The sequence below is a fragment of the Dendropsophus ebraccatus genome, chromosome 5 (assembly GCF_027789765.1).
Source record: "Dendropsophus ebraccatus isolate aDenEbr1 chromosome 5, aDenEbr1.pat, whole genome shotgun sequence".
NCBI lineage: Eukaryota > Metazoa > Chordata > Amphibia > Anura > Hylidae > Dendropsophus > Dendropsophus ebraccatus.
Window position 1 is genome coordinate 59,431,585 of NC_091458.1, and position 121,896 is coordinate 59,553,480.

The 121,896-nt window shown below is 40.9% G+C and overlaps 1 protein-coding gene across 1 annotated transcript; it reads left to right on the forward strand.

The window, feature by feature from the left end:
- Window positions 1-59,066: 59,066 nt before the first annotated feature.
- LOC138792639 (fidgetin-like) lies at window positions 59,067-121,331 on the forward strand. The gene is made up of 4 exons (XM_069970296.1): window positions 59,067-59,289; window positions 102,570-102,694; window positions 115,760-115,861; window positions 116,747-121,331. The coding sequence occupies exons 3-4, from the start codon at window positions 115,858-115,860 to the stop codon at window positions 118,930-118,932; spliced, it is 2,190 nt and encodes a 729-aa protein (XP_069826397.1). The 5' UTR covers window positions 59,067-59,289; window positions 102,570-102,694; window positions 115,760-115,857; the 3' UTR covers window positions 118,933-121,331.
- Window positions 121,332-121,896: the final 565 nt, after the last annotated feature.

The following is a 121,896-nucleotide window of genomic DNA, read 5'->3' on the forward strand; positions in this document are numbered from 1 at the left end:
AGAGAGGTTCCATGTTGACAAAAAGGCTTCACGGCAGCCAAGTAAGACCAGCAAGCACCAGGACCGTCTCCTAAAGTGTTTCAGCTGCGGGATCGGGCTACCAGCAGTGCAGAGCTTGCTCAGGAATGGCAGCAGGCAGGTGTGAGTGCATCTGCATGCACTGTGAGGCGGAGACTCTTGGAGCCTGGTCTCAAGGAGGGCAGCAAAGAAGCCACTTCTCTCCAGAAAAAACATCAGGGACAGACTGATATTCTGCAAAAGGTACAGGGAGTGGACTGCTGAGGACTGGGGTAAAGTCATTTTCTCTGATGAATCCCCTTTCCGATTATTTGGGACATCTAAAAAACAGCTTATTCGGAGAAGACGAGGTGAGCGCTACCACTAGTCTTGTCTCATCCTGTAAAGCATCCTGAAACCATTCATGTGTGGGGTTGCTTCTCAGCCAAGGGAATCGGCTCTCTCACAGTCTTTCCTAAAAGCACATTCATGAATAAAGAATGGTACCAGAATGTCCTCCAAGAGCAACTTCTTGCAACCGTCCAAGAGCAGTTTGGCGATCAATAATGCCTTTTCCAGCATGATGGAGCACCTTGCCATAAAGCAAAGGCGATAACTGAATGGCTCAGGGAACAAAACATAGAGATTTTGGGTCCATGGCCTGGAAACTCCCCAGATCTTAATCCCATTGAGAACTTGTGGTCAATCATCAAGAGACGGGTGGACAAACAAAAACCAACAAATTCTGACAAAATGCAAGCATTGATTGTGCAAGAATGGACGGCTGTCAGTCAGGATTTGGTCCAGAAGTTAATTGAGAGCATGCCAGGGAGAATTGCAGAGGTCCTGAAGAAGAAGGGTCAACACTGCAAATATTGACTTGCTACATTAACTCATTCTAACTGTCAATATAAGCTTTTGTTACTCATAATATGATTGCAATTATATTTCTGTATGTGATAAAAATATTTGGCAAACACACATAAAACCAGAGGGCAGAAGATCATGTGAAAATATAATATTTGTGTCATTCTCAAAACTTTTGGCCAGGACTGTAGATACACATTGGTAACGCTGTGTATAGTTACTTGTCTGAAATTACAGATAGGATTACTGATGTGTGAATAGGGGCTAAATCTGATGGTGGATATAATTTTTAAGGCCCTCATCCAGATTATAGAAAAGTTGTCCAAACCTGCTAATTTCGGTGGGCCTAGCCAGCTATCTAATGTGTTGTGGATCCGTGGACCCAGCTGTATATAAGAGAATTAGGAGGCGATCTCAGCTCTCAGCTGTTAAAGGTGCTTGGGCACCCTGACACTGCAAGTGTGTCGAACATTCATGTGTATGGGGAGGATGGGAGAGATAACTGTTGGCTGCATTTTGGTATTATATTACTGTGTGTGAACATAGCCGTACTCTCAATGTGGATGATTGTGAGATAAATATGGAACCAGTCCAGCACAAACATTCTAAAACCCCATCCAATAATCCTTCAGATGTGAGAACTCCAGGCAACTAAACGAGAAACTGAACAGAGGTAGTCAAAACAGGAATGTCTGTATATGACCATATATTTCATCAATATATCTGGTGACATGGTCATGGGCATTGGTACACAAACTTAAAGGGTTTATACAGTGAAAATATTTTTCTTTCAAATCAACTGGTTTCCGAAAGTCTGCCATCTCTGTTCAAGACAGGTATTGTCTAGAGCAGCAGCAAATTCCCATAGAAAACCTCTCCTGCTCTGGACAGTTCCTGTCTGGGACAGAATTGACAGCAGAGAGCACTGTTTCAGAATTAAAAGAAAAAAAATTCCTGCAGGACATGCATTAGCTGAGAAGTATTGGAAGACTTGAGATTTTTTAATAGAAGTAAATGACAACTTTCTGAATCCAGTTGATTTGAAAGAAAAAGATTTTCACTGGACAACAAAGTTGACATTAGGTAGTTTTGGTCCATTTTGGAGTATGGATCCAGCTTTGACATGTATCTCTTTAAAAGGGCAAGTTACATGTTGCACCAAAATCCATTTAGGGGTGTTATAGTCAAAAACATCCCAGGTGGCTTAGTAGTCTGGTGAGTAGTTTGAAAAAGGCAATTATAATACTGAACTCTATCTATCTATCTATCTATCTATCTATCTATCTATCTATCTATCTATCTATCTATCTATCCATCCATGGAGAGAAAGAAGCTGTTGCACATCACACCTATGGCACTAATGCCACTCGGCTACATTTAAAAACAAAGGCCAGGATGTTGGTATATAATTTGATCAAACCATATTGCCTCATATACCACGTGCCGGTCTTCTGGCTTTGTGGGGTTAGCAGCCGCTGACCGACACAGTGTGGAGTTAGCGTAGGGACCCATGTGAACCAGGAGACAGGCACGTGGTACATGAGGCAATATGGTTTGATCAAATTATATACCAACATCCTGGCGTTGGTTTTTAAATGTAGCCAAGTGGCATTAGTGTCAGCCATAGGTGTGATGTGCAACAGCTCCTTTCTCTCCATGTCGTATTCTATCTATCCATCCATCCATCCATCTATCTATCTAGTAAAGTTTTGCATCCTGATAACCACAAGGTCTATTCATTGTAGGTGGTTTGTGTTGCTTTTAAAAGTCAAAGTCAATGGGTAGCTGCCCCAAATCTTATGGAATGTAAATGATCTTGAGCCCCCACCCCACCTAGTTTCCTGCTGGACGTGGGGGGATGGTCGAGCTGCAAGTGAAAGTAATAGCAGATTTGCAAACAATAGGACAGAACTATAATCAAGTATAATCACAGATAATGTAATGTGATAACTGCATGCCTGCTGCCAGTAAGGGAAATTTACTTTGCGTGCTTAAAATAAGGAATGCACATTGAAGGCATAGTGCTGCATAACATATAAGTGCTATATGAGCTGCAAGAAATAAATGGTGGGTAGAGTGATGATTGGTGTGTGTAAAGTGACAATGCAAATGTTTTGGCTCAATAGAAATTGGTTGTAAGTAGAGATGAGCGAACCGTGCCAAGATTCAGGTTTGTACACATTTGAATCTTCCCGTTCTGTGGGGAAGTTGGAGACAGCCCAAGTCCCGACTGGAAAATAGGAATACAGTCTAGGTCATAGGCATCCCTGTTTTCCCGGCGGGACAAGGGCTGTCTCCACCTCCCCCACGAAATGGAAAGACAGCAGGAGTCAAATGCAGATGGTTTGGGTTCGGCCCATTTTGCTCATCTCTAGTTGTAACCATTGAAGAGGATAAGATAGCTTAAAGGGGTTGTCCAACTTATTTAGATATGTGACCAGTGCTTAGGATTGAGTTAAAATAAAGACGCTACATGACGCATTTAATCTGCTGGTTTTGCTTACTTTCCTGCAGCAGTGACATGTATGTATACCAACATCACCACTGCTGCCAATGACAGGCCTCAGTTCTCTCATGCCGTATACCGTTTAAGTTAATGACTGCATTGATGATATGGGTACAAGGGCACATCATTGCTGCAGGTAAGTAAGCAAAGCCAATGAGAAGAGTCAGACACTTTTAAAGGGAAACTACCAGCAGGTTAGAAGAACGCCGACAATAAAGGTAGTTTTGTTACCTTCATGCTTGGTGCTCCTGTTGCTAAATTTTCTGTTTAAATAATCTGCCCTGTTGGCCTGCTGTCTCCTCATGAATATTGGGGCTGCGCTCTGTGGTGATGCCTCTCGGGCACGCCGAATTGGTGCACTAAGGGCATTAGTTGGGCCCCCATTGCACTAAACTGACTTGTAGAAATGTAAGAACTTGGAGAAATGTTAGAAGACAGTCATCACTCTCAGTATCCTGTGTAGTATAGGAATATAACAGCAGATTAAAATCCTCGAATTTACTGCTTGTTTCCCTTTAAATTAAAGTTCTCTTCTGAATGCCCCTTCAGGCTATGTTCACACTGCGTATATGTCCGGCCACATATTTTCGCGGCCGGACATATACGCGGTAAACTCCGGCCGGAGATTTACGCTAGTTGTGGCCGGCTACGTATGGAGCGCGAACTTACGCCCGCAGTCTACTTACGCTTCCTGAGCGCCCTACGTAGCGATCTGACAGCGGTCTTTTACTTGGAAAGCTTCGCCTAGCCCCGGACACCCCACAGAACCTTTTGGATCGGCACAAAAAGCTGCAAAAATGAAGAAATCACCACTACGTACGGGACCGCATGTAACGCTACGGGCGTAAGTTACGGCATTTTCGTCCTCAAACAATGGTCTGGTTCATTTTTTACGGCGCCGCGTACGATCCGGGCATAAGTTCGTACGTAGTGTGAACTGTGCAGCTGTACATCGTATACTTTCCATTGTAAGCAAACTACATAAGTCTCCGGCAGCTTATTCACGGAACGCGCTACGGCCGGAAACTTACATAGTGTGAACATAGCCTCAAGATGTGTTGATTTTACCTGCTTTGAAGCCAAACTAAGAAGTGACTTGTGTACAAAAGAACTATATGGCGAGGCTTTAAGGTCATGGTGCAGACATTGCTCCAGAACTTTGCTGTGTGGCCACATTAGGTTTCTGACAATTCTTGTATGCTGTTATGCAGAATCATTGTATGTTTTGGGTCATTTTATGCTACTGGGTTCACACTATGTATATTTGAGGCTGTAATTGGTCCTCATGTCAGGTCCTCATAGCAACCAAAACCAGGAGTGGATTGAAAACACAGAAAGGATCTGTTCACACAATGTTGAAATTGAGTGGATGTCCGCCATATAACAGTAAATAACTGCCATTATTTCAATATAACAGCCGTTGTTTTAAAATAACAGCACATATTTGCCATTAAATGACGGCCATTCACTCAATTACAACATTATGTGAACAGAGCCTTTCTGTGTTTTCAATCCACTCCTGGTTTTGGTTGCTATACAGCCTCAAACATACAGCCTCAAATATACGTAGTGGGAACATAGTAGTTAAAGTTTATCAGATCGCTGATTGATAACCCAAGACATTCAACCATACTTGTAGGTTACACTAGGGGGCAGCTCATCCCATCTGTGGAGACAGTTTTAGCACAATACAGTGGTAAACTGAATGTGTACAGAGAATAATAATTTATAGTGGAGCAGTAAATCAGAACCATTACTATGTAATACTTCTTAGAAATGTCCTTCTTTATGTGTATATGATTAAGACCAGACTTTTAGGTTTGCTCTGTTCCTTGTATTGTCCCAACATATTCATCAGCGCTGTTTTAAAACTCCCATCACTTATATCAGTCACACACTAGATGAACATAATATGGTCTGTAGTGGAACCATAAATCCAAGCCTTACGCCTACTGTGTCATAGGAACCAAGGGGGACATTTATGGAGACTGAGCCACTGGTGGATGCCAGGGAGAAGGTGCAGATTTTCCCTTTCTCCTTAATATACTCCAGCCATATCCCCAACCTGCCCATTGGGGCAAGGCGAGGAGGAGGCATGGCCTAAATCATGGCAGAAATCTACACCTGCTCAGGTGGGGTAATGAATCCTTGTCAATCTGGTGGAGCAATTCTCAGCAGATTATGGAAATCATATTATGGATCCACTAATCAATAAACTGGCCATATGGACAATTCAGGGAATCTGTCATCACTTTCATGCTGCCTGAACCATGAGTAATCAGGGTGACGCCCAATGTCTTATTTTTACCGCCCATCCAGTCTTGATTAATAGAGCTTTCTGTTTTTTGCTACATAGAGAGATCCATAACTCAAGGCCAACAACAAGGATATTAGCTGCCAGGAACTGCCCCAATGATTTGTGGCTCAGGCAGCATGACAGGTTCCCTTTAAGGTTTGTGCACATGGCCAGATTATTGATCAGTGTTCTATAAAATGGCATTGATTGTATGGTTCCATTCAAAGTCAGTCATAAAAAGTAATATATTGTAGCCTACACTCCAACTACCATGTTCATGAGAATCCAGAAACTAACTGATTTAAAACAGGATCAAATCTACCAATATGAAGATTACTATTTTTGTTATAAATATTTATTCATAGTAACATTAATAGTAGTATATTATTGTAGCTTTTATGGTGTGGAAACTCTTCTGGGGTAGAAAGAATTTGGCAAAGAATAACAGCAAACATAAAATTCCATAGGAACCCATCAGTATATTTTTGGAATGTGGGGAGAAACCGGACTACCCAGAGGAATCCTAGGGAAAATCGGAGTTCCAGGTTGAGTTTGAACCTAGTAAGCCAGTGTTTAAAAAATTGCAGCAAGCTGTGAAATCTCTAACAAATTGTCAATTTTTTTTTAGTTCTACATTTATGGGAGGCATCGTTTTGATAAAAAAAAACTATGATTAGGAGCCACAAATAGCCCAACCCTAATGTCTGTGAGCCATGCATTTACAGGCTAGCTTTACTTACAATCGTATCTATGAGTAACTTTATCTGAAGAACATCAGTGGTTTTGTCTTTCACTGTAACACTTTTGATGTGGTTACAACCTATTGTATTAAGCAGTTTTGTTTGTTGCTTTTCATGTATGGTTCTCACTTCCAAATCTATTTTACCCAGTGTTCAGGATGTGTGAACAAGTCATGATGTTATATAGTATTGGGGAAGGGTGAAATCTGGATTTACTATCTATCTATCTATCTATCTATCTATCTATCTATCTATCTATCTATCTATCTATCTATCTATCTATCTATCTCCTATCTCCTATCTATCTCTTATCTGTCTGTCTATCTATCTATCTATCTATCTATTTATTTATCTTTCTATCTATCTCCTATCTGTCTGTCTATTTATCTAACCCATAGTTATATATGTATACCATATGTACTATATATTTTACTTAGGTTTTGGGTTCATTAAGTAGTTGCAGTAATACATTTGTTGCTGAGCCAGACTGGATACAGATGTGCTGAACTGTTGTTCAGATTGCATATAGAGACTTTGTATTAATGATTCAATTTAAGTAAGAAAATGAAATGTCGGAAAATCCAACAACCAATGAGCATCCCAGTTTAAATCCATCCAACACAAACACTAAACTCTGTACAAGTAAGGAAATGTAATGGCATAAGTCTAGAATAGGTCTATCCACCCTCTGGGACTCCCATCAAGCCCCCAAATAATGGGATTTTTCCTGCACAGTTGCACCCCTTTTTTAGGGTAAATGCAGTACAGACCTATGCAAATGAATGGGCCTGTGATGCCATTCCATTAATAGAGAATACTTCTTATTCTAAGCACTTGGTGTGGCAATATATGTAATAGATCATCTTCCCGTCCACAAATCCATTCTAGTTTTTGTTTTCTCACACTAATCTATGTGAACCCCCACAATAAAAGAGGAGGATGACATCACAAGGGATCATGTATCCTAAGCCGCCAGTGATATACCATCCAGTACAGAACTGCTCTTAAAACAGCTCTGACGTCTCTCTTTTTGTTTAAGCTCCTGAGAGCCAAGTGTGAGATTATGTAATGGTGACAATTGATTGTGTGTCACATACCCCATCACTCATCAGATGAATCTGCTGTGGAACCTAAATGAACTTAGAAACGTGCACACTGCCCCAAGGGACACAGAAGAAAGACACTGGCCATACTGAGTATGTTTTGTTAAGGAAAAGGAAGATGAGCCATCAGATGTTACGCTTGTGATGCGGGGTCCTGGGTTTTCATTGAGAATTATTTAAAAACATACACTCATCTGTATTGAGTATTTTTTTCATATGCATTATTTGCCTCATTTAGAGGGCTGAATCAGGGTGATGAAAGCTGAAATAAAATGTCATCTTGCCCTCAAAATGACCTAGAGGTAGGAGAACAGATATGGGTCATAAAATTTGTCAGGCTTTACATGCAAGACCTATTGGCTAAATCATAAAAAGGATTAGAATAGAAACCAAATGTAAAGCGCTAGATTCTAAGGTCCAGCTACAGAAGAGAAGACACAACAGGAACATTTATGGTAAGTGACTGGACAGATGAGGGCTGTTACCTTTAAGAATTGCCCCAGGCGGGGGTATTTCTCCTTTAGATATACTGATATTCCACTTCGGCTGTTGTTCTCTAACACATTAGTACATCTGTGCTTTTGTGTTATATATTTTTATGTAAACATTGTTTAAGTGGGTTAATAGTATAAGCAAACTCTGGGGATAGGAGGTAAGTGACATAGGTTTTTCGGTATCTTGAAGCTCATCTTTTATGCTTTGTAAGCTAGGAATCCAATATTCTGCTGTTTGTCCAATAGCTATTATACAGTATATTTTTTTAATTAAATCTAATAGTTCGAAACTAGAGGTGAGAAAACCTACAGTAAGTCCAGGTTCCCAAAACCCCAAGCACTTGGCAGTTGATTCCTGGCCTATGGCTGTATCCATGTTTTCCAGACCGCCCTAGGGCTGCATCTATCTTCTTCAGCCACTGGTAATCAAATGCTGAACTTTCGGGGTTCACGAACCTGAAGCTACTGTAGTCTCGCTCAGCTATAGTCGAAACTTATCAGTTTCATAGTATATTTTCATAGGGTTATAGGAACAGGCCATCGCTGTAAAGGTGACTTTGCATACAACATTTTTGGGAAAAACACCTTTGGTGCTCATTATCTGCCATCAATAGACCTATGTAGGGTCAGAAGCAAAATAAAAATGCAGTTGTAAACAGAGCACCAGGGTCAACAAACTGATATATATATATATATATATATATATATAAAAAACTAACATTTTTCAAACTGGTGACAGATTTCCTGTAAGAGTAGGTTTCTGTGAGGGCAGGTGATGCAGTTATTGTCATAAAAATGTACTTTTAAAATTGCAGCCCCGTGCCCTATGGGCGTATCTGTGCCCTAACTTTGCACCACCCCTCCGTCCCTCCTCCCCGCCCTCCTCATCATTAGGAATGCTCCAGGCAGATTGCCTATTGTTCCCCACCTGTGTTACCACAGCACATGGGCTGGATCATTAAGACACCTGTGCAATGTTCAAACAGAAGTAAATGTTCCAGTGGCATTCCTAATGGTGAAGAGGGTGGGGAGGAGGGACGGAGGGACGGAGGGGTGGTGCAAAGTTAGGGAACAGATACTCCCATAGGGCACAGGGCTGCAATTTTAAAAGTCAATTTTTATGACAATAACTGCATCACCTGCTAAACGGACCCCAGGACAGATCTTGGCTTAAAAGCAGCTATCCGAAGGTACAAGTGGTTTGGGGGGGGTCAGATTGTGGGTAAAAAGTCGCTTTAACTGTCCACACTCCCCCAGTGCCCTCTGAAATCCACTGGAAATATGGGTTATTCTGGTGGCAAAAAATCTTTTTCTAATGGACTCTTGGTGCTGTAAAAAAGAAAAAAAAAAGCATACTCACCTGCTCTGATCCCCTACAGTTCCAAGTCACAATTTTAACCGGCTGTTTTCTATTTCCTGTGACATACTGTTGTCGAAGAGACTCTCTGCTCAGCAAATTTCTGCTCTCAAGAGTGGCCAATCTCATTTATTGGCTGTATGGGCATTTCCTGCTGTGTCAATATGCCACAGGACCAGCAAGTTGGTAAGAAAAGCAGAAAATGGGAGCTACAAGTTATCAGGAAGTAAGTCTGGTATTTAAAGTGTAACTGTCCTTGTCGCCGCACCTGCACCCTCACTGGCACCTCACAATTGTTCTGCCCAAGCTCAGGTGCCTGTGTGTCCTGAGGTGGGTATTACTACTCTTGGCCACTGTGACAAGTCGCCCCCAAAACACCAGAGCCCACCAGCTGCACACAACACCTGCACCAGCACCCCAAGCCACGACACTATTACAGAGTTTCTTAAAATCCATTGTACTATTGATACTTATTGATTTCTGAAAAGTGACATTTGAATACTGGTGTTTTATGTATGCAGCTCCTGTGCTGACCACCATGCAGAAAGTTGATGCATTGTTATAGCCAAATCTTGTATGCAGTGTGATTCCACAGTCATGAATCACTCCTCTGATTCTTTCAGACCATCTCCTTGGCAGCACAGAGGCATCTGTAGTCAGGTCATTTTATTCACACATATGATGTTGTATATACCTGAGACGAATTTTGAACTGCATTTTCTCATAGAAATCACATGTTGAATCGCAATGTCAGTGTAACAGTGGGACAGAGAGGACACACAGAAACACAGGCTAGAGCACTGGGAGAGGGAATGGGATAGAGAGGGTATGCTTCACATTAACCAGGAAGGTCATCCCAAGACACGCAGTGAAGCAGGATCTGCATGTGTGTGTAATATATGGGAGCCATCAGAGGGGTTAGGCTCTACCTGGCTGCTCAGGGAGAATTGAAAATTAGAAATGAAGCAGAATAAGGGACAGCAATAGCAATACTCCACATTTATATAGAACCTTAAATTTTGTTGAAAAAACAGCCATGCTTTAAGCTGAATATTATAAAAAATTCCAAATATACAGAATTAAATATAGGGATTGTACCACAAAGATTGGTCTAAATTAATGCATTATGCAAAATTAAGCATATTTCAAATGTACAAGCATTTCTGATATTGTTCTGAGAAATAGATTTAGTAATCCCCTATGCAGGGCAGTATTTACAGTAGAGATGTCAGGGGCTTGGGCTCAACTAGAATCCAGGGGGTCCTTCCAACCGGGTCTCCCTGCATAGGGCTCCTGTCACACAGGAAGGTGTAGAGAAGCAGGGCCTCATCCCCATAAAATATGTAATGTGCATAAGTGTATATAGCTGTGTAGAGTGTGACTGTATGTGAGGTACACAGTATGTGTGTTGTGTGTACATGATGTATGTAATGTATACAGTATTTGTGTTGCATGTATATGATGGATGTAATGTATATGGTATGTGTTGTGTGTATATGATATATGTAATTTATACTGAAGAAAAAGAAGAAGTCCAGCAACTCTTCTAATGTGAAGCGTCTATATTATACAAACACACTCCACAGTCCACAAGATTATAAGGAATCAATCAGCACAATTGTGCTGATATGGTTCCCAAAATCATAGTATAGAGCTACTGTTGCAGCTGCGGCACGTACCAGCCTTAGCGGTACCAGTAGCTTTTTTAGGGTGCCTTAATCTGTAACGGATCCGCAGCGGATTTCATGGTGTGAATTCGCAGTGAAATCCGCTGCGGATCCAGTGCGTTTCATCCCTATGAGAACACATACTCGTAGCGGGATTGAAGCCAGAAAAAAGACTATAAACAGAGATCAGGTTGTCATGGCCGTGGCGGCGTCCTGTGTCTCAGGCTGCCACCGCTACCATTCCCCATCCCTCCCTGGCTCCTCCAGCGGCCGCCAGAGCCCATGTGTGGACTTCGGCGTCACTATATCTTCGGCCCGGCAGGGCATCTTACCGCCCGGCACTCCTGGTATACGCTGTCCCAGACGGTGCGCACGTCCCCGTCTCCTAGGGCGCGTACTCCAGCTGTCACAGATTTAAAGGGGCACCCCAATTGGTTTTTGCACTAAATCACCTCTAGAGTTGATCGAACATCGGGAAATACTAGGTTCGATCGAACTCGAACATTCCCGAACCTGCTTTATTTGATTGCTGAAGCCTTCCCGGTCCGTGGGAACCTAGCGGGAAGGAAGCGGGAAGGAATCAGCAATCAAATGCGGCAGGTTTGTGAATGTTCGAGTTCGATCGAACCTAGGATTTCCCGAGGTTCAATCAACTCTAATCAACTCCACACTATAAATACTTGCACCTGTCCTGCCCTTGCTTTGTTGGAGCCTCTGCATGCTTGCCATAGTGTGTGGTCCCAGCTCTCCGTGATTCCTGCCTGTGATTCCTGCCCCTGACTCCCTGCCCTCAGCAGTTCCTGCCCTCAATGGTTCCTGCCCATGACTGCTATCCTGGTCCTTACCTAGAGTCCTGCTGTGTCCTACCTGCCTGATTCCTGCTACACCTTGTCCGCCGCCACTAGCAAGCCAAACCAAACCAAACCAGGGGTAGCGACCTGCAGGGGCGGATTAACTTTACCATAGGTCCCGGGCTGTTCACCAATCCTGGGCCCCCCTACTCTACTGTACATATGGTAGCACTGGTATGGTGTTTGTAGTACAGGATAGATAATGTTTTGCTGCCCTGATTTCTGCAAAATTGTGGTAAAAAAGCATACATTTTTTGCTAATCGTGGCAAAACTGTAGCCAGGGACAATACTCCACTGAAAGTATAAGTCTGTTTGGGTGGCCATGGGCCCCCTGGAACTCAAAAGGATCTATTATAATCCGCTACTGGCAAACTGGGGGTTGCCTGCCGCAGCAAGTCCTTACCGCCTTGAGGCGGGCTCTGGTGAAGACCAACATCTCCTTAGACTCCGCTGCCTGGTGCGGCTACGTCATCGGTATCGTTGTTCCAGTGGATCCACAACTCTAGTCGGTACACGGGTCATAAAGGGAAACCTCTTTTCCAATCTATTCCTGGCTTTGGTTTCATATCTTTGGCAGATAATCTGTCAGATAATCTTTCTGTGTAAATGGACCCTAAAGAGTAGATTCTAATTATAAGTAAATGCAAATAAGAGCAATTAACAGACAGAATGGCCAATATGTAATTAATATAAATTAGAGGTTCTTCCGGGCACAAATCAGCAAAATAAACAGACAGAATGACAGATGCTTGATTAATATAAATTGCTGGTTGTTCTATGTGTAATGCTGCGTTTACACGGAACGATTATTGCTCGAATTTTCGCAATAACGATCGCATTTGAGCGATAATCGTTCCGTGTAAACGCAGCCTAAAGCAGCACGATTGACAGAAATATGACTGATGTGTAATTAATATAAATTGGGGGTTTTCTAAACAAGCATTAGACAGAAGGAGTTTTCTTCGGATATTTAAGTATTATGTGAATGGATCTTAAAATTGTTAATGTTTGCAGGGTGCTGAATGGTAAAAAAACAACAAGGAACACCACCGGCTCTAGCTGTTTCCTTTGTGGCAGGATTGAATTGTAGAATGGGTGGTTCTGAAAGACTGCAGACTCCCCTCCATTAAGCTCTGATAATGCTGGGGAAGAGAAATTACTGGGCTGGGATTTATGGCATACAGTAGGCTATGGGTCCTATTAGACTAAGCGATTTTTACTCCATGTGATCCCAGAAAAACAATGAACAGTGTGCAATTACGCTGAACGATTAGTGAAAAAATGCAGAACTTGAGCGAATTAATGTGGAATTACAGCGAACAATTATGAAAAATTTAAAATTTTTAAACTAAATGTTGGTCTAGCCTTGTGGGGTAATTTCCCTTGAGAACGAAAACACCCCACATGTGGACATAATGTGCCATATGGGCACAGGGCAAGCCACCAAAGGACAGTAGAAACCTGCCACAAGTGACCCCATTCTGGAGAGTACACCCCTCAAGGAATCTAACAAGGGGTGCAGTGAGCATGTGAACCCCACTGGTGGCGGGCACATATGTACAACATGTGGTGTGAAAATAAAAAATACTATTTTTTTTTCATTTTCACGGCACAAATGTGCCTATCACCAGGGGGCGAAATCCCGGCTGCACCCCTTGCTAGATTCCTTATTGGGTGGGTTTCTAATGTCCTGGCCGCACAGAGGCTTTGTAATTGCATCATGGCAAGTCTCTAATGGGAATGGCAGCCATGCCTATTTAGTTGGGGAAAAGGGACAATTTTTAATTTATTTTCAGGTATTAGGCCAATTATTAGTTTATAAGGTTCATAATGACAGGAGTCCATCAAATTCAACCTGTGTTGATCCAGAGGAAGGCAAAAAACCCTTGTGAGGCAGACGACAGTAGCCTCATCACAGGGAAAAAATTCCTTCCCGACTCCATAATGGCAATCAGAATAATTCCTGGATCACCGTGACCCCTGAGATAGGAATAAGGGAAGGAATTTAGAAAATTTAGAACTCCAATGACGTGTGGTACGCCTTGAAGCGATACAGTATGCAGAGGCCGGGGCGATCAGGAAAGGTGGCACACTGGAAAATGGTGTACTTTCTGATTCCTCTATTATGGCACCCTCTGCACTTCTTCTGGGATTGTGCGGGACGTCACCCGGAAAATGTTGCCCTGGTGAGAAACGGGGTCCTTCATATCTAGAAGTGCTGGGTCCGCTCCATGGCTGCTAAATATTAGGGCTTTATTACGGCTTCTGATATTTTCGGATCGTGCCGCAAGCTACAGTAGCGCGGGCAGCGAGGGACCGGCAGAGGGGGTGCTGGTATAAAAGTTATCCCTGTACAGGTGGTAACCCTTATCCAGCTGTGGGAAGATCAGTTTCCAAACGATCTTCCCACTAACTCCGAGGATGGGGGGGGGCATCTGGGGGCTGGATTCGGGTGTCCCTTCCTTCATACACTCTAAGGGTACGTGCACACTGCGGAATGGCAACGAATAACCCATCACGCATTCCGCAGCTGGCACCTGCCGACGGACTGATGCGGGCTCCAACGTCTCCGCACATGTCATAGACTCCATTCTATGCACGGGCGGATTCCGCCCTCCGTCCAAAGAATGAACATGTTCATTCTTTGGACGGACAACGGAATCTGTCTGTGCATAGAATGGAGTCTATGACACGGGCAGAGAGGCGCGCGCCCGCATCAGTCCACTGGTGGGTGCCAGCTGCGAAATGCAAAAAGGGTTATCCTTCACCATTCCGCAGTGTGCACGCACCCTAAGGCTGGGTTCACACTACATATATTTCAGTCAGTATATTTCAGTCAGTATTGCAACCAAAACCAGGAGTGGATTAAAAACACAGACAGGATCTGTTCACACAATGGTGAAATTGAGTGGATGGCCGCCATATAACAGTAAATAACTGCCATTATTTCAATATAACAGCCGTTGTTCTAAAATAACAGCAAATATTTGCCATTAAATGTCGGCCATCCACTCAATTTCAACATTGTGTGAACAGATCCTTTCTGTGTTTTTAATCCACTCCTGGTTTTGGTTGCAATACTGACTGAAATACACATATACTGACTGAAATATACATAGTGTAAACCCAGCCTTAAATCTGTAAGTGTACCCTGAGGTACTCTCACAAAGTTTGCAGAATTTCACGCCATACCGTGATCTCTTATTGAGAAGGTACTGGCGAAAAAGAAGTGTCTGGAGGGCAGCATACGCTACCCTACCCCCAGACACGTCACTGGATGATGAGGATGAATGGAGGAAAAAAGGATCCCCCCATTCATTCTCACTGGCTGTTACGGTATCTGAGGCAATAATAGCGTATGCCTCCTCTGCCGAAAACAGCCGGTGGGCCATCTTTATACGGGGACTAATATATGGGATATGTAAATGTTTAATGTAGTGTAGTGTAAAACTTTATTTCATGTAGTGTAGCGTAATGTAGTGTTTTTTACATTTTTTTTAACAGTAAGAAAAAAAAACCTACGCCAAGAAAGGAGTTGCTGATAAATGCTGCACTTATGTGCGGTACTTACCAGCAGACAATGGTGGTAGGATATAGAAAAAAAAGGGGGGGAAACCCATACACCAAAAAACGGGAGTTGCTGATCAGCACTCAGCGGCATTAGGGCGCATTAAAAAACAAAAAACAAAAAAAACACTCTTTTTACCTCAAAGCAACTGACCAGTGCATAATATACACTGATCAGCTGCTAGTGGGCAGTAAAGCGAAGCTGCAGAAGATTGCTGAAGATAGACGACGGGGGAGCCCAAAGAGCCAAAGATAGCTGAAGTTAGACGACGGACCTTCGCTCGGGATGCCCGGATCAGGTGAGTATAGTGCACCTACACTATAGTGCAGAACCAGAAAAACTTTTTTTAACACTTTAATCGCGGTGATGGGCCGGCTGATACTGGCAGGCCAATCACCGCGATTGTGGGGGTGGCACCGTGGCCACCCTCATCCAGGACACTAATGATGGTTGGTGCTGTCTCGGATAGCACCAATCGCCATTGCTTTCCGGGCCACCGATGACCCGGAAAGCTGTTTTCAGCTGCTATCAGCTGATCTAACTTAATCAGCCAATAGCTGCGATCGTCAGCACGGGGGAGGGGTTAACCTCCCCCCTCACTCCGACAAGCTATGATGGCCTGCTATACATTACCGTAGACGTAAATGTACGCAGGTTTGCGTTAAGGTATGGGCTGCGGGGGCCTTAAGGGGTTAAAGGGAGGTATCTTGTACACTTATTTCTCTGGCTTACATGCTGCCCCCTGTGTCCCTTTGGTCCCCGTTGTGCAGTCACTTCTGGGTTGTGGGATGTGACATAGCCTATACACTATACCGCAGTTCAAATTTGTGAGAATCCTTCACAGCAGAGTCTAGTTTAAAGGAGTATTCTGTGAAAAATTGATCCCCAGGGCATTAAACAGGCTTGACATCATTAATAGTGATGAGCGAATAGTGAGATATTCGAATATTCGATATTCGTACGAATATCCCGCGAATATTCGAATATTCGATCGAATTTTCGATCCCATTAAAGTCTATGGGAACAAGTATTCGATTAGTGAAAAACATCTATTTGACCATTTGGAGGGTGAAACTGGAAGCTGGGGGATATGAACGCTTATCGAATATTTATCGAATATTCGAGGGATATTCGTACGAATATCGAATATTCCAATAACTCACTATTCGATCGAATATCTATTCGATCGAACTGTATTCGCTCATCACTAATCATTAACACTTTAAGAGTTTACTCACTCATCCAAGATCGGTGTACTTCCGCATCTCTGGACCTGTCACAAGACCCGGCTGGTCGCAGTTCTTTTGCTCCCTCTGATGTCCCACTTCTCTCACCGTTTCGGTTGCTGGCTAGTATGGTGACTTCGGGTCTTCCTCCCCACACATGTGCAGTGTCATCCTATAATGATTGCACTATGTATGCGCTAGACTTTCTGAATACTTAGGGGGAGATTTACCAAACTGGTGTAAAGTAGAATTGTCTTAGTTGCCCCTAGCAACCAATCAGATTCTACCTTTCATTCTTCACAGAGTCTTTAAAAAATGAAAGGTGTAATCTGATTGGTTGCTAGGGGGCAATTAAGACAATTCTACTTTACACCAGTTTGATAAATCTCCCCCATAGTTTTCTCCTGCACTGTCCCTGCTCCTGATTTAATGCCTATTGGCTGGCTAGCACTGCTGGAACTGTCCACTCAAGTACAGTACTTCACAGAATCAATACAGGATAAGCAGTGCAATGTTTTTACAAGTACATTATATCTATATATAAGCTGTAAAAAGATAAACTTAGGGCCCTATGGCACCAAACGATTATCCGCCATACTTGGCCAATTACCGACCGTTCTGGCCAGTAATCGTTTGGTGCAATAGGTAATGTTAAACAATGTTGGCTGATCGCGGTCTTTTAACATGTTGAAAAATCATGATGGCGATGGCCTGCTATAGTGGAATAGGAGAGGCGGCAGCAGTCTGCTGCTGACTTTAATGAGCTGCCCTAAATGGTCCAATTGTCCGGACGGCCCCTCCCGCGCAGCAGGCCATGCCCTCCCCCCACATTATTCCCACTCACTGTCTGTGCATGTAATAGCACAGACAGCAAGCAGGGAATGAGGAGGAAGCGAGCGCTGAACTGACAGGTCGGTGCTCACTCCCTCCTCTGTTGTGCCGTGAAGCCTTAACCCTGTTAAAATACTCACTGCTAAAGTAAACTCTAGTTAGAAAGTAGCTGCTAGGTTATATAATATACATGTCTAAAGGTCATACTATTTAAAAGGCATCAAGGCTATCTCAAGGTATAGCATTAATAATATAAATAACAGAATATCTTTTTCTTTGAGCGTTATTTGTGCTCCTAAAGCATTTGCGTTACTCCTTCAGAAGATCTTCTCCCCAGCTAGTTGGTGATGCTGCAGTGTTTTTACGTTTTTATCTTGTTTTACTGAGATGGTGGTGATTAATCTTCCTGATAAAACTCTGCTGCAGGATCCCACAACACCCCATATGCTGTGATAACACATATATCACTTCAGCTCCTGTCATGTTTCATTTGTCATAAGAGAAATTGGGTTCCTCTGTCTTCCCTCCCCCTCTGCTCTTGGAAGAAAAAAAAGTCTCCAAATTAAAGCTCCCACATGATTCTCCTGAAAACTTACCACCATCTTTTGGTTGTATTATTATTATTATTTTTTTTTAAATAAAAATACATCAGAGTATACAATTCCTCTCGGGATTTCCACACTTTCTGCTTATGGCTGTTACTTGGTGGGAGGTTGATCCTTTCCTAAATCCAATAATACCTATACAATGATAACTCAGCCTTTATATATTAGCTTTTTACCAAGCATCAATAATTCACTATAAAATTGTAAAGTGTTTAATGTAAGAGTGGGGGTGCCTTCAGAAAGAGAAATTCACTGTGGATTTACCAGGTGAATTCCTCATCATAAATCTGCAGCAGATTACAGTATAATACATGTGGATGGGGTCATCTACATGTGCAGTGGAGGAAAATCTCATAGATAGATGAGCATGATGTAAATGAATAAATCTTCAGCATGCTCACTCTGTTGACTAACTCACCCTCACAATAGATTCACGTTTGGTGAACTGCTGTGCACTTTTTATCCAGATTTTAATAAAAAAAAAAAAAAAAAGTGTAATATAGTACAATTTTTTGGGTGAATTTTCCCTATTGATTTCAGCGGAAAAAAAATCCAAATCCATAACAAAACTCACTTTATGAAAAGTTTAAAACAAAGAATTGCGCCACACTAACTGGTGTTCCCAGTTCTAGCACTATCAGTTGTTTGCACCAAATTCCCTGCAGAGCATTAACAGGGATATTCCAGATTAGAAAAAACACAAACATTGCCACCCCTGTTCTCAGGTTGTGTGTGGTATTTAACTCTGTTCACTTCAGTGAAGCTTAATGGCAAAACCACACCCAAATGGAGAGCCCCAAATAGAGGACCTCTGTTTAATACACCCACGGGAGGTAGCCACACACCCCACATATTTGCTTTTGCATTAGCTTTTTGTGGGGGTGTGGCTACTTCCTTTTGGCTTGCACTCCATCTCCTGTGAGTCTTTTAAACAGAGTTTAGTTTGTTCCTTTATATATATATATATATATATATATATATATATATATATATATATCTGTATATTAGCCACAGGAGTATGCAACCTTGATATTGCAACAGTGATATTAGAGTCCTGGCCATTTTCTGCTTTTTGTGTTCTACTCATGAGACAAGATTGACAGTCTGCTCAGCCAATCACTGACTGTGGAACTGTCAGTCATTGGCTGGGCAAGCTGGAGGTGGCTGAAGACTCCAGAGACCCAGAGGAAGACACTTGGGGAGGGCAGACAGGCATGAGCATACTGTTTTTTTGTTTTTAAGATGTGAGGCCACCATCTTAGCTAATTTATTCTGAACTTGCAAAGTGTATTGTGTAAAAGCAGAATGCCCTAGCCTGTTTTGGAGCTGTGATCTAGAGGTAAATCACCTGGTTAAAATCCCCTGATGGAAATGAAATATACTTTTTATTTTTAATACCAATAATAAGAAAAATTAAAAATAAAAATTTATTTTTTTATTTATCACATCTTTGTATTTAAAAAAAACAATTAAAACTAACTTGGACCTGATTGGGAATTCTTGGAAGTTTTAAAACTGATATAATGATGAGAAAATATAAAAAAATAAAGACCTATATTTCATTTCCATAAGGGAATTTGAACCAAAGAAAGACCTGCTGGTGTTCTCTAGACAAACGATTCACCCCTAGACCACAGCTCCAACATATATAGGCTCAAATATTAAACATATCTGAGTTTTTCTTTCAGACATAACCTGATGTCTACATAGGACTGATCTGCAATCAGAGACACTGACTGACAGCTAAACCAGCAGGAGGCCGGGCAGCATTGATTATTCATGAAGAAGAGGGAGGAGGAAGGAGTTGTGTTTCAGACGCATTTGGCATTGCTCCCTTGTCTGCCCAAGTTCTAAAACCAACAAAAATCTATTTGTTTTGGGGTATGTATCCCTCTTCCTATCATATCCTCTCACTACTTTCTAGCTTTCTAGAAATTGTTCAGTACTACAATCCCCAGAATGCATTGCTTTCCCTCAGCTCGTTATCACAGCCCTCTCGCAGTGACCAGCCCCCACAGCACTCCTGATGCAAACCATTGCATAACACAGCAGAACATTCCACCTGCAGCTTTTATTCCCTTACTGACCCTCTGCCTATGACATTGCTCAGTACAAGACAACATATTCATAAATTTGTGGCAAAAAAATGTGGCAAAAAAGTACAAACAAATTCACCTGGTACTAACCAAACATAAGCCCGCACCAGTATGTATGACTCCTGCTAGATCTGCCAGTTCCAGGGGCTCCATTTTATTCAGGCAGATTCCGACATCCGCCTAAATGAGAATTGACATGGGAGCGCGTATGGAATCCGATGGAAATTATCTGCGTGATTTCCGTAGTGTGCAAGGGCCCTATATGTGTATATCACAGGAAATTGGTGATTTAGGCCATTAAGCCTATAGAGAGGTGGTGACATCACACAGAAGAGGGCTTCAGCTCAGAGACAAGATCCAGACAAGCCTCCTCCAGACAGTAATTGATTGTGTGTTCTCTCGGAGAGGAGGAAAGAACTGGGGATCTGCTAAGCCAAAACCTTGCTAAAATGAAAGGACTACACAATTCCTATTAAAGGGGTACTCCAGCGGGGGCCATTTTTTTCCTGACACCGGGGGGGAGGTGGCTGAGGGAAACGATGTCCACTCACCTCCTCGAATCCAGCGGCGGGTCCCGCATCGCGGCGCTCCGGTCTCCGGTTCCCGGCTGCTTCCTGGTGTTTGACGCGGGCCTGAGACCTGACGTCTCAGTTCCGCTCAGCCAGTCAGTGACGGAGGCGGGATCCGTTTCAAGTCAGATCCCGCCTCTGTCACTGACTGGCTGAGCGGACCTGAGACGCATCGCCTCGGGCCCGCGTCAGACACCAGGAAGTGGCCGGGGACCGGAGGGCCGCGATGCGGGACCTGCCGCTGGAACCCAGGAAAAAAATGCCCCACCGCTGGAGTACCCCTTTAAGGGTAATTCAAGTCAAATCATTCTAAAGCTTGTACTATTTGTGATAACACTATTAGTAGACATAGCTGGTGCTTGTAATTTTGTAACAAATCTGCCAGGATGGCACCAAAGAATAGCACTAGGTTTTATCACCTTGGTTTACAGAAAACTATAGCTATCAATGTGTTTCTACACTAAATATTACTTAGTGATACTTATAGAAAGGTCATCTGTCTATCTGTATTAACAAACTTGCCTGTTAAAACATTATAATAGTATCACATTTTATTACAAGGATTTGCATATAAGCTAGATCTCTACAGTGTTCTTCATCCTGAGCTTGTCCTTATGCTGTTCATGCCTATCAGCACTTTGTGAAGGATATATTGCTATTCATCCACTATGCAGTTTTATGAGTGTGCCAAGCTCACAGCGATATAAATAGGAATAACCTTTTCCAAATATAGTGCCTGTATTGTGTGACCTCAAGTGAACACTAGTTTTTCTTCATTTCTGAGAGGCTTACTCCAACAAGGTTTGCATGTATACTACTACAAAAAGTGAATGAAGCCTTCATAGGGGCCCTTGAAAGGGATTATCCTGGCTGAGAAAACAGGGCTGCTTTCCTTCAGAAACAGCACCACTCTTATCCCTGGTTTGGGTCTGGTTTTGCAACTTCGTTCCATTGAAGTGAATAGAGCTTAATTGCAAAATACCACTCAAACTGGAGAGTCGTGCTATTTCTGGAAAAAAACGGCCATGTTTTTCATATCCTGGATAACTCCTTTAGGCTATGTTCACACTACGTATATGTCCGGCCGCATATTTTTCGCGGCCGGACATATACGTGTAAAACTCCGGCTGGGATTTACGCAAGTTGCAGCCGGCTACGTACGGTCTGCGAACTTACGCCCGTAATGTACGTACGCTTCCCGAGCGGCGTACGTAGCGATCTGACAGCGGTATTTTACTAGGATATCTTCGGCTAGCCCCGGACACCCCACAGAACCTTTTGGATCGGCAAATCGAAGTGTAAAAATTAAGAAATCACCACTCCGTACGGGACCGCATGTTACGCTACGGGCGTAAGTTACAGCAATTCCGTCCCGAAACAATGGTCCGGTTCAATTTTTTACGGCGCCGCATACTATCCGGGCGTAAGTTCTTACGTAGTGTGAACTGTGCAGCCGTAGATCCTATACTTTCCATTGTACGCAAACTACGTAAATCTCTGGCCGCTTATTCACGAAGCGTGCTACGGCCGGAAACTTACGTAGTGTGAACATAGCCTTAACCAGTACAAATGCCAAGGGGATCAAAATTTTTGCTGCCGCTGCTCCTGTTACTCCAAGTGACAAACTGCAGACCAGGGCCGGACTGGGACTGAAAATCAGCCCTGGCATTTCAAAGCACACAGGCCCACTCGCCGTGCGGTGATAAGTTATGAGATGATGTTGTGATTGCAGCATGGCTACATGTGGTATCATCACGGCCATGACTGGAATTACAGATAATAACACAGTAATTGGGGTCAGAAGCTCACAGGGTACAGAAACAGACTGCTTCCCGCCCCGGTCACCGTGCTGAGTTTGACACCACCACCGCATACTGACTAATATCACTGCATACTGACTAATACCACCGCATACTGACTAATACAACTACATACTGACTAATACCACCACATACTGACTAATACCACCGCATACTGACTAATATCACTGCATACTGACTAGTCAGTATCTGGTGGTATTAGTCAGTATGTGGTGACATTAGTCAGTATGTGGTGGTATTAGTCAGTATGTGGTGGTATTAGTCAGTGTGTGGTGTTGTTAGTCAGTGTGTGTGGTGGTGTTAGTCAGTGTGTGGTGACATTAGTCAGTATGTGGTGGTATTAATGTCACCACATACTGACTAATACCACCACATACTGACTAATGTCACCACATACTGACTAATGTCACCACATACTAACACCACCACATACTGACTAATAACACCGAATACTGACACAGGTTCTGTACTCCATATACATTACAGTGCAGTTACATCAGGAGACTCACAGGGGACGTCTTCTCTGATCAGAGTTATTCCCTTTTCAGTTTCTTCTCTATCTGCCCTGGGCCATTAGAACTTCTCTGATCCACGAATCCACAGAATCTGCCAGACAGACATTAGGCTCCTCACTCCGGCACCATCCTCATCTCTCTACACAATGCACATCTGTATTGTCCCCTTTACATCTTCATTTAGTGGGTAGGCTGACTCTATGTGATCCCCTTATAGTATATGGCCCTCCTCTCTGTAGCCCCTCCTTATAGATGGCCCCCTTATGTTGCCCCCCTTATAGATGGCCCCCTTATGACCCCCCTTATAAAAGGCCCCTCCATGCTGTCCCCCCTTATAGATGGCCCCTCCTATTTTGTCTTCTTATAGATGTCCCTCTCTCCCCCAATGTTGTTCCCTTATAGTCCCCCTCTCCCCCTATGTTGTCCCCTTATAGATGCCCCCCCATGTTGCCTCCACTTATAGATGGTCCTCTCTCCCCCCCTTATAGATGGCCCCCCTTATAGATGGCCCCCTCCCCCTTATAGATGGCCCCTTCTCCCCCTTATAGATGGTCCCCTCTCCCCCCTCCCTTATAGATGTCCCCTTCTCCCTCCCTTATAGATGGCCCCTTCTCCTCTCCTCCCCCCTTACAAATGGCCCCTTCTCCTCTTCCCCCTTTATAGATGGCCGCACAACAGCCACAAGTAGGACACAACAGCCGCACATCAGACGAGGGGTTAAAAGGAGTGTTGTGGGCCGGTCCCATGCTCCTCCTGGCCCAGTGACTACTTTTCCATATGGTTGGGGAAAGGAGTCGCCGGGCCAGGAGGAGCATGGGACCAGCCCCCTGAGGCCACCGACCCTTCTGGCATTTGCAGCTATGTTTTCTTTTTATTCTTGATAACCCTTTCAGATAAAATTTACCTCTTGTGTTCTCTTGAGCTTAAATATAATTTAACTCATCATTCAATCAATATCAATTTATCTCAATCCTCGGAATTACATACATTTTGTAAAAAAAAAAAAAAAAAAAATGAAGTATTTGTTGTGGTCTACGGGTGACAAATGTCAAAATCTCTGGTGTCCTAGGGGTTATTTCCTTGTACTTGGGGTTCAGAGACTACTCACCTCTCCAGTCACCAGCATTAACCAGACTAAAACAGGAAGCTGGTTCCTGCTCTCTCCATGCACAAGTACATTATTTCCCTAGAAACTGTGTATATAGGGTAGAATTACTCCATATTTCAGCATGTGATGGAGTAATTTTTGTAATGTTGGATTAATATAGTATCTAAGACAGAGGTCTAAAGCTACAGTGAGGCCCCATAAACCTCTATTGAGGTCCTATTATATCATCATGCAGTACAACATGCAGCTATATGGCTATGTGCATGAAATATTTAGTTCCAAAGTAGGACTATAGTTTAACAGAGTGCCAGCATAAGAATTCGAAATAAGGTAGGAAACTTCTGATAAAAGGAAATGGCTGACATCTCCATTGACGCAATTCTATTTTTTGCAACTAGCCAAGAGCCAAATTTAAGTTATCCACCCAATAAGTAATTTATGACGGCAGACATATACCAGACAATAGTAGCTGCACAGGGTACAGGAAGGTCATGCTGGTGCAGTTAGGATGACAGGATATTATTTCCTAATCCAGTCAAATACATATACTTGTATTGTGTAAAAAAAAAAAAAAGTTAAGTTTACTGCTTTGGCTGCATAAATCATTGCTATGTAAATATGTAGTGAGATGGGTGTAATGTATGTTTCAAATATTCTGTGGAATAAAGATCATAGTGGTGTACAACAGAGCATGAAGAGTATGTCCAGCTGATGCTTTGCCAAGTGGTTATAAATCACCTACTAGAGCCTGGCCTCTGTGTGCAGCAGAATGGGGGGTATAGAGATACGCTTTGCACCACAGGCTTGTCTTAGGTCTATGAGAGTCGATACTGTGTCAAGTAATAAAGGTGTTTCTTGTGACTTTTCAATAAACTACTATTGCATTGAAATTTGTGGGTACAAAATGACCTGGTATTGTAAAGATCTACAGTGATCAGGATCTTTACAATGTATTATGGTGAGTGTCTACTTCAGCTCTCTGCTTGTGAGTACTACATATCACATACTACATACTGTATATTTACTGCTTAGGTAAACCTGACAGACAGAAATACATTTAATATAGACCCCACCCTCTGAACATGGTAGGGGTTGTCGTCCTACAACAGCTACTCTGAAAAATTAGGGTAGGTGTACTGGGAGGGACAGGGCATGCCAGGTAGGTGTACTGGGAGGGACAGGGCATGCCAGGTAGGTGTACAGGGAGGGACAGGGCATGCCAGGTAGGTGTACAGGGAGGGACAGGGCATGCCAGGTAGGTGTACAGGGAGGGACAGGGCATGCCAGGTAGGTGTACAGGGAGGGACAGGGCATGCTGGGTAGGTGTACTGGGAGGGACAGGGCATGCCGCATAGGTGTACTGGGAGAGACAGGGCATGCTAGGTAGGTGTACTGAGAAAGACAGTGCAATCTGGGTAGGTGTACTGGGAGGGACAAAGCATTCTAGCTATTTGTACTGGGAGGGACATGACACATGATCATTATTTGCAGCCATCAGTATTAAGAGATGACTGCCTTTCCCTGCTAGGATCCCGTAGTGGGAACATAGCCTAAAAGTGAACATCAGGTGTAATGCCTCTGATTTTTTTTTTGTTACAAATTCCATAGCAGTGTTCTGATGGAAAAATCTGCTTTGTGAACATAGCATAAAATTCTGTCATGTTACTAAGGGTAAATACTGGCAAAAATATGATTTCTCTTGTAATTTTACATATGTAATAAATTATGTGCAACCTGACTGAACACACTGGCTTATAATTCATGAGTCATGTTAACACTATGTAGTCTGGGTGTCATATAATTAACATGCAGTAAAAGCCAAGATTTATTACTCTTACCTCCATGGGCTAACATGCTCTTGTTAACACAAAGGAAGCCACGAAACAGTCTATTTTAAGAAGGATGCAGACTTCTTAATCACTAGAAGACATGTGCCTTGTAAGACGCAGCCAGAAAAGTCCATGGATCCCAGCCAAATGTGTTTTTAACAGTGGTAACGGTTATCTTGGACACAAGTAGGTGCCTGACCCCATTAGTGTTAAGGGCGGTCTCACTTCCTACTGTAACATAACTGACGGGATCCTTTCTGTGTCTCCTAAGATAAGTTATTACAATTCCTTACTGGTAAAGGAAACCTTAAATATGCTGATCTCTACCTAGAGGATTTCAAATGTGATAACTGTTAGATTGTCCATTGTTACATTTGTCTCAAGATGAATGCAAAGCTAAGTAGTATAGTGTAGAACTATACACTAAATATTAAAACTACCTGCCTGGTAGTGTGTGGGTCTACTTGTGCAGCCAGAACATCTCTGACCTATCAGGACATAGACAGCAGCTTCCATGGTGCAGTTTTCATGAATTGGAGTTGTTTTTCCAGCACATCCCACATATTCTCAATTGAATGGAGGTCTGGAGACTTTGGAGGCCAAGTCGACAACTTAAACTCTTTTTTTTTCATGTTCGGGTGTCAGTAAAAAAGGTATGGGGCTCTCCCAACCAACCACCGTCATGGGGATAGGGGTTGGGTAAGACGGCATACACAAGACTCCAAGACTGGGCAAAGCTTTATAATTAATTTTATTTAAACTTCCTTTATGAAAATACTGCATACACCCCCTGGTGCTCAACACTATGGCCCAGATTTGTTAAGACCTTGTCAGCGAAGACTCTGCAAAAAGTCATAAACAATGCACAAAAATTTATGTTAGGTCTGTGCCACAGTTTCCAAGGCTGCATAATGAGCAGGATGCAGCATAGTACGAAGGGGTCACATGGGCGTCTTACATGCACCTCCATTTGTGTTTTCTGTACAGTGCTGTGGAAAATTTTAGAGCTCTATAGTTAATAAAATTGTTATTATTAGAGGCTGTATATAAATCCAGGACGCCCATGTGCTGGCCAAGTATTACATGAGACCAACATGTGAGACCCTCCTCTTACAACCTCCCTTCCCCTCCCTGTCCCAATGATCCAACCTTGATTTATGTTACAATTTTCCTATAGGGAAAGAATTTGAAAGACTTACCCCCATGCAATATTTTTTCCTTCTAGAAGTTTGGACAACCGCCTTTTTTTTTCTGGCTCCTCCAGAGTTAATATGATACCGTTTGTTGCTGTAAACAGATATTTCTGGTGAAATTATTAATTTCCTTAGTCTGCACCTGAAGAATTTTAGGGCTCTAACTAAAATCAATTGGTATAAGTTGTTACATGTGAAGATTCATTAATAATAGGGGCTCCCTAGAAGTCCCTGCTAATCTATAAACTTAGCATAACCGATAGGCAGTAGAGAAAGGAAATATCTGATCCTTAAATTATAGAACTGTTTGTATCTGATTTTGTGTATATTATATACAACATACAGAAAATAAATCCCAGTATCTGCCTAGAGTTCACTTATACTTACCTTGCCCCATTGCACCCCTCCAGAGGACTCTCCCTTCAACTCTTTCTATTAAACTGATTTAGATTAATTGCTGATCCATCCATATTTGTCCATGCCCCTTCTCCTTTTGATTACACTATGACAGAGATTAATTGAAGTTGCTGTAGTCAGAGGGGTGGGGGCCACGTTACATTGGGAAAGGTGGGAGTGAAGAAATAAATACACAAATTAGCTTTCTTTCTCATCCTTTTAAACCCTCTTCATTTTCTTTTAGCTACTGGCCTGGGAATTGAAGCATGTTACAGCCCTTTTTGCTGTTTCTTCTTAGAATGGAGGCTGTTTGTGCTCTGTCCTTTTGTCCTCTATTCAATCACCCAAATTAGCAGAGCCGCCTGGATCTGGAGCACAAAGGGTAGATAATTTAGTAAATGTCTGAAATAAGCGACATAGCTGATGTTTAGCTATAAAACAATGTAATGCATGGATAGATGGATAGATAGATAGATAGATAGATAGATAGATAGATAGATAGATAGATAGATGCACAGAGTGACAGAAGAATAGTGGAATAAACAGACAGAAAGATAGTTAGAATTAGATATAATGATAGATAGAAAGATAAATAGAAAGAGAGAGATAGGAAGAGAGAGAGAAAGAGATAGGGGTTGGACAAAATAACTAGAGCACCAACTACAGCTCACACACATTTTCAGGAATATTCCTTGATGGAAGCAGGCGGTGAAGTTCCTCCTAACTTCCTTCTCAAGAATGCTGACATAAGCTCAATAGTAACAAGCCTGGTGACTGGGCTGGCCAGAGTACATGCTCAACTTTTTATACTTCTTAAACCAAAATAAAGGGCGCTGAGCAGTGTGGATAGGAACATTATCATCCAGGAAGACTGAATCACAGTCTAGAATCAAAGTTTAGAACATTCAGATATATTTGGGCTGTAACTTTACCAAAGAGCGCAATGATAACACACCTTAAACCATACAGCAACCTCCACCAAGACGCACTGGGGTGAAATCAAACCAAAGGAAACATCTACAAAGTGTTTGTATTCTCTCCTGTGTTTCCATGAAAATTTCCATGGGAAAAAGGTAGAGACCCTGTAATATCCTCACCACTCTGTCAGCCTGATCGTGGTACAATAATGACATGGCTGCTTTGACCAGTTTTGTCCATAGCAAATTGCCTTCTTGTCCGATGTTGTCACATGGTACAATGTTATTGTACAACAATCAATAAAACACTGCTAAGGCCAGCAGAAGTTGGGGGGGGGGGGGGGGGGGTATGGAGCAGAATTATAAAAGGTAAGCACCTTACAAAGTTTATAACACTACCATTAACTAAAACCCAAGAATATATATACTGTATATAATATATATATATATATATATATATATATATATATATATATGTGTGTGTGTACATATGCAGAAGTAATGGTAAAGGGCTGTCCAGTGGCAACATCAGATTGGACATAGGCTCAATAGTACTTATACTTAATGGCATAAATGTTTCCCCTTCATTTGGAAACACTCGGTGATACTGTGTATACTGATGCAAGTAAGAAAATCTTCTCTTTTTCCCATATGTGACATGAAAAGGTTAAACTTTTATACAGCATGTTGAAAATGCACACCCATGTGCTAAAATGAATAAAAAATTTACAAATGAAATGCCAAGGCGTTGTGATCATACCAATCTATATAACCATATAGCACATATAAGCAGACAACAGGTTTAAAGAGACCATATCAGAAAATTACCTATTGTTTAAATTGTTTTATACGGTTCAGGGAAGAAAAAGAGTGCTGCACCTCACACCTATGGCTGACATTAGTGCCTCTCGGCTGCATAAAGAACATCAGAATTTTGTGTATAAATTTATCAAGCCACACTGCCCCATGTACCGCGTGCAGGTATCTGATACACATGGGTCCCTACACTAAGTCCACACTGTGCCGGTCAGTGACCACCACCCCTGCAGGCGTGCATGGGCAGGGAAGGGGTGCCATGGAATGGCCCTGCAACCCCCATGCCACAGGACCAGACCCAAAATGCCCCCCCCCAAAACTCCCAGCCAGCACCGCCGGCGGAGGAAGCTGCCCCCAAACAGCACAAGTCTGGATAAGGTATTGCGCTCACCATAGCTACTGCAGATAGAATGGGACAAACAGGAGGGATAAAAGCTCATGCACTCAGGTGTCTCCTGCTAATTGCGGTCATGTTGGTCTTCCAGGAGGAGTGCAAAAACACAGAAAAGAGAGAAACAAAATACGGTTCAGTGAAGAAAAAGAGCGCTGCACCTCACACCTATGGCTGACATTAGTGCCTCTCGGCTGCATAAAAAACTTCAGAATTTTGTGTATGAATTGATCAAGCCACACTGCCCCATGTCTTCAGCAGTGTGGTGAGTGTAATATCATATCCATACTTGTGTCATTTGGGGGCAGTGTTCTCCGCCGGCGGTGCCGGCAGGGCCTGTGTGGGGCATTTTGGGTTTGGTCCTGTGACAATGGGGTTGCAGGGCCTTTCCATGGCCTCACTTCCCAGCACTTGCGGGGGAGGCAGTCACTGACTGACACGGTACAGAGTTAGCGTAGGGACCCGTTTGAACCAGGATACCTGCACGTGGTACACGGGGCGTATTGGTTTGATCAAATTGTATACCAAATTCCTGGTGTTTGTTTTTAAAGTAGCTTAGTGGCTTTAGTATCAGCCATAGGTGTGAGGTGCAGCTGCACTCTTCTCTCCATTTCACATTAAATTGTTTTATGTTTACGATCTATATTTTTAATCCCTAGACGACCCAGGATGTAGAGTTACGTCATGGAAGTCTGTCACCAGACGACCCTGGACGTAACTCTATGTCCTGGGTGTTTCTCCGGCTATAAAGCGCCCTCCGGAGCGGAGCACACTTCATAGCAGGTGGGGGCCGGCTGCAAACAGCAGCCGGGACCTCACCGGTAATGACACGCTGCAGCGATCGCGCTGCCGCGTGTCATTAACCCCTTAAACACCGCGATCGCCGCGCGGCCGCGGCGTTTACGTGTAAGTGACAGGGGGAGTCCCCTGTCACTTACTGATCGTTAAAACGGACCGCCGGAGGTCTCTCACCTTCCTCCGTGTGGTCTGATCGGCGATCTGCTGCACTAAGCCTGCACAGGCAGGCTCAATGAGCAGGTCGCCGATAACACTGATCAATGCTATGCCTATGGCATAGCAATCATCAGTGTAGAAATCCAAGTAGTGAATGTAAAAGTCCCCCAAAGGGACTTCAAATGTGTAAAAAAAAAAAGTTAAAATCTCTTATACACTACCCCAAAACCCCTCCCCCAATAAAAGTTGAAATCACCCCCCTTTCCCATTATATAAATAAAACATATAAAAATAAATAAATAAATAAACATATAATATACCGTAGCGTGCGTAATTGTCCGATCTATTAAAGTATAACAAGTGTCATTGCGAACGGAGAATGGCATAGACGAAAAGAGGGAAAAAAGCGCGCAGATTACCCATTTTATGTTACATTATATATATAAACAAATTCATAAAAAGTGATCAAAACGTCCAATCTTCACAAATATGGTATTAATAAAAACTAGAGATCATGGCAGAAAAAATGACACCTCATACAGCCTCATAGGTGAAAAAATAAAACTGTTATAAGCGTCACAATAGGGCCATTATATTATTAACTAATTGCCAAAAAAAAGGATTTCATAAAAAAAAATATATATAACATTAGAGAATCTGTGTAACCTGCATATGGTTGTGTTCGGACTGACCTATAAAATAATAGTATCATGTCGCTTTTACCATATAGTACATTACGTAGACACAGGAACCCCCCAAACGTTACCATATTGCATTCTTTTTTACGATTTCACCTATTTATATCTTCATAAACAATATATTTGGAATTCCATCATACATGTTATGGTAAAATGAATGACGCCATTACACAGTACAACTATTCCTGTAAAAAACAAGCACTTAACAAAACTGAAAGTGCTGGAGCTCTTAGAAGGGGAGGAGGGAAAAACGAAAGCACTAAGATCAAAATTTGCGCGGTCCACTGGGTCATTTTGGGCCTGGTCCTCAAAGGGTTAAATAATCCCAAATCTTGCTTTTTACTTTCTGACCACTAGGCCTGAAATTAGGCTGAGACTCCCTGTGAGGTACAGATCATTTCCCAGTAGTGTCCTCAACACAGACAGGTGACACCAGTATATAGATAACAGGGGTACACACTATAGCTGCTGCTCTCAATTTAGCTCAGTTCTCTCAATTTTCTCATTCATCTGAATGGGAGATGCCCTGTCTATTGCTGCCTTTGGTCTATGGAGCTTGCTGTAAAGCACATCTCTAAATGGCAGCCCCTATAATAGCGCACAAAATTAAACTTAATTGAACAAAAACTACAAACTGAAAATTTTAGGAATAAATAAATAACAAATTGCAGTACAATTGATCAACAAAAAAAGTGATACCTTTAAATAGGCTGGATGATGTTGTTCTGGTCACATGACCAAAACAAAAACCAATCCAAACAATAGATAAAGCACAGAAAGGAGCACAAACAAATAAGTATATAATAAATCATCTACACATCCATATAAAGGAAACAACTAAGCAGTAATAAAATATGTTGGCATTTTATTTGTGTATATATTTTGTTACTTCAGTACATTGTGTGCATTTTTGAACACATTGCCATGAAGTTTTGTTACGCCTGGAGTAGTGGATCCACTGGACCGACACCAGCGATGGCACTAACCTCACCAGGGGGCGGAGTCTAAGGGGCCGCTGGTTTTCACCAGAGCCCGCCGCAAGGCGGGATGGACTTGCTGCGGCAGGCGACCCCCAGGTCGCTACCCCTGGCTTGGTTGCTGGTGTCGGCAGGCGAGGCGTGGCAGGAGATGGCACAGGCAATGGTCTGCAGGTGAGAGCGCACGTGACAGGCTGAACACGGGAACAGATGGAGTGACAGGGGAACAGGAACCAGGAACAGGGACTAGGGACCAGGTAACGGATAGGACTCAGGAACAGGGACTTGGGACCAGGTAACGGAATAGGGCACAGGAACAACAGGGGGCTGGGCCAACGCTATGGGAAGCATGTAGAGGCTCCAACACTAAGGACAGGGCATGCTGGGATTTATAGGGGAGTGATTGGTGCCACTAACCAATTAGGAGCGCACTGCCCCTTTAAATCTGAGACAGCCGGCGCACGCGCGCCCTAGGAGGCGGGGACGCGCGCGCCGGCCGGTACAGACCGCGACATGCACGGAGGAGAGGTGAGGCGCCCCAGGGGCCGAAGCAGCAGCAGCGCCGGGTCCCTACACAAGGACCCCGGCGGCTGCACGGGACAGGAGGCGGTCGCGGCGGCAACCCGGGACGCGGGAAGCCGCCGCGGCCGTGACAAGTTTGATGTTTGCATGTCACTTGCAGGAGCTGGAGAAGATTTTCTTACTTTGTTCAGTTATAATACGAGGCACAACCCATTGACAGATGTGGTTCAGTTTATGGAAGAAGGCCTCTAATCCTGGGCAATCCCTATAATATATCTCTGGAAGTCCTAACATCATCCAAGAACTGATCATGGTTACAAATAGCAGAAAGCAATTTCAATTTCCATTGTCAACTATTAATATTAGCTTCCTTCCTGGATTGCCGCTATTAAACTTGTAATATATAGTTGAAAGAAAGTATAAGCTATTTCCTATTCAATTTGCTACCTCCCATCTAATAACTGAATACAACCTTCTAGTAGATACTTCTTCCTCCTAATCTACATAAGTAGCATAAGCCTATTTCCCTGGATGAATGTACAGAATACATCTTTGTGGTTATTTTAATATCTATCTATATTTTTAATTGGGTAAATCAGCTCGGAGAAGCTCATTGAACTCTCTATGACCTCCTAAATTGCAGGTCAAGGATTTAGCAGTGCAGCCTTTTCTCTTCCTTATCTAGTAAAATGGTCCATCTGAATAACCCTCTTGGAGAAGATTTGGCTCCCCTGAACTGTGCAGATGTCTGAATGATTTTCTATTACTTGGAGCTGGTAAAATATGATGGTTATTCCAGGGCCTGCACAGAAACAGAGACAATTTATGGGGTTTGTTGTCCGGACTGTATGTTCACAGGCTCTTTCTTTCATCGAGGCTCCGCTCTGCGTTTATTACATATTCTCTTCTATCAGTCTCCGGAGACAATTACATTAATGCTCCTTCTGCTAACCCCCAGGACTAGAGGTTTAAGGTTTTTTTTCAAGATGCAATAAAGAAAACATAAAAAAAGAACATAAATGCACACAAAAGGTTGGGTCTGAGGGAAACGTACAATTTCTGCCTTCTTGTATATTTATGGGGTGTTTATTGCATAGAGGATATATACATTTTGCGCATTTATCACCAACCAACGAATTTATATAAAACAAGTATTAATTAAGTAACCTCCCTTGATTTTTTTTCTTTTAACACAACGTAACACTGTAGAATACTACATAAAAAGCTGCATTGTTTTATGGAATCTCATTCCATTTCCAATTTTAACTAATTTCAACTTAGACCTAGGTGTGGAGATTTAATATTTATGTATTTATGTGCAGTCAACTTATGGGTCAGAACTAGAGATGAGCGCATCTCGAGCATGCTAGAGTGTGATCTTTCGGCATTTGAAAGCCAGTGGCTGACGAAGTTGGATGCAGTCCTAGGAAGTCTGAGAGAGCATGGATACAGCCTATGCAGGAACCAGGGGCGTAACTAGAAATGGTTGGACTTCATAGCAAACTTTTGACATTACACATAATACCAGTATATGGGCAGCACGGTGGCTCAGTGGTTAGCACTATAGCCTTGCAGTGCTGGGGTCCTGGGTTCAAATCCCACCAAGGGCAACATCTGCAAAGAGTTTTTATGTTCTCTCCGTGTTTGCGTGGGTTTCCTTCGGGTACTCCGGTTTCCTCCCACACCCAAAACATACAGATAGGTGAATTTAGATTGTGAGCCCTAATGGGGACAGGGAGCAATAATTGGCCAAACTATGTAAAGTGCTGCGGAATCTGTGTGCGTATTATTATTATGAGGGGGAACTATTACCGCCACACAATGACCACTAATAATACCACTATACTGTTAAAGAACAAATGCAATATAATAAGACGAATAATACTAACAGTACCAGTTTACAAGGGGCAAATATCACTGCTACTGAATAAAATCCAATACACAAAGACAGGTATCACCTTATACAGTTATCATATGGCAGTAGGTCACCACACAGGCTTTGCACATAACAAGTGATCACAGTGCAGTTACAGCCATTGGCTCACAAGGGGCTTCTTCTTTGAGTGAATAATAGGGGGCATGTTCTCTTGCTTGCTTTTCCTTTTCATCTCCATCCAACCTGGCCCCTCATAAGGATTTTTCTCAGCCATAAGTCATACCCATAGATTCTGCCAAAAAAACAGGCTCCTCACTTATAAAATAGTAATAATATTTATTTGTATCTCTCCAACAGATTCTGCCTTTATTTAATACAATACAGGGGTTATATTTACATTCACACGATACAGAATAAAATAATAAAAATAAATAGAAATACAAAGGGAGTGAGGGACCGGGTGGGGGCTGGTTATTATGATTATGGAAGGGGTTAGTGTAAGATCATTAGCAGAACGTAGAGCAAGGTTAGGATGGTAAGTGGAAATGAGGGAGGAGATATATGGTGGGTCAGAATTGTGGAGAGCTCTATGGGTGAGGGGGAGGCTGGAGAGGAAGATTAGTCTGGCCGCTACATTCAGGATAGACTGGAGAGGGAGGAATTTAAAGAGAAGAAGACCGATTTGTAGGAGTTAAAGTAGACAAGACAGCTGTATCACTGGGAAGAATTGGAGTTGTTTTTCAGGTGTAGTTGCTTACTAGCGGCTTAGCTGTGCTATACGGCCTAGTAAGACTAGATTCACACCACATTTGGCATATTCTGTAAGCCTTGGCAACAACTGTATTTAAAAATGAGTCTACCTTAGTTTTCTATACAGTATTCAAAAAACAAACCATGCAATATGCATTTTCAGTTTTAGTCAATGGCATACATACACAACTGTACATGAATACCATAGCACACATCTTGGACATACTGTATAGTATGCTTAACAGAGTACAGCAAATTGGCTCATCACCAAGGATGAACAAAAAAGCAAGATTCAGTTTAAAGACATAGGTGATATAGGTTGAAGACAGACTTACCAAAAAGAGTGCACGAAAAGTTAATGTGAAGGTAACTTTAACTTATATAAAGTCATGTAGAATGTGTGACCATTCTATTTTTAGGGAGTCTCACTAATGTCTCAAAGCATTACTATTATTTGTAAAATAGACATATGAAAAGAAGTTAGATTAACAGCATCTGTAATGCAATCCTTATCATGCAGTAAAAGCTTGGTTTGGATGCTGTGGATCTTATTTCTTTTAAGTCGACATGCCTGCGTCTGGCCTTGTGGGCTGATCAGCTTGCATCCATCTTCTATGTTGTGGCCTAATTTAGACCTGGTTCCCTGGTGCTGTTGGACTTTCTTCCATTGGTTATGTTATAGAGACATGTCAAAAGCTTTAATCGGTCACAGTCTGTTCAGTCCGCCACTGATTGCTAGAATGGGCGGGAGAAGCGCTTGGTTGAACTCTTCTGTCCCTAGCTCATTGCCCTCCCTATCTTGATGCAGGGGATAGATTCTATAGTGTGTCTATGGAGCCTGTCTCTTGCAACAATATGGGAAGAACAGTGAGCTGAGGAGAGAAGGGTGCCCTGCTGTTCTAACAATCAAAGGGGTCTAAACACCCAGATCCCATACAATTAAAACCTACTACATGGCTCTGTGATTGAGTGCTGAGCGTCAAGCAGCAGCTGCAAAAGCAAGAATGATTTTAGGGTCTATAAACATGTAGATAAAAAGCTGAGATCCCAATGTTATATTGCTTCTCTATAAATCATTTGTAGCACCACATCTCATTTACAGGATTTAGTTTTGAGCTTCACATTTTTAAGAATTCAGGAGAACTGGTTTTTTGGATTATTAAAGAGGTCACTCTTATAATGAGAGGCTAGAAAATCAGGCTTGTTTACCGTAGGACACCGTAGGCTACATTCACACATTGGTATATTTTCAAGGATGAATTGGGATCAGCTTTTTTTTCTCTGCAAACCACAAAATATCATCTGTATTGTGCTCTGTATTTAGTGGATCCAGAGAGAAAAAAAAGGGGGGGGAGGGGTCATAAAATGTCCCAACCAGCCAGGGGGGACCGAAATGGTGTTGGCTCATAATTGTGGAAGGCAATTGTGGATGGTTTTAAGGAGTGTTTAGGTGTTCTCCGCTGCTACGAATTTCTATTGGAGTGTCTGTACTGCAATTGCAGACCGCATAACAACCAGTCCTTTTTTTTTCCATTGCGGATCCGCAAAAATATAGGATGTGTGAATTGCACCATAGGAATTAATGGGTGACAAAGTACTCTGTATTTGCGGATCTGCAGATGTGTGAAAAAGGCCTAAGAGATAATCTCAGGTACATGTATATACTGTATATGCATGGGCAATACAAAAAAAAAACTTTACAAAGGAAGTAAATATAACGTTAAGAAAATGTAATAGTTATTATACTTTTTAACTAAGTTACAAATTGCATCCCAGTAATAAAATCCATCTCAATGGAGATTAGCCAAGAAGCTGAAACTCTAAAGTGTAATACGAGAGGACCTTTATTTACCCACTCATCCATTATGTTTTTTATTTGTTCTAGTACCTGTATCAAACATTTTTCAGAATACGTTTGCATGTAATTTAGTATCTTTTAAACTAGGTGTACAGGTATTTATGTACTTACTATATACTGTAGCTGCTCTCTGTAATTTGTCTTGCACTTTTCATCTTTGCACTATATTGACATATAAAATATGGGCTTATAAAATACCTGATTTTATCTAGAGGGTGATTTTCCTTTTTTTTAATTAAATCAAATATTTCTGAACTTTATTTGCATTCTTGGTAATCAATGCATGCTTTACGTGATGCAATAGTCAATAGTATTGATTCCTTTTTCAATTGCCTTGATTATGTGCACAGAATCCACCATAAATATATTGCGTGGCTATTGTCAATTAACTAGAGTGTCAGGGTTTTAGTTTTTTGGAAAGAACAATCCAGGCTGGTTTCACACACAGCATTTCTTTGGAATAACAACTCTGCAGTATTGTATGTAGTTTTTGAGCCAAAGCCAGAACTGAACACAAGGGGAGTGGAAAATATACACTTATGCAGTGTCCTGATACCTGAATCCAAGTTACTTTATATATAAAGTTGTTGTGTGGCCTCTCAATAATAAGGCCTAAGAGTATCAGGAGGTGCCCTTATGTAGTGGAGTCTGGTGAAGCGGCATTGGGTTGTGTAGTGAACTACAAAGGTAGGTTCATACCTGAATAATTTGCCCGATGCTTGTTTTTGAGGGTTTAGATTTGTGTCTGTACCTTAGTCTGGGCAGAGTGCAGAAACTACTGTTATAGAGGCATAGACCCATGTTAAGAGGTAGAGATGAGTGAATTTACAGTATTACACTACGTATGACACTGGCCGTTCTGTGAACCGACCGTGTCACAGAACGGCTGGTGTCAGGGAAGATCATCCCGGCCGTTCTGTGTTCTAAAGTACAGGCCGGATGATCTTAATTTCTTCACACAATGGAGAGTGCAGCCGGAGCTACCAAGGAAGGTCTATGTATTGTATCTTGCAGTGCAGGTAGCTGGGACACCCCTGGGAACTTAGCTTCACCCAGATAATCACAATTGGGGCTTGTATCACCCTATTAGGATAAGTAACTCAACACTGTAGGGCAGAAGGTGGTCAGACGAAGTCTATACACGGGTACAAGTAAAGTATTCACTCTAAGTATTCTCTCAAAGTTCCGGCAGAGTACATTGCTACACTGGGTTAGGACTCCCTCTACAAACTCTTCTCCTCTACTCTCTCTCTACTCTTCTACTCTCTTCTACCCTCAACTTTCCAAGCACCGCTACAACTACCTTTCTGCTACTAAACTTCTCAACACTTCCAACACTTCCATAAGCACAGACAAGTTCAAGCACTAAAGTCTATGTGAGGATTTTTCTATTCTACCAAAGAGTATTGTATTGCTGAAGGACTTTACAGTAAAGCTGTTCTATTTTTGATAACACTGGGACTCTGTCGTCTTTTCTACGCACCAGCACCCATTCACCCCAACCCCACACCTTGGTGGCGGTACCGATAGTCCGGGTGGGTTTGCTGCCACTCAGGACTACCGTGACAAGAACCCAAGGGACCCATACCAACCAGGCAGGTTGCTTACCGTTGGGGAACATAGCCAGCCACATAAACAAAGCAGGTACCAACATCACATCTGTGTGCTGGACAAGCACTGGCGTCACGACAATACCATCTTTGGCTGAGCTGACACAACAACACCTATACCTGTACCTCACCACAGAAGTTGTTATGTGCAGCCTCCTCCTGCTCAGCTCAGCTCCTTTGAAAAAAATGGCCGATGCTGGGCTTCTCCTTTAGGCAGCTTCAGCACCTTCTGTTAAGAGACTGTTACAGAACCTGCTGTTAAGCAGCTATTGAACCTGCTGTTGATAGACTACTAAAGGGCCAATGATTTGCTATGGACAACGGACGGATCTCTTCTTATTTACAAATTGAAGGGGTAATTATTGGGGGCTCTATCGGTGGGTCGGGCTGGCTCTGCCCCGTGTGCCGAGGTGACAAGTTCCCTTTAAATGAAATGGCTTAAGTTTAGAAACTATGCCCAACGTGGTGTCAGGTTCTACATCCATCACTGATATACCAACATACACACCTCATTCCATATAGGGTAATGAGAAATCAATTAGAGAGTCAAAAGAGGTGGACGGAATGCTGAATTCCTGAGTATAAATATCAAGCATTGTATTGCACAGGAATGCAGGATTTTGGAGTCTAAAATTAAAGTGAGGAACAGATTCTCAGATTACTAGAAACAAGATGCCATTGTGACTCCCATTGGGCACTGGAGTAATGGAGAGAAATGTTACTTTTTGAGATGGTAAGATGCAGTGGATAGATTTAATCCCTAAAAGCAAGAAGAGATTTATACTTTTATACATAGAACATATTTTGTATGGTCATATTATTGTATTAGCATCAGGGTAAATGTGTGGTATGTAAATGAAAGAGTTTATTTTTCTGGTTATGAGTAGAGATGAGCGAACTTTTCAAAAGTTCGGTCCGACCGGACTTTCGTTTTTTTCGGAAAGTTCGGTTCGACCGAATTTCAGATTTCTTCGGATTTCATAGTTTAAAGCATCTATATGATACGGGGGTAGTGTATTTGGTTGAATTTAGGGCTCTACATGTCAGTAACATCATTATCTTTTCGATATCTCAAAGTAAATTTTTTTTTAGACTTCAATATTCATCATTACAGGGTCTATGCAGGAAATTCACCATTACAGGGTCTATGCAGGAAAAAGTTCACAAATGCAGTGAAGGAGCAGCAGTAGTCATTGGAGGCCAGTGGAGGTCCAGCTATAGTCATTTGAGGCCAGTACAGGAGCAGCAGTAGTCAACATGGAGGCCAGACAGGAGCAGCAGTAGCCAACATGGAGGACAGGCAGGAGCAGCAGTAGCCAACATGGAGGCCAGGCAGGAGCAAGAGTAGTCAACATGAAGGGCAGGCAGGATCAGCAGTAGCTAACATGGAGGCCAGGCAGGATCAGCAGTAGCCAACATGGAGGCCAGGCAGGAGCAACAGTAGTCAACATGGAGGGCCAGGCAGAATCAGCAGTAGCCAACATGGAGGCCAGGCAGGAGCAGCAGTAGCCATCATGGAGGACAGGTAGGAGCAACAGTAGCCAACATGGAGGCCAGGCAGGAGCAACAGTAGTCAACATGAAGGGCAGGCAGGATCAGCAGTAGCCAACATGGAGGCCAGGCAGGATCAGCAGTAGCCCACATGGAGGCCGGGCAGGAGCAACAGTAGTCAATAGTCAACATGGAGGGCAGGCAGGATCAGCAGTAGCCAACATGGAGGCCAGGCAGGATAAGCAGTAGCCAACATGGAGGCCAGGCAGGAGAAGCAGTAGCCAACATGGAGGTCAGGCAGGATCAGCAGTAGCCAACATGGAGGCCAGGCAGGATCAGCACTAGCCAACATGGAGGCCAGGCAGGAGCACCTGCACCAGGTTTTTTTGTCTCTCAGGATAAGACGGATGTGATATACACACTTTCAATCAGAATGGTCCAAGTATAGAAATTGTATATATATATATATATATTTATATATAGCACTTTTTTAAAGATATAATGCTTACACCTGCACCAGGTATTTTTGTCTCTCAGGATAAGACGGGTGTGATATAGGACGGGTGAAGTATAGGACTTGTATATCTGTACTGCACGTTTTGGTTCCGTGCACCCTTTGCTGTCCTATGCCTAATCTATCTATCTTTCGCCCTCTCTATATTTCTCTCTCAATCACTAGATGTTTCTCCTCTCCGCTTTCCTAATCTTTCCTTTCCCACAATATCTTCTCAGTAGTCTATAGTACACAACAGCAGGTTGCTTCCTCTCTCTCTCTCTCTACACACTGTGTGGTGCGGTCATGTGACAGCTCCTTTTAAAGCAATACCGACGTCACACAGGGGGTGGGCTAGTGCAAGATCCCTGCTAATTGGATGTGTTCCGAGCATCATGGGAAAGCGCTTTTCCCGCCCGACACACTTCCTGCTTTCTAGAATGGCGGCTGATATTTTAGAAAGGAAGAAAAAAATATCCGAACCGGATCCCATACCGACCGAACCCGAACTGGTTCGCTCATCTCTAGTTATGAGGACTACATAAGAACTCCAGATCTGTGCTGTATGCAGGTAGACTGTTTATGGGAAGCTACCCCCTTGGAGCCTAAGACTTTAGCCCCAAAATTGTCCTAAGACTTCATTTATATGGTGCTTTGGCACCAATATTACAAATGAGCGAACCGAACTTCCTGAACCAAAGTTTTAAAAGTTTATACAAACCCGGTCCCAGATGGTGTCTGCATATTGTACATAACATTACATCAAAAGCCTGGGCGCAAGGGGTCATCCATAATCCCTTGCATCCAGGCAACCAGCTGCTAGCCACCCCTCTAAGATATCAAACTTTTTTCTTCACTATATATATTGGAGCGTTTCAGTTCTGGTAGAGAGAAATGAACACATACATTTACACTAGCTAGAGACAGATGAGTAGAGGAAGGGTTAGAGACGGTTAGAGAAGATTGATTAGGTATCAGGGACAGATAAAGGATAGTGTGAGGGTAGTAGTGTAAGTTGTGTAGCTGTGAAATCGCTTCTGACTTGCCACTTTGTCCATTAGTACATGCTATCCACCAGGCTTCCTAGGGCTGCACCCAACTTCTGCAGCCACCAAGAGCAGGTATTGTGGTACTGCTGCGGCACTTGTCATGGGGCTCGGAGTGGTATATTTTCTTCCTGGCTCCCAGCACATGCCTGTTAAAGGTGTGGGAGTAGTTGTAGTCCCTGAGGTCCTTGTAGTGTGGTGCATTTAAGTAAGCACAGAGTCCAGGTTCTGAAACACTTGGATAACTTTACTGAATAAAGTTCTTAAAGTAACAGTATAGTTCATTTTAGGCATAAGTTCACACAGTGTGTTTCTTCACAGGAGGTTGATTTACTTTACTACTGGTGATCGTTGTTAGGCAGGTTGTACTTTAGATAAAGACACTCGAGTTGCAAAGTCTCTGAGATAGTTTTAGATAAAAGAAGACTTTTTGTTGAGGCTATGGGTGCTACCAAGCGATCTGTCTAGGCAGTACAGAACTCTAGTAACTTGACGTTTAGTAGGAAATACCCATATGGTTTAGAGAATGCCGCCTCTTGTTAGAAGGGATCACAGAGTTGACATCCAGGAAGAGCTAATGTCTCATGATTACTCAAGGAGATCAAGCAGGGTTCAGTGGGGTACTTCGGCTTTAATTGCAACTTTACCAACATGCTGGGGGTAGTCCTGTGCATCTGAAGGACTTTCTGATGAAAACTTAAAGAGAGCTGGTCACCCCAAAAGTAGACAGGTAGAGTCTCTTTGAGTGGTAGTTGCGCCTGTTAGGGTTTAGATACTTGTGAGAAGGTTTTAACTGGTGTAGGCCTTGACACCTGGCCACAAGGGCCAGACGCTGAAGGAGGAAATCTCTATGGAACAATAATAGTGTAGATTAACCAGGTACTTACTAACTGAGACTGACTTCCCCCAGCACGGAACACCACCCCCTACTTAAGGGCTAAAACTGGGTTAATCCCCTTATTAATGGGGAGAAAGCTTGTGATAACTTGAGGTTCCTCTGAATAGAACTTTCTAGACGGTGTCCCTGATAGGCTGAGGGACTTGGACGTGGCTGGAAATCAATTCCTGACATACACAATATAACACATAACACATAACGAAATACATTAACCCCCATTGACTTCAATGTGCTGTCTGAGATACAAGGCAAATACTTTTTAGTGGCATCTTGTGGCCAAAAAGTAATAGTGCAGTTTAGTAAGTTAAATATAGGAGGCCCATCACTGCCCATTATAAAATTTATGAATTATTTATCTGAAAACCAATTGTGTGGTACAGTCTGCAGAGCTAATATCTACTTCTATATGAGAAAAATATTGGTTCAGTTGGTATTTATGGTTGATGCAGTATATATGGCCATGGTGTGGAGTGTTTATTTCCTCCTTGCATATTGTTGATACATACCATGTCTTACTGTTACACTATGATAATCTCACAGACACAATAGTTGCACCCTACAGCAATATGCCTGTGAATGACAGGGGCTTTTTTACCTGTAGTGGAAGGATGAGAGAAAACTTCTCAAATGCCACTATCAGTGATGACTGAGGCCTCTATGAGTGTAAACAGAGGAGGCAATGTCTGGTTCAACTCCCACCAGCTTCAGTATTGTGATAGCTTGGTTCTCCAGGGCTGACCCATACAATAATGATTATTATTGGTAAATGCTGAATGGAGTAAAAAAAAAAAAAAAGGTGCATATATGTCTGTATATGGTGATGTGGTTTATGTATATGTCTGTATATGGTGATGTGGTGTATGTATATGTCTGTATATGGTGATGTGGTGTATGTATATGTCTGTATATGGTGATGTGGTAAGGAGATTTCAGTGAGGAGAGTTCTACTTTTTATCTTTTTTTTTTTTTTTTACACAGTCGTGACCCTTTTTTTTAAATCTTATGTGAAAATCCCCTTAAGATGAAAGGTGGCTTGTTCCCCAAAGGTTTAAGAGGACAGTCCCTATATTCAATGTAAATCCCTCTTTGCCTGTCCCAATTTCATTTTTACAAATAAAAAAGAACTTCACAAATACTCTAAAGTGGTTTCAACAAAAAAGTCATAATTTTTTTTGTATTGCTCACAATAGATACTGTTTATGTGTAATTTGAAAGGCTTTTCTGTATGGTTCTATACATACATTACTGACCGGTAAGTCACACAGGCTGCCTTTGTTATCTGTCTGCTTACCCCAGCAATATACTCCCTACATAAACAATGCTCCAATAAATGGAAAGCAATCGATAATGCCTGAGAAACATAATACTTCTCAGTAGTTCCTCTGTAGTTAATTAGTACATAATAAAGTTCAGGAAAACGGCAGGAAGCAGCTAAAATATCCTGTTGTGTGACACTCGATCATGCATCTTTTTTTTTTTTTTGCGTGTGTGGAGTGTGCGGGACTGATATTAAGTGATGATGTATTTGTGTGGAGGAACTATGCATTGTTAACGTGTGCCTTGTATTTCCATGCTGTTAGACTCCTTTCCTTTTCCTGTCTGCCTTACTACAACTGTTTTAAATCTTTCCTTTTATTGTATGACAAGAGCTGGAAATATGACAGAGGTTGGACACTGGGCTTCAGATGTTGCAGATAGATTGCATTTACTCACATCAGTCCTTCTGCACAATGAGAATTCATCCCAATACCTAAATAATTTTTAAAGAGTCACTGTCATTAAAAAGTTAATGGTTGCAGCGGGTCTCACTGCTGAGTCCTGCTCTGATTAGAAGATATAGCTGGGGAGAGAGTGTGGAAGAAGCGCAATCCACTCTCTGGCCACTCGCTAGCCTCATAGACTTACATTGTCGAAATTAGCTGAATAGGAGATACAGCCGAGGAGTGAATGGCGCTGCTGCTGCGCTCTCTCCCCAGCTATATCTCATGATCACGGGAGTGAGACCCACTGTGATGAATAGCTTTTGACATGTCTAATGACATGTCAAAAGTCATTTTTGATGAAAGGTGCTCTTTAAAGAAAAATGTACCTTCTTCCTCAGCAACCCGTGTGCTATAGGGAAATATTAGCTTAGATACTTTAACCTGCTGATAGTTTCAGTTTAAGGTCCAAAATGGATCAGGTCACTAAATATATCTACTAGTTTGCATTGTGCAAAAATAAAAAAGTTGCTAAATGTTTGCACTCGATAAGGCCTAAAAGAAAATTCCTATATTCCTCCTAAGATGTTTAAACCTAAGATCCCTGCAACTACCTCACTTACCATTTGCCCAAAATATACTGTATCTCATACTTAGGCTGGGTTCACACTATGTTTTTGCAATCAGTTGTTTTTTTTTTTCATCTGATCATCATCAGATAGAAAAACTGAAACAATTGTGTGCGTTTTGATCCGGTTTTTTTTTTACGTCCATTATAAAAAAACATACACAAAAATGTACCTGACCGTATTTTTGTGTACAAAAAAATGGGTGTGTTTTGATCTGGTTTTTTGAAGTCAATGGAATAACAGATCAAAACAGATGCACACAAAAGCATCTGTTTTTCCATCTGTTTTTTGCAAAAACGCATGAGGAAAACAGGTTGCAAAAACCTAGTGTGAACCAAACCTAGCTTCTCCAACTTGATGTAGGGAGTCCCCACAGGCAGCTGTAGATATTTTAGAAGTCCCTATATGCTGCTAACGCTTCCTGTTGTCTGTCTCCTCTCCTTTTGTGGCAAGATGATGGTTCTGGTAGTCCAAAGGTTCTGGTAGTTTATTGCTTTGTGATTGTGAACATCTTCCTATGTCTTCTGTTTGTGTTTGGTTTTGGAATCTAATTGTGATATCAGTTTTGATCTTGAGTACTTAAGATTTGTCTTATACTTTGCCTGTCTGGTGTCCTGGTTCTGATTCCTTCCTGGTTCATCCTCAGGTCTGTCATATTTTAAATGACCTGTTAACAACTGTCAGCTCTTTTCCAAGTCACAAGACCACCATGTTCCATCATCATTACTCATGACCAATCCTAAGAACCCTTCTGAAGCAACGTCCCTATGGCCAATAAGAAGCATTTCTACAGTCTACACCGCACCTACAGAGCTTAGAGAATCCACACATCAGTTCATGACAGTATCAGCAGGCCGTGAAATTTAAAAGCAGTTCTATGTCTACCCCCCTCGCCTGTTGACATTTATGAAACGGCTGAACATGTGGCCAAGCAAGGCCCTGCAAGCAAGAAATCATCCATGCTCTCCAGGGACTCTCCAATCATCTGGATGCAATAGAGATCTCCACTACTCCAGCTGCTGCTTCCATGCTTCAGCCGACAACTCTAACCACTCAGCCTCCTCTTCATCCTTCTGCAGTTCTGTGCTGTGATGGAGATCCCAAAGCCTGTTCAGAATTCGCCAAACAGTGTCCCATACACTTTAAACTATGTCTCTAGTAATTTTGCTTTGACCAAGCCAAGAAGGAATACATTATATCTTTCCGCACAGGAAATGCCTTTGTCTCACAGCACGTCCCCCTTTTGGTGGCAGAACAACCCAACTGTGCTTCCCAAGGCCTCCTTCAAGGTTATGTTTCTGGACCTAGTCATACCTCCTCTGCAGCCTCTGAAAGTGGTTTCCATAGTCAGGCAGTTATACACTTTGGTGTCAAAGTTGGCCTGGAACAAAAAGGTGGTGACCACATCAATGATGAATTATCCAGTTGGGATCTTTTCTCAGCTATGTCACTTATTGTTAACTATTCTTCTTAGCAACCAGAAAGGATCATGCCTGCTTTTGGCTCCAATCTTTAACAATCCTCCCACCACTGTACTAGAGAGGCTCATGCTACTGGATCATGACTGGCTATGTCTTACTGTGGGAAAAGGGTCATCTGCGTAACATTTTTTCTGATGGTCCAGAGATTTTCAAGGCAAAGATGTGGGGATTACCTTAGAGGTCTGACACTTCCTTTGTCATTGTGACTTTAAAGGAATACTCTAGTACCCTAGTTGATTCCCCCCCCTCCCCCCAAATCAACTGGTACCAGAAAGTTATAGAGATTTGTAAATGACTTCTATTTAAAAATCCTGAGCCTTAAAGTACTTTTCAGCTGCTGAATGTCTTGCAGGAAGCGGTGTATCTCTTCCAGTTTGAAACAGTGCTCTCTGCTGCCACCACTGTAAATGATAGGAACTGCTGGAGTACCTCTTTAAGTTTCTCCATGAATCTTGACTTGCTTTTGTTAACTTGCTGGAGTTTACCCACAAGTCTAGAGAATACACATTCTGATAAATATCCATAACCATGACATCCTACATCATTTTAATGAAACAGAAGAATACATGTTAGTTAAATGGGGCAGTCGACAGGGGCAGGGCGAAAATTGATTACAAGAACAGACTTACCTCTGTGAGCTGTGGGACTGGCCTTGGGACACCCTGCCAGAGGGCATTTTCTCCCAAGTTGTGATGAAATTAAGACTCTGGGGAATAGGCCTTTCCCCGCTGATGGACTGCCAGCTTAGCCAATCAGTGACTGGAGAAGCGCCCTGCCCCAATCACTGACTGGCTGAGCGACCAGTCCATCAGCTGGGTCATGAGATGTCAGTGCTGAAGATTCAATATCCTGGCAGGGGTCCCGAGGCTGGTTAAGTCCATACTTGAAATCAATTTCCCTCCTGCCCCTACCAGATTTTACAAATCACTGGACTTCTCCCTTACTGTTCTGATATACGTTGGATTTCACATTGCTTAAAAAACACATAGAAACCAAGCGTCATTGATTTAAGTTAAATCTGTGACACACATAGGACATTAGCACCTAAGGATCCATTTTATAATTTGGTCTTGAGGCAAAATTCGGTAAAGCAGTATGTCTAACTTTGTAAGAGGTGCTTAGTTTTTTATTTTATGTATTGGGCCACGTCCCCTCTTGATCTAGGTCAAGTGTATTATAACTCTGAAGGTTGATGAAGGTCCACTAACCATTATAGCTCATTATAGCCCTGACTAATGTCAGTCCACTCCTTTTGTTAAAGAAATTAGAGCTGCCTAGACATGAATCTATGTGATCAGGTAGTTTTTAATCCCTTGACTTTTGTGCATCTTCTTATTAGTAAAAGATTCCATTCTGATCGGGTGTCGCTCAGAAGCTCTATCTATATTTCTTTCTGCTCTATGACATGTAATGTTGAGTCCAGGCATAGAGAATATTTATGCCTCCCGAGATTTCTGCTGGGAAAAATATCTTTTTTCCTCTTGCCCACAATGACAGTAGAGGTTGTATGATTTAGAGAATGGGCTAAATGACAAGGTGACCTCATCCTTGTTGCTCTCATCTTAATCAGGCTTGAACATTTTATACATTGGTATTCTTTGCTCAGAGCTTTATTGCCATCAGATTGTTTCTACCTCTGTTAGCACACGCAGCACATTTCTCTATGATCACACATATGGTTGACAGTGTTTATCCTAGATCAGAATAGTTTTTTTTTTTTTATCACATTTGTGTTTGCCACGTACATTGGACCTGGTTGTTGTCTTGACTGTTGTATAGAATACATTCTCTTATAAAGGTTAGAAATTCTGGCACAGAAAAAAACAATAACCATGTTATCTATGAATCCATCTGACAGTCTCGATTATTACTCAATATTCAAGTAACATTCATGAGACAACCCCTGTCTAAAGATTACCACCCTTGCCATCAGCTGATCTCCATAGGTCCTTTCCTTGGAACCCCTCGTGATCAGTTGCCATACATTTCAGTACTTCAGTACACTTTGTACTTAGCATGCTTTTTTAGACTGCCATTTAAAGGGAAGTTAAAGAGATTCTAGAGGTGCTTAAAGGGAATCTGTCACTAGGTTTATGTGGCCTTAAATGAGGGCAGCATAAACTAGTGACAGAAATGCTTAACAGATCGGTGTATTGCTTATATCATTTTGTTCTGCCGTTCTACTATGATTCTTGCCGCACCTCTCTGCCCGCGCTCCAGCTGCTTAACAGTTGACTGACTGCCACAGCATGGATAGATAACTGCCAATCAGCAGCTTGTGGGCGGAGTTTTCAGCTTCTCATGAATATCCTGGACTACTGGGCTCATGCACATAATGGAGAGGACTACTTATTGTCCATGTTATTCAGGAGGAGCTCTCTGGATCAGCTGCACAGAATAATGTAAGTGATACATCATTCTGTTCAGCTTCTCTGTCACTAGTTTATCCTACCCTGAGATAGGGCTGCATAAACCTACTGACAGAGTCTTTTTAATCAACTTGTAAAAGAGGGTTATACAGACATGTTAGGTATTTCTATTTCAGAAATTACAGCCTTCCAGTATCAGCTATTAGATGCCCAGAGAAAGTTGTGTAGTTGTTTCCAGTCCAACAAAGATCTCCCTGCTGCCACCTCTGTTCACGTCATGAACTGTTCAGAAGTATTATTATTATTATTATTTTTATTGTTGTTATTATTATTATTATCATCTGTGAAATTTATCTTTCACAATATTATCTAATAATATATTAATAATATAAAGTAATATCTTCCACAGCTGATCTAGAAATATTTTTTTCCTCTTAAATATCCCTTCAAGCCTATTTTAAAGCGACTCCGTACCCACAATCTGACCCCCCCAAACCACTTGTACCTTCAGATAGCTGCTTTTAATCCAAGATCTCTCCAGGGGTCCGTTCGGCAGGGGATGCAGTTATTGTCATAAAAAACAACTTTTAATCCGGCAGCGCTGTACCTAATGGCCGGGGCTTACATTTGTATATGCATTAGGCTGGCACACCCTCTCTGTCCTTCCTCCCCACCCTCCTCATGATTAGGAATGCTCCAGGCAGATTGCTTCCTATTCCCCACCTGTGTGTATAATGAACATGGGCTGGATCGTTAATACACCTGTGCAAAGCTCAAACAGCAGTAAATGTTCCTGGATCATTCCTAATAATGAGGAGAGTGGGGAGGAAGGACAGAGAGGTTGTGCCAGCCTAATGCATATACAAATGTAAGCCCCGGCCGTTAGACGCAGCGCTGCCGGATTAAAAGTTGTTTTTATGACAATAACTGCATCCCCTGTCGAACGGACCCCAGAACAGATCTTGGATTAAAAGCAGCTATCCGAAGGTACAAGTGGTTTGGGGGGTCAGATTGTGGGTACAGAGTCGCTTTAATGTATTTATTGTACACCCTCTGAATCTGTAAATGAAGTCCTTTTTCCCCATGATACCTGTTGATCATAAGACTAGCAGTAACAAGGAAATAGCAATAAAAAAAAAACCCCAGTTTATATTCATATTATCTACCTATGTAAAGGTATGATTACTCTGTATAATTTCTTTTTTTTCATACATGGAAATGACCTGTGATGACTTATATAAGTATAATCACGTCTATCGTCAGTGAAAGTCATCTGTCATGCTAAAAGTTTTGTCATTAGGCAGCCCCTATTTGTGCATGTGAATGGAGTTGTTTTAGGCCATCTGCATGAGAATGGATGGCCTCCCATTGACAAAACGTGATCAGTGATTTAATGGAACCATTTGCATTAGGAGGAGGCTATTTAGATGTTTACTTATAGTTTCACACTGACAAAGTGAAGCACTAGTCTATGTGCTGTACTAAGCACAATATTATTTCACAGTAAGGTGGATACCTAGCTAAGATATAATGGTGAAGACTCTGGACAACAATGTCTGATGAATGTGATGTGAACCATGTAGTATAACCTGAAGCTGCTGTTCCAGGGCTTCATAAACATGATGGGGCAAGTAAATAAAAGCTGTAGAATTTTAGTGTAAATTTTCACTTGTTGGTTTACTTTATACTAAAAGGTTTTTTGTTTGTTTTGTGCCATATCACACCCCACACACCCCATTTTTAAGTGAAACAACATCCATTTACATATAATCTAAACATAAGAACATAGAAGATTGTTGGCAGAAAAAGAGCACTGGGTCCATCTAGTCTGCCCTTTTAGTATTTCCTTTCTTATTATCTTAGGATATATATATATGTTTATCCCAGGCAGGTTTACATTCTGTTATTGTAGGTTTACCGACCATATCTGCTGGAAGTTTGTTCCAGGTATCTACTACTCTTTCAGTAATGTAATATTTTCTCACGTTGCTTTTGATCTTTTCCACATCTAATCTCATATTACGTCCCCTTGTTCTTGAGTTCAGTTTTTTTTTCTTCTTCCTAAAAACACTTCCCTCCTGAACCTTATTTAGTCATTTAACAAACTACCAGAGTTTGGTCACAAGCAGTTTTATTTTCTCCCTTGATGCTTTTCAGCACATTAAGGCTATGTTTAAGCTACGTATGAGACCGGCCGTTCCGTGACCCCAGCCGGGTAACGGAACGGCCGGTCTCTGCCCAGATCATCCCGGCCGCAGGGTTCTGATGCGGGCGCATTAGCTCACACCCGCATCAGAACCTCCCACAGCACACAATGAAGCAAGCGTCCGGAACCGCTCGCTTCATTGTGTAAACTGACAGGGTTTCCTACGTCCGCAATTCATTGAATTGTGGATGCAGAAAACTGACATGTCAGTTATTTGCAGGTCTGCGTGGGATCCTGGCCGGAGCATATACGATGTGTACTTTTACGTAGTGTGAACATAGCCTTAGTCAGGAACAAAAATGCATCTGTTATTTTGAGTCCCACTGAATAAAAGTTTATGTTTAGGAAGTGGAACAAATGTAGTCACTAGTAGACTATGCTTAGTCTATTATCCTCAATGGGTCTGCAGCAATTATGCTGTGGTATATATCAGTATAATTTTTGCCAATATGCCAAAGTACTTTTAGAACACAGTATGTATCCAGCCTGAAGGGGACCAGACACTTCTAATAACTGTCAGCAGAACATCGAATTGGCTGACAATTATCTGTCCCAACTTTCCCATCTACATGATGGTTCAGCACAGGAGAACCTGTATGATTCCTCGGTGGGGATGGGAGGAGTTAGCTACAACCAGACAACTCTATCTCTCAAAACAGCAGAGTCAGGGAGTAAAAATCCAACACGCCAGAAGAAAAATTTGTGCTGCTTCTATTTATATGAAGGCCTAGACCAAAACATTGTATAAAACCCCTTAGATCTTCAGCAGCACATTGCATAGTCTCTTCTTTTAAGCATTCTTATATGATGAAGAGTTAGGAAATTTCTAATATACTTTGAGGGGAACATATCATTCAGTTTACACCTTGGTGTAAAAAAAGTTGTTTGTTTTTTAATGGGTGTTGCTTATAAAAAGTGGAACTCCATAGCCCACCAGATTTACTATAGTTTACTACAGTAACTGGTGTGAACTATAGCTGAATTCTTTGATAGCTGGAAGCTAGCACAGATTTCCGCATTCAGCTCTTGGGGCAGCACCTGTAGTTGCATAAGCCTCTTCATCTGGCAATTCTAATGGCAGCAGAAGCTTACTGAAGAGACGTCAGTCATGGTAAAACCACTCTTTATTTATTAATTCAAAATCAATTATTTCCATTTGTCTGCTTGCTGTCCATGAATAGAATTATCCTCCTTCATATTTGGGGGTTTGAAATTTTGTTCTGTTTTGTTTATAACTTAGACATTTTAAGGGGGAGATTTATCAAACATGGTGTAAAGTGAAACTGTCTCAGTTGCCCCTAGCAACCAATCAGATTCCACCTTTAATTTTCCAAAGAGTCTGTTAGGAATAAAAAGTGGAATCTGATTGGTTGCTAGGGGCAACTGAGCCAGTTTCACTTTACACCATGTTTAATAAATCTCCCCCTATATGTGCATAAAATAAAACTTGACATGTCAGAAGTTTGTTTAAATGATAATTATAATTAAAGTTTTATTATCCGGAAAGTCCGCTATGTAAATACTAATGTCTTTTCACTTTCCAGGTCATAGTTGTAATGTACAACTGTTTTTTGTTGCTATGTATTCATTTAACCTATTACTCTATTGAGGATGTCATGATATTTTGTATATTATGTGAAAAAATTACAATGTGTTTAACAACCCAAAAATATCTATGGGCTAAAATAACTTTCTGCGGTCATATTTCCACATTTATGTTGAATTTTTTAAAACTCTATTTCCTCAAAGGCTAAAAATCCTTATCGAGCTGTGGAATTTGTGACGAGAGAATTCTGTCTATTTTAATGTTAGTCTAGACTTGACAATCCTGTTATGCAGCCTGGACTCTGAACAACAAGATCCATGTAAAGTTTATTTACACACACACTTGACCAAATAGGATCCTTTATGTTATTATGCTACCCATAGTGGAAGTTGACCGCATTCAGGGGCCGTGCTGAGGCAGCATAATCCACATAAATATCATGGTCAGGGTATGTATATTATTCTTATTGTCCATGAGGAGAGTAGTTTTATTTTTATTGATCTGTATTGCTGTGACATACATTTATTTAGGACTTAATTCTCTTAACAGATTCTTAGTTGCAAAGATACTTAAAGCATGAGCAATGGATAAGTGTAAAACGTCAGCTATACGGGAACTGAACATACAGCAATTGGCTCTGCAACTACTTACAGGTTAGGCTGACCTCTCTCCACATCTGTTGTGCACGGTTGGCATATACAGAACATTTCCCAGTGTTTACACTGACAAGCTCATAGACCTCAATAGCCATGAGTACACCAAAAGAGTACCCTTTTGGCATACATTTGGCTAATATAAATTAAGCTCACGTAGACTTGAGAAACATTTACTTTTCAATCCAAAATATCTATGTATTGCACAAAGTTGATTGTTTTTTTTAATGGGAGTCAATAGCTTTTCAGATAATTTTTTTTTATTCAGTAATATAGCTCCAACATATAACTAACATCAGTCCCTGTCCTCATTGGGGTCCTCAACCTAAATTCCCACTAGTATTTTTGGGGGCACCCGAGGAAACCTTGCAAATATAAGAACTGCAAAGGGGCAATGTTAGCCATTCACAACCTCAGTGCTGTCCATATAGTTGTATATGTTGGTTTCAAGCAGTCCCATGAAGCAAATGTTCTTTGTATATAGTCCCGATAAAGGGCAGCCTTGGGTTTATTGATGGGTAACAAAGAAGCCAACAAGAATTTGATTCCCTCACAACCTCCAGGATCCTTCTGTTTGGAGGGGAAACAGTTATTATATTAGGAAATGATAGATAATATAATCCCCTAATATATTATTCTGTGTTCCTCCATCATGAAGCACATTTCAAAAATTCCTCTACTGGCTACTCATCCATTATTCTGCCTGAAGTAGGCACCACTGTAACCTCATTCACAATTCACAACACATGTTCTTTTCTTTGATACGATGTGTTACAATGTAAGGACCATGGGTACAGCATAGTAGGACGAGAACAAAGTTAATTTCTAGTAATATTTTATTGTTGGTATTCTGGAATAGCATCCCGTCAATGGGTTAATGCACTTTTGATGACATCGTTAGGACAGTGGTTATTGCATTTGTTTATTGTAGTTAACTTATTATTATTAATATTGTTATTAATATTTATGTATTGAGCTCATTTGATTCCAGAGTGCTAAACATTCCGTGAGGGCTTACACTCTACAAAGTGAGAGGAGAGAAACAATAGGTTAAAGTGTGGTGTAGTGGCAGTAGAGTTATTGTAGGTTGGAGTCTAATCTAAAAAGAAATATTCGACTTTCGAGAATTTGAATCAAATTGGCACCAATATTCGACTATTCAAATGAATATTCGATCCCATTATAGTCTATGGGAAAAAAAATCGAGGCACTTGGAAATCCAAATTCGACCACTTGGAGGTCACCAAGTCCCCCATGAAACCTCCCTAAACTATGCCAACACCTTGCCTTTTACTGGGCAACTGGCACAATAAGGTATCATGTGCCTTTTACTAGGCAACTGGCACAATAAGGTATCATGCGCCTTTTACTGGGCAACTGGCGCAATATGTATAACGTTTACGTGCCCTTAGTGGGCTAAACCAGGGACACTATAAGTCACTTGTACACACAGGGTACTGGAATGAATTCAGCTGCTCATGCTGCTGATGCTGATATATTATCTATGTCTTAGCACTGAGAAGTGCTTTGGATCCAAATATGACCTTTTTCGCTGGATATTAGCCCTGAAAAGGACTTTTGGGTTCAGTAGTAATCCTGCCTTACCAAAACGCTACTAAAAGCTATCTCTCCTTGCTCAAAGATCTCTCCCTGGCTAGGTTGAAAGCGCATCTGCGCTCGAAAGGCGAAAGTTGGTTATTAAATATTCAAGGTCATGTGGTTCAGCCATCCAATGAGGGTAGACGCCGTTTTCGCGTTGCGTGCGTACTCCCAGGGTCCCTCACGGCCTCCCTGCATGGTGATTGGATTAAAAAAAATGCCAACTGCGATGGGAGGGCTTTCAAATGTTTCCCGCGTATTCGTCACACTACTCGATTGAATTTGAATCTTTCGAATACCGCAATATTCAATCAAATACCATCTCAATCGAATCGTGTTCGCTCATCTCTAGTATTCAAGTTGCTTTTGAAGGTTGTGATGGTTTCGGGGAAGTGTGTGTGTGTGTGTGTGAGTGAAAGAGAGAGAAACTCTAGTCAAAACCAATGTTTCCCACTGGAATAATTGATTATTGAATCCCCTTGACTCTAATCAATCATTTTTGGCTATTCTGTTTTCTAAGCAAGGGCCAAAATACACCTAAGCATTGGCCAACCAATACGCCATTATCTATATGATTGTATTTAGGATGTGTTTCATGACTGAATATGGGGTAATGTATTTTAATAGGTCTATGCATACCACTGTATCTGCACACTATTGTAATCTGTATATCAGTACCAGTAAATAGGTGGTTCTTTGGAAAAAGTCAGCCTATTATATCTCACAAAACTTTGTAGGCCTCAATGTACCTAGATGTCTGAAAGAGCCCTAATGTATATTGATCCCCAACACCCCAATACCAGAGAGGGAACAATGTGACCACCTCTCTTAAGCTAGTGTAATATAGTTGGTATACAGGAAGAAATACAACTTCATATCTCACATACAGTAGTTTAGCATTCAACCGCTCTCTTTTGTTAATACAGTTCCTGTAGGGTAAGTATAATCCACATGTGCTCATCTTGGGTCTGTAGGAAGAAACTGAACAAAATATATCTGGATCTGCAGCAATTTTGCATTCTTATTTTACTTACATAACATCTAGGCCACACAAAGAAATGATATATGTATTTATTTACTTAATTTATTTATTTATTTTTATTGTTCCACTTTTCAAGTGTTCTCTGTATGTGCTCCTACTCTTCCCTGGGGGGAAAGTCATTCTCTGTGGAATGCTGGTACACAACATGATGTAACCATAAAACTATCCCATATTAAGCTTTTTAAGTTTTGTATGATTTATTTTATTATATGATTTGTTTTATTTGATATTGTATTTGCCTCTAGCTAATGTGGGTTAAATATTAAAGATGCAATATTTTTTTATAACATAATATCTTTGCATTTCAACACTAGCTAAAAACCATTTGTTTCCTATACAAGTCTACTCCATCATTAAACTACCTCTCCAAATGGTTACGTTTCCCTCCTATAATGCTCTTTTCTAAAACAGTGCCTCAATCTGCTCTATTGTCCCACAATTCTCAGAGGCATCATTTAGTGGTAGGGCCCTGTTGGTAACCAAATTAGAAAGCCAAGGAGCTCATTTTGCCTACAGCATAAGGCAGCTCTTGGACAGTGGTGTAGGGTTACTCTCATTTTTTGCAGCTTTGCCTCTTGCTGCCACCCCTCCTCCAATGCTATTTCACCCAGCTCACAGCACAACCCCTCCTAACAAAACATGTCCAGTTTTGGAAAATAGTTGCAGGGGGACTGTCCACTGGATTCCTGAATAGGCAGAATACATTAGGACTCTGCTAATGCTGGAGAGCTGAACAATGTGTTTCATGTGCCTCCATCCATGAAGGCAATAACACTGCAATCCAACAATGGCTAAAATTACCACTGATCTCACTCTAATAATTGTTCAGGGGATATTAAAACCACTCCTGTCTGTTTTCACCTCTTTTATTTGTTATTTTGTTAATGATTATTTCCTTTGCAGTTTACAGGGTGGTTTGTAGTCATCTCTTACAGATAATAATAATTATATATATATATATATATATATATATATATATATGTAATTGTTACTTGATGGCGTAATAATATCGGGGAAGGTGGACATCTTATAGACGGCCACTAATAATGATCATGATTATTATAACTGGCCGTCTATTTAACGAGACGGCTGCCTTCCAACAATATTATTACTTAGTGGGAATATACCCTAACACTGACAGTTTGCATAATAATGAATTGCTATTATTACAATGTACCTGTAAGACTGTGTTCACACATTCAGGTTTTTAATTGCAATTATTAAATACTAGGCCAGAAACTGATCATAAATGGAGGACACTTATAAAGGGAGGACTGAGGCGTCTTCTCTTCTTACATCAATTCCTGGCTGTGTATTTATTAATTCCAATAAAACCTGAAGGTGTGAACACACTTTAATAGAGGTACAGTTTCATTAAATAATTAAGTACACCCCCTGACTAATGTTATATAGATTATACCATCTTTATAGAACCGTATCAGAAGTAAATATCCCTAATCCAATAAATGCAACCTGTGTCATAATAAGAAAGTTTATAAGTGGCATATTACCTTTATTATTAGCCTAACATTTTGTATACAGAACAGTATTTTCTTCCAGCTATAATGACTTAGACCATACGTTATTCATATTAACGAGTGTAAAAATACAAATATGATAATAAACAAACCCTTTTCTGTGAATATTTAAGCTGCGGTTTCACTGATCCATTATGTGTAAGCAATTAATACACTTAAGACTGGAGGACATATTATCCACCTATATTCTCAGTGCTTAGCAACCCTAACAACTGCGCCCTGTGATCGATCACATAGTGTAGCTGGTCCCATAGAGGCCATCAGTTACACAAGAATGAGACCATCAGTGATAATACTCCTTCCATGGGTCACAATGTAACTGAAATCCCACTTATATTTAGCTTTGACTTAATACGACACATATAACATGTATACACCTTTAATGGCTTTACTTACTATCTGTATCATTTACATTCCTGGTCTAGTCTAGTAGTTATTTTCTCAATCCATTTTTATAAATTGTAAATTATACTGGACACCATGAAAATAGCAACTAAAATAGGCAATTTGCATGCATGCAGGTTTGATGTTTTTTCCTGATACTTTTAAGCCGTTTTAGCCTTTTGATTTCCATGAATTGCTGCACAAGCTAATGGAAGTAGTTTCTGGAGTGAGTTTTGGAATGATTGTCTATATGAAAGCCATTATGGAAGACTTTAGGGATCGAGGGTAGGGGTCACATTCTGGAACCCCTGATTTGGTTAAACCTTGTCCCACAACCGATGGTTTAATAGTGTGAACCCAATCATACTGTGTAGATTTTCTAGGGCAAGTCCCTGTTACATACAATACAAATGGGAAAAGCAAATCTCAAGTTTTCCCGATACTAAAATAGCCAGTGTTTGCAGTCATCTCTATTTTATGGTATAATGTAGTATGATCCCCCCCCATGCCTACATATTGGTTATGCAGTATATGTTATATGCTAGGGAGTGCTATATACATCTGAACCTTATTGTACTGAACTCCATAAAGTTCCCGTCTGCAACACTGTAGTAGTTTTGCACCAATAATGTGCTCGGAATATAATTCCTGCTTTAGTACTCAGTGAAACCCCCCATTGATTTCTAGTGTTTCTGATGTCACACAGTTAAAAAAAAAATCACAACTGGCCACTGCAACTTGTGCATGCTCCAAGAGGCGGATTTAGCCTCCCTCCCATTCTTTCACAACACTCTCTCTCTAAGCTCTGCAATTCCTTCCCCTGAAATCAGTGCTGAATAGGACCCTCCAGATACATCCGTCTTCTTCTCATGTGCTGCCTTTTGGATACCAAGAAGGACGCAGATGACCCTACTGTAGGGGGACAAGAGCAATGAATGCATGATTGGTCACTTTTTCTCCCCTGCTGGCTAATATAGTTTTGGAAGGAGTCAAAAGCTGGAGGGATGTGGTAGGGGGAGGGGAGGCAGGGGGATGCCCTAGTGATTGCAGTCCAGGCAGCCTGCTGTCACACTCTCCCTCTCTCTCACACACACATTGTCACAGTAAGAATGGTGAGTCCCACACACGGCTTCGCTTTGGTCCTCTTGGCTTTGCACAGTGTGGATTACTAAGCAGCACATTTGAAGGAGCATGTTCTCAGAACCAGGAGGTAAGGAGAGGCTTCTTACTGGATACATAAATGGTCTTTTTAAGGGCTGGATGTTCCCTGTTGCTTTAATGTGGAAGCAGCAGCTGTCCTGCATCAGCATGATCTGCTTTCAAACCTTTTGTTGCCAATGGGGCTAGCAATGCCTTGCCACACAATCCTACCACAGAGGTCAATAGGCATGATGGCAATTGTGCAAGCTCTGGGATTTAAAAAAAAATTTTTAACAAAGACTGGATTTCCATCCATTAGTATCTACATGCGGTGTGTACATTTGGGTCTGTGACTATCCTGCATATTGGCTTCTTTATTACTTATCTGTATATTCCATTCATGATATATTTAAGAGTATATAAAGTTGCTCCAATGTACTTATTCTTAAGATGTTTACAACGTGAACATGCAAACCTCCTCTTTGCATTACGTGTCCAATGGAAATGTAGCACTTTGTTGCAATTATATAGTAGGCTGGACTGTGAACATATATGTATGATTTTTATGAATGAGGGGTTGGCAATAGATAAGAGGAGTGGCGTTATGTGGAACATTGCACAGTACACTTCTAATCAATAGATTTAACTTTATAAATGTCTAATCAGTATATATATATATATATATATATATATATATATATATATTTATCTACATTACTATACCCCATTTTACATCCCTATTTACTTTTCTTTTACAATTTTTATAGTCGTTGATCTGACTATTTTGCAACTTATTTCACACGTCTTTTTGATTAGTGCTTGGATTGGTTTATTGCACCCTGGCCTATCCTAACCACCTATAGTATAATTCTCATTTATTTAGTGTATGAATTAGGGAAAGCTGACTGTGTGGTTTGCTCATTCAGGGACAATGCTTTCTGCCATGTCTGCAGGCTAGCGGCTACTCGGGCGCTGGATGGGGAATGAAAACACTACCAGGCTCGTGTATAAACAGTGTCTTAGTGAGAAAAGTTGTAATTCATATCCTTGCATCATATGCATGACAGCAGTTACAGCAATTGTCTGCTCTTACATTCCACAAAACTACTTGATGTTCATATATTGTGAGATCGATATATACCTATAGTGTGCAATTTTCCACTATTTTCTTAGACAAAGCCCTAGCATCTAGATACATATAATGGTTTAACTTCCCTAGAGGAAACACATAATAGAGGAGTGCACATATTTAGGGTTTAGCCCAATGCAAAGTTGGTAGAATTTTTTTAACGTTAAAATTTAAAATTGCAGGAATTTAGGCCACTTTTGGACATGTGTCAAGGATTTCAGGCCAAATTTGTGCAATCTCTAAACATGACTTGAACCATGTGTTCAGTAAAGTTTAAAAAGTTTATGTGACTAAATCCTTCAGTTCTCTGAAATGTTATAGATGGTTGATTTTATTGATAGTAAGCAGTGTTGGAGTGAACAGGGGCTTTGTTTGAGTGGGCTACTGCATGTGTGGGCAGTGTTAATAGACCCCCTTACCATTCTTGTGGACTGACATGAGCTCAGCCATGCCTACAACTAAATCAGCTCCACATACTGTATGCCAAGTACAGTAGATGCAACTGACTGCTCACATGGTTTCTTCTAAACTCTTTTGCTTGCATACGTCATTGCACAATACAACAGAACTAGCGTACATTAAACATAAGGAAACCTGATCCTTTTAATTTACATTCTGCAAACGTCAGTGGCGGCTTCAGTGTATAATATTCAACATTATCAAATAGAGTGCGTGACGTATTGCTATTCTTAGGTTGGATTTAACACTTGCTGTCGGGCTATGCACATGGAAGTCAAAGTTTCAGGCTTGACAATGTTGATGTTTCAGAGTCTGTTCTTTTATATGAAGAAAACAAATATAACTTTATCACATTGCACATTGGGATCTGGAAGACATCTCTTTATTCCCCTGGGGGATCTTGTGTTTCATATTAAGGCTCCAATTATTGCACACATGGTAAAATCTATTTATATCAACTCCTGTTAGTAAGGTCCTGTTGGAATTCTGAGACACTGTGTCACTGAGATTACGCAGATTCCACACCTCCTGCTGGATTATTTGATGTGGGAATGGCTCAGGGTGATCGTTTCCATTTCCATTAGGGTCTGAGACTGCACAGCTTGCTGCTTCTCCATCTATATTATGCATTGAGTCTATACCACAAACCCTCTGCTCCCATTGATTTGTACTGTTCAGCCCATGTAACTTATACTATGCTGCACCAGTGGAGAATCGCGATTGCGGTGAAGAAGAGACTCTAGTATACCTCCTAATCCACTTCTAATGTGGTACAATGCTATTAACTAGTGCATGCCATAAACCCTTTAGAAAAAGCATGCTATAGCTATGTTCCCCAGACAGTATTCTTGCTCAGTATTTTGTAACCAAAAACAGAAGTGGATTGAAAACACAGAAAGGCTATGTTCACTGTCAAAATTTAGTGGATTTTCGTTTGAAAATAACAACAATTATTTGGCTTTAAATGTTAGCCATCCACTCAATTTCAAGAGTCTGTGAACATAGCCTTTTTGTATTTTTAATCCACTCCTGGTTTTGGTTGCAAAATACTAAGCAAAGTACTATGCAAAAATACTGTGTGTGACCACAGCCTTAAACTACAAACTCTCCAGCTGCAGATGGAGATGTTGTCATTTGTGACTTTTAGGTTGAATACATTTTGAAGATCTCTTATCCACATCTTGTTATGCAGACTTTCTGAAAAGTCTGATTCTACACTTTACACTTTTAATGACCATCAAAAAGATTAAGTACTGGGGTACTCATGACTGTATCATTGTATCCAGGTTTAATATGGATGTAGTTTATACTTATTGGGACCAAAACACCCCTTTCTTACTGTTGCTTTACTGAATTAAACCTAGAGCACCATAGGATTCTATAAGGACCTAGCATTTCTTCAATACAACCACAGGGGATCCTGGTCTTGCAGCAGTACAATGGTGTGTAAGGATAACTCTAAGTCCCAGGCACTCCCTAGTTTTCTATGTAGGGTTGAGTTACATGTGCCTCATTTTACTATGTTGGCATGGATATCCACATGATATACCATGTGGTTTCCAACCCATAATGGCAACCCATAAGGAGCTGACATAATGCATTTAATTATAACCCATGTAACCTGTCGAGAAAGAAAGGATAGTAATAAGGGTGTATCCATGGGTTTGAATTCAGCAGGGCAATGTATGTAGAGTACTTCAGTAGAGAGGCCCCTCTTGCTTTCTGTTCCTTATAGTCTCACCCTATTTGTCAAGTGTTTCATAAACAACAACTGAGCTAAAGAAAACCAATGGCAAGTGTGGTAGAGTTAATATGCAAAGAGCTGAAGTGGAATTAAGCTGCACTAGACTACCAAGGGCATGGGATCTCTTCGCTGCTTTGCTTGTTGGTCTGTCTGCTGTATGATCTCTATATCCTTTACATGCCTTCCCTTTGTTATGGCTAATTCATACACTGCTGTCATCGGGCTGGTGTACTAAGGAAAAGAGAGCTGAGCACATCTGTACTGAGTGTTAAGAAACAACTGCAGTGAGTGCAGCCATGCTTTGCTATATGTATATGGGTGTTCCCATCATCTACATAACTAGGATAGAGTACTGAGGAAGGTTTATATGGGACTGTTAAAGAGCCACCATGAAGCACAGAAAACACATCTCCAAAAAGTTTAGTTACACATTAGTCTCTGCTGTATCTGTAGATGTATCCAAATGATCTAAGTCACATTGACTATCACTACAACCAATTATTAATATATTATTCATATATTATTCAATATGCAGCTATTTTATAATTTATATAATGAACAATCCAAAATCCAACAATTTACTAGTTCAGAAACGTTGAAAAGGTGTCCCCTCTGCCGTATGTTACCTACATGCACTCTATGTGAATTAGAACCTGGTTGCCTTAGTTTATTTCCAAATATTACATTTAGGTGTAAACTTAGCACTAAGCAGAGCAACCAGTCAGAAGCTGCGCTCATTGTGTGCTGAATCCTCAACACATTACCTGGAATTGTAGATTGGTGACTGTATTTAAGTGCAAACTTTACATCTAAATGCAACTTTCCATAAAGGAAAAGTATTATGTTACAAAAGTGCATAGTCTATTTCAAGGTTTGTGAGTGGGGGAAATATGTTTTATTATTGGTGTGAATTGGAATTTCATAGAATTTTATACAGCTACATTAATGACAAGAGCAAGTAAAGAGACCAGCTTAAAGGGGTTCTGCCACCATAAACTCTCTCCTCACGATAGGAAATACTGTAAGTGTATGATTATGGGGGGTGTCAAATATGTGCGCTGCCACACCATTCATTGTTGAAGGCACCTACAATAAATTGCTACCCTATTCAGATGGGAAAATCCAACATGAAAGAGGGAAAGTGTCACAGCAGGTGAATCATCCATTATCATACCCTTATTGCTCGTAAACTGTGGATAGGTAATAATTGTTCATGGGGGCAAAACCCCTTTAAGGTTCCATAAGTTGTGAATTATATTTATAAGCATTGGGGAAAGCACAAACCTCAAATAACTGTGTTAAGCGTTCCTACATGTTCACAGATTTCACACAACATATGTGTTGTATAAGTCATGTGACACGAGACATAGTAACGTGGTGGTATCGGAGGGATGCACCAGACACTTTGTGTTGGTAGGGGTCCTGTGCCTCTGATAGCTCTACTGATAGGATTACTGCCATTTACCCTCGGCTGCTTAATTATAACTTGAAGCAACAGCTACACAGAACAATTAAGCTTCTCTAGGTCAATATCAACAAATCTTCACATCTTGGCACGGGTTAGATTTACCTTGCTACTTGCAGCTTTCTAGTTGCACCTATACAGTATGCAGAAGGAATATAATTGTTATAACACCAAGCTTCTTGCCAGGGACTTCCCTAAGCCTAGTCTACCCCCTTACAGGACTGCATCACACTTAGGCCACTATACAGGCCAAAAAGGTGTCACAACCCCAAAAAGGTTTCCCATAGTCCCTCACTCACAGTATACACATTATCTGCCGGACATAGTCAATCCTAGAGAAAAAATGTCTCCCCAACACAGAGCAGTACACAGATTATTACTATCCCCAACTAGTGCACTGACCGCTGTTCTATGATATACGTCAGACCTTGCTGCACAACACCAGTCTGGCACATCCAAAACTAAGGGTGTCTGACAGAGGAGTAGGTAGCCCTCATACAGATGCTACGCAGTAACTTGTCACTCAGGTCAGCTTCCAGCCCAGTAATTGTTCTCAGTGGACAAGCCCAGGCCATCTCTCAGGCCCCAACAAGTTCCCTAGATACACCATGTGGTTCCACCACACTCATTCCCCTTCTGGTGTCAAAACACTTCACTATATAGTCTCCCAGGGAGACTACCATCCCTGCTCATCAAGGACTGCAAGTCCACCACAGTGCACCATCCCATTCTTACCCAGTACTCAAAGTACTTATGAAGGTACTCGGACAGTATGTAAATAATCTACAAATACATACTTAAAATGCTTTTAAATAGAGCTAAAATGGGACATAATCAGTCTTAAGGGGGAAGAATAACATTTACCTCCCTTACATGTCCACCTGACTTCAAATGAATAGGCACTGTACATGGCAAGGTTCCCATTTTACACTTATTTTGTGTTTCAGCTACAATGCAACTTCTGACTGTCATGTAATGTAGCCAGGTTGATACTACTGTTACATCTCGCATCACATGTGTTTCCGTATAATCTTGTGGTAATAAACTGGCAAGCACTCTGGTGACTTATGTAACTCATTTAACCTAGCCGTACAGAATCACTTTAATTCACCCTGGAAAAAAGCTAATAGCGGAGGCTGATGTGTCATTTAGGCTTTGCTTGGAGGAGGTATATGTTATGAGAGCACATTGCAAGCCCCTTGTCCTGAGGGACAAACACAGAAGGCGAAATGACTGTTAAAGCCGGAATGTTCTTTCTTTATGTCTCAGTCATTAATTAGAAAATCAAATGAATGGGATTTGTGATCCCGCTACACATGTACAAGCAAAGAAATTAATTAAAAAGAAATCAAAGAATGCAATAAGAAAGTGTAGGTATCTAAGGAATATGTGGTTAGAAGCTTAGAAGTCTAGGATCCTTTAAGGGGTTGCACCATGACAATAAGCTAATCACTAAGTGCCCCCTGCTGACACCCCCAGCGATAAGTTATATATGGAGAAAACTGGCAATAAGGGATCCATTTTTCCTTGTAGCACCACCAAAGAGGAAATGAAGCATTACACAGTTTCCATTTAAATCAATGGGATGTCTGTGTATTTCCAGACAGGACAGGTCCTCCAAAGTAAGAGATGCTCTTTGTATTCTCCTCTCACTCAAGAGATGAAGATGCAGAACAGGAAGACCTCTCTCAGGACAAGCCATTTATTATTGCCTGGATCTATGTATAGTTACACAGATGTTTTTATACTAAAAAGGCAGGGCCTTCAGCTACTGTATGGAGAGAAAAAGCATCCTTCACACTTCAATCTACAGAGCCCACATGCACAATGATACTTTCCTTAGAATGGGCTGGGAGAGACCTTTTTGGGATATGCTATGGGCACCCTCTACACTTTTGTCACCTCTGTTCCAAATGTAAATGTTTAATTTGAATGGGATGTGAAGATGTAAACTGGGATGATTTGGGATGTAAACTGGACAGAAAAATCGGTGATGCTTATTTAGCATCCATAAATAATACTTAATAATTTAAGTATGTTCTACCACTATATTTTCTTATGATGTTAAACGTCAACTCGGGGCAGGGCGATTCTTTTGTAAAAGTGCCGGGAATGGGGAGGCTGAATGAAATAAAGTGCCCTGACATTTCTGGCTCCAGCGCTAATACTGTGTACCACCGCTCCGGTCCCTGGCCGCATTCTGGTTACAGGGACCTGGGATGTGATGTGTTAGGGCCGCTCAGCCAGTCAGCAGCTGAGGCAGGACCCCATTACAGCGGCTGACTGGCTGAGCAGGCCTCCCACGTCACCTCCTGGGTCTCCTCGCTAACCAGGAAGCTGCCAGGGACTGGGGGACTGGAGCAGCGGTACGCAGCATCAGTGCTGGAGACCGAAAGATGAGTGCACGTTGTTTCCTTCAGCCTCCTCCTCCCTGGCACGCATTTTCACCAAAAAATTGCCTTGCCCAAAGTTATTCTTTAACATTTGTGATTGATAAAGCTCATACAGTTTTAACACCATTAACATTAGAATGGCAATTCTCATTTCTTATGTTCATCTAAAATAGAAACGTACATTTGGTTTAATTGAGGGTTATATATGTGTATACTGTTCTATCACATACCATATTACATGTTTAGAATAAATTCTCACGCTCTACAAACAATGGCTTTTCCGCCATGAACAGCTGTTGTTTAACGCTACCTGTGGCCGGAATTAACAATCACGATCGGCCGATGTTTTTACAGCATGTGAACATAGGCTTAGCATAGTAAATAGTTTTGTGGTCTGTCTGTGTATTGGTACATTGATTTAGCATTTACAAATCCAGTATATATAATAACAGCAATGTGTCAGGTCTCATGTAATAAGACTGGTTGATAAGATCAAGGCGGACACAATTTCATTACCCCAGCCTGTGTACTGTATATGTTCAGCTCCTTACTTTCTGTTGTGCTCTTGGTTTTATATTGCACTAAGACAAACTTCCCTATTCCTCATGCATCATTCCTGCCTTCCTGTTCCACGTGGCCTTTTATCTCTAAATCTGTTCCAGTTGTCCCTGGAGCTGGGAATGCGGGAGATTACAGAAATCCTCCTGTATTTTCTCGTTTGTTTGTGCGCCACATACCAGAAAAATAACAACGTGAAGGGTAATCTAGACCTCGTCCGCTCACTCAGCGCCAAATTAGATTATCCAGATCTACAACGCTGAAGTATTTAATCCTGTATTCATCTAGATTGAATTAAAGAGCCACCATAAATGAAAGTAATCCAAATTATAAATTGATAGTTGTATCTGTTTCAGACAGAGCTGGTTGACATCCAATATGGCCCATACTATAGTTATCAGCTTTCTCCAGCTTCTCTATGGCAAATCTGCCTAGGCAGTGATCTATCCCTTGTTCCAGTAACATTATATACGTCTAAATTTAAACCATGTTTATGTTTGGCTGTGGGAGGATATGCCAGGAAAATCATCCAACTGAGTGCCAATATACTTTATAGGGCAAATACAACTGGATAAAAAAACACACACAATTTTTTTTTTTTTTTTTTTGCAAAAGCGAACATACACAACTATATAGCATACAGTTACTTGTGTGGGTTTATACATAAGCCAACTTTTCAGATTCTGGATTGTGAGAACGCTGGCTGACACCTATTTGGAAGCAAAAAGGATGACCGTGCATAGGGGATATATTCTGATTGCTTTATTTGGAATCAGAAAGCATTGCCTTGTCAGTTTTTTTCCTTCTTCTGGATCAACACAGTAGGGTTTTAGGTGGAACTTGATTGGTTGGATTCTTCTTCAATGTAACCAACTACATAACTATTTTAGTTGTCATCCAGTTTTTTCAGTCATAGAGTAGAATTTTTTTTAACAACGTGACAGAAAGTGAACTCAGTTGATCTTTGTTGACATGATGATAGTAGAGTGTATCAGAAGCTAGTAAACCTAGTGCGGTGGGATAGTACAATAGTTAAGTTTTGGTAGACGTTGTCTTTGTGGGTGCACGCCTCCACATCTCAGTGCTTTTGGTAATGACGGTTAATGAGGCTTTTTTGTTTTGTGGGCTGTTATTGTGAATCCACGCAGTCACCCCAGCGTTAAAAATAACCTGAGACAGCATCTGAAAGCAGCAGTCCAGCCTCATTTTCTTTTCATTTTTCCACATCAGCGGGTAAAAACTCTTCATCTAACCTCCCCCCGGAAACCTGGTGCAGAGTATACAGTTAATGCCATGTTTCTCAGCTTTGTATTACATGAGGTTGCGAAGTGCTGTCTCGGGGGTATGGCACCTCTCAGTGTCAGCATGTGACACAAAGTTCAGCTTTCAGTGACATGCTCGTGCTTGACATAGGCATCAGAGGGATTTTTGTAACTGCTGCGCTGCAAATCCCCCTGCACAGTGTGAAGCTTTCTATCAATTGTTCTGCAAGGCATAGCTTGGCTCAGTCCCCGTATTGTTTTCTAGTATTTGCAGTAGAGGCGCACTGTGAAATATTCATAGAAGAGAGTTTAATTCCATTGAACAACCAGTTGAACAGATAAGAATCTGTTTTCTTCGAGCCTTGAAGTACATTGACAGTCTGTTTATGTGTATGCAGCTTTGAGAATGTATTTGATGTCTTGTTTATTGTTTAAGTGTCACTGGTGATAAAATAGGGCTGGTGTGAATTCAGCTCTAATCCAATGGATAGAAAAGCTGGGATTGCTGTATTATATGCATATGCATTATATGTATATGCAGCACCCTAACATGTATAGTGGTGCATGATTCATGTATGACAACATGCAGAGTTCATATGGAGTCCCTGGGAAGGCTAGGTTCACACTGCGTTTTCAGCATCCGTTTAACGGATCCGTTTTTTTTAACGTCCAGAAAAATAGGGTCAGCAACGTTTTTTTGTCCGTTTTGGTCCGTAAAAAAAAATGGATCCGTTTTTTTTTACAATGGAAGTCAATGGAAAAACGGATGCACACAAATGAATCCGTTTTTTGCAATCCGTTTTTCATGCGTTTTTTGCAAAAAACGGATGCGTTAAACGGATGCTGAAAACGCAGTGTGAACCTAGCCGAAGCACCATGTAAGCATCTAAAAAACACCTCATTCTCTAATACAGGATGTGAGGCTGCAGGACATGTATACAATTGGAGGTTCAGCATGTGTCTGGGGTATGCTATGTTTACCAGATTATGGATCCATACATCAGTTTTTCAAAGTGTGTCTGGATTGTAGGAGAATCATTGAGTCCATGCTCCACTTTATCATCATCACACTCAAAATGGCTGCTTTATGTGCTCCTTATTTAAAGGGGTTATCCAGCGCTATAAAAAACATGGCCACTTTGGCACCACTCTCCAGTTTGGTTTTGAAACTCAGTTCCATTGAAGTAATTGCAGCTTAATTGCAAACCGCACCTGAACTGGAAAGAAGAGTCGGGGAAAAGTGGCCATGTTTGTGTAGCGCTGGATAACCCCTTTAATTTTACACACCATTATGTATTTAAGGAAACTTTTCTACAAGTTCCTAAAACCATATTAATGCAATGTAAAATGTGTAGATTCTTATATACAGTACATTTTTGTGTTGCTTAAAGGGAAAGAGTCATGCTGAAAATAATCTGATCTGTGGGCATCATTATAGAGCAGGAGGAGGCAAGATGATTGATATCAGGGGCGTAACTACCACTATAGCAGCCATAGCGGCTGCTATGGGGCCCGCCGCATCAGGGGGCCCCATGGCCTGCTCCTGCAAAACACTGGGCCCCCTGAGCCGTCATCATTTGCAGCACCGGGTGGCCCTGCTGGTCTCCTGGGTTTTGTACTGCAAGCACTCCTGACCAGAGCTAGCAGTTATGTAGTTATGACTTCACTTGACCGTTTAGTGGTCAGTCGGGGGGGGGGGGGGGGCCCAATCAAAAGTTTGCTATGGGGCCCAGCCATTTCTAGTTACGCCCCTGATTGATATATTTCATTTCTTCATGTAAATCTCTGCTCATTCTGGGTTTAGGAGTCCAGTGGGTGGTCCTACTCAGGGGTTAACACACACTGGACTCAGAATTTCAGAATCGGTAGTGATCTATACATTATGAGAATATATATATATATATATATATATATATATATATATATATATATTTATATGTATTATAATTAACTTTATTTTTTTAAATTAGGTACTTGAGACTTTGATTTGGCTGACATCTCCCGTTATAAGAGCTGACATGCTTGTTACTTTATCACCCCATTGTGAGAGTGTGCAGCGGGTTACTGCGCTATAGATGTGATTTTAGTGATGAAAGACATTTCGTGGAAAAACAAACACAAAGTAAAGCCTTAATTCTGAAAACGGCAGTAATGAGCGCTTGACCTGGTGATTGTCAAGCAGACTTTTCAATCTCTTCTCATTGGGCTGCCTATTATAGAGGGTTAAAAGTGGACTTGTGGGGACTGGGTGCTGAGTTGCTAGTCCTGGATCTACTCACCAACAGGCTGTGAGCATTGACAGAGACAGGGGAGGGGGCAGCTCTATCGCAGCTAGCTGAGAGGCTGCTCCCTGCCTGGATCCTGTACTTTTAAATCTCCTCTTCACTTTCAGGAATGTTTGCCAGAAGAGAAAGATAATAGGCTATTGACATGAGTAGGAAGTGTGGGATCATTTTGTAACGTAATAGTTACTGACTTAGTTTCTATATTTGCAGCTCGTTTCCTTTCACAGTTTCATAAATTCTTTCACAAACTTTTTAGGGGATGAGTTTCCTGTATATTCAGCATTTAGGGATGTGCGGCATGGTTTGTTCCTACTCCTGTATTATTCAGCCTGGGGGAAGCTGGCATATTTTATACCAGGAAGGGAAATCAATCATAAAAACCTATTGTGAGGCTACATTCACGCATCAGTAGCCAAGGATGGATGTGCATCCATAGCCGTCCACAATCGCGCAGACTTGTGATCATAGAATCACAGCTCCATAACACCTACAGGCATAAGATCAGGGCCATTCAAATGAATGGGTCAGCAGTCTGAGGATCCGGAATTACAGACGTGTAAATGTAGCCTAAGGGTGCCTTTACACAGAGAAATTTATCTGACAGATTATTAAAGCCAAAGCCAGGAACAGACTATAAACAGACAATAGGTCATAAAGGAAAGACTGAGATTTCTCCTCTTTTCAAATCCATTCCTGGCTTTGGCTTCCAAAATCTGTCAGATAAACCTCTCTGTGTAAAAGCACTCTTAAAGGGGTTATCCAGCATTACAAAAACATGGCCACTTTTCCCCTACTGTTGTCTCCAGATTAGGTGTGGTTTTAAAAGTCAGTTCCATTGAAGTAAATGGAGCTTAATTGCAAACCACACCTGAACTGGAGACAACAGTAGGGGGAAAAGTGGCCATGTTTTTGTAGTGCTGGATAACCTCTTTAAGTCTGTTCACATCAGATGACAAATCACAGCCACGTAAAGGCAGCTCATAAGGGAACCAACATTTATGTAATGGCTGAGAATATAAGAAAGTAGCAGTATCTGTAAAGGGATAACTGTGCCCTTTGAATAAAGCAGGAACTTCTGAATGTATCATTTAGAGATATGGCTATAATATATCATATATATTGCAATAGTTGACATTGTTCCTCTCTACGTACATTGCTTTATTTTGGGAAAAAAAGTTTCTTCAAATCACAGAAACATTCTGTTTAGTTGCAAGCACAAAAAAATGTAAACAATAGTCCAATGTACGTGCGAGTGTTGCACAACCTATTGCATTCCTATGGACTGTGACCACTGTGTGACAGTTGATAATATAGTGTGAAACAAATTCTGTGTGTAACTTCAGACGCACCATATGGAGGAGGGGGGAATGTAACTCAAACATAACATAAATATTAGGATAATGCCATAAGTTATTCAGGACTAGAAAGGAATAGCAGCTCTATTACAGTAACAGCGCCACTCCTGTCCTCAGTTTGTGTATGGTATTGCAGCTCAGGACTACTAAAGTGGAGTTGAATTATAATGTTGTAATACCACACACAACCTAAGGACAGGTGTGGCCCTGTTTTTAGGAGAAAGCAGCTATGTTTTTGTAATCCTGGATAGCCCCTTTAAGGCATGTGCACAAAAGTCTCATTATTGCTCTCTGCATAAAACATAAGGCTACGTTCACACAATGTTTATTTTCAATAAATAATGGCCGTTACAACAACGGCCGCTGTTTATTGAAAATTAAAATAACATTGTGCCCTATGGAATCCCATCCGGAGTGTATACACATGTCATGACATGTCAGTTTTTTGCGTCCGCTATTAATTGTATAGCGGTTGCCCAAAACTGACAGAGCAGACAATGTAAAGTGCGGCTCCAGCTGCACTCTACATTGTCTGCTATGGTGATTTAGAATGCGGGCACACCCGAATGCGCCCACATTCCAAATCAAAAGAAGTGAAGTTCATCCAGCCGATACTGCCGTACCAGCCAGAGTGAAAATCACTGACAGCGGCCGTTTTGTGACATGGCTGTGTCACGGAACGGCTGCTTTCTTACTAAGAGTGAACGCGGCCTGAGGCTATGTTTACACTACGTATATGTCCGGCCGCATATTTTTCGCGGCCGGACATATACGTGTAAAACTCCGGCCGGGATTTACACAAGTTGCGGCCGGCTACGTACGGTCCGCGAACTTACGCCCGTAATCTACGTACGCTTCCCGAGTGCCCTACGTAGCGATCTGACAGCGTTCTTTTACTTGGATATCTTCGCCTAGCCCCGGACACCCCACAGAACTTTTTGGATCGGCAAATCAAAGTGTAAAAATGAAGAAATCACCACTCCGTACAGGACCGCATGTTACGCTACGGGCATAAGTTACAGCATTTCTGTCCCGAAACAATGGTCTGGTTCATTTTTTACGGCGCCGCATACGATCCGGGCGTAAGTTCTTACGTAGTGTGAACTGTGCAGCTGTAGATCCTATACTTTCCATTGTACGCAAACTATGTAAATCTCCGGCTGCTTATTCACGGAGCGCGCTAGGGCCGAAAACTTATGTAGTGTGAACATAGCCTAAAGTAGTAAAGATGACGCTTTTGAATCAGGAATTTTTTTTTAAAGCTTGTTGGTTTTTGTCTTCTGCAGAGAGCTCTGACAATATGTATGGTCCCTTAAACTACTAAATGACTAGCTTGGATGGGCTACATATACATATATCTTTAATATAAAGTGCTGTGAAGCAGGCTATTGTAAGTAATGGGTAAATGCAGTATGTAACATACTATCAAAAGCCTATATGTGCTGATAAAAAATGGGGGTATGGCTCTTCTATATGACTGCACCGTAGTCAGCTAGAAAGTTCCCTACAGGTTCTCACATACCAGAAAGGATGAGTTTTATCTGCAATGTATTTATAGAATGTAATGTGCAGCGTACATTGGTATTACATAATGCAGCAATAGTGTAGATGGATCAATGATGTATCTGGCAAACTTATCCCTATCACACACTGAAGCCAAGCTGGAAGCGCTCCAGATGCATCTGGTGCTTGAGTGTATATTAAAGACTCATTCATCACAGAAATCCATGATCTCTATGATAATGGTGCTTTAGCCGCGTTTACTGTGCAATGAGCATGACTCATTCAAGCGCATGAAAAATGCTTCCAGTGAATAAGGGCTTATGCTGGTATGTAAAGGGGCTCTGCACTGCAATATGCCTCAATATCACGAAATTTACTAAACCCTTGTAAAATATTGAGTTATGAAATTTAGGTCTGGGCATGAATATCAGAGGCCGAAGTTATGGAAGGGAGGTTGGAGTGGAAGCAGGGTAAGGGGGAGTAATGTTTATTATATTCCATATACAGCCTGGGTTTATATAGATGTGCGATTTCACTAGTATTTATGTATGTACTGCATCCATATACTGTTTTTTTTAGTATGCAAAGAAATTAAAAATTTTCTGCAGTTACTATGCCTGATAACTGATACAAGACTGTAAATATAGAAGCAGAAAGGCTGTAGTGACATCATCCATTATTCACAATCACCAGTCTATAGCACAGAATGTTCATTGTACAATTACAACCCATAACTGACATATCTGGTAACAACATAGTAAACAGACGAAGCATCCTGCAGATCTGCCACACTGATATTACACCATCTCTCTCCTGCACGGATGGTTTCAATGTTATTGGGGGCAGCTCGCCTGGGTCAGCAGCTGCAATTACCCAAGAGCTCCAATAATGCAGATGAGTTATTGTTCATTAAGGAGATGAATTGGAATAACAAATGTATTCAGTTATATGGATGTCATCCTGCCGGGCTTGAAAGCATGCCTTGCATTATTGTTTCAGCTTGTGGCTGGAAACTAGAAAGAATATATATATATATATATATATATATATATATATATATATATATATATATATATATGTGTGTGTGTGTGTGTGTGTGTGTGTGTAGAGTGTACAGAATTACTTTGTAGCATGACATAAAATTTGTTTAATATGAAATTGGATTAGATGTGATGCCACACACAATCAGGGAACGGCACTATTCAAATAACAAGAATCCAAGTGTAAGGTTTAAACGATTAAACTGAGTATATAATAAGGACCTGTTCAAATCTGCATAGTAATAACAGTGGAACAACAAAAATAACAGTTTGGATACGTCACACACCAACCAGCTCCTGCATTGCCTTGGGGCCTATTTGGTTTCCAGACTCTATATCCCTGCATACTGGGTTATGTTATTCAGAATTTTTCATTCTTAGACACAATGGACTTAAAGGAGAAGTCTGTTCAGTTTCAAAAAACGGTAGCCGCCAGGGGGTAATGTGATAAAAAGTCCTAACTTATCTCTCCCTGTGCCCGCGGTGAGCAGCAGGACCGGCCTCAGGACCCCCGGCGGAAGGCATTTTCCCCTGAGTTGTGATGACATCTTGACTTGGGAGGAAAATGCCTGTCCTGGCTGATGAACAGTCCACTCAGCCACTCAGCGTCCCGCCCAGTCACAGACTGGCTGAGCCGCCAGTCCATCAGCTGGGTTGTGACTAGAGATGAGCGAACCTCGAGCATGCTCGAGTCCATCCGAACCCGAACTTTCGGCATTTGATTAGCGGTGGCTGCTGAAGTTGGATAAAGCCCTAAGGCTATGTGGAAAACATGGATACAGCCAATGACTATTTCCATGTTTTCCAGACAACCTTAGAGCTTTATCCAAGTTCAGGAGCCACCGCTAATCAAATGCCGAACGTTCGGGTTCGGATGGACTCGAACCTGAATCCGGTTCGCTCATCTCTAGTTGTGACGTGTGTATCGCTGGAGATCCTAGAGCTGAAAAGTCATGGGGAGAGGTAGGTTAATACTCTCTGTTACTTCCCTTGTGCCCATGCCTTTTTTTAAATAAAAAAAAACCCGGAGGCCAGACTTCTCCTTTAATGGAACTTTAGCTGCAGATGTAAATGAGCCTAAAAAAGCAAAGGCAAGGAAACTAATCAGATCACTTTTTATTATCTCTATTGTGGATTAAAAAATAAAAGCAATATTATTGGTTACTGTGGGCCACACCTCCACCTTTTAGCTAAATTCTTTAATACATGAGGGCCATCATACAGAATATTACCAAGTCTTTGTTGCATTATCGCCAGTCAATAGGGGTCTGTCAGGATTTTTCTGTTTGCTGATGGATCTGTCATAGAAGTCATAGACATACACCTTCGAAAGCTGTCGGACAGCAGCTATCTCTCCCCATAAACATTTAGCAAGCCCGGAATTTAGGCAAATTCTCAATGGAAAAAGAAAAGATTTGCTACTACCAGACTTCTCTGTTTGCAGTAAATCTAGCTAAGTTGATATGCAGGATGGCCAACTCTTCTGTCCCCATCATCTGTCAGGCCTCCATATACTTTACAAAGTTTCCTGTCTTGTAAGTAGGTTCAGTCAACTTTTGACTAAGTGTATAAGGGCTTTAATGTTTTATTTTGCTTGGTCATTATTTAAGTAGCACCACTATACTGCACAATAAACCACTCATAGAAATGTATTGTTACAATATGAAATTAGTTGTTCACAGCATTGTAACCTATTGATGGTATCTGGGTTTCCCGATACATAGAGGGGGATATGACCCCCAGCCGCAGATTACATGACAGCATGGTTGCTTCCTCATATAGTGGTTGTGTGGCTGCAGCTCATGAACAATTTATAGCAGTCATTTGTTATAGAGTGATGGAGCAGGAATGAGCAAGCTCCATAATGAGCTCACACCAGAAGAAGGGAAGATGATGGTTTCATATCTCCCATTTGGTTGATTACGAGAAGTCATCTATCAGTTTCCCATAGCCTCATCAGCGGCTGGTGATAAGTCATATTCTGGCTGACTTCATATAGGAACATTTATTTCCTTAAAGCAGGAGCTTTATTTTCAATTAAAGTGATCATTCTTGGTGACAAATATACATGTTACTTTAAGTGCTTTGAAGACCCATCTTCAGAATATTAAGTATTTTATGTGTTGTTTCTTGACACGTGGTGATGCCATTAGTTCTAAAAGTGCAGGAAAACCTATGTGACCTTTAGGCTAGGCCTACACGGTAACTTTGGTCATGCAAAATGAAGATTGAAATGTCACATTGTAGCATTGCATGTAATAATTGCCAATGTGACTTCTGACATGATACATCTTTGGATGGATTTTTGATCAGTTTGTGCAACCTGTATGTGACTGTGAATTACCTGTAACTTCTCTCCGATTTTCATAATTACAAATATTTTGCAAAATAGTAAGTAATAGACAAGTTGTACAAATATTTTAGTCGCTCAACTTCAACATGCAGAGCCAAGAAACTGCATCCTAAAAACACAGCCTTAATCCAACATCAATGGGGCCCTATATGTTTCACATGATCTAACTGAAATGGGACAGAGCCTTTAGTTTCCCCCAAAATATTAACATAAAAACTGCTAACGTCATTGTGCTTTCTAACTGGAAGAATTCCCTATTAATTGATTCTATCTGTCTTCTATCTCTAATGTTGTGAAATTCCACATTATGATGCAGATCTTTGCTGGATTATTCCGACTTTCTGCATTATTTAATATTGGACTGAAGGACTTTGTCCTCTTTCCGTCTATATCTAACAATGTATATAGTGCTGCATCTCAGCGCCGCATTGCCTCATTCCTGCATTGACACTATCATTAGAATACAACTTTTTACACGGATGTGAATGAATTCAGTAAGAAGAATGTGACTCTAGGGTCTATCTATTAACCACATGTGCTGTTGCCTCTGTTTTATTGCTGTTTATTTTCTTACAGTGACAGTAAAGCTGACAAATAGCAGGCACCGGGCTGTGAGAAAGTGGAGGAGAATACCTTTAGACAGGGTGCAGCCATGTGGAAAGCAACTTTTGCTGTGTTTTTTTTAACCTTCCTCCATCCATCCCCCAGCTTGCCCTTCCCCCTATTTAGTGCCCCCTCCCTCCCTCTCTCTTTCCCCCATCTTTTTTTCTGCAGCTTCAGGCCATGCCTTTGCCACAAGGCTTTGTCCTTCCCTCCTGCGCAGAACACTCCCCGCTTTGTTTTATTTTCACTCTGTATCATTGGAGCTAAATGGCAATGCAAGTGGCACACCATATGGATCAACTTAGCATTTGCTTATCTTGTAGTATTTTTTCCTTTTATGTGAAACATCTGAACTCGTAAACAGGCAGGCAGCAGAAAGTGGGGGAGGGGTATTAGCTGTGGACATAATTGTGTACACAAGAAAATGCTTCCCTCAGGGTTGTTACAGATATACTCTGCAGGGAGATCATGGAAATCATGAATGATGTAACATTCTATCCAGATTTGTTTATCAAAATATCCTGTTATTAGGAAATATTATTGTTAGGACATTTACATTGTCATTGTTATCATGCTATTTTCGTCATTGTGCGATATATTTTACAGTCTGCTGTGAATCTTTATATTGTTGCAATAGGGTCACTTTTACATAGCAGTATTTTGGTCAGTAAGTGGCCCATATTTTTCCGTTATACTTTTTTTTCCTCTTGAGGTTCATCTCATGGTGGAGAAATTTGTGTCTCATCTGTGTTTTGGATCCACTTTTGGTGTGAGCTCAAATACTGACCAACATACCAACAAGTGTGACATTGGCCTGAGCAGGCTCATTTATGGAACACAGTTCATTTAAAGGGGTATTTCCAACTTGCAAAGTTATCCCCTATCTACAGGGGATACCTAGCTGATCAGTGGGGGTCCAACTGCAGTGAGCTCCACCACTCATTTGCCTTGTTAAAGCTCTTTATCATTGTCTAACATAATGTTTTCATTGGTTGGCCATTTTCAGTTGGGAGCAGGCATAGTGTTGTATTGTATTGTATGTAACTGAAAGATGTTACACTGCGAACCTAAAGTGTCTGCAGTTGTAATCAGACAATCCCTAAAATCAGTCCGAGATGGATTTCATGCAACATTCAGGTTGCAGTCATAGCCACTTGTCACAACACAACCTCATTCCATTTACTTACATCTGCTGCAATGCAGCATGGGGATCTTTGGATGTGTGATCCATGTCACAACTAGAGATGAGCGAACTGGGTTCGGGTTCGAGTCCATCCAAACCCGAACATTCGGTATTTGATTAGCTGTGGCTGCTGAACTTGGATAAAGCTCTAAGGTTGTCTGGAAAACATGGAGACAGCCAATGACTATATCCATGATTTCCAGATAGCCTTAGGGCTTTATCCAACTTCAGCAGCCACCGCTAATCAAATGCCGAAAGTTTGGGTTCGGATCGACTCGAGCATGCTCCAGGTTCGCTCAACTCTGGTCACAACCAAAGCTGCCATGTAGTACTACCCTTACTTAACAGGGCTTCCCTAGATTAAAAAAAAGTTGCTGATTTCCCACAAAAACAGTGCCACACTTGTCTACAGTTTGTGTGTTTTATTGCAACTAAGCCCTATTCACTTAAACAGAGCTAATCTCTAGTAGCAGAAATAAGTCTGTATAGACTGTAATACTACATGGAGAGTAAAAAACAGATGTCATATTGGAAAAATTCTCCTCTAAGGGTTCACTCCACACACAGCTTTTTTGTTACGTTTTTCTGGCCTCTAAAAAAGATAATTTTGGCCTTTTTCATGTCGCATTTGATTGCCTTTTTTTTTTGCCTTTTTTTGGCGTTTTTTGAGACGGACAGAAGAAATTCTATTGAATGCTATGGGAGAGAAAAACCTTAGTTTGCAGAAAAAAAACACCAAAGCCTCAGCATGCTGCGTTTTGGAGAAGCTGTCACAGAGTAAAAAAAATGCCTGAAAGGAGAGAAAAACCACAGACAAAAAAAACATCAAGTGTGGAATTTCATAAAAGTCTATTGACTTACAGCTAACATCTGGCTGCGGGCGTTTTTGCTCAAATAAACACCATGGCATTTTTTTTTGGCTGGGTGAAACCAGACTAAAGTCCCGATCAGGTGGAGCAGGCGAGCGCCGACCTGTCAGATCAGCGCTCGCTTGCTCCTCATTACCCACTTGTTGCCAGTGCTATTACAGCAAGTGTGGGGGGGATGCCTGGATGATCTTTAGATCATCTGGGGAGCCCAAAGGAGATAGCAGAAGACCGTTATTATCATTCACAAATTTTTCAACATGTTGAAAGACAAGTATCGTTGCCTTTTAACAGTAGCTATTACACCAAGTGATTACCGAATACGGCCAATAATCGCTTGGTACAATAGGGCCTTAAAGCGCTGTACCCACTGTGCAGCCCCCCCAAACTACTTTGTGTAGCTGCTGTGAAGTCCTTTCTGGTGGTGTTTTCAAAAACGCTGGTGCTGCTTTGCTGAGGCCAGAAATCCAACTTTTGTTGGGGTCTAGCCTTGTCAAAGAGGCGAGGCCTAGAGCGCTCGTGCCCTAGGCCAGCACCACCTTTGGGGTGTTGCTTTCCGCTCTCCTTGGATTCCTGTTTTGCCCCCAGTCCAACGACACTATGCAAGCTGTCACTGCGCATGCGCCACTGTTCTCCCTCCAGGGCGCATCTGCAGTGACGTTGCCAGTGCCACACTGCCTCTGTGGTGTGTCCTCCTTGCGCCACTCCCGCCCCATGGCAGTGACGTGCCTGACCCTCCACCACCTCTCTCATCGCCAGTTGCTGCTCCCCAGAATAGTGACGCCCCCTGGCTGCATCTGCAACCTCTCTCCTTTACACATATGCCATTACGACCCGATCTGACGAGGCGGGCCTTCTCCTTCTAGCCTAGTGCATCACAACGGCATATGTGTAAAGGAGAGAGAATGCAGATGCAGCAAGAGGGCGTCACTATGGTATGTTGGGGGGCGGCAACAGGCGGTGAGAGAGGCGGTGCAGGGCCAGGCGCGTCACTGCCATGGGGCGGGGGGAGGACACACTACAGAGGCAGCATGGGACTGGCAACATCACTGCAGAGTGACAACTTACACAGTGCCGTTGGACTGGGGGCGGAACAGGAATCCAGGGGGAGGGAGAGCAACACCACATAGGCGGTGCTGGCCTAGGGCACAAGCGCTCTAGGCCCCCCCCTTTTTGACACCACTAGACCTCAACAAAAGTTAAATTTTTGGCGTCACCAAAGCAGCACCAGAGTTTTTGAACACACCACCAGAATTTCTCTGACTTAATGGACACCATATAAACATATTTTTATTACTTTATAATTAATTAAAAACTAAACTCAGTTGGAACTCTCACAATATTCCTGTACTCATGGGATACAAAGGACTGCATTTTTCTCTATTCAGTTTATATAAAAATCTATACTGTTTGACATATTCCTGATGTCAAACGTATTGTGTTCTATGTGGATATTGTGTAAAGTAACCATTTTAGAGGGTCAGTACGTTGTACATTAACATTTACACCTTGCTGAGACACTGACAGCATATGTTCTCTCAGGTGCACAGCGTCTTGTGAACTCTGCCATTGTCTTTTGGTCACAGTGGTTAATCAAGTATTGTGAAGCCAGATTATTATGGTTACAAATTGAATGGCATTAGGGGATCCAGTTTAGCTTCTTTTGTCTACTCCAAGGAGTTACTTAAGGTTTTAGGCATATTATAGAGCTAACAAGGAAAATTGATTTAGTTTCAGCAATAAATTATCTTAAGAGCTCAATGTGTCATCAGTTTGGGTATGAGTGCAGTTACAGCCTAGCAGTGCTTCTTTTACATGCGATAGCAGGTACTGAGTCCGCCCGCTGCACTATTCTGGTGCGCAAATCTAATCATGTTGTTGAGAGGTTTTCTGTTGTCCGTCTGTTGACACATGTATCAGATGTCAAAACATGAATTCACAGAAGAGACAAGGGAAGTACTGCTCTGTAAAAATGGACAATACGTAAATGTATTTATTTGCTTTTATAGCACAAGCATATTTCACAGTTCTGTGCAAGGACTCTTATCATTCACATTTGTCCTGTGTCTCTGACACACTAGAGTCACTTTTAATAAGCCAGTTAAGGCTGGGTTCACGCTACGTATATTTGAGGCTGTATATTTTAGGCCTCATAGCAACCAAAACCAGGAGTGGTTTGAAAACACAGAAAGGCTATGTTCACACAATGTTGAAACTAAGTGGATGGCGGTCATATAACGGTAAATTTTAAAATATTAAAATATTTTAAAATAACAGCAAATATTTGCCATTAAATAAAGGACACTCAATTACATTATGTGAACAGATCCTTTCTGTGTTTTTAATCCACTCCTGGTTTTGGTTGCTATGAGGATCTGACTTGAGGACCAAATACAGCCTCAAATATACGTAGTGTGAACCCAGCCTAAAGGGGTAACCTAATTTAGGTCTTATTCACATGTTCAGTGTTTTTCAAGGAGCGTGATTTTGTCTGCTCCATGAAAAGCGTCTTGCTCCATTTGGATGCGCTGGGTTGGGGGGAGCGGTGACAGGAGCGGTGGAGAGACGGGAGTGGTGACCAGAGCGGGGGAGACGGGAGTGGTGACAGGAGCGAGAGAGAGACAGGAGCAGGGGAGACGGGAGCGGTGACAGGAGCGAGGGACAGATGGGAGCAAGTGACAGGAGCGGCGGGAGAGACGGGAGTGGGTGACAGAAGCGGTCACAGGAGCTGTGGAGAAAGAAGCAGAGGAGATGGGAGTGGGTGACAGGAGCAGGGGGGACAGAAGGGGGTGACAGAAGCAAGGGAGATGAGAGCGGGGGAGACAGGAGTGGGTGGCAGGAGCAGGGGGGACAGGAAGGGGTGACAGAAGCAAGGGAGATGAGAGCGGGGGAGACAGGAGTGGGTGGCAGGAGCAGGGGGGACAGGAGGGGGTGACAGAAGCAAGGGAGATGAGAGCGGGGGAGACAGGGGGTAGATAGGAGCGGGTGACAGGAGCTGGGGAGACGGGAGCTGTGACAGGAGCAACGGCGAGACAGGAGCAGCGGAGATGGGAGCGGTGACAGGAGCGAGGGAGACGGTAGCAGGTGACAGAAGCAGGGGAGATGGGAGTGGTCACAGGAGCGGGGGAGGCATCTGTGCCATCCGCACTATGACCTGTCCTATTTTTTCGCGGCAAAGATCACGGCACGGATGAAGGCATGGATAGTGTAAATGCACACATGGGATTTAATGGTCCCTAAAATTGTCCATGGTCACGGATCTGCGACCACATTCAATTTTTTACGGGACGTATGAATAAGGCAATAGTTTGAAAATCTAATTACAGCCTACTAGGGTTGTAAAATAAAATAAAGTCTACTCACAATGCGGGGCAGAGCCTCGGTGCTTTGGCTTACTCCATTTGCTATGGCTTGCTTTCCTGTTCATGTTCTAACCACACTGCAGCCAATGACTGAGCGTGGTTAGAAGGTCATCAGCAGTGACAGGACAGCACTTCATCAGATGGCGATAAAACATGCAACTAAACTGCAACACCCCTCTCAGCTATTAAAATATAGTTTTTCTTTTGGAGTGAGGGAGTAAACCAACACAAACATAAGGAGAACATGCAAATGCCATGCGGATATTACCATCTGATCCTACTTGAATCCAAGACCCCACCAATGATGGCAAGCTAAAGTCTTTACCACTGAGTCACCATTCTGCAACATTCACGATATACAGCCATCAAACATTTCTCCATGCTGCGACAGGAGTGGATACAGAAAGGAAAGGCTTGATAAGCAAGAACAGTATACAGGCTCCTTCCTCTCCAATAGCTCATCACAGAGCACCCTACTTACAGTATGTCCCTCTAACAGTCCACCAGTATTTATGAGCTATCAGATTCATTATCTCAGTCACCTCCAAGCAATCTAATACACTGCCAGAAGCCGCTTTATGGGGGCAGCGGGCCCCTTTACCTACTCATGGTTCTCTGCAGCTGCACAGGTATTACATATGGTATATCCGCAGCAACCCCCACCCTCCACAACAATTTTTTACTCATTTTCCAGACCAGTGTTAAATGGAGGCTATTTTACAATCATGGTCTTCAGCACGGTTTTAAAAGCTGACAGGCAATGGAACGTAGCACCGCACAGCCATGATTTATAGATGTAATCAAGCACTTAAAAACCCTATTACTGTTGTATTGCGCTTATCATGATAATAAGAAGCCGCAGCTAAGGAACTGACCTACGAAACAGTAGACCCAGCTATGCCATCAGCCCAAATCTGTGTAACCTGCTTTATCCGATGACCTAACAACATGACACAATGTCCTGTTTGCATTAACAGCTACATTCCTACACATAAGATACAGTGATGGAAACTTACAGCTGTACACATCTGATCAATGTTGAGCACCCCCCCCCCCCCCTTTTCATTTGGATTGGCCAACCCTCTAAAGATCCCCATACACCTATTGCTCCCACCCACTGCCTGTCCTCACACCCGAGCGCTCCTACTGACTACTGACTACTATGTAAATTTTATGGCCTAAGTTACACTAAATTACCTAAAAATTCTGCTGGGCGAGACAGATATATAGAAGATTGTTTGCAGAAAAAATTAACCAGGTCCATCCAGTCTGCCCTTATAGTATTTCTTTTCTTATTATCTAAGGATAGATATATGTTTATTCTAGGAATGTTTAAATTCTGTTACTGTAGATTTACCAACCACATCTGCTGGAAGTTTGTTCCACCACTAAAGTAATGTTTTCGCATGTTGTTTCTGATGTTAAGATGCATTAAAAATTCTATGACAATTTTAATGATTACTGTTATTTCAAACAACATCCCTCAATGTTATACAATTTATGATTATAAAAAAATGTAAATCCCTTAATGTATCAAAAAATACTTAATAGCTTAACCAGAAAAAAAGCCTTAAGTCATGTCTATTAGGTGTCTCATTTCCCTGCAATCTGCCATTTACTGCCCGTTGTTAGGCTCAGTCCATCTATAGCAACAGAAACACCAAGACAGAACATAAGTGGGGATAGGACTTAAATACAGGGAGGAAAACCTTGATTGTGAGCATGCAGCCTAGGCATATCTGTCTTCTCCAAAGGGTCCATGATATGCTTGAGAGGGTCCACACAGTGCCTGAAAGGTAAATGTATGTATGACCATGAGTTTCCTGGCAGCGTTCCTTGTGTCTTGTCTTTGCAAACTGCAATGTGATCAACAAAACAGTAAATCTTGACACACCCATCAACTTGGTATCTCCGTTCTCAGATGCCAATGTGGCCGACAATCTCTTCTGACAGGTCTGACATATCATGCCCATAAAATAAACAGATGTTTATAAGAGTGCAAGTAATAAAGTTTAGCAACAGCAACATAAGCTATAGTACAGGGGACATAACCAGTGATGGCAGGTGTGTCAGAAAGAGTTCATCCTGATTATATAAAAATAGGGGTGTTCTCTGTTAGTGGAATTGAGTTTACACAAGTTCACACCAGCTTGTGTGCTGATGACTCATGGTGTAGAGAAATTGTCTGTTGACACTTATGTCATATGTCAAAAACACACAGGCACGTCCAGGCATTGGAAACCCTGAGATGCACAGCCTAATCTATGTCAGGGGTGTCTTGTACTCTGCTATGGAATTTTTTTCAGAAAAGGGTTGTTCCAAACCCAGGTGTACAAACCTATTTATTTAAAACATTTCTGAAGTCATAAAGACAGTGAAGGAAGTCGTAGAGGGCTTCATATCCATGTACAGATGTCAACTGAGCTCTACAGAGCCAAGCATTAAATCCTTATATAAACATCCAAGTTACAATCCACACCCCATATTGACATGATGACAGTGTGCTTTATGCTGCAGCCATTATATACTTTCTTGCTTATTCAATATTGACACTTGGAAATTCAGACAACTGTGCCCCTCCATATTGTATATCCAGGCTGTTCTGCTAGGCCTCACAGAGTACTTACATTGCCATACCCTGTGGTTAAGCAATATGGAGCTATAGGCACCTCAGGTGCCAATGGATGGTTCCTCCATACGGTACTATACTGTATCTTCAGATAATGAGCTAGTTAAAAGGTACAATGTCTCAATGAAATGTTGCAGTTAAAGGGGCATTTTAGGGCATTCCTGGAAGGCACAGGGCACAGGTATTAAATGTCCCAAATTTGCGTTTTCAAATGTTGACAACATTGTGGGTGCAGTATGCCGCATAACCGTCTGAACCCACAATCACTTTCTTTATACTACAGGCAGTAACACCAGATTGAAGGATTATTCCCATCTAGGGCCTTTATTACATAGCCACAAGGCATGCTCTAAATGTCTGATGAATGTGGGACCCTCACCTACCTTGAGAACTATGGTCCCCAGGCTCAGCTGTCAGAGGTGGTCAGAAAGCTGGGGTGTTTTATGCAGTTTGCATAACTATCATTGACTTTAATAGCAGGTACAAAAACAGCACAGTACTGTGAGCTATAAGGGGTCCAGAGGTGACATCTACATCTTTAAGACATTCATAGTGTATCCTGAGTGCCCCTTTAATGAAAACTATGAATGCAGTATAAATGTAAGTAACAATTATAGCTGGTTAGAATCAGGAAATATTTTGTTCACACCTGGCAAATAAAATATTTCAACATTTAACCTGAAATTCCTTCTTTTAGGTTTCTTTATGGTAATGAAAGCCCATTGTTTCTGAAGACAGACAAAGGCATTCTTTACTACAGTCACTAATTGGTGACACACAACAACAAAAAACCTCATTGTCATACAGGGTGGAAAGTGAAATGTATAGAGGCTAATTGAAGATGGCTGCTGAAAAGGATGGTCCATTGAGAATTTACCTTGAAAAGCAAAATAATCAAAAAGCAAAAGACTCAAATCGCATCCATTGATCTAATACATGTATTTTATTTGATTATCCTTAGAAGGGGAAGTGCATGCTGGGAGACACGCAGTCCGTACAATGGGTAAGAAGATTAAAAGTTATACAGTGATTTCTCACATAGTCATCAGCAAGATACAAATTGTTTGTAGGAGATAAAAAAAAAAATAATGCTTTCATTAAGCATCAATCTTATAGGCAGTGGCTGGTATTGCAGCTAAGCATGCACTTAAATTTATTTTATTTATTTATAAAGTGTCAACATATTCCACAGTGCTGTACAGGGCTTATCCCCACTCACATCAGTCCCCTTTTTCCTTTGGAACTTACAATCTAAAAGAGAAGCAACCATGGAGTCTGGATGGATAGGTGAAAGGGCTATGCAGTGACCATTTACCAATCTGCATTGACCAGCGAGGAGATGCTGGAACTGTTGTCTAGCACCATTCTAATGGAATATATAAAGTTAACTGTTTGAGGAAAACAATTACATTTCCCCTCTTATTTATATGAAACTGCATGTCAGATGAAAGAGCAACAGAAATGTCAGTCATTATTGTTTCTCAAGATTGTATGAATCCATAATTATTTTATTTACTTAATCTGGAAAAAGGAGGTCTTTTATAAGATGAATATGGTCAGGCAGAACAACAAAATAAGAAATGACTGAACTTACTTCTCTCGCTCCCCTGGTTCCCGGTCTTTGATGCAATTCACAAGACACTGTCAATCAACCAATCATTGGCTGAGGTGGGTCACCTTTGCAGCCAGTAATTGGCTGAGAATCAATGTATCATGCACAGTAGAGACTGAGCACTGGGATAGCAGAGGGAGTGAGGGAGGTAAGTACAATGTCTTTATTTTGTCACACAGCCTGAGCATATTCACCCCCCAAAAAAAGTTTTTGTCTTAATTCTATGATTTGTGCATTTGAAACAAAGTATAAAGCTCGGTGTGGGGATCACATAAAAGGTTCATGTCAGAATGTACAAAAAACAAGGTCTCAGGGATTCAGTTAGTGGGAATGATTTAATGATATAATGTATTTGTATATTTATTCAGCAGAAGTATGACCTGTCTGTCCTGATCATGCCAGACAAGAAAACAGAGGTTTATATAGTCACGTTCACCTTGATGTCCTTCTACCTTATCTCTGTACAGTATATGGCAGTACTTCTTTACTAACATCTTTACTTTAGAGAGAACATATTTAAATGCAAGACAATGCACCCACTTAATTTCCATTCCGCACAAGACATTTACATTACGATGTTTACATTGAAAGCAATTGAGCCAGTTGATGCTTAAGCATTATTGCTGACTTCATTTCTGGAAAATTGGCTTATTTGAGTGTTTTCTGCTCCACTGCTGCCAATTTTGTTCAGTGCTCTCTCCTGGTCTCTGGAGCAGTGACAGGGTTGTACTGGTCAGACTTGCAGGCTGATTGAAATCTTTCCCTAGGCTGCCTACATTCTTCCCCTCACCTGCATTACTTTTTTTTTTATTATTCCTTTATACTTTAACCAGTTGTAGCATGATAGTGGTTCAGAATTTGGATTTTCCATGCCAACTTCTGACTGTGAATGAAGAATAAGTTTTACTGGTGTGTTCTAGTGCTGGTTTGTTATACCATGATTTAGGTTGGGTCTACACATGTATTGTGCATTAGTCTATGGCAGGTGGTGATATTTGTGTCACCATATCAATTTATCAAGTCCATAGGAATTAATACAATTGTAAGAGGAGTATCTCATTGCAACATTCCATTGTATTAGTTGGAAATTGACAGTCACTAAACAGTAATTACTCTTCCATTGTCTTCCGAGGTAGAAAAAAGAAAGTTGGCTTTCTTGAATAGCTTGTTTGATGCTTCTCAAGAAGCATGAGTCATTTGTAGAGTAAAGACTTGTATAGCCTAAGAATTCTGTTACAGGGCTTGGCTAAATTCATACGACGGGATAATGTCCAAAATACACGGCCGTCATCAGCAAATTCAGCTTTGCAACTGGATTTGGGCTAACTGGTCTAGGAATGGTCTTGGTGAATGATCGCTGGATTGTTCATCTGGTCCTTTGCTTCCATCATTTGTCTACCACATATCCCCGATTCCATAAGAATATGTGCAGCCGATAAAGGAAGATTTTTTTTTTAACCTGCTAAAATGATGTGATTATCTGATGGATTAATGTTTGCTCATTTGTCAGCTGATCGCTGGACCTATTACACTGGGCAAGAGCCAGGGGAATGGGCGGGGAGCTGCAGGGGAGATGCCCGGGTGATCGCTAGATCTTCCGAGCAACTCATAGATGATAGTGGCAGTCTGCTGCTGCTCCTATTATGCAGTGCAACAGCAGCAGATCGCTGCTATCTAGATCATTGAGCTTTTCACATGTTGAAAGACAATGATCAGCCGACATCGTGCATGTCAGCTGATCGTTGTTTTCTATTACACCAGACAATTATTGTCCATAATGGCCGAATATGGCCCAATACAGCCGATAATCGCTTTGCTTTTAGTCTTGAGAATGGGATGGTTGCTACTTTGAGGCAACTTTATAGTTTCATTTCATTGGTAAAGAAGACATAGTTTGTCCAGGCATACTTGGTTATGCACAGCTAGTGTTCAGATAAGCAAAGTGAATAGCCATTGCTTGCTTCAGGCTGAGTAACAGAAGTGCATAAGAAAAGCAGACAAATTTCATTAGATTACCTTATGTCAGAGATTACGTGGAGAGACTAGCCTCGGGAGGCATCTACGGGGGCACTGATTGCTGGGGAGGAGAACCTGGAGAAAGTCACTGTAAAAGTGTGATTAGGTCATTGTACGTGGAGTATAATAGACTGTAAAAATAAAGTAAAGAAGGCTATATTTCTCTTTATTGAGTGAATTTTGTACATGCTGACCTTGTTTCTTTACAAGTGTAATACAATATCTATATTACCTCTGTCGCCACAAAAATGAAAGTTTCTGTTTATTAAAGCAATGTATGGAACAGACCTACTGTACAGCCCTACAATTAACCCTTCACTTTCCCTAAAAGATAGACCTGTGCAGATATAATTACCTTTTTTTTCCCTTTGAACAGGACAAGAACCCTTACAGCAGTTGTTGCTTGCCGTACATTTCTGAAACAAAATGTTTTCTGCATTGTGATCGACATTTCTTAAATCGTTTTGTCAGGAATGTCAGAAAAACATAAAGAAAATCATAAACTTCTCGGATACGTGTGACATGTGTACAATGCTCATTGTAAAAGACTAAATTACGGAATCTGCCAGTAGGGACCCACTTTATGAGCCTATTCTACGTCTTACATAGAATGTTATTGTTTTTACGCAAGTAACAGTTTGATTTACACATTCTAGAGTATTTGCCCCAGACTCTAGGGCCTTTTACATGGGCCAATTATTGGCAAAGAGCTGTTCTCGCTGATCAACACTTGCAAGTGTCCTTGCACAGCTCCATATCGGGCCGTGTAAAAGGACCCTTAGAAGACAATGCCCGCCGGAGAGGGTCATGTGACTTATATTACATGGTTCAACAGCTGAGAGACTTCTGAAGTCATGCATGACATATATTGCAATGCAAAAAAAAAAACCTTACATGATGGATGCAGTGTTGGGAGGCATATGGAATATCTACATAAGGACGATGGAGACATATAGAAGCTACTTAAGCTGATTTATAGTAAAATTCTAACATTTTCAAATATAACATATTAATAATATAGATGTATATAATATGTAGCTTCAAGTTGCACACCAACTTTTCACACTTTGTATTGATATTTTAGAATTGGGGGCACTGGATATTTTCTCTAGTTGAGACCCCTGTACTCACATGGGAAAAGTGATAGAAGACGGTCAGAATACCTGAAGTGGGAGCATCTTCAAACCGCCATAAAATTAATACATGCTAAGACTTAGGGGGAGATTTATCAAACTGGGGTAAAGTAGAATTGTCTTAGTTGCCTCTAGCAACCAATCAGATTCCACCTTTCTGTGAGGAATGAAAGGTGGAATCTGTTTGGTTTCTAGGGGCAACTAAGACTATTCTACTTTAAACCAGTTTGATAAATCTCCCCCTATGTTCGCACACAGTATTTTCTCAGTGTTTTGCAACTAAAACCAGGAGTGGATTGAAAACACAGAAAGGCTAGGTTCATACACTATCGAAATTGAGTGGGTGGCCATCATTTAACGGCAAATAATGCTCAATTTTTCCAAACAGCAGCAGTTGTTTTAAAACAATAATAATAATAATAAAAATAATTTGCCATTAAATGATGGCCATCCACTCAATTTCAACAGTGTATGAACATAGCCTTTCTGTGTTTTCAGCCACTCCTGGTTTTGGTTGCAAAATACTGACTTTAATACTGTGTGGGAGCATAGCCTCGAAGTAAAGTTCTCATTTATCCATGTATTGTATTACTGCATATAATTTATTTTTATCAGACTACCGAAATTTAACTTTATGAAGGTTTTAAAAGGAGTGTATCTGCATTTCTTCCAGTGTTTCTATTGTACACAAGATTCTATATGTTTTATTGTTGACAAGGTGTACAATAAAAGTAATGCAGGTTGGCCTGTTTTGTTAGTGCCAGAGGCATAAACACGGATGGGTATAGTTACGTTTTAGATAATTGGCATTTTTGACATTCCACATAGAGTCTGAGCATGTGTCCTTCTCGTGTTTGGTGATGGTTCGCATTTTTTCAGGTTTACTGATATTCACATATGGTCAGTTGTTTGCTGGTTAATTCACGAATATTTGACATTGTGTCTTACTATTGCCATCTACCAGTAACTGTCTGCCATTGAGTCATTTGACTTCTACATAGCCATTAATCACTTTGTGGCCAGAACAAATTCACCAAAAAATTCTATTCTAATGGCGAATTATCTGCTTAAATATGTTTGTTTTTCCCCAGCTATTTTCCTTTAATATATATATATTGATTAGCTACACTAACCAAGTTCATAGGTTCTGTTACATCTCTCTCTCTCTCTCTCTCTCTCTCTCTCGGTGGCCATACTTATTAGATCGAATTAAGTTGATAGTTGGACAACTGTGGACAACAATTGTTCCAAAGTGTCCATACATGATCAATGACACTGGCGGAAGGACAAATAATCTTTCTGGAAACATTCTAAGAACATTTTTTCCTGAAAGGTCATCTGTCCTGAAAAACATTTTGGTCCAAACATTTAACGATGATCTGTCATTGGTTGGCTAAAAAAATTGTTCAACCAGGGAACAATTATTTTGGGTCAAATCAGTTATAACCATAGTTTCTACTTTAGGGAAGAAATGAGGTTATGGACAAGTTGGTACCTTTTGGATCTTTAAATTACAGGTCTAGACAGGTATAGACATCATGTCAAAAAAATAACCCAACCAACCCAATAAGAAAGTGTTGCATCCCAGTAGCCAGTGATATATTAAAGTGTTGATTTTTAAGGCTGTTCTCTGCAGGATTTCGCTGTCTGGCCCATTATCGCATCAGATCCATTTACAGACTCATCTGTACCTTCTCTACATTTCTATGCAGGTGACAATGACTGCTGCTGCTGACCATTAGACCATTATTATCAAAATATTTTCCTCCCTGTAATCATCCTGCCCAACTAATGCAGGAAAATACATGATACTATATGGCATAACCTCCCAAATACTAAAGGAACGACTTTCGCATTTGAGAACACATCATTCACATAGAGCACAGCATATAGTGATTTCAGTGACAAGGAACTGATTATTTCCCTGTCTCATTACAGGGCTTGAATCTTCACTGTGACAGACTAGATCAGGGATTGCAGTGCTATATATATATATATATATATATATATATATATATATATATATATAGCTTAACACACAGTACACATGCGAGGAGGGGAACTGCGGTGTGCCATTGCCCAATTCAATGCCCAGTCCACTTAGATTTGGCCAGGGTATTTAGATACAGGGCTTGGGCAAAAAAAACTAAAATTTTGCCCGAGATGATAGAAAGACAAACTATGGCTCCAGATGATCACATAATGAACTGTACAAAACATTTTTATTATTATTATTATTATTAAAGATGGTTTCTCATCCCAGAAAGTGATGGTATAGCCTCACTGATCCTATGAATGAACGGCTGCAGTGCTGGTTTAGCATTGAGGCCCCTTCAAAAGTTTTTTCCTGTACAGTGATGCAAAGACCTACAACACCATACTTTTTCTTTCTTGATGGGACTCTATTTGAACATGATCTTCTATTTATAGAATGGCACAACTACATTGCAGTTAAAGTGGGAAAAATGTAGCTACATAACACTGTAGATGTGTAAACCATTGAAAGTTGGTTGAATTTTGGGTAGTTGTTCCATTTAACTAACCAAAGCCAAGGGTAAATGGAGATGTGTATAAAGCAAGGCATTCTACTTTCCTTGGTTTAGGTGTAGTCTGCAAATAAGGGGTTATCCAGTGCTACAAAAACATGGCCACTTTCTTCCAGAGACAGCCCTACTCTTGTCTCCAGCTTGAGTGGGGGTTTTCTGCTCAGTTCCATTAAAGAGAATGGAGCATAATTGCAAACCGCACCTGAACTGAAGACAAGAGTCGTGTTGTTTCTGAAAGAAAGTGGCCATGTTTTTGTAGCGCTTGGTAACCCCTTTAAGCTCCATTCACTTCAATAGAACTGAGCAGCAAAACCCTGCCCAAGCTGGAGACAAAAGAGGAGCTGTCTCTGGAAGAAAGTGGCCATGTTTTTGTAGCACTGGATAACCCCTTTAAATATAACAAGAAAGTCAAATAGAATGATGTCATGTGCCCAAATGACACACAGGAGTAGTAACTATAGCAGAAAATCCATATGCCACAAAACATCCAAAAGCCAAGTGTGGCACAGAAACATTAGTAAATCTGAGCCAATGTGCTGACTGCTGATGCACATCACTGAGCTCTCCATCCACAGAATACAGGCTGCTATAAATGATTGTGTTCATAAATATTATAAAAGCCATCATTCCCATCCTATTCTTTCCCAAACATGGAGACTAGAACAATAAATGTTGAATTCAGCTGATATATATCTGGTCATATACATATTTTGGTGGACTAAAAATAAAAGACAAACTATACTCACCTGTCCTGATCCTCAATGCTCCTGGTCCCCGCAACAAATACTTGCTTAGCCGATCACTGACTGAGGAGGGTCATAACCACAGCCAGAGATTGGCTGAGCAGGCATTTGCTGCAGGGGTCACAAATCAACGGTAGAAAGAAGACACAGGACCTGGAGATGTCAGACCAGGATCTATGGGGGATCAGGGCAGGTAAGTATGGTTTTCTTTTATTGCTAATGCATCCAAGACCATTTTTAAACAATTTTATCAGAATTTCCCCTTTAAAGCATATGGCCAGATTTAGATATCAGCAGAATATAACATTTGTTGTTCTTGTTAAACTGTCTTTTTCCCATGCCACGAGAATATTAGAATCTTAACTTTTAATCTTTCCACCACATGTAATCATCTTGTATAGTGATGATAGAATAAATTGAGCGTCTTCATCAACGTGGTGTTCCCCTCTTCAAGGTCAGTTTCATTCCAGCATATTATCGAGAAGACCTAGCACAATGATGCATGGACATAATAGCAGAACTGTTTATTACAGCCTTTAATTCCTTCTGGGCCAGTTTTCTGGGGGGAGAACATTATGTTCTGGTAAGACAGATGATACAATATAGGTAACACATGTGTCCCTTAGATTATTGTACAAAATGGAACTTTCCTCATCCTCGCTGTTAATAAAATTCTTTTCCTTCTTCGGTTTCCACTGAAACATGTTATCAGACCCCTGCTATTGAGCCATAGTGAGAGGTTTTAAGCTAGAAAAAATATTGTCAGATCATGGATAAAAACATTAAAATTACAACATAGAATCCTAAGATGTGACCAGAGACCTTTACATTTCTTTACTTAAACAAGTTCTAAAATGATTTGTTTTATATTCATTCACCGAGAGAGTAAAGTCATAAAATATTCATGAAAATGGGAACCTTAAATAACATTTTAGAGAGAAAAATAAAAAAGTCTGTAATCAATTGTGGATAGAAAAAAAATATATACGTCCTTAAATATTTAAATCCATTTGTTAATAATCGTTATAAATTCTACAATAGAAATACATATGCACACAAAACTCCTCTAAAGAATTCTGAAACCAATTGAATAAAAAACTATGTTATATCCTATACATACTAGAAGCTACTGAACTGATAATTATAATAGATAGATAAATAATAGATCGATAGATAGATAAATAAATAGATAGATAGATAGATAGATAGATAGATGGATAGATTAGATAGATAGGAGATAGATAGGAGATAGATAGATAGGAGATAGAGTTATAAAGTTATTTATACAACAACCATCACAGCTGAGACTTATTCACATAGAGAATAGTTAAGAGAACATTCTTGGTTGGATGGAATGAGGAGGGCATATAAAGAACACTAGTTGTCTATTTCTGACTTCTTCTACTTCTTCTTCTACATCTGGCCATTATAATCAGCTTCTCTATTTAAAGCAGTACCCACTACATGAGCGGGCCAACATTTAACAGGAAAAAGCAGTCATCTATTGAGAAACATGTCTGCAAATACTGATGCGGCTGTCATTATGAATAGACAGACTCCATTTTGTGCTAAAATCCCGTAGTGGTAACATAGCCTTAAATGCAATTACAATATGGCATATTTACTAATGTGTTTGTGTCTACATATTGTCATAAATGGGACAATCTCATTTTAAATACCTTTGCACTATGTTTATTATGTGGTTTGGACACATTTTCAACCTTGATAATGGGGTATGGCTTAGAGGGAAAAACATACTGTAGCTTAGCTTGAGGTGTGCATGACCTAAACCTTGCAGACCGTGCATAGTGCAGGAGTCTATGATTATACAGCCTGAAGTTGTGGTCAAGACATGGGCCAATACAAAGTCTTGTATATTGGTTCATTGACCATATTTTAAAGTCTTGTGAATGAGGCCTTACTATACTTCATTCTAATAATAAAACACGATCTTAGGGGGAGATTTATCAAACATGGTGTAAAGTGAAACTGGCTCAGTTGCCCCTAGCAACCAATCAGATTCCACCTTTCATTTTCCAAAGAGTCTGTGAGGAATAAAAGGTGGAATCTGATTGGTTGCTAGGGGCATCTGAGCCAGTTTCACTTTACACCATGTTTGATAAATCTCCCGCTCAGTGTTTCAAACAAGATCTTAGTTTTCCCTACTAGATTAATTATCTTTTGAGTCACAATGAAGAGTGATATTGTTTCTACTACTTTCCTTGGATGATGTTGTGTACATCATTTAGGCTTTGTTTATAAAACATCTTTTTTGGTTTTTGACGCCAAATAATGGCCATTACTTTATAATAACAGCCATTATTTGTATAATTACAGACGTCAAACAGCTAAAAAAAAGACGTGAACATATCCTTATGGTGGTTCCATGGTTAACATGCATATTGGTTCTGGCACAGTCTAGATATTCCTTTATACTAAAGTCATGCTTGTTACATAGATAAGATTGTTAATATTACGCTCACAAACAATGAGGCAAGCTTGTCCAAAATGTGTAAGGTCATTGATAGTTGCAGAATCTATCCTTTCCAGATCATAAACTAGATGAGAACATGAAGCCTTAGCTCTAGGCAGATCTTTCCATTTGTTGTTATAATAGAGGCCTGTAGGGGTCACCAGAAAGAGAGCGTAGAAGCGTCTATGTGGAAGTAGTAAAGGAATTTACCATATGTTATGTACATATTCTACATTCCAGCTATACTTGTTTCTTAAATGTAGGACATTCCTCATTCCCTTCACACTGACTTTTACAGCCATGTCCCAGTGTAGCTGCAAAGTTACGACCAGCTAATCCCTTGATGGGGTCCATAAGGCCCCCATTGACACAAAACTTCTCTCGTAGGAAGAATCATTGAAATACCACTTGAAGTTAGACTGGGAAACCTTGGAATTTCCATCTACCAGTTTTAGAGCATGACCAAAATAGTAAGGGGTCAATGACTTCTTCACTTAGCACTGCATTCAACCCCATCCTCCAGCCTCATGCATTATCCATAGACAATATCAAATTGATGGCACACATTGGTTTCTTACGTATCAAATCATAGTAAATTCTGACCTATACATAGACCGGAAGATTCACAAATTGAGAGTTGGTATACTGAATCTAGAATAGGACTTATGCTTTTATTCCATCCATGCTCTATTCCAAGGACATTGCTGCAACACGGGATAAGTGGAATCACCTCCTACTTTCTGTGCTCAATGCTGAGTTATAGCCTCTCCTGCTGTAATATAATAAAAGTTTCTCATGCCTTTCTCTTGTATTCGATAGATCGGTGAAAACTTGTTACAACCAAAAACCTATGTGTGTTTAGCCTTACCGTGTCTAGATTTGGCCTCCTTGATGATCATTTCTAAGGCTCAGTGTGGTTCATACACAGTGACCATGGAAATTGTTACTTTTCTGTTGCAATGTGTAGGAGTAGTTATTAATATTTTTTATGCTTTTTGAATTTTTATAGTGTTAGTATTGTCTATTATAAGTTTTTAGTCCTATAATAACTTAATTTACCATTTCACATCTTATGGCAGTGATTTATTAACGTTTTAGAACTAGGGAATATGAACCACTAGGTATAGAAGAAGATGTGTTAACAGTGTGATTCATTCTCCCAAATGCTGACACAGTTACTTTCATCAATGCTTAGTATGAGTCTCCCTGTATCTCTTCTGTCACAGTGAACAGATGGGTGATACTCAGCTGTCCTCAATCAGCTCTGATACATATTCATTTTCCCATCCCTGAACTGTGGTCCTGAAATGGCACAGATGGAGAATGGCCTGTTGGCTGGTCTCTATTTCCTAGTGATGTCCAGCTGCTCCGTATTTGATATATGAGTGGACAGAGTGGACATGGATTGCACTGATTTCTGTTTTAGGTCCTGCTATATGAATAAGGAGAGGGCTTTGCAGTGCAGATCGTGGCTATTCTTACATCTTGGGGGATGGCAATGGGCATTTTTCCAATTGGGTGCTGAATTACATGAACAACATTGCTAAATGCATATACACATGACTGCGAAACACCCTTATTCATAAGAAATGGAGGCCCATGAAAAACCCTTTTAGTGACAGCTCGTTCCCAGAGTAGTTAGTGTTAATTAAATTAACAGATGTCTAAACAAGTTGCTGGGCCATTGTGCCGTCTGGAATACCAGATTGGAAACAGTAATGGGCCATTTATGACTCCAGTTTGGTGTCTTTAGGTCAGGAAAGCAGATTTCATTTTATAATACACTTTTTAGTTTAAAGTTCTATGTGTTAAATAAACCAGAAAGGAAAAAATGTAAAACTATACCCTATGGACACTATATTAAAGAGGTTATCAAGCATTACAAAAACATGGCCACTTTTGCGCCACTCTTGTCTCCAATTCAGGTGGGGTTTGCAATAAGGCTCTATTTACTTCAATGGAACTGATTTTCAAACCCACCCAATCTGGAGAAAAGAGTGGAGCAAAAGTGGTCATGTTTTTGTAGCGCTGGATAACCCTTTTAATTAATCAGCTTACATACAAAACAACTATTTCAGCCAACTATACTAATAAATGTTCTGTACCACAAACAGCTGTATTTCAGGTCCTGTAGCAGGGCCCAGTGGAGAATGACCTTTTAGCTATATGATAAAGAGGTAGCTGCAAAAAACGACTGGGTAGCCATAGAGTAAAAGAACAAGAACGGGATAAGGAGAGAAGGATATGCCCATGTGCACAGGCCCTAACAATAACTGTAATAATAATAATAATATTAATAGTACAGTGAGAAAGTCACTCAAAATTGTGTACTATTTAAGGGGGTGTTTTTTTTTATAGTATGTAAACAAACTGAAAATCTAGCATAGGAAATCTGGTTTTGACAAGGTTTCACTGTAATAATATTAGTTAAAACCAATAATAATTAAATATTACTAAAGCTTTTTCAATTGTATTCCTATTTTTATCTCATTTTAGTCTCGTTGCATTAAATGTATCTCATATTTTGATACCTTTTATACTATTAGAATGCTCTACTCCTTATTTACATTTGCATCGGTGTCTCTGCAGCTTCATATAAATACATTTGGGAAAAATTAGAAAATTTGTTAACAACATAGTAAGAAATAATCTGTAAACTAAAGAGTATTATTTTTATTTTTATTAATATTATGAACAAGAAGAAGAAGAAGAAGATGATGAAGAAGAAGAAAAGTAAATAAGTAAATTTGTAAAGCAATCGTACTGTGCAAATGAGATGCAATAAAAGAGCAACCCTTGCCCATATGAGCTTACAATCTATAAACTGATCGATTGGTTTATAACACTGAGACATTTCTGATCTTTTATTCATGACTATCTCTAATTCAGCATCTCTGCTTACAGTTCTGGTGTCTTAAATGCAGAAGAGCTGCATGCAGGAGTCTTCAGACAGTAAGCTCACTTTGTTATATGGCAGAATATGACACCCAAGGGGAAACATGAATTCAGGCCTGACACAAGATTGAAATGTTTTTCTGCCTCACTGAGCGAGCCGCACACTCTTCTTCTTAATCAAATTTAGTTATATTTGCTGTGGTTATCCAACTTTGTTTTCATCATTTAAGGAGCCGCACAGCACAAATAACATTAATTTTAGCCCAGTAATAGAGCGTGAGGACTGCTCACAGAGTACACAATTAAATGGCCGATTCTTTAGTCAGGCTCTATACGATAAGGTACAACTGAGGAGTAAGCACTTTCTAACATTTGTAAGCAAGATTTGTTTTTACCCTATAGAGCCTAAAACAATAAAATACATAATTAAAATTTCCAATAATTTTCTACTGTTTAAAAATGAACGGCATTCATTTTCCAAAAGAAAGTCACTTTTGTATTGGCGGTTAATGCCTCTACCAAAGCACAGCGATCTGATTGATTTTTTCTTTTCACTCTGCTAGAATGCTGAATTAGCCTCCTACTTCTCATTACCATAACAGCAGCCATTGATGGTGGGCATAAAATGACAGCTGGGAAGGGTGCACATAGATTATATTGTGCTAAATGGCTACACAGTGCCGGAGCCACAGTCAGTAGGCAGGAAACAGTAGATAACCTAAGAAATAGTCAGCTCTACTTTGACTTCTAGTGACTTGTAAATGACATCTACTTCATGCTGTCAGCTAAATTTGACTTGGGATATCCCCTGCGAGATAATGTATCCGTACAGAAAGGGCTGTGTCTATAATTATCCATAGGCAGCGCCGTAACATTGCTGTGATTTACAGCGGAATCCTCTGACTTGTTAGACAACCTTTGCCCACTAGGACACAAATAACAATAAGTTTTAATGTCAACCCATTTTCATCAGAAAATTTTTTGCATAGATGATGGAGATATTGGAGCTACTCCTTAGAAAACTCTTTTGCCACAAGTATTACCTGGCACAGGCTATCCTATGCACCAGCTGGTTATCTGCCCATTTGGCACTGAAACATTGGAATATTATGAATTTTAATTTTCATTGCCCTCTTTTGATTTCTTTTTTGTCCCTATCTTTGTTGAGGCTCACAATCTAGCCTTATTAGTATGGTTTTGGAGTGTGGAAGTAAAGAGGAGCACCCAGGGGAAACCTAAGCAAACAAGGGAAAAACATACCAACCCCATGTAGATGTTGTCCTGATTGGATTTAAACCCAGGATCCCAGAGCTGCAAGGCAACAATGCTAATCTCTATTGGAACTATTCTCCTCAATCTATTCCTAATCCAGGGGTCAGTGTTGTTGAATGATAAATCATATACTTGATGGGGGAGAGTTATCAAACTGGTGTAAAGTAGAACTGATCAGTTGCCCCTAGCAACCAATCAAATTCCTCTTTTCTTATCTCACAGATTATTTGGAAAATGAAATCTGAAAATGGAATCTGATTGGTTGCGAGGGGCAACTTCGCAAAATCTACTTTACACCAGTTTGAAAAATCTCCCCCAATATTACTATCTCTTTATACTGATCATATTTCTTACTGCTAACTTTGGCTATGTTCACACTACGTATATTTGAGGCTGTATATTTGAGGCTGTATAGCAACCAAAACAAGGAGTGGATTGAAAACACAGAAAGGCTATGTTCACATAATGTTGTAATTGAGTGGATGGCCGTCATTTAATGGCAAATATTTGCTGTTATTTTAAAACAACGGCTGTTATATTGAAATAATGGCAGTTATTTACCGTTATATGACGGCCATCCACTCAATTTCAACATTGTGTGAAAAGAGCCTTTCTGTGTTTTCAATCCACTCCTGGTTTTGGTTGCTATGAGGACCTGACTTGAGGACTAAATACTGCCTGAAATATACATAGTGTGAACATAGCCAAAGGATGCATTAAAAAGAGGGATCTAGTTCTAGTTCTCCTGTGACATCACAATTAGAGATGAGCGAACCGGGTTCGGGTTTGGGTCCATCCGAACCCGAATGATCGGCATTTGATTAGCGGAGGCTGCTGAACTTGGATAAAGCTCTAACGTTGTCCGGAAAACATGGATACAGCCAATGACTATATCCATGTTTTCCACGTAGCCTTATGGCTTTATCCAACTTCAGCAGCCTCCGCTAATCAAATGCCGAAAGTTCGGGTTCGGATGGACTCGAGCATGCTCAAGGTTCGCTCATCTCTAATCACAATGGATGTATTCAAAGAACTTTATGGCTTCCAGTAGGATATGTTGTGGCAAGAAGTGGCACCAACCAGCGTAGCTAGGTGAAGCTGTCCCACATGCTGGGTGCCAGAGGTAATATTTAGATACTGGTCAGTAAACTGTATGTTGCCCCAGGTAAAGCAAAAGCTAGTTACAGCTCTGGTCCCATTTAGATTTTCTTCCATGTCGTCCTTCTTCTCTTTTTAATATTTTGGTGTATAGAGATTTATATCTGGATGTATATAAAATGCATATTTCGCCTAAAGTCATTTTGAATTTTATAGAAATATTATTTTTCTTTAATGCGGCTGTGGTTTGGCATCCTCCATTGCCCTGGTGGATCCCCTCTGTCCTTATAGTACAAGTATACCCAGTAGAGGTGATCTCATATCCCAAGCGTCCGTGACTCTCTCGCCTTATTGCGGAGACAAATTGTCAAGAAATCAGATGTTTGTGCATGACTCCACGGATGCATGCTATCAAGAAGATTAAGTATGTGGGTTAAGGATACGATTTCCCTCCTACCCATTCCTCCTGGGAAACAGGATTTAATCAGTCTGGATCCTGTGGCTGTATAACCAAGCACTTAGCATTTCTACCTTTTAATCTTTTGACCGTAGTCTCTGGGTGTTCTCCAAATATAAGTGTTATAATAAGGGGGTATTTCTGTGTGGTACAGTGGACCTTGTTAAAAATGTCAGTCCTTAGTCATCAGAATGACTGGCCTTTTATTTCCCCCCGGTCATTAGAGAGAAGAGCAATGCACTAGCTGTCCCTGTCAGAAGCTTGACGTCTGGGCACTGTCACCTGTTCAGAAATGCATCTTCTTGGCAAGTTGTGTCCTGCCGGCCCACGTATTTTTGACCATGTATACGTCAACCAGCTGCCATATGGATAATCATTTTGTCCTCCATATTAACCCATTCATCTCTACAAAGAGATCTGTTTTGTCGGCACTTTCTGCCTAAACCAACTGATTCCTTGACAATTGTGACATGAATACAAAGAAAACTTTTTAACTTATTCAAGGTATAAAAAAGTCATCTTAAAAATGAATATATATAAACATTTTTATCATGAAAGCTGATATAAAGATATCTAAAGTGTAATCTGTGTTTGTAGTGCATTATACTATTATCTCAGCCAAGTTAAGCAGTAAATGGTCCAAGCAGTCACACATGATGCGGTTCACATGAGCCTGTGGTAAAGTGTCAATCATCTCTTGATGGATACTGCTGTGTCTTTGCTATATTGTCACACTGGGGACTCAACAGGTTCTATGTCCTTTGTTATTAATCCTTTTATGCATAATTATTGCAGCTTGGGTCTAGGACTCTGTCTTCATGTCTGACATTCATCCTTATTTAACCATGACTATATTTTCTATTAAGATAAAAGTCATTATATTAATTTTTTTACTCTTTTTTTTTTTTGCTTTCAGTCACATTTTGCAAGAAAGGACAATCCATCAATCTTGCAGCCATAACTGTGAATCCATATGTAACAAAGTGACTCTACCGACTTGGACATCATTTGTTTGGAATATGATTCACGGTGGATTAAAAAGTAAGTAGTGTGTACTAAGGCCCATTGATTTATGCAAATAAATATCTATGGTATATGTGTGTGGGTATAAAAAGGTTGTAATATTTAGGCTATGTTATTACAATGTCTTTTTTTAGATGACAAAACATTTTTATATTGACATGCGTTAATAATGATCATGATATTATCTTTATTTCATCTATAAAGACACTGTGAGAACATAGCCACATAGAAAACATTACCCAAAAATTAAGTTGAGATTACCTATGTTTTTAAAAAATATATGTTAAAGCAGTAAATATAATGTTAAAGCAGTAAAATAACAAAGAAGTACTAATTCATTGATCCTGGGCTGATGAATCGCTTATTCTCAGTGGCATCAGAGGTAACGGGCTTTACTCCTGACATCATGGCTGAGTAGTGATAGCTGAAGTATGGGCCATGTCCTTGATGTTTCTGGGACATGGAAAACTCCTACAACCCGAGTGTCATTCACTGCATTTCAGGACAGGCAAAACACTTTTAATTCAGACCTAATTTATTCTTATTCTGATTATTGGATCTGAAATAAATAACAGGAAGTGTACTCATCTCACATCACATGTATAAAGTGTGCAAACCTTTCAATATACATACGTGCCCACTATATTCCAGTTTTTCAGCAAACGCAAATAAAAAGAGTTAACTAACCCCTCCCCTTTAAAAACATGACGTCAACATATCCTAACAAACATTATATGTATAGATGTATTATATTAGGCATACCTACACTATCCTCCTATACAATAACATTGGTAGCATTATGGGAAACCTTCTCTTGGCAATAAAAAAAAGCACTAAATAAATGTATTATTTAATTTTGGAAAACCATTTTAGCCGGATAGACAATTAGACGTCCATGGTCTGTGTCATGTCTGATTAACCTTATTACCCACAAAATCTACCCTGTTCAGTAATCCCATTTCACAGATTGTATTGTCATTTAAACATGGCTGTCAAACAGCAGACCTACTGCTAACATGGCTACAGCTGCCTCCTACAGAGAAATGGAGTCCAGGGTGGTGTCTATAGCTTGACAGAAGTGAGCAAATATTTGCACCCTGAATTTTGTTTTGCACGATGGATGGAGATAGAGGATGATGGGCTATAACAAGTCCTTCTGTCCCACATACTGGTGATTCACTGAGATTCTCCTTATATCGCTTTTAGGAGAACCTGGAACAAAAGACCAGTTTAGGACGCTGCTGAATAGATTAACAAGATTTCCATAATTAGGGGCCGCTTGGAACAATAACATCCACCCCTCCCCATCTTCTATCAGTCCTTTGTCTTCAGCAGTGGATAATGGACGAGCGGCCAGGGTGGGAATCTTAGATGCCATTTGGTCACTGGGCAGGCATTTTCTCACACTGCCAGGAACGCGCATTCAAACATCTGGCCTATTCCAAAACTCATTCACTTTTCTTTTCATCTTGGGCCTTGCAGCTTCTTATCCACCTGTCAGGCTGCTGTTCTGTTGTATTTCATTTTTCCCTTTAGCTTATGTGCGTGAAATACCGCTAATGACTGTAAACACTGCCACAAAAATTGACATTACTAAGCTTGTCATGGTCTAGGCCTTAACATGAGTTGCCCCCTTTGTTGCACTGTTTGGTTCTTAGCTCTTGCCTCATCCTATTAATAATGCACCGATGGCTGCTTGGTGACCTGGTTGACCTTTATATTTGATATAAACAAAGTATAATCCATGGCTATATTTCTGCTTAATATTATATTTTATTATAATGCATAGTACAAACCCAAGTTAAAAAAGTAAACTTTCAGGGGTAATGGGAAGCACAGGGACAACTTAGAAAGTTTTATGCCATTTCTGGTTTCCTGGCTTTTCAGATTGATGGGCCATGGGTTTACAATGTTTTCAGGCTTTTCAGATTAGATGGGAAATAGGTTTACAATGTTTTCTGTTGGATCCAATTGGGAAATTAAAAACTACAAAAGAAATTGTACAAGATAAGAAAAACATGGTTCCCCACACAAAAAAAAACATATCGATACAGCAGCAATAATAGACACAACCTATAGACAGGTGTGGCACTGTTTCCGAGAAAAAGCTGCCATATTTTCCAATGCAGTGCAACTCTTTCAGCTAAATGTTATACATCTTCCTGCATATACTGGTATGCACAAAATGACAAATTACACTGAAGGTTTTGTGTAATGAGAAAGCAGCGTCTTCCTTCCCTTTTCTATTTGATCTGGATTCATGGCCAGCCATTTGATAAGTCAGTATGAAGGTGACATGGTCCCTGTATGGAGATCATATTGTATAAACCGGCTTCTATTGCCTTCCCCACTTCCATTATCATTTAATCATACTTCTCTGGGCATTTTTATGGTTGACTACCATTCCACACTCCATTCTGCTTCTCTCACTTTTTTCTCTCTTAATTTATACTGGACTGTCATCTAAAAAAAGAAATTTGTTACCCATGTTCTTACTCTTCCCTTTCGTACTATTATTATGAATTAACAGCTATGAGGCATGAGTTGGATTACAATAATTAATGTCCTAATATATTTACTGATTTGAAGAATAGCTACCTATATTTTGCCAAATCAAATATAGGCTGGTTTCAAGCATATTATATGTGCATATATGTCCCAGCATGACAGCTGTCAGTTCTGGTCATCAGACTTGCTGTCAAGCCAGAAGTTACATCCTTAGGCCATGTTCACACAACATATGTTTTACATAAATCACAGCCGTTGTCGCAAATTGCAACAATGGCCTTGATTTATGCAAAACATATGTTGCATTTTAATAAATGGAACCCCGGCCGGAGCGTATACACATAGTATAAGCTCCGGCTGGGATTCCATCTAGCCGCGGGAAAAACTGACATGTCAGTTTTCTGTAGCCGCTGTTGAATATTGGCCACACAAGACATGTCAGTTCACACAATGGAGCGTGTGGCTTCGGCCGCACACTCCATTGTGTGCAGCAGTGAATTGGGATGCGGGCGCAGACGGATGCACCAGCATCCAAATTCATTAGAAATGAAGATCATCGTACTGGCCGGGATGATCTTCTCTGACACCAGTTGTTCTTTGACCCTTTCTGTAATACGGATACAAATATACACACATATGATGCTTACTGTATGTGAATCTGGTGTCAGAATAGGTGGTGTGGCCATTGACACTCATTATTATTGGCTGCATCTATCCTGTTTACACCAAGAGATGTGTAAATAATAAAGATAGGTTTTATCATCAGTCAAATATCCAATCAGCCGATAAGTGGGCGTTTTCCCCCTCATCGGCTGATCACTACACAGGCCAACTATGGGCTGAACAAGCGTTTATAGGGACCCTCATTGCCAATAAACTACCGTGTGATTACAGGACCTTTACATTTCCAAGATAAGAGGACATCCATGGACAATAAATAGTTATGAAATGCACTTCCATTTCATAAGGGATATCGAGCACATAGCTATATTAACATAAGGATATGTGCAATATACAGTACAAATATATACAAGATACATAAAAATTGACAGATCCTGCGAGAAACATGGTGATATGCTCCATTACATGTTGTATTCTATAGTATACTCTATTTGCAACTGCCTCTAATGGAGAATACAGAATTTAAAAAAATGAACTCATTATTCCATAAGTCAACATACAGGGTTCATGCATATGGCTAGAGATGAGTAAAACTACAGTAAGTTCAGGTTTGCAAAACACAGAACATTCTGCATTTTATTTCCAGTAGCTGGAGAAGATGGATGCAGCCCTAGGGCTGCATTCATTTGCACTAGAGATGAACGAGTATTGAAATATTTGAAAGCACGAAATTTGATTTGAACAGACCGCAATGTTTGTTCGACTATTTGATCAGATATCGAAACCCCTTAAAGTCTATGGGAGAAAAATGCTTGTTTCTTGGTGACCTCCAAGTGGTCAAATTTAGATTTCCAAGTCCACAATGACACCTCAGAAATTGATGCAAACACTTCTGGAATGCAACTGGAACAGCAGGGGAAGCATGCCTGGGTGCATCTAACATGCCCAAGTTGCAGTATTACGTCACTATCACAGCCTCTCAACAATACACTCCAAATGCAATATATGGCAACAGGTGCCAGTTGTTTTACTGCTTTCAATGAGGCACTGAGCACAAAAAAAACCTTAGACACTTTTTTTTTTTGGTTCAACTATGCCGTATATACTTTATCTCAACATTTACGTGTGCCAAGAGGTGCTAGGTTTTTTACTGCTTTCAATGAGGCACAGGGAAATCAACTAGTGCGACAACTACTAAGACAAAATATTCCGACGTAAGTCTATGCAAGATAATCATAAGCTTTGTGACTGCTTGTCTCTGCCACTATCTGATATGCTGCTAGACAGTCTATGCACTCTTAATGGAGGAAGCAGCTATATGCTGTCTGTCCTGTGTAGTAGCCCTGATAAGGGCTTTTATGGTCTCTCCTGCCTACAGTCTTCTAAAATCCATCCACTCAACTACCTGCAACATGTACACTGAAGGAGGAAATGTATACACTGCAGCCTATTATTCACAGTGAGCAGCAGCTGCTTGCAAGAATAAGTTGATGTGCTGGTAGCTGGTTGATTTGCTGATTATCTGAAGATATATGCTGTGCTGTGTATAGTTGTAGCCCTAAAAAGGGCCTTTTCTTCCTAGAATCAGCTAAATCCTCACTCTCCCTACTCCAGCCTCTCTCCCTGACTACCTTCAAGATGGCATCTGATGACGAGCAGGAAAAGTTCTTATACTCTGAAGGTCTCGTGAGAAAGGGTCCTATTCCACGGACCAATGGGGGCCAGTTTAATAATGTAAACGAGTGCCAATCTACTAGATTGATGCTTGTTTACTGGGCCTATTCCATGGCCCGATAATGGTTTAGCGAGGGCTGCACGGACACCGTTACCGATGTTCTTGCAGACCATACATTACCTACACATGTTGCAGGGCTTCTCCTGTGCTCCTGGTTCAGCCTTTGGTGCGGCCTGTCTGAGCTGACATACCGCTCAGCCAATTACTGGCCACGGCGGTCCTGGCCAGTAATTGGCTGAGCGGTCTGTTAGCTAAGACAGGCCGCACCGAAGCTGCTGCTGTGCGTGGGACCGGGAGGAAGAAGGAGCGCAGGAGAAGCCCTGCAACATGTGTAGGTGGTGTATGGTGCTTGTGAGATCGCCTCGCCACACAGTGGGTGCGCAGTGGGTGCCCGATGATTTTAGGTTTTAACCTAAATAAACGATCAACCGATGACATGATCATGGGCTGATCGTTGTCTCTATTCCAAAGAGCACTAATTGGCCGAATCGGCCCAATTCGGCCGATTAGCTCTCTGTGGAATAGGCCCCTAAGCCAGTCAATGAATGTAGTTCTCATGATGCCAGTGTGCTTCTAGGGCCTGTCACACACACCCTGCATAGTTATTGGCTAAAAAAAGGCGCCAGGCAAGATGGGAGGAGAAACACATTTTTATTGAGTTTTTGGTTGGATGCTTGATCGAAAACGAGTATTTTGAATTGTGTAGTATTCGATTGGATAACTACTGGATCGAGTACTACTTCTTCACCAGTCACCAGGAGTTAAATGGTCAAATGCTGAGTGTTCTGTTTAGGGTTCTGGAACCCAAACTTACTGTAGTTTTGCTCATCTCTACACATGGCATTTCCATGTATATGAGTCCTAAAGAGCACTTCTCATCATGTGGCACTATGTGCATAACCTGGGGTGACATTCAGATTTTTAAAAACTAGTTCTCCCTAGCTGGTGGCCTCATGATGAACTATAAGGAGGAGAAGACAATATAGTGATGTCACTACCCTGTCTCCCACTCTCACACACTTGGAGGCAGGTATGGGCCAACTTTAAAGGGTACCTCTTCCCTCCTGTTCCACAAACTGGATGATTTTTACAACTGAACAAACTGAGAAGAACCGACTAAATCCCACATCTTTATAAACTCTTGATACATTCTATACATAAGCGGAAAGCCCAGTGATAGCATAGTTTAAGTTTTCATGTCAACTACAGGGCCGTATTTACCATTAGGCACCCATGGTCCGGTGCCTAGGGCAGCACCTTGCAGGGGGACAGAAAAAAACTAATTTTTTTGTTTTTATTTTTTTAGTTTTCCTCCTCCCGTTCAGACTTGCCAGTAAATCTGGTGTCTTTTTCAGGGGGGTGGGGGGTATGGTGGTATTGGTCAGGTCTGGTATCGCCAATAGGTGCGTGAAGATGGAGCGTCTTCAGGTTTAGTGCCTAGGGCAGCAGCAGCTGTTAATACAGTCCTGGTCACCTAGCCACATTACAGCAATGTACTGTTCTGGGTAGAAGCTCGATATACAGGTATGTAGGCTTGTTACATGCTGTGATGCTGATAGAGTGTATTCGAGAGGGGAAAGATGAGAGATGCTCCTAAAAGCTACAATGGTATGCAAGAGGTAAAATCAGAGGTTGCTCCTCACATGATCTCAATCTCTGTTAAGAGGAGAAGTCTAAGACACATGGTTGTCTGTTGTAAGTAAAGCCTTTTGTTCAGTTAAATTACTTTACTTTTCCTCATTCACGTCTACATGGAAAGATTGTACCAATTTTCTGGAGTACAATCAATGGAGACTCCTGGGCTACGGAGCCTGGATTCTGCTTTCTACTCTTGTTGAAAGCTCCTTTCATCTCCAACTCTTATGATGCCTTACGTTTTTAGAAAAAAAATGTCTTGTGGTATAAAAATTAAAGCCAAACCAAAAGATTAAAGGTGGGCGACTTTGATGAGGAATGGATGTTATCAGCAGCAACATGTTGAGATGTCTTCAGAAATTCTCACATGGCGTTGTCATGTCAATTAGAGTAAAAGAGGAACATTACTCCCAGGCCCCATAACATTTAATTACTGGATGTCTACATTGCTAGAAAGGCTCTAAAAACTATATGGAAAATTAGTATTGACAACACAAGAAAGAAGCAGAAGGAGATGCTGCCTATGTGGTTTTTTAAGGTTGTGACTGGGTTAAGACATTTATCCTCCTAGATTATAAGAGAAGTAATTACGATTCAGGATGAATATCATATCCATGGTCATTTACATTCAGGGTCATATTTACCTTTGTATACAAATCACAATATATTGACGACCCTTATATAAGCAATGACATACCAGCATATTGCTTATGTAGATATTTACAGCAGGCTGTGTGTCTTGAATAGGCAAGCAATAAAGGGAACCCCACAGGGCCTTTGGGAGGCTTTCTGACTAAATGATTACAATAACCCTATTCTCTGTTAATATTCCAAGATAAAGCAAACTCATTTTGTAGCAACATGATTTTATTTTATTTTATGTTTTTTTTACTTTGGACCATTATTTGGACTGTATTTGAAAATTTCTTGCCTTGGTACCTAATATTAAAGGGGTTGTCCGGCGAAAAAAAATTATTCACAGAATAACACACATTACAAAGTTATACAACTTTGTAATGTATGTTATGTCTGTGAATGGCCCCCTTCCCCGTGTCCCACCACCCCCACCCGTGTACCCGGAAGTGTGGTGCGCTATACATTACCTGTCGCGTGCCGACCACGGTCTCCGATCGTCAGCAGTGACGTCTTCTTCGGGAATTTGGCGGATCTTCCCGAGTGCCGGCCGCCCTCTGCAGCGTCATCCGTAGCTCAGCCGCGATTGGCTGAGCATAACTGTGCTCAGCCAATCACGGCTGAGCAGCTGATGACGTGGCCGCGTCATCAGCCGCTCAGCCGCGATTGGCTGAGCACAGTTATGCTCAGCCAATCGCGGCTGAGCTTCGGATGACGCTGCAGAGGGTGGCCGGCACTCGGGAAGATCCGCCAAGCTCCCGAAGAAGACGTCACTGCTGACGATCGGAGACCGTGGACGACACGACATGCGGTGAGTATAATGCACCACACTTCCGGGTCTAGCGTGGGTGGGGGGAAACACGGAGAAGGGGGCCATTCACAGACATAACATACATTACAAAGTTGTATAACTTTGTAATGTGTGTTATTCTGTGAATAATTTTTTTTCGCCGGACAACCCCTTTAAGATATACTTATAGGCCTGGATTACAGATCAGGAAAACATGGCTGCTTTCTTCCAGAAACAGAGCCGCTTTGGTCTATAGGTTCCCTCAAGTATCACCTCTCAGACCTTTTTACTTGAATCCATACTGAAAAAAGCAGCCATGTTTTTTTAAACATACATAACCTACTTAAAAAGAACCCATCACATTGAATAAGCAGCACTATATTATAGAGTGGGAAGAGCTGTTTAGAAAAGATTCAGTAGAACCTATTGACATCTCTGCTCAATCTGGGCTCATGGGTCCCGCGGGTGGTCCTAAGCAATGACTGACAGCTATCGCTGTATGCATGCTTATACAAAGAAGGGTGCCAGTCATTGATTCGAACCCCCTACCGGACTTAGCATAGAATAAGCATAGATGTCGCTAATGCAAGTTTTTGGCAGGACTTGTAGGGCATTCCCAGTATGCAGTGGTTAGGAGCTACATAACATGGTCCACAGAAAGACAACTTGTGAACTAATAATAGGGTAATCACCCTAAAAATGCTACTAAATATGCAGGGGAAGAGAAATTTGTGGGTACATAACCATCAAACTGGAAGCAATAAAACCATGAAGCAATAAAAACAGGTGGTCTAGTCTGATTAGTTACTTTATTTTATTTTTTTACATCATGTGGATGGCCTAGTGCATTTGTGTTGCTTAGAGATGGCATCGGGATACATTATGGGAAAAAGCAAGCTGGCAAAGGCAGTGTGATACTCTGGACAGTGCTTTGTTGAGAAACCTATGCATGTAGCCCCTATCTAAACATTGTTGTAGAACAAGTTCCTCCATTCAAGGTAACAATTTCCCTAATGGCAGTGGCATCTTTCAATAGGATACTGTTCCCTGCTTTACTGCAAAAATAAGGGAACGGTTTGAGGAATGGCAGAGATTTAAGTGTTAACTCGGCCCTGATCTCAATCTTATTGAACATTTTTGGCCTTAAACTCACAATTAACAGGAAATAAAGGGGTTTTCTGGGGCAAAAAAAAATATATTATTTTTATTATTATTTATTATTAATATTATTAAATTATAATGTTATAATTTTATAATTAATATATGGGTGGGAATAGTGTAAAAAAAAAGTGATACTCACCTACCTTGATCCCATGCAGCTGCTATTCTGATATCTCCAGGCCCCTACCCATCATTACTTCTTCCTCTGACATGTCATCCCCACAAGAACTACCAGCACATTCACTCACTTTGGCGGGACATCATTGCTTCCATTGTATGACTGAGTGAGCAGATCCTGTGGGGACAACACATTAAAGGAACAAGGAAAAAGGGATTGTAAGCCACGGCAGGAGATCAGAGTAGGTGAGTATAGCATATTTTTTTTACAACACCCTAAGCCATATATTAAAAATGTGTATCCTCCGACCATTAATGTATTTATGCTGATTACTTTATGTTCCGCTATATGGGATATATGTTATCTATTGTCATACAAGTATCAGATGTATTGAAAAATCACTCTCATCCTTATTTGCATAGTTGTACTTTAAGTTCACCTCATCATGCTGTTGTCCATGTACTGACATTTAAGACATGTCCATGTTTAGTATATCTTCATGCATATAATTGTGTATGCATAAAGTTGATAAAACATTCATGGTTCTGATCTTTAACACGACACTGCAAAATAGTTTTTGATAATTACGCCCCTCCTGTATTTTGGGACACGGCCCCCTATCTATTCTGCTCTTGAAAGAGCTCCTCTTGTGTGTGCAGTCCTGTTTTTCGAACCACTTTCTAAAAGATTTAATTCTCCCTTAAATCATCCCATATCTGGAGAGGAGCTTTCAATAGGAAAACCTGGCCTCATTTTCATGAAAAAGGATCTATTGGGATAAAACTCTTTGCCATCACTAATGACCGTTTACCTATCTGTGGCACTTTCAATAATGGCAAGTAAACGGTGGCAGCGCTGGATAAAGCTTTGCGGAGCTGCTGGTTAAATCCTCTTGTGTAGTTTTGATATCCAAAATGGAAGCTGTGATGCTGTATAAGTCAATTAAAGCATTAGGTAATCTAATTGTGCTGCAGCTACAAAGTAGCTTAAAAGCTGCGCTGCCAGTGAATAGTACACGGGCGCTTCCCAACCCCCTTTAGTTTGGCTATCCCCCATGGTCTTTATGAAAAAGGCGAATAGAGAAAATACACAGAAGGACAACAATAGGCCCAGAGGGACTTGCTCATGCAGATGTTGGGAAAGCCAGTATTCGTAGCCAGAGGGCAAGAAATACTTTGTGCATAGGGACAGATCTGTACGTCTGTAATATAATCAACAAAGTGACTGGGGGAGGGTCTTGCCAGCACTGAAATTTTGGAATTTGTTTTGCCCTCAGCAAGTCTCTCAATCTTGTCTCTGTTCATTAGTTGTAGGGGGGAAAACTGATCAGCAGAAAAATTGTGCAATTAAAGTTACTTATCCCGCAGACATTGATGTGTGATTAACATTCTTCCATATTGCTTTCATTAGTTGCTTTGTTCAGTGTGAATGTGAATGGAAAGCCAATAGGCACCCAGCAACACTTTCTCCGGGAGCTATAAAATTCTGCCAGTAGAATGAAAAATAAAATATGGGCACTTAATGTATCCTGTGTTATACACCTTTTCTTCCTCAACAGTTTTGAAAATTGTATAAAAAAAGAGGGAAAGTGAAGAGTGGTAAAATGTTCCACATCTATTACCAGTATGAGCCATTTTTTGCTGCAAATACTGGAGTTAATAGGGTTTTTTTGAGCCTTAAAGGGGTAATCTCATTTCAACTAATATGGATGATCGTATAGGGCACAGCAAGTAAATATTTTTGAAAATGCATTCATTTAACAAACTTGCTTCCTTCTTCCGATATGCTGCTCTTTCCCTCCCATTACTGACAACATGTGTAGGTCTGGCTGAAATAAGTAAAAATTCAGTGTAAAGCTATGGTCACACAACATAACTTTTGTATTAATCACGGCCTTGTTGCCGATTTGCAACAATGGTTTTGATTAATACATAAGTTACTTTCCACTGCAGTCAGAGGGAATCCCGGCCGGAGGGTGGAAACATATTATACCCTCCATCCCTATACCGGGGATCCCTAGTGGCCGCAGAAAAAACTGACATGTCAGTTTTGTGTGGCCGCTATTCATTGAATAGCAGTCATACAACACTGACAGCTCACACAATGGAGAGTGCAGCTCTGGTGAATTGGGATGTGGTTGCACACGGATGCATCCTAAGGCTATGTTTACACTCCGTAAAACTACGGCCGTAGTTCTCGCCGCAGAACATAACCTTACGGAACATAACCTTACTTTCAATGGGATCCCAGCCGGAGCGAACACACATCGTATCCGTCTGGGATCTATGCGGCGCTGCAAATAACTGACAGGTCAGTTTTCTGCGGCCGGAATTCAGTGAATTCCGGCCGCAGAAAGACCTGTCAGTTCCCACAGTGAAGCGAGCGGCTCCGGCCGCTTGCTTCACTGTGGGCTATGGGAAGCTCTGATGCGGGCGCGCGCTGATGCGCCAGCATCAGAGCTCCGCGGCCGAAAGATCATCCGTCCAGTACTTAAGTACCGTCCGAGATGATCCGGCCAGAGTCTCTGACGTAGTGTGAACATAGCCTAAGTCAGCACAAATGAAGTTTATGTACTTAAGTACCGTCCGAGATGAACTTCCCTGACACTGGCCGTTCTGTGACAGGGCCAGGTCACAGAACGGCCGGTGTCTTACAGTGTGTGAACCCGGCCTAAATGTATTGGGATATATTTTGTATGTATATTGTATATAGTGCAGTATAAATATGTATACTGTAGCTTTATACCAGCCAGACCACCAGCCAGCCAGACCACCAGCCAGCCAGACTGCATTCAGAGCAGAGAGGTGGTTGATTGAAGTGGGAATATCCCTTTCATTTTGAAAAGCTCAAGGTGGGAAAACAATAACTACTCACCTGCTCCCCAATGCTCTTCTGGTGCTGTTCCACGGCTGCCAGTCCCTATTGCAGAGTGCTTTCTGGTCACTTGGTGGCATGCAGGAAATGCCCATTTAGCCAATCAATCAGGCAGGTTATTAATACAGCCGATTGGCTGAGTGGGCATTTCCTGCTTGTCAAGAAGAGACAAAGTGCTTGGTGGTAAGGATCGGAAGTGTTGTAACAGCAGAAAGTAGGTATAGGTTCTTTTTCTTTATTATCCAACTTCTTGGAATACCCCATTGAATGAATGGGAAGAAATGGCCGATAAGTTGTGCCAGATTTATCATTATATGTGCTCTTTTTTTTTTTCTTTATAAATTTGCTTCAGTTTGCACAATGTTTGCCATCTGTTACAGTTTACAACACTATGGTTTAATCTCCACCATTGTGGCAAAATGGAGTACAAGCTATGCTTCAAATGTATTGAACTTTAGACACTCAGCAGTTTTTAAATGTGACTACCTCACCCCCAAAATATACTATAGAAGGCTATGAAGTGGCATAAAAAAGAGTAATATGTGACTAGCCCGTTGCTCCATATTGATAAGTTTCATCCACTGTGTTGAGTTCATGTTACATGGTCACTGATCATCTGGATTTGTCGCTCCTATAGAAAGCATTGATAAATTGACATCCCACTCGCTGCACTAGCCATATTTGACACTATTGATTTTTGCGTACTATATGTTATAAGCTGCTTCTATTATTTTTAACATATTTAAAAAGTAAACACTATAAAACTTTTTAATATTTTAGTATTTAACAGCAAAGAGGTGATGATGCTTTAGTAACTCCAGTGGTCCACGCCACTTCTAGGCCACTTTTTATATGCAAATATTATTTCTGTGTGTTTTTTTCTAATATGGGAAGTTGATCGCTTGTACTTTTGTTTGCATAAGGCAAATGTGTATACTGTAGTTCAATGTATGCAAAGTGCTGGTTAAATTAATAAAATCCATCTATACATCTCTTCTTCTTTTCCAGATCTGTGGTTTGCAACTGACGCCAAAGTATATGTGATTTAGAAGCGGATCGTTTTTCTCAGGAAATGCACTTCAACCAGATAAATAAATATTGATTTAATGGGTAAGTGTACGTTTTCAGTGCCATTAAGACATGTTAATTATGCATTTTGCAGGGTTTTTCTATGACAGTGATGCCTGAGTTTACTCAGCAGAAACTTCTAAAAATGTTTTGTCATCAAAACTTTTCCCTTGTTTTAATTTCACTTATAATAAGGATTAGAATATTCTATTGTACATACTTTTCTTTGTTTTGTTGACGACATTCTAGAACATCAGGAAATGGCACAATAGACTATAAAAGTACATGCATGTACACCAATTATCATCAAATAAAAAATGGCACTTAATAATATAAAATATTGCATCTTTATTCAAGGGGACAAATCTAACCTGCTTATATGTCCCTATTGAACCTTCCTCCTTGGCTCCTTTCCGCTGCTGTTGGTTGTGTGCTCCACGGTCCGATGAGACCGTTAGGGGCACTAGGGCACCCGTCAGGAGCACTACCCTCCCCATAGTGTTGATCCATCCCGTCCCTGTCCGGCCTGCTCTATTCAGTATCATTAGAAATGGGCAGGGCAGTGGATCTGCACTGCTCCTAACGGTCTCGCCTGACCGCAGAGCACACAACTAACTGCACCAAAACGGTGCCGAGGAGGAAGGTAAGAGACATATGTTTCTCCTTGGTGTCTCCTGTGCAGTAGGGACATATCAGCAGGTTAGATTCGGCATGATTTACTATTTGTCAGCCACCCTAGGTTTTTAGCTGCAGGAAATAGCCCGCTACCACCAAAGCAGCTTTTTTTTATACTAATGAGGCTATGGCCTGGAAAGCCATCAATGCGTTACCACAGTGTGTTTTTTGCTATAGTTAAGACAATTTACACGGTTTTCCTTACTGACAGATGTTATCCAGATTGTAAAACGTATATTATTTCTATTTCAGCTCTCTTGAAGATGCACTGGACACCAGAGCATGCCCAGCCCCTAAACCAGTGGCCAGAGCAGCACCTTGATGTCTCCTCAACTACTTCATCTCCAGCACACAAATCTGATGTGTATCAAAGTAGTCGACAAAGGCTGAATTACGCATGGGCAAATGATGACATATCTGCACTGACAGCCTCTAACCTCCTAAAGAGATATGCAGAAAAGTACTCCGGGGTCCTAGATTCACCATATGAAAGAGCACCACTAAGTACCTACACGGATGGGGCATTTGGACCTGTTAATGGACAGAAGGGGGACCTTGAGCCTTGGCAAATGTCACATGGGTCTGAGAGTTCCTATTCAGTAAACTCTTTACATGATAGTTTGGCTGGCTCCAAATCGGGCAATGGACATATTGGGTTGGGCAGCCCAACAATTGCATCAGGCAACCTGCCTGAACCTCTTTATCCTGGTAGTACATGTGGAGCGCCTAATCCTGCAAGTGGTCTTGTGGCTCCTCAGGATTATACCTCATCTTATAGTGGCACATACCTTCCATCTGGATATTGTAGTCAACCCACTGCTGCACTTCCAGCAAGCCACCCATCATCTCTCCATAGCTCAGGACTTCAGCCAACACATGCGTCACCAGCTTTAGTTCATGGATACAGTTCTTCTGGCACAATATACAACTATAGCTCAAGCAGTTACCCAACCCAACCTGGATATGGAGGGATGCATCCAGCACACCCTTCTGGTTATCTGCCTTCAGGTATTGCTGCGCCCACACCACTTCCACCTCATACAGCATCATCAAGACCTACTGTGGTCCCTGGATACACTTACCAAAGTTCTAACTTAGCGCCAATCTCAGTCACTCCTCTAAGCACAGAATCAGGCGGCTCCTTAAAACGGAAAGCTTTTGATATGACAGCAGAGGAAACTGAGGGAAAATATAGAAAATACAGCTATGAGCAACCAAAGACTACCTCAGATTCATCCTTTCCGATGTCTGACAATGTACCAAATGAATGCAGAGGCAATGGTTTCAGTCGGAATGGGGAAACCCCTCAGATGCCCTTTAAACCTGGAAAGCACCCGGCAGAAGAAGAACAAATAGGAAAGTACAGCAGTCAGTCGATGAAGGCAATGATTTCACCTACATACAATGAAGAGGTCCCTTTAAGATCTGGTGAGGCATTTGGTAAGTTCACACCACCAGTCATTAATGGTGAACGGAGGGGGAATGAACAAGGACATGTCTTTACACAGAGAATGCAGATTTCAGGGATTAAACCACCAGGATTTTGTAACCCATCAGAGGATCAGTTAAAAAATGTGGATCCTCTTATTTTAGAACTTGTCAATGATGAAATTGTGGACTGTGGGCCCCCAGTACAGTGGACTGATATAGCTGGCCATGTATCCGTAAAGGCTGCAATTGAAGAAGAATTAGTGTGGCCTATTTTAAGACCTGGTGCATACACTGGAGCCAACAGACCTCCAAAAAGTATTTTACTGTTTGGCCCTTCAGGTTCAGGAAAAACCCTATTGAGCAGGTGCATTGCCACCCAGCTGGGGTCTACATTTCTAAAACTCAACAGCGCTGTACTTGTCTCTAAATGGAAGAACAAGAGTGAAAAAGTCTTGCAGACTGTGTTTTACATGGCAAGCTGTCATCAGCCTACTGTGGTTTTTATTAGTGAAATTGATCTGCTTCTTTCTGGCCATATCGGTGAGGAGAATGCTCACCTCAGTAATCTGAAGTCCCAGTTGCTTTCCTTCTTGGATAGCATAGCTACCTCAACTGATGATAGCATTATCTTTATTGGAACTTCACAGAGGCCGAACGATATTGATGAAGCTGCTCACCATAGGTTTGCCAAGCGGTTTTACATAGCTCCCCCTGATAATCTAGCGAGAAGGCAAATCCTACACCACACTTTGGCTCAACAAAACTACTGCCTTAGTGAAAGGGAAATGGCCCTTCTCGTTCAGCACACAGAGGGCTACTCTGGCAATGAGCTCATTCAACTCTGCCAGCAAGCCGGAGCCAATCATCTTCATGGTATATCAGGTCAACTTCAACCCACATCTTACAAAGACTTTGAGGGGGCGTTCTGTAAACTGCGAGCTGGCACTTCCCAAAAGCAATTAGACTTATATGTGGAATGGAATAAAATGTACGGCTCAAGACATTAACTGTGGAATGAAATCCGTTTAATACCTTGGCATAACACTGGCATTGTTTTTTTGTTTTTTTTTTCCTTAGGGTGCGTGTGTTAAGTCCTTAACATGAGTGAAGACCTTAAAGAAGTGTTTCTTTGCCTGTAAACTTAATTGTGACAATTTGATGACATCCTTTTTTTACATGGGCTTGTGTATATACATACACATTGACATATTTGTATAGCAATGTTCACACCATTGAATGTTTTTGAGGAAAAAAAAACAATTCAACATTTTTTGTTATTGTTTTCACATTTGGAAACCTGTAAGAAAAAAAAGTAGCTCTTCACTGTACTCAGGATATCTTCTATTTATTGCCAAATGATGGCAGTGCCACTGTAGTTTGGTGATAAGGAATTCAGATGTTCTGCAAGTATAACATGATCTCAAGGACTCATATCCACTGGCTCACAGCCGGTCTGTTCACGTGTTAATGTTTTTATCAGCAGAAAATAATAACCCCTTCATGGCACTTTGGGGAGCCCAGTTCACACTTGTAGAATAGGTGACCAGGACAGCAGTCAGTTGCATTGTACAAGGCTCAAGAACCAACACCTAAGAAGGGATGGAAAGAAAAAGTACAGTATACTGCTAGCTAAGTATAGGAACCATTTTGTATTTTATTTTTTTTTTACTTGTTTTTATGTTTCTCATGTTTATTTCGAAATACTCAGGAAAAGTTTACTTCCAAAAAAGAATGTTTATAGGACTCATTTTCAAGATCATTTGAATTAGAGACCATAAAAGTACTTGAAGTTATTACCAGGATTGAATGTATTGCCAGTTCTTTCACTCCAGTTATCAGGAACAAAATGTCCTACAAAGGTTATGACCCGGTTCTAATTTTCTTTTCTTAATTATTAATATTCTTTTGTTGTTACTGTAGTGTTTATGGAGTAATGTGATTTCAAAATGTGTCAGTAACACGGTAGATTGAAACACATTGTCAGTACCACTTTTTGGACAATATTTGCTCAGTTTCGAAAGGTTTATGTCAAAGTTTCACATACGTCTTTCTGTGTTGACATTGTTTACAATTGTGATTTAGTTGAATTTGGTAACTACGAGAAAAATACCTAGTATTGCCAAAGGTAATTCCATCCCTATTAAATAATTAAGACCTTTAGAAAAGGTCTGTTACAATAAAAGAACCAATTTTGTGAGCCTAACTAATGTTTATCACTGACTAGCCGTCAGAAAGGGCTGCCCCCATCATGTATGAATTGGCATTCAACAAAAAAAGAAACTGAGTAAAAAAAAGTTTATCCACAGTCAAAATACATAAAAAAAAAAGTCAAATCTTTTTAGGGGTACTCATATATTTTTTAAAACAACTGGTTTCAGATATTATATACAGATTTGTAAATTGCTTCTAATAAGTCTTCCAAGACTGACACAGTGCTCTCTGCTGCCACCTCAGTCTGTGACAGGAACTATCCAGAGCAGGAGTAAATCCTCACGGAAAACCTCAAATGCTCTGGACAGTTCCTGACATGGACAGAGTTGGCAGCAGAGAGCACTGGGTCACACTGGGAAGAATACACCACTTCCTGCAGGACATGCAGCAGCTGATAAGAACTAGAAGATACAAGATTTTTAAATAGAAGTAGTGTAGAAATCTGTATAACTTTTTGAAACCAGTTAATGTAAGAAAAATTCAACTGAGTACCCTTTTAAGCAGGTCATGTATACTCTTTGCTCCAGGTCAAGTTTCTGAAGTATTTTAGATTCACTTAACTTGAGTGTATTATAACACTATTGATGCATGACCAAAATTATGTAAAGGTGACAGCAGAAGCATAAAATAAAGCTTAGGGGCCCCAATGTTTAATCAGCCCTAGGGGCCCTGAACCACCAGGGGTTTTTAATTTATTTATCACATTACTATTCATTAGTTTACTCAATGAAAAATGTTTGAAAACATAATTTTGTTAAATGACCAAAGAACTCGTAGTGTTTAAGATGAATGTAAAATACCAAAGTGTTTAGGGATAGGGATTATTGTTCTTTACACTGAATGCCAAATCGCAGTACTGTCCACCCACATCTCCTATAGACAGTGTTCATACAGATTGTTTACTGATTGCTGGTGGTCTTGTTTGTCTCTTAATGTATGCCTCTTTTTCATGTGAAAATATGTTCTCTTTAAACCAAAGTTTGTTAGTGAATAATATTTTGAAATATTGTAATAGAAAGTTCTATTAGTTTTATAGTACCTATTTAATCGGTTGCCTCCCGCCTTCTCTGTAACTCAGTCCGGAGTCAAAAATGATTAAAATGATGCTTTGTTTTCATTTTGATTTAAACCAAAGAATGAGAATTTCATTTTGTACAGTTCAACTATAATGAGTTGCAATGTAATGTATGTATTATAATCGGACTTATGTGGTTAATATGTTGCAATGTATGCTGTTCCTTTACAGATGTCCTGGCGTATTCAGGGACTGTGCACAGCTCTTGAGGATCAAATGTTTCATGTTAGTAAGCCTATGGCTGGCCCCATTGTAATGTGTAGTACGTTTTTAGAACACCATTTGTAGATTAGCTGCTCCTTTTAACAGTAGTCGTGTGATATTCACATATATCATTGTGACTGGATCTCAACAATATAGACTCATTCAGTGTGTTTCTTGTATGCAAAGCCTTGACCATGCCAGTATTCAAGACAATGTACAGTTTAAGATGGAAAACATGTGCAGATCTCAAATCTGTATTTGTCCTACTAAATCCTACAATATTAATTGAAGTCAAGTCCTTTTTAACTAATGGTGACCATATGGATGTCATTTCTCCAGCACGTCCTGTTTTCTTTTCAGAGCTTTTCAGTGTCAGCCTCATGATTTCATTCTTACCATCCATCGTGTTGCTAGTTGTCCTCTGACTTTTTTTTCTTTGACAATAATTTTTTCTTCTAGTAAGAAATCTCTTAAGTGGATT